The following is a 144,179-nucleotide window of genomic DNA, read 5'->3' as shown; positions in this document are numbered from 1 at the left end:
TCTCATGTTGTAATCAGTGTATGCTAGATTTCCTCATTATATCCTCCACATCTCTCCTTGCTATCCCATATTTTCATTTCTTTTTTTTCCATGAGGCATTCTTGGTCATTTCTTCAGGTTTACCTTCTAGTTTATTAACTCTCTCTTCACTTATGCCCATATTTCTGCCAGATACATTCATTGAGTTGGCATTTTTCACTTTTAGAAGTTTTTCCCCCTCTTCTCCCCACAATATGCCATGTCACTTTTTGTGGGTTCCTCTTCTCTGCAGATATTTTTAGATTAACAATCTGTTTCTTTAAACATAGAACACGTGGTCATTTAAAAATGTGTCTAATAACTATATGACATGAAGCCTGTGCAAGTTTGTTTCTGTTGTTTCCTTTCCCTGCCGGTTCTAAGTCAAGTTACCTTGTTTCGCTATGCAACTGACTATTTTAGCCTGCTTTCTGATCATTGCCCATGACAATTTTTTTGTGGGGGTTCCCTGAGGCCTGAGATGGATTTATTCTCCTCCAGAGACTTTGTATTTGTTTCTATGAGCACCTTGGAGTACTATCTGTCTGGGAGCCACCCATAATTAAGTTCATGGTTTGAAGTTCTGTAGCTGACCCAGGCCATGGATAATAGGGGAGTCAATCTGTCTGAGGGCTGGAGTGTGGCCTCATCTTTTCAGGAATAGATTTTGTAGCCTTCTTTTTAACCCTTTCTTTTTTAGCAAGAGAGCTCTACTTAGCACCAAAGCAGCCTTCTGTGTAGTTCTCAGGGATTATTGGGAACAGAAGCTCATATTATAATTAAATCTATAATAGGCTCAGTTCTGGATGGCCCTCAGGCTGCAGAGATAGTCCCTTGGGGTCTCAAGTTAATGTGGAGAGGGTCTCCTATTAAACTTCTACCTTGGGTTGGTCCTGAACCTTGCCTTCTTTCCCCCAACCCTGTGTGGCCATTGAATCAAAGCTCAGGTGGGCAGTGTAGGCAAATGCCCTTAAAGCAAATTGGCTTTGGTGCCTCTATATTCTGTTTACTTGTTTGGTTACAGCTGTCATCCAAAAGTTGGCCTGGAAGTTTTCCTTTGTCCTCTCAGTTCTTCAGTGCTTTTAAAGTAGTTTCAAAATATTTTATTCAGCATTTTTTCATTAATTCAATAATAAAGTCAAATCAAATAACTAATTCTCCCATTGCCAGAACCTAGAAGTCCATACTCTTAAGTGGTTAAACATTCATACTTGACTTAACAAGGTCTAAATTCAGGCAATATCCCTACTGTCTTTCCAAACGATACAACCACCTTAGAATGCTTTAAATATGAATAGTGCCCTGCTGTCTTACATGTTTATTTATTTTTCTTTTTATGAATACATAATAGTTGCACATATTTGTGGGGTGTGTCCTACATGTTTTTGTGTGCTTCTGTTTTTAGTGCCAGCTTGTTTTTATACTCCCATGTTCTTTAGCATTATTATTGCCTTATATAATTAATGCTTATTTAGATTTCTCCACGTTTACAATTTTTGTTCACTGTTCCTTGCCTCCTATTCACCCCTTCTCTCTACTTTCATGTTCCTCCTTCCTGAAGTATCTCTTATGGTAGTTATTCTTGTGAGACGCTATTATTGCTAAATGTTCTTAATTTTGTTTTGTTTTTTTTTCCCTGAAAGTTTCCTCATTTCACTCTCAAAAAAAGAGAAGCAGTTCTTCTCAGCAGTATTTCTTGGGGGTACTAATTCTCCTTATGGCAACTGGTGACTCTCCTTCATGGCATATCATTTATATGCAAGGACTTGATTTCTACTGTTGCTTATTTCTGAGCCCATCTTCAGGAGATCCTTTCTTTTTCTGTGGCGTTCCATTACCCTGGATCACAAAAATGTATTGCGTTTGCTTTTGCTGAGATTCTATAAGTTTCAATGGTTCTGTCTCAACTTTTAACTTTTCAGCAAGTGGTTCCCATACCACATAGTAAATTTTGACCCCACATCCACATAGAACATAGGCCTGAGATTTTTATTTCTTCTTGTGGTTCCACAGACAACATAAGCCCTTTCATTGTTTATTCTCTAACCCCCTTTTAATGGACAAGAGAAGCTATTAAAGGCTTTACCCAGAGGTTTCAGCTATAGCTTCTCTGCCTGTGGTGGACCTGAAGCTGTGTTGTCAGCACCTGGATGGGTATTGGACTCCCAGCTCCAAGTCCCTAGCCATTAGGGCCTGATATCTGGAACCAATACCACACAGGACACTGCAGTGTCTGTTTACAATTACTACACTGCCTTTTGTTTTTCCTTTTGTTTCCCTACAGCTTTTGCTTTTTATTTTTTTAAAGCTCAGCTAGAAATGTAAACTTTTGTTCTAGTTGATCTAGTGTTAGTCTATGTTTGTATTGGGAACGAGGCACTAGTCTTATCATCTTAGTGTGCTGTGTTGCCAGAAGAAACCATGTTTTATACACACAATTTGGCACCTTTTTATAATTAAGCATTCTTCCTTATCATTTCCATCCTCATAAATATCCACTTCTTTAAGTTCTAAAGAAATTAAGTCTCCCCTCAGGACCATCTAGATTGTGAGCACACATGAGGCCAGGCTTCTGTAGCAGGCTGGATTACTTTCCAGACACACCACCATGTCGTTTAAGTATATCATTCCCCTGGGGTCTAAAATTTCTTACCACAGTGAGTTTCAACTTTAAAATATTTTAGTAGCAGAACCCTTTCTGCAAGTATTACCCGGAATCCCCCCAAATACCAAACAAGAGGAGAGCTTCTCTGGTTGAAGTGGAGTTGAGAGTTCTGATCTCACCAACTTACTCTCCTTGCTCCCTGAAGTGCTCTCCAAGGCGCTCCCTGGGCCATCTTCATAGACTCCTTGGACTCCAGGAAGGTGTGATAACGAATAGATCAGCGGTTCTCAAAGTGTGGTCCCAGAACCAGGAGTATGGGCATCACCTGGGGATGTGTTAGAAATGCAAATTCTCAAGCCCCCATCCCAGATCTACTGAACCAGAAACTCTGGGGGTGAGACCCAGCAATCTGTGTGTTAATGAGCTCTGCTGGTACATGAGGACCTCTGATGCATATTAAAGTTTGAGAAATTGCCAGAATATTGTACTCAGGAGCTACTGGAACAAGGCTGAAGTGTTGCCCAAGATTAACATTTCTTGGGTGCTTAAATTAACCCAAGCTTCTTTGGAAGGTTATTTTCCATCCACCATTTTCTTTTACCTGAGTGATATTACAGACACTCTTAAGACACTTTCTTGTACCTGAGTGAGATTATAGACATTCTCAAGGCAAAGACACAACTTTGCAATGGCCTGAGTCCCTCTGAATTGATTCAGTATCAGGAGGCCGAGGTGGGAGGATTGTTTGAGCTCAGGAGGTCGACGCTGCAGTGAGCCATGATTACACCATTGCACTCCAGCCTGGGTAGCAGAGTGAGACCCCATCTCAAAAGAAAATGAATAAATGAATAAATAAACAAACAAATAAATCACAGAGACGAGTAGGGATTCCTATCCTTAGTTCATTAGACAGAAATAATGAAGTTCCTCCTAATTTTTCTTGACAAAAAGACTTCAGGCTGATCTCATTTCACAGAGGCCGGCCCACTCTCTCCTCTTTTTCTTTAAAAAAATTTTTTAAAATAAATAAATTTTTAAGACTCGAGGTCTGAAGTTCATAAAATGACTATCGAACAAAAGAAGCCAGACATAAAAGAGTACACGCTGAACAACTGCATTTAGAGAAGATCTAAAGACAGACAACACTAATCTACAGTGAAAGAAGTCAGGATAGGTGTCTTTGAGTTCTGGGGGGTGTTTTGTTTCTTGATCTGGATGCTGTTTACAGGGATATGTTTACTTTGTAGAAATTCATCAAGTTATATATGATTTGTGTACTTTTCCTGTTTATCTGATATACTTCAATACAAGAGTTTAAAAATGGCACTGGGTCACCTGCAGAGCAAGTGTGTAATGACGCACTGTGGTGAGTGCTGGGCTACATACTTTCAGAGGATCTGGGCCTTCATTTCTGGGTGTGAGACATACATTTGGAGGAAACACAGGCTTCTGGCACCAGGTCTACTGCATTTTGAAAGTAAGAGTTGCATGGGGGCCATTCTGTTTCTTGATTTGAAAAAGGCCTTTTGGTTGATGGCGTCCCTGATCAGAATTCCCTGTAGACAGTGAATAAGAGAGACAGTTACCAATGTGACCTGTAGGCCAGAGTCAGTTTTAGCATCTGGCTACTCCAGGAAATGGTAAATGGCAGGGCCCTGGATTTCTAACCAAATTATGCCACGAAATTGTGGGAAGGAATGTGTAATGGGTGACAGGGCAGTATCTCATTGTTTGGTACATGGTTCTGAACTCTATGGGTGGTTGATGCTCCCAGTTGTGAGCACCCATATTTCACCTGTGCCCTTCTGAATCCAGATCACAAATCTATATACAAACCAAGTCTCCCAGTCCTAACAGTATGTGGATGTAAATGAAGTCTCTGTTAAAGAATTAACTTAGCTTGGCGCAGTGGCTCAAGCCTGTAATCCCAGCACTTTGGGAGGCCAAGGCGGGTGGATCACCTGAAATCAGGAGTTCGAGACCAGCCTGGCCAATATGGCAAAACTCTGTCTCTACTAAAAATACCAAAAATTAGCTGGGCATGGTGGTGGGCGCCTGTAATCCCAGCTACTTGGTAGGCTGAGGCAGGAGAATTGCTTGAACCCAGGAGGTGGAGGTTGCAGTGAGCTGAGATCACGCCATTGAACTGCGCTCCAGCCTGGGCGACAGAGCAAGACTCTGTCTCAAAAAAAAAGAAAAAAATTAGCTTAAATTTCACCGGTTCTTGCCCCATCTGCTCATCTAGGAACTCCAGCCCACATGAAAAATAACCCAAATGTGTCTGCAAGTCTCCAGTAGGTTACAAACCAATCCATTTTCACCATCTCCCATGTTCTTTCTTACTTATTCTGGGCCCCTATCTTTGTATAGTCTGACCATGAAGCTGTTTAAGAACTAGTTACCCCTTCCCTCCCCACCCCTGCCACTGCTGTACTTGTGCTCACCATCGGAATGTTGAAGAAGGTGCCAAGGGTGCTACTTCCTGATACCCCTAAAGGCCCTAATCGTAGAGGTGCCTGACCATGTGCCAGACATTCTCAAACATGCCTGGATCTCAGTTTGAGTTTAAGGTTAACACATACCTGCTGAATACATGATGCCTTGGGTTCCACGATGGTATGATCTGAAGGCAGGCACTGGCTGCTGTTACATTCCATTGCTCAGTTCGGGGGTTAGTGACTGGTAGGGGCATAGGGCTGGCCTTGAATGGTTGCCCTGTTGCTAAGGGACAATGCTGTTTTCCAGATAGAGGTGTGAGGTTCAATTAGGAAGTGCCCGGCACAGCTGCTCCCCCTGGCGGTCTGTGCCTTCCACCAGCGGAGACAGAGAGGTCAGGTTCAGCAATCTCGTGCCATTCATAACTCTCAGTGAGTTCCTCTTAGAACTATCGTTGAGTGCAGGGTATTTAAAAGGGTTTCCTGTGTCAGACAAACCCAAAATGAGGAATGTGCTATTAAAAATGTGAATGCCATACAAGATGAAGAAAGGTTGTGGAAATGTTCCAGATTAAAGGAGTCTTAAAGAGATATGACAACTAAATGCAATACTTCACCCTAGGCCAGATTCTGCAATAGAGTGGGAAAATGCTATAAAGGACATTACTGGGTCAACAGACAAAGTTGGAATACAAATGGTAGATTAACGTATCGTATCAATGTTAAATTTTCTGCAGTTCTACTGTAGTGATGTGGGGAATATGCCTATTCTTAGGAAATGTACACTGACGTATTTAGGTGTGAAGGGCCATGATATATGTAATTATCTTCATATGGTTCAAAAATATACACACCCCCATTTATAAGAGTGCACATGTGCAAATGATAATACAAATGAGGTAAAATTTCACAATGGGTAAATCTGGTAAAGAGCATACCGATGCTCTTTATACTATTTTTTATAACTTTTCTGTAAGTTTGAAATGATTCCCAAATAAAAATGTTTAAAAATTTTAAAGGTCACTTTCTGTGCAAGCAGTCAGGATCTGGTGGCACAGGCCTGCCTGGACTCTTCCCCTGGCAGAGATGAAGAATGAGGACATGGCTGTGTCCTTCCAGGTAGGGATACCAGACCCTTCCCAAAAGGTAGTCAGACACCCTGCACGAAGTTGCCAAGTGCCATCCAAAGTCACCCATCTCTTGATCTCTCCCATCCTACAAGACACCAAAAATAACAACTTTTTACATTTTTTCCTGAAAATTATGAGCCCTAGGTGTTAATGAAATCTTGGTTATGAAAGGAAGGTGTATTGATTCATTAACTCATCCATCCATTCATTCATTCAGTAAATGTTTTGAATACCTACTTACCATGTGACAGGAGTCAAGGGAATGAGAATGCATCCCAAGGTACAAGAGGAGACATAACTCTTGTCCTAAAAATGCCTATGAGCTAGTTGTGATGCACCCACAGCCACGTAAATAAACATGTATTTCCAAATGAGTGGACCATGAAGTAGACTTGGGAAGCAATGGGGAGCCCAGCCTTTTACCAGAGCCAGTGGATCCAAGCCCCATGGATCTGATACATGTTTAATTTCCCTCCAGGATTCTCTAGGTAATAATTACTTTCCTACCTGACACTGATGAGAGAAGGACTCATAGTGCTTACTCCACCCTGGGTTCATCCCACCTGTTTCAGTTCAGCTCTCTGCAGGCTGCTCTGCCCTCTGTCAGTATCAGGGAAGGGGCCAACAAGCCATTCTATCAATATCCCTGGGCTGATGGGCCAGTGAACTTTGGAAAACAGTCTTTCTACTGATCTGTGCCTGTGAGTAAACATAGCAACTGAACCCATAATGTTTTTAGAAGACGAAGACCACCAAATTCCCTCATGTGCAAGCCTGGCAGCCTACTGGCCATGAGAGTCCCATCACTGGGATCTGAATCATGAAAGCAACACGACTGTCCTCCATAAGGACAGAATAATGACCTTATGGGACAGCTATGGTTCTTTCCACCCCCAATCCCAGGTGGCACCCACTGTGATGCCCTGCACACAAGGGACAAAAGTGGAGTTCATTGCCTTGGTACTCTAAATAGACAGCATTGGGGAGGGAGTTGTGGAGAATGTGTGTGTGACTGCATGTGACATGATGTGTGTCCCTTCTGTCCAGGGGTCTCAGGCGGGACTGACCCCCACCTCTGATGCATTCGGGGCCTGGTCCAAAGAAGTTTCAGGTTTGGATCCAACAAACGTTTACTGAGTCCCTACAAAGTTCCAAGCCTTTTACTTTATACTTTGACACATTTTTATATCATTTAATCTTTAACAATAACCCTTTAAGGTAGGAATTATCTGCATTTTACAGATGATAAAACAATCGCAAAGAGGTTCATTGATTTGCTCAAGTATATCACACAGCTTTTTTTTTTTTTTTTTTTTTTTTTTTTAAAACACACACACTATACTCTTAGCTGAGGCCTGTCTGCGTTGGTTGCTTATCTTACAGCATTTCTTGTCTTCTCTACTTTTGGAGCGAGTGCTCCCCTTATACAAGCCCCCTTATTTCCTCTCCTTTCACTAGCCCAGGTGGGCTTTTCTTGTTTTAATACTGCATTTAATAGCACAAAAAATCACGAATACAAAGAAACTGGCAAAGGTGTTTGTCAATGATATCCCTGCCTCCTCCACTTTTCTGCTTTCATACCCATATATGTAATGGGCTACATTTTTTAGAAACTTTTCTTTTTCCCCCCAAACATATAACTGTTATGTGATTGGTCAATTGAAGCTGAAACACCCATGGAGAAAGATGTTTTACGGTTACAAGGGCACACCCCCCCACCACCCCCCTCCCCCCCACACTTTCCCACACAATCTTTTGGAGGAATATAGGATATGTACCAGTGTCAGCATTTTCCTGCTCCTGCCTTCCTTACCCAGAGTGTTTCTACCATTTAATTTCCCTTTCATCAACTGTTTAGACTAGAGCCTCTTCTCCCTCCCCTTCTATTTCTCTTCCAATCAGGGCCTTTTGGACACTGGGTACTGTTCAATTCTTACTCTGTCAGGCCCATGGGCCATGGTCAAGTAGGTCCTTTAGATCTCGATGCCAGTTGTAGTATTGGTGTCGTCATCTTCCATTGCAGGTAGGTCTGTGTGTCACTTCAGTAGGCTTGTGTGTTCATTTCTTTCACTTTTTCTGACTCATGTTCCAGCACCTGTTTGTGATAGAACAGTAAATACCCTTCACTGTCCAGTACATCCTTAATACTGGCCTTAGTGATGACGGCATCATCACACTTGAACCACTGGTCCTTGTGGTGCCGGATGAAGCTGGTATAGTGGCCACTCTCCAAGGTTCCTTGGTGATTAACTACAGCAAACAAGGAATACTTATTTTCATTGTTTCCACTATTGGTTGGCAGCTGCAATTGTCCATTCATTCTGCTCTCTTTACTTGAGGCCATAAACGGTGTCATATCCAGCTCCAGAGGAAAGGAAATGTATGTAGTGATCTTGCGCCTCTGTTTGGCTGAATGTTCAAACCGTTTGAAATGAAAACAGGCAACGACAGGTAATTTATTCATTGTGAGCTGTTTGGTAGATTCCTGGTAGCTTTGGCAACTACCACATTTGATTTTGGCACTGCTTCCTAAGTGCTCTGGCCTCGTAAACCTCCGCAAGCAGTCCGTGAGGGTGGTGATTCCTGGTATGTGGCTTTCCCCGTTCACACTGCTCTCCCTCCCTGGGCTCATGGGCCAGAAGGAGGTACAAGAGCCAGGCAAGTCCAAACTAATGTCCCAGCATGGGTCTATCGTGGTGGAGACGCCATGGCAGGCTTGACAGGTGACATCAGACTGTAGGCCACCTGTGAAGATTTGGTCTATGATGCAGTTACAGTGGTTGGGATTGTTGGCCGCCTTCCCGACATCATCACCTTTGCAGTGCCTGTGCAGGACATCTAATGCTGCAATGAGGAACTCGTGGGCATCCTGTTGCCTGTACCCTGCTAAATGGCGGGCATGTATCCACACCAGGTGCAGTAACTTATAGGGCACATGAGGAGACGGGTTTCCAGAATACAACTCCCGAAACAGCGACGACATCTCACAGACCAGACACAACTCGGGACTCGGCATCTCACATCGGTGCCTGTCAGAGAGAAAGAAATCTCTCAGTATTGGCGTGTGGGTGAGGGCCTGGACGATGCAGTTCATAAAGCACGTGTTGCCAAGATTGATGAGTCCTCTTAAACCGATCGTAAAGCTGGACGTGATTCTTCTTCTCCTCGGGTTGTGCCCCAGCAGTTCTAATTCTGGTTTGGTTGTTTCCCAGGTTGGGAATTTCTCGCCAAGGCCTGGCACTGAACACTGCTGGTGAGAAACCTCTGTTGAGGTGGAGGCTTGTAATTTCAAAGCTTCTCCTTGCTCTTCTTTGGCAATTTGCTCAATGTCTTTGTCATATACATAGTCCTTACACATAAAGCAGTATATACCTCCGTAATACAGGTCTACGGCTAAGTTGTGTTGTTTCGTCTCGGCGTGCTCGTGAATGTGCTTCTCCGTGAAGCAGCCAAAGAAGACACAGGAAAGGCAAGAGTGGAGTCTGTTCAGATGGGTGCCACACACATGGCAGATGCACGACTTTGCCTTGCTTTTCCTGGTCTCTGGGGTTCCACACCACACGAAGCACTGGTAGATAACCCGCAGTTCCTGCCTCCAGTTCTCTCCCACCTTAAAGCTGTTCACGTGGGAACAGCCTGGTGGCCCCACGGCAAAATCCACATCCAGGCATCCGCCCCCAGGGCCGCGCCGGGGCCGGGGCCGGGGCGGGGGCCGGGGCCTAGGCTGCGGCGGGGTACGGAGCCGGGTCTGGGGCCGGGGCCGGGGTCGGCGGCGCGGGGCACGACTGCGACGCGGAGAGGGATCGGGGGGCCGCGGTGGATCGGAGGGAAGGGTGGGGGGAGGAACCTCGTCGCTGCTGCCGCCACCGCCGCTCCGCGCTGGGTTCTCATCCTCCAGCTCCAGCTTCGGCTCCTGCTCCGCCTCCCGGACCGGCTCGGGTTCGGGCTCCAGCTTGAGCTCAGCCCGGCGGCCCGGACCCTCCGCCGTCTCCACCTTCCCGGCGGCGTCCACCTTCCCCGCCGTCTCCACCTTCTCGGTGGCGTCCACCTTCCCCGCCGCCTCCACCTTCCCCGCCGCCTCCGCCTTCCCCTCCACCTTCGCCTCCGCCTCCACCTCCACCTTCCTCTCCGCCTTCTCCGCGGTCTCCGCCGTCTCCGCCTCCTCTACCTCCTCCGCCTCCACTGGCGGCAGCTCCTCCCCCTGCTCGCAGGGCTCGAGCGGCCACTGGGCGTGGCGGCGCGGGGGCCACGCAGACCTGGGGTGTCCCCCGCCCGGCCTGAGGGAGCGCGGTGGCTGTGGCAGCTGGACCCAAAAGGGACTTTCACTGAAGGAGGCGGCGGCGGAAGCAGGCGACGCCCCCGGGAATCCTCCCGCCGAAGCCCCCTAGTGGAGGCTGCTTCTGCAGCCAGGCCCCGTTTCCTTTAATTCAGTATTTCCCAAACTTGCTTGTTCACGAGAATCACGTGGGAGCGTGTTAAAATTACAGATTCCTCGGCTCCACCCGCAGGCCTACTGAATCAGAATCTCGAAGGGAGGTACTCCGGAACCTGTATCTCTAACTAGGGCCCCAGAGGCTGCTTATGATCAGGCAAGTTTGGGAAACACAGCTCTAATTCATTGAGGCTGGCGGGAAGGGGGGCGGGGACCGCGCAGTCTCTTTAAGGCGCTTCCAGCTCTCGGCTCCAATCGCTGCTCTGACCCCCTTCATCGTCTCCTCCCCTCTCCTCGTCCTTCCCCTCGTCCGTACAGGCTTCTCCTAGCCACTGCGGGGCTGGGGGCCGAGCGGGTGCCAAGTCCAGAAATGGTTTTGAGGCTGTGAAATGTCCCCTCTGAGGGGGGTCCTGGGGAGCGCAGGCAGAAGCCGTGACAGGCCATCATTTCGGCGGCAGAGCCTGCCTCTAGCCCCGTCCCAGTCTCCCCTCCCACCCCAGGTCCTGCCCGTCCCGAAAAGGATGAAGCTCCAGCTGCAGTTCTGGGGAGGCCTGGACCCCAGCTCCGGAGGGGCCGGGCTACTAAGGCCGCTGGGCCTGGAGAGGCGTGTCCCTGGCCCATCTTATCAGCGCTCTGCAGGGTCTGGGCCTGCTGCTCGTGTCCTCCTGGGCTCCCAAGGCCACGGGTGGGTTGATGGCGTAACAGCCGGCCTCCTGGCCCAGCAGATGCTGAACAGCCCGAGGGCACAATCCAGCTCTTCTCTCCAAGGCCAGCTGGAGGGATGAGGCACGACAAGGCCATCCCTACAGCTGGCACCTCCCCTTCAGCTGAGAGGGGGCCTAAACTACAGGACACAGTCCCAAGACCCTTAAGCCCTGGCAATGTCCTGGGGTGGGCAGCAGGTGGAAGTAGCAAGAAGCCTGTGGAGCTACCAGCAGGGAGAGGGGGTCGGACATGGCACTGAAGGGCCTCTGGGAACCCCTGTGCCAAGGGGCTGCTGGCACTGGGCAGCAGCACCCCAAATCCCACGAGGAGTGTGCCCAGAGCAAGTGGCTCAGACCTTGGGCATGGCTCAGGGGTGTCGGGCTGTAGCTGCTGGTCCCAGACAGTGCAGCCCAGCGCAGGCATCAGGACATGGGTTGGAGGAGAAAGAGTGTTCTAGGAAGAGTCCAGTCCCCGAGTGCTGGTGGTGGCTGACCGTAGCTGTCTGGCTTGTGCAGCTGTGCTGCCTGACTCTACATACCCTAGCAACATTCTCCTTGCTCAGCACTGGACATCAGCTCTCCACCTGGCTCCTTCCTCCAGGGAAGGGACGGGGAGGCCTCCTAGGATTAGCAGCAGGAGTTGGTCCTCAGGAATCAGGAGCCCTCGAAAGGAGGATGCCTGATTTCCATACAACTGAGGGTCACCCTGGGCCCTGCCCTTCCTGAGTCAGCTCTTGCTTCAATTCCTTGAAGCACCCCAGCATTCTTTCAATAAGTGCCTGCCCTTTGTGGCCTGCAACCAGAGGAACTGCAACTAGCACACTCACTGAAGGAATTCTGCTGCTGCTGCTGCTGTTCCTGCTGCTGCTGCTGCTAAAAACAACCGAGGTCATGGATGAGGGGATGGAGGATACTCTCATCCCACCTCCAGACAGACAACAAAAAGACCTAAAGATCTCTGTGTACCTGGGACTGTCTACCATTGAAGATTAGCCATGGTAACTTGTTGACTTAGTGATCAACTTCCTGCAGAAGCCCATAGGTCCACCTGGACTCTGCCCAGGCCAGTGTGTTCTGAAAAATGGAGGGCTGTGTCACCATTCACTCAACAAATGTTTATTCTGCGCTGATCCAGGGCCAGAGGTACTAAGAGCTGTGGACACAGCACTCCAACCTACCCCAGGGCTACTGAAATCAGGGATGGCTTCCCCAAAAGGCACACTAAGGAAAGTCTGTGTGACTAGCAGAGAAGAGGCATCAAAAACAAAAAATCAAAAAAGAAAAAATACCACAAACAGTTTGACATTTGATTTTTTTTTAAGTAGTCCTCGTGGGAAAAATCAGAACTTTGTTGTACTTCCTTACGTTCATTTCCTGATTACATGATGCTTTTGTTTTGAATCACGTGTGGAGGGTGTCACCAGAATCTTTAGATGCTTTGTCCTTATGTGGATCTGGACCCAGATCCTGGCAAATGTTACCATCTCTGCCTCACAAAGTTCTGACAGAATGCAGGCAGTAGGGGCTATCCTTAGGAGAGACAGCTCTCCTTCGCAGTAGATGCACCTGGGTGATAAATCCAACTCTGACCACAAGGTGGCAAAAGAGTAAGTGACAATTCCTCATATATTTTTTGTATGTTTATATAAAACTATTGGTTTATATAAAATGCTCTCTAAAAATATTAAGAAAAACGTGTGCTCCTTCACACATTTTTGGGTTGATATCTGACAATTTGCATCATAAATGTCAATTGGCTACAAATAATGTAATTTGTGACAAATGTTAATATTCAAAAATAAAACTGTTATGTCACTATTTCACATGAATCCAGTGAAACCTAAATACCTTAGTGATTTGAGAGCCACCATCATCTGCTTTAAAAATTTATAACTGAGCTCTTCTTTGATACTTGGAAGTTGTACGTTTTCCCTTTTCTCAGCTCTTAATTCCATTCTGTTTTTCCAACAGAATTTTGTCTCAATAATTGTCTATTTTTGCACTTGAAATGTTTTTATTATCCTATAGTATTTCTCTGCAGCAAAAATGCGTATAAATTTTTTAATTTAAATGCTTTTTAAATGTTCCTCTGATTATAAGGCTCTAAGTGTTGTTTAAAAATTTGCTCTTGCTTGAATTATTATGACAATTAGAATAAAATGAATCAAAACATTGTGAACATATTACAAATTTTGATAGGTAATTATTAAACATAAACAAAAGTTCATTGTAGATAGGGCTTTTAAAAACATATTAATGGGTGTATCTATGGATAAACATTGGTTTTTGCTAGAATGAGATAGGCTTCAGCATCGTCTTCCTATTTTTTGTTTGGTTAAATGTTAGCACACAGAAACCTCATTTATATGAATAAGTGAATAGGAATGGACATTTTGTTTTAGCAATGCATGCAAGTCTTTGAATTCCTTTGGAGATATATGGGGGGAAATGACACACTGATTTATCCTCAAAATTATTTCTCATAATTTATCAACTGATAACTTCATAGGTTTTTTCTTCAATTCTACTGGAAGCAAAGAATTGGAAACCATCTGAGTTGCAAAAGAATTTGATCCCCATTCATTTGTTAGAGCAAGTTGTTTGTTTACCATCGTCAGCAGTGTTTGGAATTGTCTCTCCTGTGCCCCAAGGATTTTACATCACAGGGCAGTGCACCCAGGTTAAGATTCAGGATAGGTAAAAGATATGCTTTTTCTTTTGTAAAGTGCAAAAAAGACCATTGTGAAAGGGGAGATAGAAAAAGAGAACCAGCTTGATTCCTACACTGCAAGTGTGTTCTCTGGCAGGTCAATTTTAAAAGACTACACAGGAAATTTGAGGATATAGAAATTGATCCCCTTAAAACTCTTGTATTCCAGGGTGATGCACCTTCCACTTTAAAAGTTGCTGGTTTATATTTATTATTATAAAAGTAATATATACAATATTTGTGTTTTTTAATAACAAAGTATAGAAGGCATAACATGAAAAGTTAAAGCTCTTCCCTCCCCGACCAATCACACCCATTTTTATTCCCCTGAGATAACTACTTGTTAGCAGTTTCACATTTAGCCTTTAAGAAATTGTCTATCAAATACAAGTATGTTTTATACATGCAGTTGTCCCTCGGTATCCGTGGGAGATTGGTTCCAGGACCCCTGTGGATACCAAAATCCATAGAGATTCAGGTCTCTGATATAAAATATTATGTAGTATTTGCATATAACCTATACACAGCCCCTCATATACTTTGAATCATCTCTAGGTTACTTTGAATTATCTCTAGGTTACTTTTTGTATCATACCTGATACAATGCAGATGCTATGTAAATAGTTCCTGTACTCTACTGTTTAGGGCAGTGATCCCCAACCTTTTTGGCACCACCAGGGACCCATTTTGTGGAAGACTTTTTTTTTTTTTTTTACCAGCAGTGGGGAAAGGATGGCGGGCTCTAGGGGCAGGGAGATGATTTCAGGGTGAAACTGTGGCACCTCAGATCACCAGGCATTAGATTCTCATAAGGCGCATGCAACTTAGATCCCTCGCATGCGCAGTTCACAATAGGGTTTGTGCTCCTATGAGAATCTAATGCCGCGTCTGATCTGAAAGAGGCGGAGCTCAGGCCATAATGCTGGCCTGCCCGCTGCTCACCTCCTGCTGTGCGGCCCCCTTCCTGACAGGCGGCCCCAGGGTTGGAGACTCCTGGTTTAGGGAATAGTGACAAGAAAAAAAGTCTGTACCTGTTTGGTACAGATGCAACCATCCTTTTTTTTTTTTTTTCCTGAATATTTTCGATCTGTGGTTGGTTGAATCCCACGACTCAGAACCCACGGATAGGGAGGTCCAACTGTATTTTTTTAATGAAATATAATTTAGACTGTAATATATAGAAGTTCTCTCCAAATTGATCTACACACCCAATGCAATGCCAGTAAAAACTTCCAATGAGTTTTTTGGGGTAGACTTTAAAAAATGATCCTTAAATTACCATAAAAGACTAAAAGGCATTTTCCCCCTTCTCTTTCTCCTTTCTGGAAATGAGGATTTAAAGGCTATAGCTGATAGCCATTTTGCAACCAATCATGATGGAAAGACCAAAAAGCTGATCACCTCTGGACCTATTCTTACATGAGAAAAAAATATCATATTTTGTCAGCTCTAAGAGGTACATCTCTGCATGTTTCAACATCCCTGAAATCTTTAAATGACAGTTTATGATTATATTTGGCAGCATTTTTTTTCTTTCTTGGTGGCACATAATATACTGGAGTGTCTCACAGGCAATAGTGTCTTAAGATCAGTGTAATGTTCAAAATGCCATCCTATTTAAGTCTTTGTTATTTGGATCCTGGTTATATGTAGCTGAATACAATATTCCTAGGTGATAGCAGGCTTCCTATTTTCACTCCTGGTGGAGTTTCAAGTTCTTTTCCTGGCCTTTAAGGCTCTACTGAATCTGGCTCTAGACTCTTAGACCTCACTTTCTATCAACTTAGCATTGCCTCAAACAAACTCGATTTATTGCTGTTCCTTGAGTAAGCTAAGCTGGCTTCTGCTTCCAGGCCTATGCCCTTATTGTTTCTTCTTCTTCTTCTTCTTTTTTTTTTTTTTGGAAAGCTCTTCCCTTAGACACAATCACCACATGATATGTTAAATCACCACCACAAGATATATTATATATTACACACACACACACACACACACACACACACACACACACAAAATTAATATAAACTCCATGAGAGTAAAATGTTTACTATTCTATTCCCAGTGCCTCCTTGGGACTTAATACATATTTAAATATTTGTAAAATGAACAAATGTATGTTTTTCATCTTGCATGAAATCAACCATATTTTCATATGTTTATTGATCATTTTGTATTACCTTTTTTGCAAACTACCTAATGACATCCTTTGCCTATTTTTCTTGTGGCTTCTTATTAATCATTATCATAAGTAGCACTTGTATGGTATTTGAAGTATCCCAAAAACTGTTCTATTAAATTACTTAACCCTCACCACAATTTTAAGAAGTAGGTGCTGTTATCACCCCCATTTTACATGTGAAGGAACTGAGGCACAGGGAGATTGAGAGACACCCAAGAGTTTGGGCTCTTAACTACTAGCCCATTGTGTGTCAGAGTCTAGTGTACATATATGTTTTTCCCATTTATCATTGACTGTTGTATTTACTTTTTTTTTTTTACCATATGATGTTTAAGATTATTATGTAAACAAGTTTCTGAAACTTTTATTTATGGATCCTGAATTTTAGTGTCTTATTTGTGAAAAAGTTTTTTTTTTTCCTGATTATGAAAGTATAGAGCAAGGGAAAAGGGCCTGAGACCAAAAAAAGGGGGGGGGCTTGATGATTTCAACACGAATATAAGGCCAGAAGGGCTTGAGCTTAGTGACCAAGAATGAGGAGAGTGACATAAGCAGAGGATGAGGATAGAGGTGCAGGCAGGGGCCAGATTACCTGGAGCTTTGTAGACAATTATATAGAATTTGAATATTGTCTCAATTGCAATGAAAATCATTTGAAATGTTTTAAGCAAGGAAATGACATGAAATAATTTATGGTTTACATACAATAATTGTAATCAAATCATAATAATAATTAATATTTATTAATTGCTTATGATATGCTAGGCAGTGTTTTATAAGTGTCTTATAACACCCTGATGGGGTAGGTACTAATATTATTCTCACTATACAGATGAGGAAACTGAGGCACAAAAACCTTAAGTACCTTCAATTTGCTTACGCTTACTTTTTGCTTCTGTGCCTCTTCCCATTCAGAATATACCTAATTTCAACATTGAGATGTCTGATGCCTACTTTTTCCAGGCCACTGATGTCTCACTAGTGGCCTGCAAGTCTTCACCTGGGTAAAGATAAAGGAAAGAGCAAATCCACTTAGCACCAGGGCCCCTAGGTCTAAGAGTTGATCAGGTAGGCTTCTTTCATCCATTTGGACCATGCCCAACCGCTCAGGAATAGCCATGCTGCTGGCCCATTCGTGATTACCAAGGGAGTCAGCTCAGCAACCCCTGCTACCATTGCAGCAGGACTAGGCCTTGCATCCTGTGCTCCTATAGCCATACCAGCAATCAGGGAACTGAGGAATGGGATCATCAGGATCTACCACAGGCTTCCGGGAGATTGCAGCCCTACAGAGGGAAGAAGCAAGGCTAGTAGTATGGAAGGGGCAGGGAATGGAGTAGCCCAAGCCTTCCTTCAAGCACATATCTAGCCCCAGGTAGTAATTCCAATGGCCCAGGCCCTTCTCTGGCTGAAAGAAAGGAAAGTCTCAAAGAGACAGCAAAGTCAAGGTTGTAAGGGATGACAGCAATGATATAGATTATACTGCATCATACCGTGACCAGTTATTTCCCCAGTTTTCACCACATAGTGCCCCAGCTAGTCTGTTTCTTAGCATTCCTCAGTCTTCAGTACCTCTGACTGTACCCTTTCAGAATGATGCCCATTTGACTTATATTTTTGATTCTCTACCTATCCGCATTACATGGGCTCTGTATCAGCCTCCTGCATGCTGGCACAACACCTGGCAAACTGCCTATCTATCTTGCCCCTGCCTTTTAGGAAAACCCTGGAATCCCCAAATCTGTGTCCAGCGCTGGAGGTTAGTCCTGTGGGATATAGCTGGCCCTGGGCCTGAACTTAGACAGAAGCACCACGAAGAACACATTCTACAATTTTACTCACCGAAGTGTGGAATCTGACTTCTTGTGCTTGTCCTGAATGCCTTTTTCAAGTTTGAAGAGTGGGGAAGGGTATATTGCACCCAAATTGGCAGATAAAAATCTTAATCACACTTTTAATTCTTTTTCAAAATATTAATCCTTTTAAAACCACAAAAAGCAATACAAAATAAAATTATATAACCTCAATAGAAGGAAATTCAGCAATGTCTAGCACAATTACATGTGTATTCACTATTTGACTCAGTAATCCCACTTCTAGGAATCTAACCCAAAGATACAAAATGACATATACACAAGGTCATTCATTGCAGCACTATGTGTAATAACAAAAGACTGGAGGAAAATAAATGTCCGCCACTAAGGGAATAGTTGAATAAATTGTAGTGGAGCCATGAAATGAAGTACTATGGAATGAGACAGATTTCTATATAGTGAGATTAGGATTAATAGCTGGAATATATTGTTAAGTGGACAAACCAAGTACAGATCATTGTATATAGTATGCTACCTTTTGTGTAAGAAAGTTGGGGAAATACAAATATTTACAGAAACATTTACTTACATCTTAGAAATAAATGGTACAATGGAATGTAAATTAACTTAAATGGTTACTTATGGAGGAAGGAGGAAATAGGGTGGAGGGAATAGGCAAGAAAATGAGATGTTTCCAAAGTTCCTTGTTTTACAGCTTTGACTTTAGAATCCTGTCAATTAAAAAGAAAAAAAAAAAATCTCTAAAAGCAAACTGAATCAAATGACCCTAACTGTGTAGCAAATTGATAGTATAACCACACAGAGAAAATGTTTATTTCAAGTAACTTAGAAACAATGTTCTGACTATACAGCTCCCATGGGATATACCCCAAAGAAAAAAGGAACTGTGTTCAGTGGTCTTTTGCTAGTAGTATTATTGGTATTATTATTTTAAACTGTTAAATGTGTGGAAACAAATAAGTAATTATGATAATGTTGTCAGGAATCAAGATTTTTAACATAAAGTAAGTAAAAGCATGCAGTTAAAAAATTTAAAAAGAAAAAACTCTAGTCTTACTTTTAGAATACAAATATCCACGTAAACTTACAACTTATTTTTCTTTTTCTAAAAAGTACATATTTTCTAGTTCTGTCCACTGAAAAGACATAGCAGAATGGTCTCTAAATATCATTTCCTACCAAAAGGAGCCAATCCTCCTTGGAGAAATGATGGTTTCCAGGTCTGTAACAGGAAAAATACAAAATGAATCTGGAACATCTTGGTTTGCTAGAAAGCAAATGAGATATCAAAGACTAATGGAGTTATGTCAAAAGAACACAGGAACCATGATGAAGGGGTTCTCACTTGCCTATATTGGGACAATTAAAGATGCTGCAGTTCATGAAGCATCAAATGTATAAAATACATGAGTTCATAATGACATTAAAAGATGTTGGTCACCCCTGAGTGATACTAGGGCAACAAATCATTATTGCAAAAATAAAATAAAGAGAAAAATCAAGAATTTATGTCACCTTTCCAGTATGAATTGCATTTCAGGGTAACCAAATAGTTAAAGACATTCTTCTGTATGTGACAATCCCAAAAATGCAGGAGAAATTGTAGAATTAGGTATATCCCCTTTTGCAATCCCTAATGAAATAATAGATCCAGGCCAAGGTTGCTTAACCCTGGCACTATTGACGTTAGTGGCTAGATAATTATCTGGGGACTGTCCTATGCACTGAAGGATTTTTAGCAGCATCTCTTGCACCTATCCACTAAATGCTAATAGCATTCCCCCATCCGCCACCCCCCCAACCAGTCATGACAATAAAAAATGTCTCCAGACGTTGTCAAATGTCCTCTGGGGGACAAAATTTCCTCCAGTTGAGAACCACTAATCTAGGGCAATGATCATGAACGGTAAAAAAGATTAGGTAAAATAATTGTTGGAACTTTGCAAAGGAGGGATCAGGTTGATACCACATGAACCCACCAATCAATTTTAGCATCTTTAGTGGAAGAGCTACATATTATGCGCCTCCTGATATGATACAATAGGAAGCATGCAGCATCACCTGTGATGTATTGATAATGCCAAAAATAAAAATTGAACCAAAATCTAATCAAATGTCTAGCTCTCTAACTCCCAGTTTATGGTGAATATAGGAGATAGAAGAATAAGTTTGATGTCACCACTGGGAAATAATCAGCCAAATCCAGAATGTGGGATATTTTATAGGAAAAATGATCTGATTAACAACAAAATTAAATGCTACATTCAGTTTGGATCCTATTTAAAAAAAAAATCAGCTTTAAAAGTACTTATTGACACAATCATGGAGATTTGAATATGAATTGGTATTTAATTATATTTAGGAATTATTATTAATTAGAAAATTATGGTAATGATATTGTAGTTATTTAAAAATATTTTTCTGTTAGAGATGCATACTCACATTGAGTGAAATTATATAATATCTAGGATTTGCATTTAAAAGACTCCCACAAATCTTAGGCTGGGGAGGATAAATGAAAGAAGATTCGCAAAATGTGGAAAATTGTTGAAGCTGAGTAAACGGGGTTCATTTTACTTATCTCTCTACTTTTTGTGTATATTTAAATCTTTCCATAATAAAATGATTTTTCAAAACAAAGCAATGGAATTTCTGTTTCCAGAAAGATGTAGTAGGTGTACTTTTCCCTATTCTACCTGCTAAGTACAGTTATAGACCCTGGACATTGTATAAAACATAAACATAAGAAGACTCTGAAAAGTAGATAGTATAAGGCAGATAGCTATAGACCTCAGAATGACACAGGAATGACACAGCAGTGAGTCCCCTGAGGATATTTTTCCCTCATATATGCTGGGCTGAGTGCTGGAGAAGCTGATAACCTGGAAACACCAATGAGCATAGACAAAAAAGGAAAGAAAGAAAGAAAGAAAGAAAGAAAGAAAGAAAGAAAGAAAGAAAGAAAAGAAAGAAAGAAAGAAAGAAAGAAAGAAAGAAAGAAAGAAAGAGAGAGAGAGAGAGAGAGAGGAAAGAAAGAAAGAAAGAAAGAAAGAAAGAAAGAAAGAAAGAAAGAAAGAAAGAAAGAAAGAAAGAAAGAAAGGAAAGGAGGGAGGGAGGGAGGGAGGGAGGGAAGGAAGGAAGGAAGGAGAAAGAGAGAAGGAAAGAAAGAGAAAAAGAAAGAGAAAGAAAGAGAAAGAGAGAAGGAAAGAAAGAGAAAGAAAAAGAAAGAAAGAAAGAAAGAAAGAGAAAGAAAGAAAGAAAGAAAAGAAAGAAAGAGAGAGAGAAAGAAAGAGAAAGCTTTAAGGCTTAAAAAAAGCCTGCTCTCTCTAGGCAAAGGAACAGAAAAGGGGCAACCTTTCATGACAGAAGAGTTTTAGGTAATAATCACCACTCTACTCCAAACAAACACCACAGAAAAAATTGCGGTACCACCCATGCTAACAGTGGCCAAATGGGAAACTTGGACTTCCACCCTTGGCAGGCTGTAACAAAGTGCCCAAATCCCCCATCAGGGAGGCATCAGAGAAGGACAAGTTGGGAGCCAAAACTAATTAGCTCTAGGCAATAACAAGCCCCCTCTGACACAGTGTCAGTGGAGACTACATGGGAAGCCTGGACTTCCATGGCCACCTGGAAATAACGAGGGGGTCCCTCCTCTTTTACCCACTGGGGTGGTATCAGAGGAGGCCTAGTATAAAATCAGCACTTTCACAACCAGCCAGCAATTACAAGCACACCCCCCACCATTATCACCATGGTGTTAGTGGAGAGCATAAGGAACCATAACAAGGCATCCCTGCTCCTCTCGGCCTGTGCGCTATCAGCAGAAGCATGGTGGGGAACATGAACTCCCACCTTGCCAAGGAGTAATGGGGAGACCCTCCTCCCAGTATCAAAGGAGTCTCAATGGAGAATCTGGACTTCTACTCCATCTGGCAATAATGAAGTGGCACTCCCCTTTTCCTGTCAGACCAGTGTCAGAAGGAGCCTGATAAAACAGAAGATCCAGAGTCTCATAACATAACACTCCAAATATCCAGGTTTCAGTAAAAAATCACTTATATCAAGAGCTAGGAAAATCTCAAATGAGAAGAGACAATCAAGAGACACCAACAAGATGACACAGATGTTCATAAAGATGCTTCAACAATAAATTACAAACATAATCAAGACAAATGAAAAAGCATAAAGTCTCAGCAAAAAAATAGAAGATATAAAAAGAACTAAATGGATTTATTGGGGGGGGGCGTTGTTTGTTTGAGATGGAGCCTCACTTTCTCTCCCAGGCTGGAGTACAGTGGTGTAATCTCAGCTCATTGCAATCTCCACCTCCCAGGTCCAAGCGATACTCCTGCCTCGGCCTCCCAAGTAGCTGGGATTACAAGCTCCTGCCACCAGGCCCAGCTAATTTTTTTTTTTTTTTTTTTTTTTTTTTTTTTTTTTTTTTTTTGTATTTTTGGTAGAGATGGCCAGGCTGGTCTCGAACTCCTGACCTCAAGTGATCCGCCCACCTCGGCCTCCCAAAGTGCTGGGATTATAGGAGTGAGCCACTGCACCCAACCAGATATTTTAAAACTGAAAAACATGATAACAAATTGTAAAACATAATAGATGGATTCAATAGCAGAATAAAATGGACAGAGGAAAGAATCAGTGAACTTGAAGAGATAGAAAAATAGAAATTACCCAGTGTGAATTACAGAAAGAAAACAGTCAAGAAAAAAATAATAATAAACAGACCTGGGGAACATGTGGGACTACAATAAAAGATCAAACATGTGTGTCATGGAAGTTAAAAGAAAAAGAGAGAGGAGAGAAAAAGATGAGGCTGAAAAAGTACTCAAAGAAATAATGGCTGAAAATTTCCCAAGACATAAACTTACAGATTCAAGAAGTTGAGTAAGCCTCAAATAGGATAAACACAAAGAAATCCATACCAGGAAACATCATAATCTAACTTTTGAAAACAAAATCTTGAAGGCAGTAAGAGAGAAACACCACCTTGTCTATAGGGGAAAAGCAGTTTAGATCACAGAGAATTTCTCACCAAAAACCCATGGAAGCAAGAAGTAAGTGGCACAACATTTTTCATGTGCTGAAGGAAAGAACTGTCAATCCAGAATTCCATATCTAGCAAAAATATCCTTCAGGAATGAAGGGGAAATCGAGACATTCGCAGATGAAGAAAACAGAGAATTTGCCACCAGCAAACCTGCCTCAAAAGAATGGCTGAGCTGGGAGCAGTGGCTCACACCTGTAATCCCAGCACTTTGAGAGGCCGAGACAGGCAGATCACCTGAGGTCAGGAGTTCAAGACCAGCCACCAGCCTGGCCAACATGGTGAAACCCCATCTCTACTAAAAATACAAAAATTAGCCAGGCATGGTGGTGTGTGCCTGTAACCCCAGCTACTTGGGAGGCTAAGGCAGGAAAATCACTTGAGCCTGGGAGGCAGAGTTTGCAGTGAGCTGAGATCACTCCACTGCACTCCAGTCTGGTCAACAGAGTGAGACCCTGTCTCAAAACAAAAAAACAAAACAAAACAAAAAATAGGTAAATACAATAGATTTGTCCTTTTCCTCTTGAATTTTCTAAATTATGTTTGATAGTTAAAACAAAAATTATAAAACTATCTGATGTGGTTCTCAATGTATGCAAAGGAACTATTTAAGACAATTAAATTATAAAGGCAGTAGAGTAAAGAGAGGTAAGGTTCTACACTTCACCCAAAGTGGTAAAATGTCAACACCAGTAGAATGTGAAAAGGTCTGTATATATCATGTAATACTTAGAGCAACCAATAATAAAAATGATACAAAGAGTTACACTTTAAAAACACTATAGGTAAATAGAAATTCAATTATAAAAAAGAAAAGTTCAAGTAACTCTCAGGAAGGCAGGAAAAAGAATAGAGAAACAAAAAACAAAGACATCAAACACAAATAAACAAATAAAATGTCAGACTTAAGCCCTAACATATCAATATCAAAAACTGAAAACAAAAGTAGCCAGGTGTGGTGACATGGGCCTGTAGTCTCAGCTACTAGGGAGACTGAAGTGGGAGGATTGCTTGAGCCCGGGAGTTCAAGGCTGCAGTAAGCTATGATCACATCACTGCACCTGTACACCTGCACTCCAGCCTGGGTGACAAACCCTGTCTCCAAAAAAAAAAAAAAAAAACCTGGAAACATCCCATCCCAAAATGTTCTTTAATAGATGAATGGTTAAACATACTGTGATACATCCATACTATGGAATACTATTCACCAATAAAAGGACAAACTATACACACGACTTGGATGGATCTCAAGGGCATTATGTTGGGTGGGGACAAAAGCCATTTGCAAAAGATCACAAACTGTATGATTCAATTTACATGACATTCTTGAAGTGACAAAATTACAGAGATGGGAAACAGATTAATGGTCACCAGGGGTTAGGAATGATAGGAGGGAGGGGAATGAGTATGACTACAAAGGGGCAGTAGGAGGAAGACCTTTGTGGTGACAGAACAGTTCTGTATCTTGCTTGTGGGATCTACATGTGATAAGATGATGTAGAGCTATACACACAACATTGTTCCAATGCCCGTTTTCTGTTACACAAGATGTGACCATTGGGGGAAACTGAGCAAAGATTACACAAAACAAAACAACTGTAATCTCTTGAAAAAGGAATGTCAAATAAAAATAGGAGGAAATTGAATTCTCAGCAGTAATTGTCTACCACATCATTTCAACTAGAATGTCAAGGGTTTTTTTTTTTTTTCTCCTGAATGCCGAGGTTACCAAATGTCTCCAGAGGTTCCAATAAGACTGATCCCAGAGGGGTCAGGTCTATGTGACACTATGTCCTTTGCTGTTCCCCTGGGCAATATCAGTGGAAGCCCAGGTCTTCAACAAGGACCACAGCTGTTGGAGTGTCTTAGTCCATTTATGCTGCTGTAACCAAACACCTGAGATTGGGTGACTTAAAAATAATAGAAATTTATTTCTTACAGTTCTGGAGTCTGGGAAGTCCAAGATCAAGGTGCCAATAGGTTTGATGTATGGTGAGGGTCCTCTTGCTGCATCTTGACATGGTGGAAGGCAGATGGCAATAGGACCTAGGCTAGTTCTCTCCAGCCCTTCTATAAAGCATTAATCCATTTATGAGGGCTCTCTCTGCCTTTGTCACTTCCCCCAAAGACCCCATTTCTTAATACCACCACAATGAGGGCTACGTTTCAACATAAATTTTGGAGCGGATACATTCATAACATGGCAGAAAGTAGCCCCAGGTACCCTATGGGCTCTCACTAGACGTATCTCCAAAATAAGGAGACAGAGTCTGTTCTGTTCTCCTTTAGACCACAGACCTCCAGCTAGATCACAGTTAAATCCCCTCCACCCCAGCCTAACTAGTGACTGGTGAATACAGATCTTTTCATGTGAACACACTCCTTTATTCACACAAGAGTGATTTGTATAAATTAAATATAACTTTCATGTTTGCCATCCTGGTTCGCCCTCTGCCATTTCCTGACCCTAAACTTGAAACTAGATTCGAGAATTTCTTACATTCTATGTAAAATAATAATAATAATTAATAAATAAATAAAACCCAACCACTAATATTAGCAGGGCTTTCAATGTCTCCCCAATTTTTTGATGCAGATAAATTGAGCTCTGTTTCATCTTCTGTCTTCAGATTGGACACTTACCCATACTTAATACTACTTCAAGTGTGGAAAAGGCCACCATTCTGAGGCTTTTATTTTATTTGCACTCAGAAGAAAAGATCCTCCAGCATCAGGACTTAATCTTTTTAGAGGGCAATGAAGAATTATAAGTCACAATTTTCTGCTTCTACTACTTATATAAAATAACAGTGAACATAATTTTCACCTTTGCTTTTAAGGGAGATGTGCTCATAGGCATTTCATCCCAGAATTCATTGAAATGGACATGATCAAATACTTATTTGGAATAAATATAAACCATGTATCAATACAATGTAAAAATCTAAGTGATTTCACTGAGTGTTTAATGATACCTGAATTCTTGAAAATGTGCATCACTAATATTAGAACCAATTACACCAAAAGGTAATTCATCCAATTCAAATTTAGCAATACCCTCATATTTCTCTGATAACACAAAAACTGTTATTTGTAAAATCCTATTAATAGTAGTAGTGGTAGTACTAATACTGGGAGTAGTAATTTTAGTAATTGTCGCACATTTAAAGTGACTTAGATTAATTGAAAAAGTGGATTATAAGTGATTAGAGACTCATATTAAATAATGTTATACCCATTGCAATAATGTCTATGGGAACAATAAATATGACTAGGAGAGTACTTTTGAGCAAGTTATATAAAAATACAAAAGCAGGGGATGGGGCCTATGCCTCACTAACTTAAAATTTTTTTTTTAAGAAATAGTATCTTGTTCTGTCACCCAGGCTGGAGTGCAGTGGTATGATCACGGCTCATTGCAGCTATGGTCCCGGGCTCAAGCGATCCTCTCGTCTCACCCTCCCGAGTAGCTAGGAGTATAAGCATGCCCTACCAGGCCCAACTGGCCCTCACTAACTCTGCCCTCCTTTCTGGATTCTGCCAAATATCATGGGATACTTCGGGTGGTGAGTTAGGAGGTAAAAAGACCTGGCTTACCTGGGGCTCACACACACTGATGTAATGTTCACTGGCCCCCCTTTTTGCGGCAACAACAAACTCCATCATTATTGAAGATTTTGGCACCTGGCTCACTGTCTTCCAATCCTCTTCTATTTTTGTCATCAATCCTGGTGACTTCACACTCACGTGGATGACCAAAATGGGGGGAAAGTTTCTTAGCAGTGGCCAGAAATGGGGAGATATGCTTGAGAGAGGGATTGGGACAATTCTATCATTTCTTTTTCCCATACACACAACACTTGAGCTTCCTTTATTTTTCAAGTGCCTAGTTTAAAGACCTAGTTATTCACTGTAACGGTGGCCCAGGGGAAAATAAACAGGCAGTAAATTATTGAACACAATTGTTATACAAGAGGTCACATATACACATATGGCAAAACAGGTGAAGAAAGATGGCATAGGTCAGCCTGGGTTATCAGAAAAGCTCCATAGATGAAGTAGCATTTGACATGGGACCAGAAGAAAGTGTAAGAGCTTGTGAAGCAAAGAAGTAAGGAGTTTGGGAGAGGAAAAAGCAAGTGAAAATCCTTGGTCATGAGACACCTTGGTGGGTATATTTTAAGAAATTGCACGTAGGTCAATATTGTCAAGGGAAGGAAATTACTGACTAGGAATCTAAAGCCATAAATTGGATCCAGGTCATAAAGGGCCTTGCATACCATGACAAAGAGTTTAGCAGGCATAGTTAACAATAGGAAAATCTAGAAGTGCCATGCCCTGGAGACAGATCATTTTGCTTGTAGGCATGGAGGAGGTAGAGGCTGTCCAGTTCATCCTGATGAGGGCTAATGATGGCAAGACCCCGAGCAGTGGTTGTGGCCATTTATGAAAAGAACTGATGTTTAGGTAGAACTAAGATTGATGTGGTGTGGAGACTGGGGGAGGAGACTGCCAAGAATTATGACATAGAGGAGAATTCACCATCCTGGGGGAATTTGGGGCAGAAGATTCTTTGGGTTCTGGTTTAGACCCAGTTATTCCTAGTGGAGAGGCAGGAAAATAGGCATGGAAGAGGTAAACCACGTCTCCCCTTGCCCCCATATTTTGAATCTAAGATTTCTTCATGGGCAACAGTGCATAGTGGTGACATTTGCTGAGATAGGCAACACAGGCAGAGAAACAGGTTACAGGGCTGGAGAAGGTTGTGTTCTCAAGTCAGTATTTGTTGACATTGCCCAGATCTGCTTATCTGCTCTTCCCAGAAGAGGCAGCACTAACCAAACAAAGACTCTCTCAGCACAATTAGACTAGTGCACACACCTGGGCCCCTCACAGCTTAAGACAGCTTCTGGCCAAATTTCTTCTCTGTCCCTCAAATCAAGAGCAGCCCCAACCTATTCAAGAACTTCACCACTGCATCTCAGGCCAAGAAGCATTTACCCAGTTAAAAATTCATCCTGGTTGCTGCTTATTATTATTTCAATTATAATTATTATTATTGACATATATAATTAATATATAAGAATATAATACATATTGAGCAACTGCAGCAACAGATTAGAATTAGCCAAGCCCTGAGTCCACAAATAGATCAGGTAAACCTCCCTCCCCCTGCCACCAGAACTGGAAAGACCTCCAACATCTTCACACTGTCAGTAGCAGTTTGGGGAGCCCTAAGTGTGTCAGAAAAATCTACTGCCAAGAAATGTGACATAAAGGGGAATTCACCATCCCGTGGGAATTTGGGGCAGAAGATTCTTTGGGTTCTGGTTTGGACCCAGTTATTCCTAGTGGAGATGCAGGAAAACAGGAAGATTAAAAACAGAGAAAGGGATCACATTACCAGAATTCGTGACAGAACTTTCCCTCTCATTGAGGTGTACAGAGGGAGCATGAACAAACTGAATAAAGTGTGGGGCAATACTGACCTGTTTTTTGTGAACAGATGAAAGTGGCAAGCCAGTCAGTTTCCATTCTAGAGGTCAAAGGACAACAGTTCTAATATATGGAGGGAAAAGTGTGGGGAGTTAGAAAGATAGTGTCGATGATTCACTAGGGAATCTTCCCTGAGATGTAGGGCAGAGTATCTTACTCTAAGAATTAAATGGAAAGAATGTTTCTGAAAGATATGAGGTATTTAGGGAGTGCCAAGGCAAGGGACAAACTTTTGTCATTTTGGTGCACCCACCCGCAGCTGAGCTCCACTAAGAAAGCATGTCTGCACATGAAAGTGTCAAGGCAAATCAAACAACGAAGATGGTTTTAAAGGCAAACAACATGCAGGAGGGAGGGGGGACAGAGTAGCCTGGAGACAACTCCAAAAAGCTGCTCTGCTCACCCATCCACCCACCCTGAAGTGGGATGGACATTTATCATTGAAAACTTTGAAGTCCAGTTGAGTCCAAGAAAGTTTTTAAGGCAAGGGAACATGTCCTAAGTACTGAAAAGTTTTCCAAGTGGCTGATGGAAGTGAGATAAGATATGGGGCAACATACCACTAGAGATAAGAGAAAATTGTAGGGGCCTTGCTCAGAGGGTTGATATGGGAATACGTAGAAGTAGGTCAGAGAACATATAGGGAGCATTTGAAGATAGGATCAATCAGAAGGCAATGGTGAATTCTAAGAGAGATCTTCATGAGAATCACTGGGAAGACTTTTTGCTAGTCTTCACAGGGGTTCTCCAGTTGGCATGGAACCTCTAGGTTTCCCAACCCCAGGAATGGCAATAGCCACTCAAAAAAAAAAAAAACCCACTTGAAAATTTGGCACTTGGCCCATTATGTGAAATATGGAAACACTATATAACTTTCTGACTATTACAACCCAAAGAACTAGAAAGTTAAACCAAATGATCAATGGCAACTACTTTCTTTAAAACTGTCTAGAAAACAAACTTTTAATGGTGAACTAAAGGCTTGGGGATTATGAACCCCTGCAACAAGCCAATAGTAGTTACCTTTTCAGAGAGGAATGGCAGAGACTGGGGAAGAATAAGAGGGTAAGTTTCTTATAAAATCAAACATAATAAGCTTATTATATGACCCAGTGATCACAATCCTAGGAATTTACCCAAGAGAAATGGAAATGTATGTTCACCCAAAAACCTGAATATGAATGTTTATAGAAGCTCAAAAAACAACGCAAACACCCTTCATGAGTGAATGGATAAAATAACTTTGGTATCTCCGCACAATAAAATACTACTCAGCAATAAAAGGGAATGAGCTATTGATACACACAATAATATGGATGAATGTCAAATGCATTATGATGAGTAAAAGAAGCCAGAATCAGGTGGCTACATATTGTATGATTCCATGTATATCCTGGAGAAAGCAAAACTATGTGCTAAGCATTAGTGCTTACCAGCAGCTGGTGGGAGCAGAGAAGGGTTAACTAAAAAGGAGCACAAGGGAACTTTTAGAGGCATGGAAATATTCTATATTTTGATTGTGGTGGTGGCACAATCAGTTGTAAACAACTGTACATGTTTGTAAAAACTCATAGAACCATACTTCTAAAAAGGGTGGAGTTAGCTGCATGTAAATTATATCTTAATAAACCTGACTTTTTAAAAATGTTGGGTTAAAACAATTTTTAACTGATTATCTAAAGAGAGATACAATGGAAAAAATACACCAATCTGGTGGGTTCCAGTTTCCCAAATGAACTCACCTATCATTTCTAGAAAGAGAACAGTGTCCCTACCTTTCAAGGAGAGTGGTTATATCCTGAGGCCCCATGATGAGCAATAAAGTCTGCCTGCCTGTTATTGCATCTTACGTATAGGTCTCTGCTTCCAGGGGACATGGAATAAGTTGTTTTGGTTCTGAGCCAAGAATACCCAGAGATTTCTGATCATTTCACCCTCACAAATTTCAAACAAAGAAAGCAGAAGTACAGAATCCCCAGCACATAACTGTTTCCCAAGGCCACAATGGGATTGTGGGAAGAATACAGAAGGAAACAAATACCTGAACTTCCCCATTGAATTCTGGTATAGGTTTAATTTATTAACAATTCCTCACCTGTAGGCATTGTTTATGAGATGGGAAAATTGGCAGCAGTACCCGAAATTCCACAAGTAGCACCCAAGATTGAATTGGGCTTAAAGTGTATATATCTTAGGAACCTCAAGGGTTTCTTCTTTTCTTTTTCTAATTTAACAGAGTCATCAGTCTTCATAATAGAGAGTGGAGAAAGAAAACGCTGCCACAACATAATTAATTTTGATGGAGGAGTCAGCTAGATAATAAAATCCATCAAAGGGGTCATGTATTCTTACAACCTGAGCTCAAGTTGGTATAAGGATTATGACTACCTCAAACTCTAACAGAAACAAACCCCATTGCTGTTGATGTCATAGAAGAAATGAGGACAACACTCCAAAAATTGTTGGCCTGGAAGTACAGCTATTGCCAAGGCTCATCCACAAATATTCCTGTCTGATTGATTAGAAAACCAAATGGAACTTGGTGAAGGACTATTCTCTATTATTTCAGTTTCAATTTGAGGTTTTGATTTGTCTATAAACCCTTGGCACTAGTAGTACCCTATGACAATTGAGTGGATAGATTCTTGGGGAAGCCTCCAACTTCTCAACTTCTCCATGGGAAATAACTATATCAATATCAATTGATGTCTATGCCTAACTTATTTATTCTATCATCTGAATAATCTTGAGAGAGAACTACTAACTGCACAATAAAACAAATTTTACTTTGAAGATGCCTCCTTTGCACAGGAAAAGCTGGACTGGGGATCCAGAGACCTAGAATGTAAATAAGTTCCCTTGGAAAATGGAATTGGATCTAGGAGGTTGAAATTGTGGCCTTTGGACTTCCAAAAGAACAATCTAACTTTGAGGATTTCCAGACACCATGGTAACAAAGTCAACCTATTTATTTCTGACAGTCAGTAGATTGTTGGACTAATGGGGCATTCAGTACTTGGTGAATTCTATTTGGCACAACCTCTGCAATGTTTCCTGTTAGAGAATCAGTCTGACATAACAGTTAAGTGCACAGACTCTGGAGCCATTGTTGCCAGCATTCAAATCCACCTCTGTCATTTCCTAGTTAGAGGACTTTTGGTAGATTATTTAACACCTCTGTGCTTCAGCTCCTTCATCTGTAAAGACAAACACAATAATAATAATGATCCCATTTTAGCATTGTTGTGAGTGGTGACTTAAGGTAAAATCACCTAGAACAACAAGGGCTTTTATAAGTATTATCTAATAATATTACTATTTTCATTTCCAGGGGCCCAAAGTATCATCGTGAATGGAGAAATAAGAATTGGAAACATCGGATGCCTTGGCCAAAGTGTGCAGTGAGATTCTTAACTATAAAGACCTCATAACCAGAGACCTAAGCTGAATCCCCTTCTCTGCATTTTTGTTTCTGGTTATTAGAACTTGGAGAAGCCCCAGGAACACCAAAGTATCACACACACTGCTCTCTGATGAGTAGGTCCCAACTTTTCCCTTCCCAGTTCTGGAAACCCCAGTCATAACTAACCAGTCAGTATAGAATCTGTTAGTCTTCTAGGGCTGTTGTAAGTTACCACAAACTGGATGGCTTAAACAGCAGAAATTTACTCTCTCTCACTTCTGGAGGCTAGAAGTCTGAAGTCGGTGTTGGCAGGACCGTGCTGTCTCTGAAGTCTCTAGAGGAGAATGTGTTCCATACCTTTCTCCTAGCTTCTGGTGTTGCTGGCAGTCCTTCGCATTCGTGGGCTTGTAGACACACCACTTCAGTCGGCTTCTGTTGTCACATGACATTCTCCCTATGTGTCTGTCACCATGTCTCTTCTTATAAGAGATCAGTCATATTGGAATAAGGGCCCAACCTAATGACCTCATCTTACCTTAACTGCAAAGACCCTATTCCAAATAAGGTCACATTCACAGGTACTGGAGATTAGGAGTTCAACATATCTTTCTGGGGACACAATTCAACCCATAACAGAATCTGAGGCTATAGACATTGTAATGCATCTGAAATCATAATGTTGTGATACATTGGATGGTGGAAAGAAGTAAACATTGAAAGAAGTCTGGTTTTCTACTTGCCTAGAATGATTCCTGTGATGGTCCCAAACCAGCCTCCCTAAGAATTACTTTCAGGTGGCCCCTTGCTGGGGCATAACTTTAGGTAAACTTTGTCAAATGCATCTCAGAACTGGCTCTTCTTGGAGATAATTCCAAGCTACTCTTGTTAAGTTGAGGCCATTCCAACTATGAAGGAGAGTGTCCCCACAACTAGAAACCACTCAATTAAGATACTTTGCTGCTAGGGAAAGGGGAGGGCACTTTCAATTTAGAAACACCTGGTGAATAGCAGACTTCACAGATATCTCATATCTCCAACTTTGTAGAAAGAAATGAATCAGGCCTAAAGGTTGAAATGAACTGCCTAAGGTTGTGATGTCTTAAGGTGTAATTGGGCTAAAAGCCCTTCCCTTCAGGTTGATGAGCCTGAGGAAGCAACGTCTGTATATATTAGGGCCTGAATGACAACTGTGTATGGAGCCTTAATACATTTGGGGTCCAAGAGTGGGAGTCAGGGGTAAAACACAGTTTTGCAAAGAGTTATAACAATTAGTCTAGAGTTTTAAATTTTAAATCAATTAGCTATATGATAGAGTCCAAAGTCCAGGCCAGGACTCTACTCGGGCTGAAGAGGATCCTAAAATGATTGAGAATTGGTCATGGCACATGGCTAGGTGCCATTTATGTTCCCAATCTTGAGTGGGGAGTGGGAGATGAGGGAATCTTTTCTTGGTAATGTGGAAACTGGTCCTGGCAATATACAGGTAGAACTGGGAATCAGTCAGCCCTACTTTGTAGATGCATTGCTGTTAAAGTGAAATGGAGTGACTCACACCTGTAATCCCAGCACTTTAGGGGGTCGAGACAGAAGTATTGCTTGAGCCAAGGAGTTCGAGACCAGCCTGGGCAACATGGAGAAACCCCATCTCTACAAAAATTTCAAAATTTAGCTGGGTATGGTGGCTTAGGCCTGTAGTCCCAGCTGCTCCAGAGGCTGAGGTGGGAGAATCATTTGAGCCTGGAAGGTTGTGGCTGCAATGAGCCCTGATTGAGCCACTGCACTCCAGCCTGGCTACAGAGTGAGACCCTGCCTCAAATAAAAGAGAGAGAGACAGACAGAGAGAGAGAGAGAGAGAGAGAGAGAGAGAGAGAGAGAAGCCTTCAATCCTTTCCCCAGGGATCAAAACTACAGACAGAAGTGAGGCTTTCTCCTAGAATGCCACATGTAGTGGCCATTAAAATGTACCACTGGGATCTCCTGCTGCAGGAAGCATAGTTGACTGATAGCTCCAGCTGCCACCTGACTTGGTCCACCACCATGTTTGCACTGAGGTCATGCTTCCCCAGGGCCACCAATAGCCACTGACTGAGCGTGGTACGAGTACTACTGCTGGCTCATTCTTGTGGGACACAAGCTTCCTGTAATTCATGTGCCTGGCTCAAACTTTCTTTGAACTGTGCAGCAGTCTGGACTTCTTCCTATCCAATTCCTTCCTACTTCCTTCCTTCTCTCCTTTCATAGATGTCAGATCTGGATTATATTATGAAGGCCCTCCTTGCCTACTTGTACTTCTTCCTCTTTATCACCCATAGGCATTTCCTCCAATACGTTTCTTGCACATCTAATCCCATCTTGGCATCTGTTTCTTGAAGGTTCTGAACAGACATGAATTGTACTGTTGATGAAGTCCAATAAAACAGGTGGTCAGATGGGGTTTGGGAACTGGATCACTCACCAGCTGGTGGACAAATTGCTGATGGGAAAGTTACCTAAGTTGCAGATGGGAACAAATAGTCCTTTCTACAAGGTAATGACCTAAATTCTAAAGATTTCACCAGTAGTGACCTAGGAAAATGTCTGGTGGAAGTGAACACCTTGTAGGTACAATGATTCTGTTATTTGTAAAACAAGCCCGCAAAGTTGGCTGGTTAATACTAATTTGTATTGATGCCCTACAAAAGGTTAATGAAATTGAGGGCTGTTGATAAGCGATTAATGGCTAAGTGCAAGAGCCACAGGATCTCATTGGTAGCTTATAAACATGCCCTTTTATCTTTCAGTAGAAGAACAGACATATTAGAGGGGCAGACTCAGGAGACAGAGACCAGAGTTCTCAAGATGATTAATTGCTCATGCTAGGAAAGTCTGTCATGGTAAAGTCAGAGCCTTGGTTTGAAAAACCTGGAACCTGAAAAAATAGGATGGAGACATCTAGATGGATACTTCTGAGATGTTGCCTCTGCAGATTTCCCTGAACTCTCAGAAATTGCAGAGCTAGCTCATCCTTTCTTAGAGCTAGCACGCCCCTTGTGCTGAAAGATGCTAGTGAGGCCTCTTCGCCGTGAAGCAAATGGTTCCCCCTTCAGGAGCTGCCCCAATCTCATCTCCTAACTGACAGGATAATGACCTGGGTTAAGCTCCAGCATAATCCACCTGGAGATGTGGTGTGCATGATAGGGAAGGAAAGAGATTATGTGCTGAAGAGGCTGGAAAAATTGGCTAGCACATATTAGCATGAGCCAGGGGAGGTGTTTGATCAAGGCAGTTAGAATATAAGATTGAATATAACCCAGAGTTCATCAGTTTGAGGGTACTTTTGTTGTAAGGTGAGTTTAACACCTAGGCAAGTGTATCAGGATGGGGCAGACTCATGGCTAGGGTGACTCTTAGAAGCCTGCAGTAGGCAAAGACTTAAGCTGAGTAAAGTAGAAATGCAGGAATTGCCCGGAGGATAGCAGAGGAAGGAATAAAGAGGCTGAAGGAATTCGACATGTTGAAATGGATACATAATGTGAGGTCAGAAATCCTGCCAGAGGGTTATGTTCCATAGGGGCCCAAAAAACACTGTTCATCAAAGCCATAAGGAATGTATGGGTGATAAGGGTACCAGCATCACTTAGAAGTTCAGTGGCGGCTCTCACCTGCAGGCTAGAGCTGGGGGTAGGAGCCGTGGTCATGGAACCGGGCTCATTAATGTCCATGGGGATCATGGGGCCTTGAAGTAATAGAGGCCAGGTGGTAGCAGTTAACTGCCGGAAGCTAGGAGACTACAATCACCATAATAACTGGCAAGGTCAGAAGAAGGACCAAGGGGGTTTGCTGTGCAGGGAATTGTGGAGATGATTAATAGAACATGGCATGCTTGGGAGGCGAAATAGGCAGGCAACAAAAGGTGCTACTTAACATGTACAATCAGAAAAAGCCGAGAGTGGAGGGGGAGGAGGCTGAGGACAGTTACCTCAATGAAAAGTGTTGCTGTAATGGGGTAACAGGAGGGAGATCTTTGTGGTGATAGAACACTTCTGTATTATGATTGTAGTGGTTATACAAATCTATACTTGTAAGAAAATGTCATAGAATGATCCACAAACATACAAAATAAAGAGTGCACATGAAAATTGGTACAATCTGAGTAATCTCTGTAATTTAGTTCATTGTATTGTGCCAGTTGATTATCTGCTTTGGAAAATGTATTATAGTTATTTAAGATATCACCATTAGGGGAATCTGGGTGGTGGGTCCATGAGAACTCCCCATACTATTTTCTCAACTTCTTGTGAGTCTATAATTATTTCAAAAGTTAAAAGAAAAAGAAAGAGTTTTCTAGCAAAGGTCAATCTCAGAGGCATATTAGCATAAATAATAATTGCAGCCCTCAGGCTGGAAACAGAAATCTGTGTAACTGGTTTGTTATGAAGCAATAGTTATCTGAAAGATGGAGAAAATGTTGCAATTCCACATTTTCATGCAGAGGAACAACAACGTGTGTTTTAGGTCCAAAGCAAGGAAGATACCTACAATAGGTGAAATTCTGTTCGGTTTTGTTATTGAGATACATTCAACAGGATAACTTCTCGCAGGTCAAGCAAGAAAGCCCCACATCAAAACCTGCAGTTTAGCAGCAACTTGGAAGAAAATCCATGGACAATGGTGGGTCTCTCTTTTAAGAAATGCTGTATCACCAACCGTCTTGATGGCACAGAGGACAATGTTGTGTGGGAAAACACAGACAGTTCCAACTCTGTGTGGGAAAACACAGACAATGAACTCTGAGCTGAAAAGTCATTTGGGATACTTAGGTTCTAGATGTGAAGACACTCTAGAAATACTTTAAGCAATTTACATTGCTTTTATTTTTATGTACTCACAAGAGTGATATATGGAAAGATACTATATCTATATAAGTCTCAAAGAACTCTTTTGACAAGTAAAAATAAAAAATTACAAGTGCTGAGAAAACATCATGGCATGATTTAATTGGCAGCCTTTTTAGTATTGATACATAAAATAACGGTTCATCTTACACTTGATGGCATCTTAGATTTGATGAAATACAGTATCTGGGGATGGTCCCTGACCAGACCTCAGTGAACACCTTTTCCCTCCTATAGCCCAGCCCTGACCATGGCTTTCACCTCTGCCCTTTACACCTTGAAGACGCTTGTGCCTAGATCAGGACCCACAGACCAACCACTCCTGGAATGAGGCAGTCCCAACCTGGAACTTTCACCTCACTGTTCTGGAGCCCTGACTTCGGTATTTGCCCCCTTCAACCTGCTTCAACCTCTATATCAGGGGCCTCCTCTGTTTTCCATCCATACCCCACCTAATTACTCCAGCCTGCACATGGGAGACATTTGCAACTAACAATAGGAACTTCGAGTCTCCTCCACGAGGTAGCAAAGGGGAACAAGGCCAAGGTTGACCATCATCATCCCACTGCAGCAGCCATCTGGCTAGGGAAGCAGCTAGGGTTTTCTTCAAATCACATCAGTATGATCTGCCCTGTCACAAGCTCTGGAAGAAACTCCAGCTTCAATTCAGGGAGAGAAAATGATACAGAGGAGGAGGAAAGCCCTAAGTCTGGTTAGGAACTGTTGGGTTCTCTCCCAGGACCTACTGTAGGCAAAGGCTATTTCATGATGGGAAGGGCAGGCCTGAGAGCTTCGGTTTTGACAAAGCCATCTCATGGCATGAAAAGCAAAAGTGAGAGAACTGATCTTTATGTGTGTGGAATGTTTCAGTTTGTAAGTGCCAAAGGGATGTCTCCCAGCCTGCTCAGCAGCTGCCTAATCATGTGAGGGTCTTAGTGTAAATAGGATGCAGGGGAATTTGGAAAAGAATAAATTTTAGGGGGTAGCATTTGGGCAATTTGGGAAAAACTATGAAATTTTAAATTGGTATAAAATGAAATGTTTCTAATAAATAATGTATGATCTTTCAGTAAATTTGAAGGAGTTGGGGTTCCATTTTCAATGATTTTGAGTCAAGTAGATTTGTTTCAGGTTTGGCGGGAGTTTTCTCCTCGTGGTTCTTTTGATATTTTTGTTTTTATTTCAATTTCATTTTAAGACAAGTAATCTTATTCTGTCTTCAGTTTTTAAAGTTTTCATAGGGGCTGAAAACAAATATCTCCCAAACAGCAGTTTATACTTTTATCATTGTTTACTGAGTTCATTTTAAAACAATTTTAACTTACTATTCTGGCCATTTTTTCAAAAAAGTCACCAAAAATATTTCAATGATTTTGCATTGTATGTGTCTTTTATATTCAATAAGTTTTTCATTTGCACAATTTTTATTGAATCTGGTTTTTATACCATACACTTTTGTGTCAGAGTTGAGAATATCGATGTTCCTAGACTTTCTGTTTGGACATTGGATTAAATTTTAAACCCTATGTGGCATTTTTAAGCTTTATAAAAGTTATATATTTGCATGTCTTTCAGAATTTGGGGAATGAGTTTTATATATTTTAATTTTTTATATTTTCAATCTAATTTACATAAGTACATTATTCCTGTTCTGTTTGACAGGTTTTATGAAATTTTCAGTTGTAAAGTAGTTTAAAATGCATGCCTCCAATCACCATTTATTTTTCTTTTTCGTTGTGGTAAGAACACTTAATATGAGATATACCCCCTTAACAAATTTTTAAGCGTACATGCTAATTATAAACACAATGTTGTACAGATCTCTAAAACTTCTTCATCTTGCATTACTGAAACTTTATACCCATTGAAGAGCAATTCCCCATTTCCTTCTCCCCCTAGCGCCTGGAAGCCACCATTCTACTCTCTCCTTCTATGAGTTTGGCTATTTTAGATACCTCATATAAATGGAATCATGCAGTATTTGTCCTTTTGTAACTGGTTTATTTCACTTAGTGCAAGGTTCAGGTTCATCCATATTGCCACATATGGGCAGTTTTCCTTTTTTTAAAAAAAAGACTGAATGTATAAGTTAAGACATTGTATGCATATACCATATTCTCTTTATCCATTTATTTATCCATAAACATTTAAGTTGTTTCCACATCTTGGCTATTGTGAATAGTGCTGCAATAAACATGACAGTGCAGATATGTCTTTGAGATTCTGACTTTAATTCTTTTGGATAAATACTCAGAAGTGGGATTGCTGGGTCATATGGTAGTTCTATATTTAATTTTTTTGAGGAAACTCCATACTGCTTTTCAAAGACTCTGTACCATTTTGCATTCTCATCAACAGTACACAAGGGTTCCAATTTCTTCACCAGCACTTGTTCTTTTTTTTTTTTTTAATAGTAGCCATCCTAACAAGTGTGAGGTGCTATCTCATTGTGGTTTTGATTTGCATTCCCCTGATGGTTCGTGATGCTGAGCATTTTTTCATATACCAGCTGGCCATTTGTATGTCTTCTTTGGAGAAATGTCTATTAGAGTCCTTTGCTCTTTTTTAATTGGGCTATTTATTTTTCTGCCATTGTGTTGTGTGAGTTCCTTATATATTTTGGATATTTAACCACTTATTAGATGTATGGTCTGCAAATCTTTTCTCCCATTCAATAGGTTGCCTTTTCACTTTGTTGATGGTTTCCTTTGCTGTGCAGAAACTTAACTTTTGGTTAGTTTTATGTATCCTATTTAGATGTTACCAAATTAGGAGTTGAGCTATTCATACTACACAAATCATGGCACACTTTTTATTATCAGTCAGCACAGGCTATTCTATTTTTTATTTATTTTTTTCTCCTTTATCCCAAATCCCTATTCTCATTCTCCTCTCTCCAACACAAATACTCTAAATGTATTTGAAATATGTCCTAGATATGTTGGCACCTTTAAAAATATATGGTGTTCCTTGATGTTACAACTTTTTAAGGCACTTTTTTCTCAAATATTATTTTTCAAATTTTAGTTTCTGTTTCAGAAAATAATATTAACTTTACAGATCTGGCCCTGTTACATTTTTTGATTGTGCATATCACTTACATCAATGCAGGTTTTACTCAGCATAGTGTTTCTCAGTCCAGTGACATTATATTGCTATCTGTGGTGCTTTCAGAATTGAAGCTTTTATCTAATCGGGCCTGTTTCATATCATGAAAGGCCAGTCTCCCAAGGTCAGAGTCAGGGATGAGGGCCTCTTTCTAGACAGGGAAGGACTGTGGTAAAGTCTATAATTGGCTTGCTAAACATCTCTTCTAAGCCCTCTCTAGTGTGTCTTCCTTTATGACACAGGCTAGAAAGCTAAAAACTCTATTACTCCTCTGAAACATGGCAAAAGACATAATTTAGGTTCTGCTAATCAGGTTTACTCATGTGAGTATTATCTTTAAAAATCTAGTCAATGTGGGGAGAGAGGTGGCAATGAGACAGGCTTCAATTTTGCTGCTGTGGATCTAGCAGGCATGGGGTGGCTCTGGCATAATAGATTTGATGACAGTCTCCATTTCTCAGAATCACAGCAAAAGTGGCATGTTCCTAGAGCAACAGCTATGGTGGCAGAGTCCTTAATCCAATCCCAGGATGTGGGCTAACAGGGTTTGATTCTGAATCCAGCTGTCAGGAAAAAAAGTTCCTGATTTCCCAGCTTCCTGATTGTGGCAGAGGTAGCCATCTTCCTGGTGTGGCAGTTCTTTAGTTGTTCTAGTAGTCATTTCCGAGCTTGGAGGTTGCTGCTTCAGCCCTTCTGGTGATTTTGTAAGCACCTTACTCCCTATATTAAATCTATATCCCATTAAAATAGCTAGAGTAATTTCTGTTATGTGCAACTGAATTTTGACTGATATACATGCTGATCAAAATAAAGTTCTTCCTATAAGAATACTCTGTACTATGAACACCAAGACTGGTGTCTTTCAGACAACTACCCACAACAACATATTCTTATTCTAAGGAGCCCTCATGAAGGCATTTCAGGTACTGCTATAGTTTGGATGTGTTTCGTTTGTCCCTACCAAAACTCACGTTGAAGTCTAATCCCCAGTGTGGCAGTGTGGGGTGGTAGGGCCTGGCAGGAGGTATTTGGGTCATGGAGGCAGATCCTTCATGAATGGCTTGGTGAGTTCTCACTCCTGCAAGACTGAATTAGTTCCTAGAGGGAGTGGATTGTTTTCCACAGGAATGGATTAATTATCTCAAGAGTGGGTTACAGCCCCTTATTGGCCATGTAGTAACTCTTATACTCCACTGGCAAGTACAAGTCAGCTGGATTGGGGGAAGCGGGCACTGAGAACTGTCATCTATGGATGTGCAGCTTCTCCTAGCAACAATTCCATGCCATGGAAAGAGAACATGAATTGTAGGTAGCCATCAATCTATTATGGCCACAACCCCCCTTATTCATTTTCAAAAAATTAGTTTCCAAATAAATCATAGCTAGAGACATAATTTTGGATTTTATAAAAAGGCAGTGAGGCAAAATTTCCTGAAAATAAATTAGAAATGAACTCTTTTAGGATCTGAAAATTTGTCCAACATATAAATGAAGACTTGAGAAGTTTTAAGACTTTTTCATGGTACATAAAAAATCGCATCCTCACTTTTCACCACTTAAATAATTGGACACAAAGTCTTAAAGGCAAAACAATATTAAGGGTAAAAGTCCCTGAGCTTCCTTTTGGTATACAACATTTTCAAATATTTCAAAAACATTAGTGTTATGGACTGAATGTTTATGCTCCCCTTCCAGATTCATATGTTGAAATCCTAACTCCCAATATGATGATATTAGTGGTGGAGTCTTTGGGAGGTGATTAGGACTTGAGAGTGGAGCCTTCATGAATAGAATTAGTGCCCTTATAAAAGGGACTCCAGTGAACTTTTACTGCTCTCCACCCTGTGAGATACAATGAGAAGACAGCTGTCTGCAAACCAGGAAGTGGCCCCTCACCAGACAACAGGATCTGCTGGCACCTTGACCTTGGATTTCCCAGCCTCCAGAACTGTGAGAAATCAATGGAAAATAAAATAATTGTTAACTCTGGTTTCTTAAGAGAAAATGTATGCTTACTCTCGCTTATGAGCCACTCTTCTGGATCTGATGAGACCATCCCCAGCAGGACTCTGCTGCCACTGGGCAGAATTTGGTGGGGCACTTCTGAGCAGTCAGCATGAGGAGGAGTTCTAGCAACCTGTAGGCTCTCGTTAGAGAAACTCCATTTCCATCCTTCCGCCAAGCCTCTCTAACCTACAGTCCTCCAGCTAGGCACAGTAAATACCCTCCATCTCCCACCCCAACCTGGTAAGTGAATGGTGAACATGAGATCTTTCTATGCAAAGATGTCCCTTCATTCACACGAGAGTATATATAAGCCACATGTCTGCTACCCTTTGTTTTTCTCCCATATCTAAATCTCGAAACACAATTTTACTCACATTCACCATAGAGAATCCATGCCTATTAAACAGTGAGCATTGTAGAATTAAATGAAAATTTCCTAGGGGGAGATGTTTACGAGCATTTCTCCCCACAGAATTTAACTAGAAAGTCTCCATTAGACATTATTTCTTCTCCCAAATCTTTCTTTTCAGTCTCCAGTGATCATATCCCCTTCCCCCCACCACTCCCTGCACCATCTCCCAAACAGGCCTCCATTTTCCCTGGCTTTGGTCTCTCCCTCAAGGATCTTGCTTTTGCTGGGAAGTTTAAGTGTCTTCCAGCTTCTACCTTCAAATTTGTACACTACTGAAAACTCTTCAGAACTGCGACAGGCCATTAATTATATTGAGGTTCATGACTTTGTATCTAACCCCACCCCCAAAATATTTCCTGTTAACAGGGCCTACCCTCCTTAGAAAGTTGTGGGTTTTATATCTAATATTCTCTTCTGCTGCCTCATAAACATCCCGATGTCTTTCAGCTGATTCACAAGGAAGACACTATGCTTTGGGGCACTCTGTCTGTAGAAGCTATTTAACTGGACATTGTCAGATTTGAAGTGGAAAGGAAACACAAATTATGGACCATGTAAAATGTAAAACACATGCAACATATTTTCACTGAAAGCTGGTCAGTGTGCCTGTTCTTACAAATGAGCATCCCTGACTGACACTTGAAACTGTTCAGTCCAGAATGGAATTCAAACACACACAGTTTGTTTACTCCAGCTATCAAAATCAGACAACTACACTGAAGTCGTATTAGATGAAGCAGCTTTACAGTGGCACAGATGAATTTAAAAAGTGATTCATTTTGAAACTGCTTGGTGACTAATATAAACATAGTAAGGTCATATGCATTGTAGCGCTGAGAATGCTACAATGAATATGAGAGACCATGAGAGTATGAGAGACTATGATGAGGGCAGTATGGCTGAGTTGGGTTATGGAAAAAAGAAAAAATAACTTTGGGAGAAGATACTACCTCAGTTAAGATTTTCATCTAGGTAATTCCTAGTTCCCAAGTTCCTCTGGATCCTGCAAAGATCATGGGCTCCTGATCCTAAGCCAGAAAGGGTGCTGAAGTCAGCCTATGGATATGTGGGATGGGCCTGAACAACAGAACAGAGGCTATTTCCTCAGCCATATGCTTCCAATCAGGGAAAATCAAAGGCCAGAAGAGCAGTCCTACTGTCCTCCCTAAACTGCTATAAATACAAGAGCTTGTTGGAAATGTCCACAAAAAAGAAAAAAAGCAAAAACAAAAACAAAAACAAAAAGCTTCTCCTAGGGAAGGGATTAGTTCTGTGCCGAAGCAGGTTCTGATGGGCTCCTGAGAGCCAATTGTGGGCATTGCTTTCCAACTCCACATTCCCTTCAATAGCATCACATTGGTAGTTTGAAATTAGTCATAGTAGGAGTATTTACACCACAGAAATAGGCAAATGCTACAAATCAAGGCTTTTCTCTCCCTGAGAGCTGTTTTACCTGCACACCACTGCCCATGGGTATGTGTTTATCTAGGGAGGATACAAGCCTCCCCCATGGCAGCCCCTTTGAATGCACAGTGCCTACCCACTCACTACCTGGAGTGGACATCTATTGATATGTTCTGTCTGCAGCATCTCTACTTGTCTTCCTTTAGTCACAACACTCCCAGTCTTTTCCTTGATCCTGATAGTTTATTTATAAATTTCTGTTTTACTCTATGGATTTGCAGTGAGCCCACTCATACTATGTATAAAAGAAAGTGGGCCACAACTATACAAATTAAGTCCAAACTGCCTGCTACATCAGAGCATTTTACTACAGCACAAGGAAAGTTATAGTTCCACTAACTCCCATGACCCTTATTAGTACAGGTTACAGCTACTGAGCACCTACTGTGTGCAGGTACTTTAAATGATTTTTTTCCTCCAATTCTCACATCCACTCCAGGTGCTGCATATTATCATCTCTCACTTGATACATGGGGAAACTGAGACATGGGTTTCTAGGTGAATGGCCAAAGGAAACACTGAGCCAAATCCCAACCCAGAACTTGAACCCAGGTTTGTGTGACACTAAATCCCATGTTTGCAACCACTTCACTGCTCTGCTTTTAACACATTTATCAAGCATCATGGTAACAAACAGTGTTGTGTGGGAAGATGGAAAGTGCTTGGGGACTGCCATCCTCCTTTGCCCAGCCTCAGTCTCATTATACTTCAGACAGCGTGTGGCGAGAGTGCTGAGGAAAAAGAGCCAGCTGACGCGTGGGATTGCCAAGCAACAGCTTATGAAACGAATTTAAACCATGGCAACCAAACACTGCGGACCCAGCAATAGCCTCATTTCATTTACAAGAGTAAGAGGAGGGCTTTGTCAACAACCGATGAGATAAATGAAAGGACTACTGGCTATGCAAGTACAAGGAATTATCATTATCATCATCATCATTACCATCATCATTATTTTAAAGCACACAATGCCAAATAATTTATGAAAATGATTCTTGAAAAAATACAGGATTAGACACATCATTATTCCACATATATAAACTGTACACATACATTTTTGAAAAATATATATGTCTGATATCCAAAATCTCAGCCGATTGCCCTTTATTTAATAGAGCTATTTACTGGGGGTTGGGGAAGGGAGTTCATGAACGTCTCATTTAAAAATCAATTTATTTATAAAGCATCTTTTAATTAATTCCCCACAATAATGTTATGGGCTTGATATTGTTTTTTTTCCACTCTGCAGGCAGGAAAACATGACATGGGGGTTATAAATGAATTTTCACAGGACACACAGTTAATAAAGCACAAATCCAAGACTCCCCACTGCAACAGTGGCTTAAGACTCAGACCACTCTGAGAATCTGATTACATTACATCTCTTCTCCCTTGAAAAATGCACGAAAAGCACCTGGTGTAGTACGTTTGCCTGTAATTCAATGGGACTCATGGTTCCCCTGATGTGCATTCACGCAACCCAGCTGGAAGAACAATATTCAGTTGCTTTTAACCATAATACACACTGCTCTCAAGGCATATTATTTGTTTTCTTTACTGTTTACAGGAATCTTCCCCAACATTCAGAGAGTTGTTAAGCTAGGAGTCATGCAGTGTCAGTAGTTGCAGGCAGAAGGGATTGGACATCACCGAGTTGTTAATAATTTTGACCTGCTCCAATTTTGATCCCTCAAAATTCAATCTTGAAATTAACCTTTGCTCACTGCATTGGCTAGGCACCCTTGCGCTGAAATGGAAGAACCCAATGACTCTCAGTGAACAGCTGAGCCCAAGGCAAGTGGCTCTGTCTCTGGGTATGTAGGGCTACTTTGTTCACCTGTTGTTATCTGGACATTGTCACCTTGCTGTCAGGAGACCTCATGGCTGTTCCAGTAATGGGAGGAATGAGCTCTTTACCTGATTGTCACCACCAAGCCGGTATAGCAGTGTCTTTTTCCTCAGAGGCCCTAAAGTGGTTTTCTGAAGACCCACACTAGGAAAACTTCAAGTCTTTGATACAAACCTTTGGTTTCTTACTGTTCCTACCCTAATGGATGATACTAGTGTCTATAAACACCACAGATTCTCTTCTCTTTCCTCAATCCCAAGGCCCAGACTAAAAGTTAATTGAGTGGCCTTTCTAGCCCTCCAGGAAATACCATTGTGATATTTGGAGATGAAGGGGAACCCAAATCCAGTCAGGAGCAGGGAGAGGAGAGAGAGAGAGAGGAGAGAGAGAGAGAGAGAGAGAGAGAGAGAGAGAGAGAGAGAGAGAGAGAGAGAGAGAGAGAGAGAGAGAGAGAGAGAGAGAGACTGATTCTCCTTAAGATTTCAACATAGTCTGAAATGGAGGTTGAAATCCCCTGGCCTTGAATGTCATCAGTATCTCTCTGCCTCCCTCTCAGCCCTCCCTTTAGTGTATGGGAGCTTTATCTAGTCTGAGATGGCTGGAAGTCCCTTGGACAAACCATATATCCTTGTATGCCTGTCGATAGGCCAGGTCCTTATCTCTTGGTATTCAAAAGACCTGAGATCTTCCAACTCAAAAAGCCTTTCATTTAGTTCTCTTTTCTCAGTGTACATTTTCTGAAATCTCTTCTGTGACTCAAAAGCTGATCTTGGGCTCTTTGATTCTATTTGCCTTTCTGCTGAAATAACTCTACCCAGGGGCAGAAGCCTTGGGCCTGTCATCTGCAGCAGGGCCAAGAGTACAAGGGCAAGCTGGAGCTTGGGGTGAAAAACAAAGGTTAATCATTCACAATATCACACCTTCACAGGAAGAAGGAGAAATAGGTTTGTCAACAAAGTGATGAGCTCAGAAGGAAAAAAAAGACCCAAGCAGATCCAAAAAGTGAACCTCTGCCTCTTCTCTTCTTTCTCCCCCTAAGAGGAAGCTCCATGTTGAAACAGAAGACTTTAGTCTTGTTTTAGTTCCTACTGGATGTTCCATCTCTTAGCACACTAGCCATTGAGATCTGGAAAGATTGCCTTACACATACAAGCATTGTGTATGTATTCTCTCATTTAAATCTATAAGACAGTGTGTTATACCTGGAAGCAGATGAGGAAATGAGACTTACAGAGAACAAATAACTTGCTCTTGATACATAGCTAAGAATTTAAACTGAAATATACTTTCTGTCAAGCCCTATGCTTGAGAGAACGTGACCTAACAGTTTCCTAGACCTTGGTTCCTATCCAGGTTGAAGCAGGGAAGGGATAGCACTGCGCAGTCCCAAGGTCAGAATGTGTATGCCATATTGGAATCTGGGTTATAAGGCATCTTTGTGGGCTGAGCCCTGGGTCCAGTTGTTTATGAAGTCCAAGACATTGTAAGCATGAAAGGGGCTACAAGATGTTGGAAGAGGGTATCCCCTATCCCTCATGATGTCACCTTCCTTTAGATATGCATGAGTATGCAGAAAACAGTTAACATAGCATCCCTGAGACTGTTATATTTAGAAAGACCTTTGGCTGGCATCTAGGAACTGGGCACTTGTGATAGGCAAAATACTGGATACACAAGGATGTCTATGTCCTAATCCCTGGGACCTATGAATATGTTACTTTACATGGCAAAAAGGATTTTGTAGACATGATTAAGGGTAGGGGCTTTGGGATGGGAAGATTATCCTGGATTAATTGGGTGGACCCAATCCAATCACAGGAGTCCTTAAAAGTGGACAAACTTTCCCAGCTGTGGCTACAGAGATGTGACTTGAGAAGGATTCAACTCACTGTTCTGGCTTTGAAGGTGGAGGAAAATACTACAGGCTAAGGAATAGAAGCTGAGAATGGCCCTCAGGTGACAGCCAATAAGGAAACAGGGACCTCTGTCCTACAATGTCAAGAAACTGAATTCTGCCAACCTGGAATGAGCAGGAAATGGATTCTCCCCTAGAGCCTCAAGAAAGGAACACAACCTTGCCAACACCTTGATTTCAGCCCAGAGACCTATGGTGGACTTCTGACCTACAGAATTGTTAGACGATTCATTTGTAGAGTTTAAGCCTCTAAGTTTGTGATCATTTGTTATGGCAGCAATAGAAAACTAAGACAGCACTTGACATGTTCCCTAATTGAGAAGGGTGCTTCACAGTGCCTGACCAGTTTGTACCCACAATGTAGTTGATTCTGAACACCTGCTTTCCTTCTGAGAGTCTGGAACTCGGGTACATAATAGGCAGGGGGTGCCTAATGACCAGACCCCAATACAAATTTGGGGCACTAAGTGAGCTTCCTTGGGCAAAACATTACCCACAAATTGTGCATTTTCATTCGTGGGGAAGGATGTGCTCGATGGGCCCCCTCACAGGAGAAAGAGAGCATGAGGACGTCTGTGCGTGGACTTCTCCAGACCCCACCTGTTCTTTTTATTTCTTGCTGATCATATTGTATAACCTTTTGCTGTAATAACAGCCATGAGTACAATAATATACTGAGTCCCGTGAGTCCTAGCTAATTCACTGAATGTCTGGGCGGTCTTGGGGACCCCTGAAATGTTGAATGGTCACAGGCCACATTTTGAGTGGCCAGCAAGTTCCAAAGTGCTACAGTAGATGTGAGCTGAAAGCAGGCCTTTACATTCTATGTCTCACTTGGGTTGGTGACTGATAGAAATATGGGGCCCTGGATGACTGCCTTCCCTGTTGCTAAGCAACAGTGGTGTTTTCCAGAGCAGGGCAGGTTGAGGGGGGCGGCAAACAGGAAGTGCCGTGTTCCACTATGGAAGAGGCACACCTGCTCCCTCTGGTGGTCTGTACCTTTCAGCTGGCGTGGCCAGAGATGGGCACTTGCCATCACTGATTCATAGAAGCAAATATGGAGGCCACAGGCTGACCCACCTGCTGGATGTTGAAGTTCAATTCCAATAGGCCTTGAGGCCCAGCAATCTCGAGCAATTCCACTATGGGAATGTTTCATTTATTTCTCCTGGAAATATATCCTAAGTGCAGAATTGTTTCAAGAAAATATCTGGATGGGCCGGGCACAGTGGCTCACGCCTGTAATCTCAGCAGTTTGGGAGGCCAAGGTCGGTGGGTTACCTGAGGTCAGGAGTTAGAGACCAGCTTGGCTAACATGGTGAAACCCCGTTTCTACTAAAAAGACAAAAATTAACCAGGTGTGGTGCTGCATGCCTGTAATCCCAGCTACTCGGGAGAGTAAGGCTGGAGAATCGCATGAACCCGGGAGGCAGAGGTTGCAGTGAGCCAAGATCTCACCACTGCACTCCAGCCTGCGCAACAGAGTGAGACTCTGTTGCAAAAAAGAAAGAAAGAAAGAAACTGTGTGAATGGACAGTAGAATCTTGGAGCACACACTTGATTGTTCTTTCCTTCTGAATGGAGACACTAAATGTGGAGGGGAGTCACCTCCTGGAGGGGAGTCAGAAACCCTACATGAAGGTGTAGCTTGGTATGAGTGGAGTTACCTTTCTTGATCTCCCTTATCTAACGAGACACCTCCAAAACACCTCTCTTAGGTTTCTTCCGAAATTAGGGGCCCTAAATGTCAGTGAAATTTTACATTACAGAAGGAAGGTGGCCAGCTTAGTTTGTTCTTTTATTCCACCTTCCTTTCAGTCATGTGTTAAGGCACCAAGCTAGCTGCTGTTGAATACAGTGGTAAACCAGTCGGCCATGGCCCCTGTGCCCCACCGCCCCCATGGACTTCCCTGTCCAAAAAAACCCTTCCATCTGGTATCACCATGACCTGTCCCCTAATAATCAATATGGAGTCTGACCACCAATTTTTTTTAAGAGGCGGGGTCTTGCTTTGTCACTCAGGCTGGAGTGCAGTGGCATGATTATAGTTCACTGCTGCTTCGAATTACTGGACTCACGCCATCCTCCCACCTCAGTCTCCCGAGTAGCTGGGATTACAGGCATGTGCAACCATACCCGGCCTGACCACTGAGTCAAACAGACCTCGATTCCCAGTACTGCCTGGGTCATATGTAGAACCTACAGCTAGATAGACAGGACCTGGAGAAGGGATGTGGGACTCTGAAGCACACATGCTCAATGCCATTTTCCCAAAATTAGAGCATCATCATCCCCTACCCAACCCAGGCTCTTCTGAATAGCCCTTCTAAATTTTGGAGAAGCCCTACATTAATAGTCCTTCCTCCCAGGAGGTTGCAGTGAGCTGAGATTGCGCCACTGCACTCCAGCACTCCAGCCTGGGCGACACAGCAAGAATCTGTCTCAAAAAAAAAAAAAAAGTCCTTCCGCTCTAAGGTGGAAACCAGAATTCAGCCTAGAGGAGAGGTGTGAGCCCTAGGCTCCACCAATTAGATGTTCCCTATCCAGATTTTTAATCAGAAGAAACATGTGAAGAGACCATTGGAAATCAGATGAACAGTAGAAGCTATGCCTGGTGACAGTGGCAGATCATGGCTGAGACACACTGAGTTTTCACAAACAACTGTAAGAGATATCCTAGTGGCGCTGGACTCAGCCTCAGCAGCTCCTGTCCGCAGAGGGGGTAGGATTGCAACTCGTGGCCACCTAGCTCCCAAACCAGATTCTCTGACCTGTTTGAGGTTTCCCTGAGCTACCTAATAGCTGTTCAAAAATCCCTTTTCTGAGTAAGTAAGCTAAAATTGGTTCTGTTGATGCAACTAAGCCTGACAGAAAAAGAGGAACCTGAAAAAAACAAACAAGCAAACAAACAAAAACAGGGACCCGCCAATTTGTTTTCTTTTTGACACCGACAGCACTAGGGATCAGGAGCATCTGGTATCAAAGATGACTAGAGTAGGGGTCTCTTAAGTCCTATTCTGGCTACCCATTTGTAAACTTATTTGTTTATTTCTTTAAACTCTTTTTCGATTTTAAAAGTCCTAGGTCCTCCATTCCTAAGGCCTGAACTCCTACACTTACCTATGAAGAGGTTTGAAAACATGCAAAGTGAACCCACGCTGCCAACTGGCATTAATGTTGCTCTATGGCCTGTGCTCCACTGACCACAAGATGGCGAAAGAGATTATCACATCGAGCCAGCCTGTCTTCCTCCACCACCTCCACACCAGTATTATCCGAAAGAGGAGAACATTTATTGAGCACTTACTGTGTGCCAGGCACTGTTCCAAGGACTCGAACGTATGAAGTCATTTAATCCTCACAATAATCCTATGAAATAGGTACCATTTCACGTGAGGAAACCAACGCACAGAGATAGCTGTCTGGTTTAGCTTTTAGCTGTTTTCATATCATTTATCTACCACTATTGTCCATCTATCATCTATCTATATCTACATATTAATTTACTATCTAAAAATTTTGATTTTAAGTGCTTTTACATTATGAAAGTAACACATGTTCATGGCAAAAATATTCAAATGATAATAACTAGTGAAAATACAGTCCTCACCCCTCCCTGTTTATCATCCCTGTAGAACTAGTAATAACCATTGTTAACAATTTTTGTGTATCCTTCCACAAATTTTCTATGAATATGCAAGCGTATTTTATACCTATATCTTACACACACACACATAAACAAGACCATATTCCACACATTGTTCTGCAGTGCTTTTTCCACTTAGCATTGCATCTTGGATATCAGATGTGGGCTGGGATGGCTCTTGCCTGTGGACCTCATTTATAGGCCTTGGGTATGACACTGGCTGCACTTACCTGTGTACCAGGGAATAAGCAGTGTCATCTGGTGCACCGGAGTGCCAGGTGACAGTGAGTGTGGGAGATGGGGGAAGCTGACAGGCTGCAGGGGGTGAGGAGGTGTATTGGGGTCTGGGGTAAGTTTGTTGATGGTTCTCAGGTGGGTCTGGCCCTCACCTCTGGTGTATTCTGGCCCCTAACCCTGGTCCCAGACAAAATTCAGATTTGGATGCAACCAACATTCACAGTGCCTTTAGAACAGGCCTAGCTGTTTACTTGGCACATTAGCATTTTTTTAAATCTCAATCTATATAGAAGTCTTGGGAGGGAGGAATTATCTGCATTTTACAAGCAATAAAGCTAAGACTCAAAGAGGATCATCTACATGTTATTATACAAAGCTTTTCAGAAGTAGAACCAAAAGCCAACTCAGTTCTTTTGATCCCCATCCAGGGTACTGTCCACTGCACTTCAGCAAAGGCTTCCAGGATAGTACCTTGTGCCTGACACAATGGTCGTGGAGTACAGGCTTTGTATCCCCTTTTACAGCTCTGATCTTCCTCCCTTATTCTTTCCGTCTTCCATGCAGGCTTCCCCCAGCCACTACAGGGCTGGGGGCCGAGCGGGTGCCAAGTCCAGAAATGTTTCTGAGGCTGTGAAATGTCCCCTCCAAGGAGCCTGCCTGAGGAGCGCAGGCAGAAGATGTGACAGGCCATCATTTCGGCAGCTGAGCCTGCCTCCAGCCCCGTCCCAGTCTCCCCTCCCACCCCAGGTCCTGCCCTTCCCGGAAAAGGATGAAGCTCCAGCTGCAGTTCTGGGGAGGCCTGGACCCCAGCTCCGGAGGGGCTGTGGTTCCCAAGGCTGCTGGGCCTGGAGAGGCGCGTCCCTGGCCCATCTTATCAGCGCTCTGCAGGGTCTGGGCCTGCTCCTTGTCTCCTGGGCTCCTAAGGCCATGGGTGGGTTGATGGTTTGGCAGCCGGCCTCCTGGCCCAGCAGATGCTGAGCAGCCTGGGGGCACAATCCAGCTCTTCTCTCCAAGGCCAGCTGGAGGGATGAGGCACGACAAGGCCATCTCTACAGCTGGCACCTCCCCTTCAGCTGAGAGGGGGCCTAAACTACAGGACACAGTCCCAAGACCCTTAAGCCCTGGCAATGTCCTCGGGTGGGCAGCAGGTGGAAGTGGAAAGAAGCCTGTGGAGCTACCAGCAGGGAGAGGGGATCAGACATGGGGCTGAAGGGCCTCTGGGAGCCCCTGTGCCAAGGGGCTGCTGGCACTGGGCAGCAGCACCCCAAATCCCATGAGGAGTGTGCCCAGAGCAAGTGGCTCAGACCTTGGGCATGGCTCGAGGATGTCGGTTTGTAGCTGCTGGTCCCAGACAGTGCAGCCCAGGGCAGGCATCAGGACATGGGCCGGAGGAGAAAGAGTGTTCTAGGAAGAGTCCAGTACCCGAGTGCTGGTGGTGGCTGGTCACAGTCTAGTGCACGCTGTCTGGCTTGTACAGCCGTGCTGCCTGACTGTACATACCCTAGCAACATTCTCCTTGCTCAGCACTGGACGTCATCTCTCCACCTGGCCCCTTCCTCCAGGGAGGGAACGGGGAGGCTTCCTAGGGTTAGTAGCAGGAGTTGGTCCTCAGGAATCAGGAGCCCTTGAAAGGAGGATGCCTGGTTTCCATACAACTGAGGGTCGCCCTGGGCCCTACCCTTCCTAAGTTTGAAGCACTCCAGCATCCTTTCAATAAATGTCTGCCCTTTGCTCTAAAACTAGTTTCTAGCTGTCATGACTCACTCAGTTTATGAGGCCCTTCCCTTCCATCTACCACCTGTCTCTTACCCCCAGGTGACACATGTAGAAACTAAAAATGATGTCCAGGTTGTATTAGATTTCCTTGCATACCCACAGCAGTTCGAATACCTGGTGATGGACTGGGAGGAGTAAAACCTTCCACCAGGAACCCTCCAGCAGGTCTACTCTACATCCCCTCCTCAGGGTAAGAATCAGTGCTAGGATACCTTAAAGGCAGACAAAGCCAAGTGATTCGTTTGCCAGTAGCGAAGAGCCCCACCTCCTTATTGCTTTTTGTCTGCTTATTCTCTCAGTTACCAACCTCTTTTCGTATTCTGCCAATTTTCCCATCATATTTTGAAGCCACATTAGGCTCGTATTTAAAATCGAATCTTGCTAGTGAATTGATCCTTTTCTCTGTGAAATACTTTATTCCTAGTAATGCTCATTTGCCTTAAAGCCTATTTTAATTATTTTATGCAGAATATCTTTTGTCCATCCTTTTACTTTCAACTTCTGTAAATTTTTATGTTTTGGATGTATCTTTTGTAAACAGCTATTGTCAGTTATCTATACTGTGTAACACAACAGCAGCTAGAAAGTGTTCAAATGTTTGGAAGAAATACACTTCTAAGTAATCTATCATTCAAATAAATAATGTGAATTAGAAAATATTGAGTTGAATAACAAAAATACTAAATATAATCTGTGGACTGCAGCTAAAGCCTTCATTAGAAAGAAAGTTATGAAGTATACATTAAAAAGAAGACTGAAAATTAATGAACTAAACATCTATCTCAAGGAGTTAAAAACAACAAATTAAACACAAAGTAAAAAAATAAACATGGGAGCCAAAATTAGCAAAATATAAAACAAAAATAGGATAGCCAAAAGTTAGTTTATTTTGAAAAGACCCTGACATTGATCAAGAATACAAGAGAGAAGGCATAAATTATCAGTTTTATGAATGAAAACAGGCATTAAGAGGATAAGGAGAGGATACTATGGACTATTTTGTATAACAAAAATTTAGATAATATGGACAAAATCCTAGAAAAATAAAACCCAAAGTGAAGAAATAGAAAATTGAAATAGTCCTAATGTGACTAAAGGTATTGATTCAATTTTAAGCTTCCCTACAAAGAGAACTCCAGGTAGAGATAGCTTCACTGGCAAATTCTATCAAACATTTAAGAAAGGATTCCAATGTTAGCTGAACTACATGAGAAAAATAAAAGGAGAACATACATCCTAACTCATATTACAAAGCCAGAATACCCTTGATACCAAGGCCTGAATGGAGTGAGTATTAAAAATTTATAGGTCAAGGTCATGAACAAAAGTGCAAAAATCCTAAACAAAACATTAGGAAAAGGAACCAGTAATACATAAAAGGACAATATATGACAAATTAAATTGGGCTTATTCTAGGAATGCTGTATTAACAGTTTAATGGAGAAATATCATACACCTCAATAGATGCAGATCAAGTGTTTGATAAAATTCAACATATATTCATGGTAAGCATGGTAAGTACTCTTAGAAAACTAAGAATTTTTTTGAAAAGTCCTTAATCTAATACAGGTTAAGTATACCATCCCTGAAGTGCTGTTTCAGATTTTGGAATACTTGCATCATACTTACTGGTTAAACATCCATAATCTGAAAATCTGAAATCTGAAATGAGCACTTCCTTTAAGCATCACAGAGGCACTCAAAAAGTTTCAGATTTTGGAGGACTTCGTATTAGGTATACGCAACCTGTAGAAGGACTCTACATATATTTTTAAAACCTATCATAGTGAAATGTTGGAAGTTTTCCTCTTGACATCAGGAATATAACAAGAATTCACATCATCATCACTTCTAATCAACATTGTACTGGAGGGGTCTGGCCAGTGTCGTAAGGACAAGAAATGAAAGTATAAAGCCTCAAAAGGAAAAAACAGAATTATCATTATTTACATGTGGTATGATTGTGTATGGAGAAAATCCAAAAGGATGTAGGGATAAACCAACAGAATAAGCAAGTTTAGCAACGTTGCCCAACACAAAATCAGTATACAAAAATATATACCAGCTCTAAACAGAACACAAGGATTTTTTAAAGATACCATTTACAATAGTTATCAATTTTCTAGGAATAAATTTTACAAAAGACACGCATGACTTCTTCAGAGAAAATTCAAACTTTATTGAGAGAATTTTCAAATTTTCAGTCACATTTTCAATGTGACATCAGCCATGTGTGTAGCTTCAGCTTGTCTTCTTTTTAACTTATGGTTGCCCATCTCCTAAAATATAAACATAACATTTGAGTTCATTACTTAGCAGAACTTTACTGAGATGATACTAAAAGCACACAAACAACACTAGTTTTGGTTTTTTAAGATGAAATGAAAACCAGAACCCTAACCACTGCATAGACTTCTATGCTAATGTACATTTTCAGGCATATGTGTACTAATTCTTAAAATTCATCACTCTAGTGGTATGAGGAAACAAAGACTTCTCAAGCTAGAACAGATTAAATGCCATGAGCCCATTTAAAGATAATTTTAAGTGGAGGGCAAAAACAGCCACTGATTTCAGTTTTGTTTTGTTTTGATTTTTTAATCAAACAAAAACTCCAGGAAGCAAAAAACAAGCAAGCAAACACAGTGTCACTCAAATGTATTGACTAAAAACACTCTACTAATTATATATTAGCTAAGGAATTGTTTAGCTGACTAAAGAGAGGTCAAAGAATGCCGTTCCATTTGGTTTGTCTCTTTTGTGCAAAAGTGCAAAAATAATTCATTCATCTAGTTAAATCTTTATGTGGACTCTTTATACCAGAGTGACCATTTGTCTACCTGTTAACCTGATGTATTCCTTTCCCTCTCAAAAGTGTCCTGATTTAGATGATAAAAATTATATGGTTGGAGGCTAGATATGCCTGTTAAAAAAAAAATACGTAGTCTTACTGGTTTATTTAAGCTACTACCATATAGATGACATTAAAACGTGAGGGAAAATGCTACTGTTTCTCAGTCTAGCTCGCAATTTAAAAAAAAACAACAAACCAACTTGGAAAATTCAAAACATACAGATCTATCTTACTTGTTAGTGCCTAAAAGCGATTTGTGATAAACAATTCTGGCAAAATTTTTTTTAAAGCAACACTATGTGTCATTTAGATACCCAATTGCCCCTGGGGTATGTTAAGTAATATATATGCTTTTTAAAGTGTTTGATCACTTGCCTTGAGTTTTGGAAGATTTCTACTCCAAAGTAATAATACTTTCATATTTTATAATTCAACAACATGGCTTTGACCCAATTCATTTTTTCCCTGACACTGTCTTTGAATCAAGTATTTGGTGTCTGAACTACCTTTCAAATAATATTTGTATGTGAGACTTGTTATTAAAGCATATTATAGAAAAAGAGTAACCCCATGACTTCCATTCTGAATGAATAACGTACCTGCTTCTTTAGTCTTAGCACGCTCCGGATTAGGTGGAGTCTTCTCTTTTACATCAGAGCCGTCTCCACGCTCATTCCCAGTGTTTTCCAGATCCATTTCCTGGCAATCACCTTCCACTTTACGTTCTCATATAAATAAAAAAAATTATTGATATAAGTAAGCAGTAAACTATAAATTAGTGTTATTAAATAAAGCTCTGTAGGCTTGTATTCTAACAAATGTGAGGCATGAGTGCAATGGGCGTTGGAATTTTCTGCTAGAAAATGGGGAAGAATATTATCTCTACTAGGAAGTTTTCTTTTCCTACGACTGTTTAAGACAACTTAGTTGTCACTTTCACGATCTGCATATACTTCTGTTACTGTAAATCACTCATTAGAGCAGTATTTATTTACATGAATTTCCCTGATTAGATTGCAAGCTCAAGGAAGAAATCATTCTCTCATTTATATCCTCAGTACTTAGTACATTTCCCGGCACCTAGTAAGCCCCAGTAAATGAATGAAAAAAGTGTCTGTAAAAACATTAACATAAGACAAACCCAAATTAAAGAACATTTTACAAAACAACTGGTTTGGATTCTAGTTGTCAATGTCATGATAGGCAAAGAAAGACTGAGGAGCACTTCCAGATTAAAGAAGACCAGAGAGATATGACAACTAAATACAATGAGTAGTCTTGGATTAGATCCTGGATCAGGAAAAAAATCCTATAAAGGACATTCCTAGGCCAACTGACAAAACTGCAATAGACTATATGTTAGATGTTTTCTCAAGGCCAATTTTCCTGAATTTGATAATTGTTCTGAGGTTATTTAAGTGATTATTCATATTTTTAGCAGATACATACTGAATTACTTACAGAGTAAATAGTTGTGATATTTGAAACTTACTCTCAAGTGGTTCAGCAATAAAATATTAATATGGCAAAAACAGGGAGATAAGTGGCAAAATGTTATAGCAATTGGTGAATCAAGGTGAAGAATAAACAGAAGTTCACTGTACTTAGATAACTTTTCCTTACATTTTAAATCCTTTCTAAGTAAAAAGTTAAAAAATGAATATATGACAAATAGATAATGGTTCAGAAAGACAAAAGTATTGAAGACTTTTAACGGTAACTAAAAGGATTTCACATTTTTATTTCTCTGAATTATGACATTTTCTAAAAATTGCTGTGTAAGAGCTAACCATAACATATCTAGGTTTGCTCAAACTTTTAATGCAATGACGTATGCCCAGAAAAATAATATCCCAATAAAACCAAGTTTAACTCATGAAACAGTTTACAATTTTTTCTAAATTTAATGTAGTTTCCTTTTGTTTGCTAATATAGAGTTTGGCAAGGATTGTATTTTCCAAGTATGCCAAAGAACTCTTAAGATATAAGATAAGTAAAATGCCGAAGAGAAAATTTATCACAAGAAGGACTACGGCAGCTGAAAACTACATTATTCCCTTACAAAGGATTACCTTACAGGTTTCCAGCCAATTTTTAGGGGATGGTTTATTTATTCCTGTTACTAGTATAACATCATACATGAAATACAAAATGCTCCTCCATGCCCTTCTCACCTTCAATCGGAGGTGTTCTTTCTCTCTCTCGTCCAGGTTCAATATCCTGATTGTCAGTTGGTGGTTCCTCTTGCTGAGATTCACCGGGCTTTTGAGACATGGGGGGAGAGTAGATGCAAATCGAATACTGTTATTAACACCATGGCAATAGGAGTCACAAATATACATACTATGTGAAGATAGCTAGTCACAAATAAATCTGAAGAGGTTTTTCCTAGCCTCTCTATAAGCATTCTTAGGAAAAGTTATTCTTCCTATATAGAAAATACTTTAAGGAGTTACCTGCAAGGACCGATAATTCTGGAACCCATCTTCATCTTCTTTGGGCTGTATTATTTATTAATAAGCATGATAGGAAAGTCATAAGGACTATTTCCAGACTCCTAACAACATACATATGCAGACAATATCAGAAAATAGGTCTCCTTGCTCAATATCTCATTAATGTGATTTAGTTTGCAACTATTTTCAGCAGGGAAGTCCTTTATATAACAGATCTATATTGGTTCAACAATGTTTTCGATTTTCTTTCAGAAAAATACATTTCTGCCAATGGAAATAAGATACTGAGAGGTACTCACAGCCACGAATGCAAACACATCGGGAGCCTCCTGACCATCTCCTCTTCCTCTGGATCTTGATCTCACTCGTGCACTCATCGCTCCAACTAGAAGATCGTGAACTGAAGACTGCAATAAAAAGGAGTAATTATACTCGACTCTTTCCATGGCCATCTGCTGATTGTAATTTTTTTTTAAATTTTGTGAGATTTCCATAATAGGTCCTGAGTTAATAATAACTACGCCTGGTTTCCAATCACATCAAATAAATCTATCTGCAAACTGCTTTGTTTCTTCCACAGCCAACTTGGCAGAGAAGTGATCTTCAAGTCCTAGATCAAAACATGGGGTCTTTCCTAAAGAGACTTAATTTCATAACTGAATTCCATTACGAAGAGATTTTTTAATATTCAGCCACCCCAGGTCCCCTCCTCCCCAGGTCCCCACTGTCCTCTGTCGGCAGTTTCAAGCGCCTCTGGGACTCAAAGATACCTCAAAAAGTACCCCCAAGTTTCACTCCATCTGATCCCTCTCCCCTCCGTGGCCCAACTTCCTCCCTCGCCGCAGCCCTGCCACAACCACAAGGTCATGGCGGTGCCACCGCCTGTGAGGCCCTTCCTTCACCGAGGCCACGGACTGTGCTGCCCGACCCGCCTGAAGCCCACCAGCTCCTCCTCACACTTAAACTCCCAGGAGGAACGATCGGTGGACCCACCCATTGAGTCTCAGTCTCAGGTGAAAGAGTCCCGACAACTGGAATGCAAACAACACCCTCACAGCTCCGCGGCAGTTCACCTCGTGGGTGAAGGGGCTGATGGGAAGACCCCCAGTGAATATGCACACTGAGGCGGGCACTGTCAAGCGCGGGCCGTCCCACCCTTTCCCTGGTCCCCACTGAGGACTCCGGCATCCGTCCTCTATGGGCAGTTTCATATGCCTCCAGGACTCAGATAGTGTCCCGCTCCAAAACTCACACCATCTTGGCTGACCCTCCTCCCCTTCATGGCCCTCCTTCCTCCCCTGTCCCTGCCCCGCCGCATAGCTGCCTGCTAGGAGAAGGATGAAGACCTCAAGGCCCTTCCTTCTCTGAGGCCAGGGACCACAGTGCCCGACCCACCAGAAGCCCGCCGGCTCACTCATTCACACCTGTTCTCACTTACACTTGACTGGAGTCAGCAGAGAGCCTGGCGAAGAATGAAGAAGGGAAGAGAAGTGGCACCTACCTACTTCTGCCTCCTTGTTTAGACCTCAGCACTGTCAATCCCACCAGCCAATCCCAAACATGGGGGGGTGTCACGTGGGTTGTCTTTCCAGCCCTCTCCCGCCTCCTAGAGGCTCTGTGCCACCTGGAGGAAGGGCCTGCTCGGTGCTGGGAAGGGCTTGTCTCTGGCTTCTGGCCCCTCTTGCAAAATGTTCTGTCCTGGATCTAGGAATGTTCCCAGCTCTGCATTTCACCTGCAAATTTACCCTTTAATTTTTTCTCAGTGCTGCTGCCTCAGTGGCCCTCAAGAGGGTATTCAGTCTTCCCAGAGATGTGTGAAAGCTTAGGCTCTCAGAGAGTACAAAGCCATTTTAAGCATGATAGGAATCCAGAAAAAAATGTAAAGAAGAAGGATGATAAACCCACATACATAAATAAGCCTAAACATTTGCACAAAAATCCGGGCCAGGTGCAGCAGCTCATGCCTGTAATCCTAGCACTTTGGGATGCTGAGGCGGGTGGATTGCTTGAGCCCAGGAGTTCGAGACCATCCTGGGCAACATGGCAAGACCCTGCCTCTACAAAAAATACAAAAATTAGCTGGGCATGGTGGTGCCCACCTGCAGTCCCAGCGACTTGAGAGGCTGAGGTGGGAGGATAGCTTGAGCCCAGGAGGTTGGGGTTGCAGTGAGCCAAGATCACACCACTACACTCCAGCTTGGGCTACAGAGCAAGATCCTGTCTCAAAAAATAAAAAATCCTGTGACCCAGCATTTCTACTTCTAGGACTTTAATGTTAAGGAAACTGTCTTGAATGTTGACAAATATTCTTTGCTTGGCCAAACTTTTAAGTCAGGCTTCTGAAACTTCTCCTAGAACCATCTGTGCATTTCCTTGTAAAACCCAGTTTTAGCAAAGAGCCCTGCTAAGTCAATGTGGCATGAACCCTCCATCCTCAATATCTAATCATACTTGCTATCTCATGGGGTTCTTCATCTTCCACCATCCCCCAGGTGATGTCTGATTTCCCTTGGCCTGTCTTCAGCAAGAATCCTGCTAGGTGGGTTTAGCCAGAATCCCCCTTACCCCTGATGTTTCCTCTTAGTAATTTTCCACCCACAGACCGTCATACTGCTCCTTTGCTATACATTCCCACTGGCCTGTGCTGTATTCAGTATTGAGCCCAATCTCTCTCCCCTACTGCAAGATCCCATTGCAATGGTCCCTATACCCATCACCACGGTCCTAAATAAGGTTTTCCTTACTGTGCTTTAACAACTACCACTGAATTTTTTTTTTCTTTAATCATGTGAACAAAAATTTGGATACATGGGACTTCCAAAACAGCTTAATTTATAATAGCATGGTCGTGGACTTGCTATATAAGTAAACTATGGCACACTTGAAAATGAAATATGAGTGACTACCAAAACCCATGCTGAATAATATTTCCTGTAATAGTGGTGTGGTGCCGTTCACTTTAAGTCATTAACTTGAAACATCTGGTTATGTAGCACTGTGTATGTACAACATGATCTCAAAAGAAAAGAGAGGTTCAATAGAGCTACCACAACACCAGCCTTCCTCTCAGACAGTAAGTGTGCTTTGTTCTTGTGCAACCAGCATGTTCTGGGACTCCAAAGATATATGGTTCTCCGAGGGGAACCCAGCAGATAAAATGCAGTGCTAGAGGACATAGGTCTCCTGCACCTGGTGCACGTCAAAGAGCTTCACCATTGCCTAGGTGGTCTGATCCTCTGCTGTCAGAGAAGGTGTGGGGGGTTGGGGGTAGGAGGACAGAAGCCCACTGTTACTGCTTTGGGCAAAAGTTAGATGGGTGCCTGCAGGACAGAAAGGAGCTTGCCCTGCACATCCCTGTCCACCCCCTCCCGCCCCCGCTAAGCCCCCGGGGGAAAAATATCCTTTCCGTCCTTGCATGCCTGGACCTGGACAATTCTCGGACTCTGCAGGTTACCCTTAAAGAAGTGCACATTCTTTGAGAGTTAGAAAGATCCCCCATGGCAGAAGTAGAATTGCCAGATCTCCCTCTCCTTTTCTCCCTCTCTCCTACAGATAAGATGTAGAGTCAATACAGATCCAAGTGTGAAGAATATATAATTCTTCCTTGATCTCGCCAATCAGAGACAATCACTTTTTATATCTAAGCAGGAGCTGCTCCTACTACTCCGATCTTTATGTGGATTAAACAAAGATTTATTGAGAGACTGAGATCTCACACTCTGCAATCAGCATAAACTGTGGGCTCTAGTCTCAGCCTCCTGTTTCTCCTCAGGTAAAGTGCTTTCACTAGCTCTTAGGTGTTTCCTGTTATCACCTGGAAAGGCTATCTGCAGTCTGCTGCCTCCCTGACCTTGGTGCCTGACGGTTGGCAGCTGCTGTGTTCTCTGCATAGGATCAAGTTTCTCTAGGATGCTGTGAAGGAGTGAGAGGAGAGGTAAGGCCTTTTCTGTGTGAGATCTTAGATCTGAACTGAAAAGGAAATCCTTGAGCACCATGAGCCTTCCCAGAGAACCTCATCCTCAGGCAACATTAGTGCGAAGCAAGCACTCTGATCAAGGATATGTAGGTGATCCCAAGCCCCTGTTTGTATCATTGTGGTGATTATAGATGTCACTTTCATTGTATTCATTTTCTGTCACAGGTGATATCTGCTCCTTACAAAAAATCCAATCACTAAAAATTGACTAATCCTACTGTTTTCTGCTATTTGATGGAAGAAAACACCACACTACTATTTGAATTTGCACTTTTGATAAATAATATGTTTGAACATTGTTATTCAAGTAATTCATGCTCATAAACAATCCACAAAATCAGAAAGAGGAGAATTAAGAAACAACTCTGGAGTTCCAGCATTCATTAAAAACCTCTCTTCTATTTGTCATTTTAGCGCATGTGTTTTCATATATTTATCATTTTAGATGATCATTCATGCTGCAGCAAACATCCTGATGGATCATTTTCTGTCCACTTCCTTAAACATTTCTTCATGAAAAAAAAATCCTACATGAAGAAATAAGGGCTCAAGAGTATGTACAACTTGTCTAATGTAACACCCTCTGGCAAGGTATGCCTGGAATTAAATCTGTATCTTTCCGATTCTGGTTTAAGCCTGAATCATAAACATAAACATGTATGCCTCTTCACCTTGTGCTACCCCATGGATCCAGTAGTTCCTTTGAATCCCTCAGCTCAAGGAGAAGCTTAGCAACCCCATGAGCACCATCCATGAGAGGTGATGTGGTATAGGTGCCCACATGTGCAGAATGCAGGACTGGCAGAAGAAACATCACGTGCTAAGTCTTGGAAGCATGCTTGCAGACTGCAGAGGCCACTGGAGCTGAAGACTGAGGCTGTGGGTCAGAGGAGGATCTTTCCTCTGGTGTCCTTTTACCTACTGTATGCCACAATAAGTGCATGAATATAAATATTATTAATATAAATATTTTGTGAGATGATTTTTCTAAACACTGACTGGTAAACATGAAGGCAATTTTCATGATTGCAAAGGAGAGTTCCCGGAAATCTTGACATGGGTTGACAAAGTATGTTATTTTAAACTGTTACTCCAACTACCTGTGAACTCCTTCAAATACTACTCATGCCCATTCAGTTGCTGCACACATTCTCACATCTATTCAGATAGCTATAACTTAGCGTCAGCATTTCCGAGGAGTTCACCTGAAGCAAGTGGAGAGGAAGGAAGATTCTGTCCTTGAGAGTTCCACCATCAGAAGGAGAAGCCCTTGTTTCCCATTCTCCTTATATAGAAACCTCCAGGTTCACCTTTCTGTGCCAACTGAGCCCCATTTTATAGTTGTGCTTGTCACTTCAGTCTTCACTGATGGTGTGCAGGCCTCTCACTTGTGCTAGAAAGCTCATCTGGCTTTGGACTTCTTTCTCTTGGGCAAGCCTTCTCTTACGCACGTATCCCCTCATAGGTAATTAGTGAGGGTTCGTTGGTCACGCTGGCCTTCGCTGGTTGTTATGTCTCTACCCGGATACCTTTCCCAAAAATCAGTTGTTTGTATAGGTGTGAGTTTGTTTCTGTACTCTCTGTGCTGTGCTAACCTACTTGTTTATCTTTAGGCCAATGTCACACTACTGTGATACAGTTTTGTAGTAACTCTTGAAATCCTACTTTGACTAATCTTGGTCCTTTGCATTTCCATATGAATTATAGAATCAGCTTGTCAATTTCTACCCCCAAAGAAAACCTTCAGTAATTTTGATTGAGAATGCACCAAATTTATAGATCAATTTGGGGAGAATTGACATCTTAACAATATCGAGTCTTCAGACCCGTGAACAAGATATATCTCTTCATTTATGTAGGTCTTTTTTTCTTTTTTGTGTGTGTGTGTGTGTTTTTCAATTATGCAGGTCTTAATTTCTCTCAGAAATATTTTGTAGTTTTCAATGTACAGATTTTTCATATCTTTTTTCAAGTTTATCCCTTGTTTTTCATGTTTCATGATATTGTAAATGGTATTGTTTTTATGTCAATTTTATTGTTTGTTGCTAGTGGACATAAACACAACTTATTCTTTATATCGAGCTTGTATCATGCAATTTTGCTAAACTCACTTGTTGGTTTTAGTAGCTTTTCATTGTTTTAATTAGATTCTATCATGTTTCCTATGTAAACAATTGTGTTATTTGTGAATAGACGATTTTACTTCATTCCTAATCTGCACGCATTTTACTTACGTTTGTTCCCTGACTACACTACCTAGAACCTCCATTACAATGTTGAATACAAGTGGGAAAAGTGGAAATCTCTGTCTTGTTCCTGATCATAGGGCAAAAGTTTTCAACATTCTGCATCTATTAAAATAATTATATTTTTTTCTTTTTTAGCTATTAATATGGTGAATTTTATTGATTCATTTTCAAGTATTAAAACAGCCTGCATTCCTGAAATAAATTCCATTCAATCATGATGGATTATTCTTTTAATGTATTGCTGGATTTAATTTGTTCAAATATTGTTTAGAATTTTTGCATGTATATTTATCATGGATATTGATTTATACTTTCCTTTTCTATTAATATCTTTGTCCAATTTTGGAGTCAAGAAATTCTGGCCTCATAGAATAAGCAGGAAAGTATTCTTTCCTCCTCAATATTTTGGAAGATTTTGCATAGAATAGGTATTATTTCTTCCTTAATTATTTGGTAGAATTCTTCAGTGGTGCCATCTAGGCTTGGAGTTTTCTTCATGGGAACATTTTTAGCTATGATTTTAATTTCTTTAAAGGGTTATTCAGATAAAGGGTTATTCAGGTTATCTATTTCTTCCTGAGTGAGCCTTGGTGGTTTATGTCTTTCAGATTATTGTCTATTGTATCCTTGCTGATTTTCTGCCAACATGTTCTATCAATTATTGAGAAAGAAATATTGTAATCTCAGACTGTAATTGTAGATTTGTGTATTTCTCGTCATGTATTTTGTGACTCTGTTATTAGATGCATAAATATTTGGGGTTCTTAGGATTGTCACTAACATAAATGTAAGAATCCTTAACAAAATATTAGCAAATTGAATCTAACAATAAGAATAATACAGCACAACCATAGGAAGTTTATTCCAGGAATGCAATGTGAATTCAATATTCAATAATCAATCAATTTAATCTTTGATATTAACAGTCTAAAGAAGAAAATCATATGATAATATCAATTGATGCAGAAGCATTTGACAAAATACAGCATCCATTCATGATAAAAACTCTCAGTGAAGTAGAACTAGAAGGAAATTTTCTCAATTTGTAAAGAGATCTGCAAAAAACCGACAGCTAACATTGTATTTGATGGTGAAAGACTGAATGCTTTCCTCCAAAGATCAGAAACAAGACAAAGATTTCTATTCTAACCACATCTGTTCAACATCATGCTGGGAGTCTTAGCCAGCATAATCAGGCAAGAAAAAAGAAATATAAGGCATTCAGATTGGAAAGGAAGAAGTAAAAATTACCCTATTTGCAGACAACATAATTGACCACATAGAAAATTCCAAGAAATCTACCAAAAAAAAAAAAAAAAAAAAAAAAAACCCTTCTTAGAACCAACAAGTAACTTTACCAAGGCAGCAATATACAAGGTCATCACACAAAAATCGATTGGATTTCTATACATTAACAGCATACAGTTGGGGCCAGGCATGGTGGCTCAAGTCTGTAATCCCAGCACTTTAGGCGGCTGAGGCAGGCAAATCACTTGAGGCCAGGAGTCCAAGACCAGCCTGGCCAACATGGTGAAACGCCCATCTCCACTAAAAATACAAAAATTAGCCAGGTATGGTGGTGCGCACCTGTAGTTCTAGCTTCTTCGAAGGCTGAGGCAGGAGAATTGCTTGAACCCAGGAAGCGGAGGTTGCAATGAGCCGAGATAGTGCCACACTGCACCCCAGTCTGGGTGACAAGGTGAGCCTCTGTCTCAAAAAAGCAAACAAACAAAAACAACATACAGTTTGAAACTGAAATTAAGAAAACATTTACAGTCAAAACATTGATGTGCCTAGATATAAATCTCACAAAATATGTACAGGATCTGTGTGCTGAAAACTATAAGACACTGATCAAAAAAGTCAAAGAGGACCTAAGTAAGTGGAAATACATGCTATGTTCATGATTTGAAAACCCAACATAGTAAAGACAAATTGATATATAGATTTAACACAATACTAATCAAAATCCTAGGAGGACTTCTTGTACATATAAGACAGGCTGATTCAAAAATGTATAAGGAAAAGCAAATGAATTAGAATGGCTAATGCAATTTTGAAGAAGAGGAAGAAAGTTGGAGGAATCTTACTAACTGGTTTTGAAGCATGCTTGCCCGTAATTTTTAGACTGCCCCTCAATTTGAGTTTAATAGAGTCTCATGATTGGACTAAGATAATGGATTTTGGGGAAGAATACTGTTGGGGTAAAGTACCCTTCTCATCACATCATATCAGAGGGTATATGATATAAACATGAATTCTTACTGGTGACATTAACCTTCATCACTTGATTTAGATGATGTATGTCAAGTTTCTCCACTATAAAATTACTATTTTCCCCCTTTCATATTCCATTCATTAGAAGTGTATCACTAAGTCTAGCTCACACCCAAAGGGAAGAGAGTTAAGCTCCACCTCCTGGGGGGAAGAATATAAAAAAATTTGTGGATATATGTTAAAATCTCTACAGTAACTAATGCATATTTGAGGGGAAATACTTTGAGGCAATACAAGTAACCTTTTTCTTCTTAAAGTGTAGGCGTCTAATTTTAGTATTAATCCATGGACCTTACCTAGAGCAATTATCACTGTGCTGTTCTAATAATGATTTTCTATTTCATTCATTCCTTCTACATTTATTGTTTGGAATTATTCCATAAGAAAGATCTGTCCCTTTTCCATTTATTTACTTATTATATTGCTCATTTATATCAGTATGGACTCATGGATTCCTTTTTATTTTTTAAGTTCTATTCCAATACACTTGCCATGTGTTTTGTGACTCAAATTGTTCTAGCTCAGATATTGGGACCTCTTTCAGATTGGTTGTTACACACTTTTGATATCACATTCATCTTTTTTGTTTTTGTTTTTTAGCTTTTGTTTACTTCCTGGCACTGCATGATAAGACAAGTTCACCTGCTCTAGAATCAACCTTTTCTCCAGGTTTCTGGCTTCCTTGTATTAAGAAATGGTATTTAGAAACTAAGATCTGTACACTGAACAATATGATTTTTAAAATTATTATAAAGTAACAGTAATCAAGGCACATCGATCAATCAAAAAGAAAAGGATCCAGAGATTGGCCTACACAGGTATGGCCAGTTGGTTTTTGACAAAGGTGCCAAAGCAGTTCTACAGATAAAGGATAGTATCTTCAGTAAATGGTATGAGGAAAATTGGATGGTCATATGCAATGAAAATTAACCACTATTAAACCTCACACCATATATAAAAGTTAACACAAAATGGGTCATATATCTAAATATAAAATGTAAAGCTATAAAACTTTTCAAGAAAGTTTTATAAAAAGAGACTTTGAGTTTATCAATGAATTCTTAGACATGACACCAAAAGCACAATTCATGAAAGAAAAAAATTGATAAATCAGACTTCATAAAAATTTGATACTTTTGCTTTGTGCTCTTAAAACTGTTAATAGAATTAAAAGAAAAGCTTCTCTAAATGCAATGTGATATCCTGGAACATTAAAAGGGTATTAGTGGAAAAATTAATGAAATCCAAATAAAGTTTATCATTTAGTTAGTAGTATATTGCCAATGTTAACCTCTTAGTTTTGACAAATGTACTGTGGTTATATTAGATGTTAACATTAGGTGAATCTGAGTGAAAAGTATATGAGAAGTTTCTGTATTAGCTTTGCAACTGTTCTATAAATCATTTCAAAATAAAAATGGGTATTAAACAAAAAAAAATGTAGCCAAACCTAATAATAAAACAATTAGAGCTACTGCACTTGAAGCCAGAGAGGAGCAGTCAGAGGCTCATCATCTCTATCCCCGCACTCCCAATTTCTTAGGTAGCCTCTGGGAATCCTCTACAGCACCAGTCCTCAACCTCTTTGGCACCAGGGACCAGTTTCATGAAAGATAATTTTTCCACAGTCTGGGGAGTAGGGAGAGATGGTTTCGAGATGAAACTGTTCCACCTCAGATCATCATGTGTTAGCTATATTCTTATAAGGAGTGCACACAACCTAGATCCCTTGCATGCATAGTTCACAATAGGGTTTGCTCTCCTATGAGAATCTAATGCCACCAGTGATGTGACAGGAGGTGGAGCTCAGGTGGTAATGCTGGCTTGCCCACCACTCACCTCCTGCTGTCCAGCCCGGTTCCTAACAGGCCACAGGCCTGTACTGGCTCATGGCCTGGGGGCTGGGGACCCCTGCTCTATAGAACCCCTGGGTTCCTTGAAGTATGATTCCTAAACCATCCAACTTAATCATTAATAAGACTCTAAGATAGAAATAGAAGCCAAACCTAGGCCTGAAGAATAAAAATTTATTAGTTTCTCTTGATCATTAAGGTTTTTCTATCATAGAACATCATTAAGTTGAATTGATATAATCTTTTCTTTACAAGGTCAAGCCTTTTGCTGCCCAGCATTTTGACCTTAGAACTTCAAATCACTTGATTCATTGTTCAAGGTATCTTTAAAATGTCAAAGCTAGGGTAATTGCTTCTGATTATGCAAGAGTAGGGAGGATTAGGCTATAATTTGAGGACATATGTGTATGATAAAATTCTACCTATGTTTAAATTTTCATGAGGCCTCTTCAATGTCCTTAAAACAATAAAATACTAACTTTAAAAAAAGACAACTATAGACTGGGAGAAAATGTTTGTGAATCATCTATCTGACTAAAGCCTTATATTCATAAAATTTAAAGAACTCTCTAAACTCAATAACAAAAAAAACACACAACCCAATTTGTAAGTTGGAAAATGTCATGACCACTAAACCAAAGAGAACATACAGATGGAAAATTAGCATAGCAAAAGATGCACAACATCACTGGCCATTTGGGAAATGAAAATTAAAACTGCAAAAGATACCATTACTCATTTACTTGACTCACTGAAACAAAAGTTACTGACAATACCAAGTATGGGTAAGGATGTAGAACTACTAGATCTCTCATATGTTAATGACATGAGTGCAAAATTGTACAGCCACTCTGAAAAACAGTTTGGCAATTTTCTATAAACTTAAATATATACATACCATATGACCCAAGAGTTCAGAGACGGAGCACTGAAAAAATTCTGCTCCTATCCCATCCAAGAAAAAAGCTGGTTAAACTGTAAATTAATGACTTTTCTTTTTTTTTTTTCCTTTTTTTTTTTTTTTTTTTTTTTTTTTGAGACGGAGTGTTGCTCTGTCACCCAGTCTAGGGTGCAACACCTCCCAGGTTCAAGTGATTCTCCTGCCTCGGCCTCCTGAGTAACTGGGATTACAGGCGCCCACCACCACACCTGCCTTTTTTTTTTTTTTTTTAAGTAGAGACAGGGTTTCACCATGTTGGCCGGACTGGTCTCGAACTCCCGACCTCAAGTGATCCACCCGCCTCGGCCTCCCAAAGTGCTGGGATTACAGCTGTGAGCCACTGCACCTGGCTGACTTTTCTTTGACCCATCAGAGGACCAAGGTCATAGGGTAAATGCTATACCAAAATCTGGAGAGAGACAGGCACCTACAGGAAGACACAGGACTCTGTGCCTTATGCTTACAAGGGGCAGAAACCAGTGTGTAGATTAAACAATAAATTTTGATGAAGTCCTGGGAACCTAGTGTGAGCTAGCATGAGAATGTGAAGCTCCCAGAAGACTTATTCATGTGAGGTTACCCTCTTGTAGGCTTTTCACCTAGGGCTACCACTAGGCTCACACAGAGAATCCAGAGAAAGTTCCCCCATGGCGCTGGCAAGCACAACAGCTGCTGCCAAACTCTACATTGATGCATTTCTCCTATCTCCCTTACAGAAATAAAGGCTTAAGCTGCAGGCACTGGTCACACTATAGCAACTAAAGAAGATGGGTCTGGGGCAGAGTTTCAATGGTGACTTCCATATTTTCTCCCAACTGCTGTGGGGTTGCACCAGTGACCTCAGGCAATAGGTTTTCTTCAGCCTGTGAATTAAGGCTTTTGTTTTATGTGGGGCATTGAGAGATTGGGCAGAGTGGGGTTTCAACAACGACGTCTGTCACCCTTCCTTAGTCTTCTCAGGATTCTCCCAGCCTTCCCTGTTAGTACCTCCTGGAGTTGCTAGAGGGAAAGCCTGCAAGCAAGTGCAAAACTACCATGTCTGCAGCCTCCAGGACCTCACACTCTCACACTAGCCCACACTCAGCCCTTAGCAAGTTATTTGGAAGTTTCTACCCTAATTTTCTTGTTGACGTATATGGCATTCAGAGGCATCTGTCTCAGATAATCAAACGCTCAGGTGCTGTGTCTCCCTATAGGGTTTGTCTTTCTAGATCTCAGGTTAGTTGTTTTCCCAGAAAACTTATTTCCTTGATGATTTCAAGAAAAGTATTTAATTTGAAGTTCGCCCAGCATTTTTCTTGTTGTGAGGATGGAAGTGATACCCTTTCCAGCCGTCCGTATCTCTACACTGAAACCAGCCATCTTTTTACTTTTATCCGACCTATATCACTGTATTTGTAGACAGCATATAGTTAGGTCATGGTTTGTAATTCATTTTGACAATTTCTTTTAATTGGTGTATTTAGATCATTTAAATTTATTATTGATATATTTTTATTTAGACCTACCATTTTATAATTTGTTTTCTGTTTGTTCTGTCAGGTTTTCACTCCTCTGTTTTACCTTTCCTCCCTTGTTTTGGGTTATTTAAAACTTGCAGCATTACATTTTAATGTATCTGTCGTGTTTTTTACTATATCCTTACATACACAGTCGTCCCTCAGTATTCGTGGAGGATTGGTTCCAGGACCCTTGTAGATACCAAAATTCATAGATGCTCAAATCCCCTATATAAAATAGCATAGTATTTGCATACAACCTACACACATTTTCCTGTATACTTTAAATCATCTCTAGCTTACTTGTAATACCTGATACAATGTAAATGCTATGTAACTACTTGTTATACTGTATTGCTTTTATTTGTATTATTTTTATCATTTTTAACTGTTTTTTTTTCTGAATATTTTTTATCCTCAGTTGGTAGAATTCGAGAATGCAGAACCTGCAAATACGGAGGGTCAACTGTAGTTTTTTTAGTAGTTACTCTAGGAATGACTGCTGCCAAGCTCCACCCTGGTGCATATCTTCTATCTCCCTTACAGAGAGGGAGACATATACTTAACTCTCCACATTCTACTTAGACTCAATGTTTTGTAATTTTAATTGGAATGTAGAAACCTTGCCACCTTATAGGCCTCTTAACCATCCCTTCTTCAAGCTCTAGTTGTGTTATGTATTACATCTGCATACATTGAAAACCCCATCAGACAATGTTATACATTTTACTTTTTTAAGCACAAAACATATTTTAAAGAATTCAGGAGAAGAATCATCTATTATATTTACCCAAATATTTACCATTTGTGAATTCCCTAGGTTTGAATCTGAGTTATGCAGGATGAGCGTTGAGACTATGAGGCCTCTGAATACTTTATCTGTGTTTAGAGTGTGAGGTCTCTGAAATCTTGAGAGTCTCTGTTCTGAGATTTGATTCTGAATGTTTTGGAGGTCTGTATTCAGGGTGTGAATTCTCCGAACTCTTTAAGGTCTGTGACTCAAGGTTTGGACTCTGAGCTGTAGTATTTGGTGATCTTTGTTCACAAGTGTGAGGTCTCTGAAGTCTTTGAGGACTGGTGTTGTAAGGTTTTAATCTACAGTCATTGTGGGTCTATGTCCATGATGTGAGGCCTCTCAAATCTTTTGGTATCTTTGTTTTTGTTTTTGTTTTTGTTTTGAGACGGAGTCTCGCACTGTCGCCCAGGCTGGAGTGTAGTGGCGCCATCCTAGTAGCTGGGTCTACAGGCACCCACCACCACGCCCGGCTAACTTTTTGTATTTTTAGTAGAGACTGGGTTTCACCGTGTTAGCAAGTATGGTCTCAATCTCCTGACCTTGTGATCCACCGGCCTCGGCCTCCCAAAGTGCTGGGATTCTGAGGTATTTGGGGGTCTCTGTTCAGATTGAAATGTCTCTGCAATCTATGGGGGTTTGTTTCCAAAAGTTTGTCTCACATATTTGGAGGTCTGAATTCATGGTGCGAGGTCTCTGTACTTTCAAAGGATCTGTTTCCCAAAGCCTGAGTTATCTAGGGGTCCACATTCAGAGTTTGAAAGGCTTTGAAATTTTCAGTTTCTGTTCCAAGATTTTAGTCTTAGGGATTAGGAAGCCTGGGTTCAAGACACATGGTCTTTGAACTTTTGGAGGGTCTAAGTCCACATTTGGATCTCAGGTATAATATTTGGGTCTGTCTGTGTTCAAGAAGTGAGGTCTGTGGATTCTTGCAAGGTCTTTGTTCCAAGTTTTTTACCTGAGGTGTTTGGAAATCCATGCTTAGGGTGTGAGGTCGCTGATATCTATAAGGGAGTATGTTCCACATTTTGAGTCTGAGATACTTAGGTGTGTGTACTTTTGTTCTCTGAAATCTTTCAGGGTCAGTACAAAAGTCTAAGGTAACTGGTGGTTCTGTGTTCAGAGTGTAAGGTCTCTGAAATTTTTCAGTATTTGCATTGTAAGGTTTGAATTGGAGGTAACTGGGGGTCTGTGACCAACATGCGAAGTCTTTGAAATTTTAGGCTTTGTTCCCAAATTTTGGACATAGTTTTGCTCTGCATTCAAAGAATTAGGTCCTTGAAATCTTTTAAGATCTGGGTTCCAAGTTTTTTGTCTAAGTTGTTTAGACATTTCTGTTCAGGGTGTGATGTCTGTGATCTCTTCGAGAATCTGCATTTAAAGGTTTGAATCTGGGATATTTGGGGGTCTGTGTTTGCAGAGAAAGGTCTCTGAAAGCTTTTAGGGTCTGTGTTGTAAGGTGTGAATATAAGGTACTTGGGGGTCTCTGGCAGATAAAGGTTTAAATCTGAGATATTTGGAAGTCTGGGTTCAGGGAGAGGAGTCTGAAATTTTTAGTCTCTCAAGTTTGAGTGTGAGGCATTTGGAGTTCTGTGTTATGTGTGCATGTTCTCTGAATTCTTTGAGGCCTGTGTCCCTAGGTTTGAATCTGAGGTACGTGGGGATCAGTGTACAGGGTGTGAGGCCTCTGAATAGTTTCTGAGTCTATGTTCAGAGCATAAGTTCTCTAAATCATTTGAGGGTCTGTGTTCCAAGGTTTGAATTAGGGGTTCTGAGGGGTCTGTGAACAGGGAGTGAGAGGTGTCCGAAGTTTGTTTTTTGTTTGTTTGTTTGTTTATTATGTTTTCTTATTTTGTTTCATTTTGTTTTTTGAGACAGGGTCTTGCTCTGTAGGCCAGGCTGAAGTGCAGTGGCATGATCATGGCTCACTGCAGCCTCAGACTCTCAGGCTCAAGCAATCCTCCCTCCTCAGCCCCCAGAGTAGCTGGGACTACAGGCATGCACAACCATGCCCAGCTAATGCTTTTTTTTCTGTAGAGACAGGGTCTCACTATGTTGCCTGGTCTGGTCTCGAACTCCTGGACTCCAGCGATCCTCCTACCCTTGCCTCCTAAAGTGCTGGGATGAGCCACCATGCCCGGCCTGATGTCCAAACTCATTAACTGTCTGTGCTCCATTGTTTCAGCCTGAAATATTTTGGGGTCTGTGATCTGAGTATGAGGTCTCTCAATGCTCTAAGGGTATTAGTACCAAGATTTGCCTGTGTTCTATGAGGGTGTGAGTTCTGGGTTGGAGATTCTGACGTGCTTTGATTATATGTATTCCCAGATCTCTTTCTCACATAACAAGGGATCTGGATTGTATGTTAGGTCTCTGAAATCATTGAGTGTCTGTACTTCAAGTTTTTAGCCTAAATTGTTTGGAAGTCAGCAACCAGAGTGTGAAGTCTCGAATACTTTGAGGGTTTTTTTTTTCCAAGTGTGGAGTTTGTGGTATTAGGAGATTTGTGTTGAGGGTGTGAAGTCTCTGAAATCTTATAGTGTCTGTGTTCCAAAGTTTCAGTCAAAGATACAGTATTGGTCAGTGTTTAGGCTGTAAGATATCTATAATTTTAGGGGATCTGTTTTCCAAGTACTAATCCTGAGATATTTGGGAGTCTGAGTTCAGCATATGAGGCCTGACTTGTTGAAGTACTTTTTAAAAATAAGATTGAGTCTGAGGTACTGGAGTCCGGGTTTAAAATGTAAGGCCTTTGAACTCTATGAGGGTTTGCGTACTAAGGGTAGAGATTGATGTATTTGCAGATAGTTGTTCAGGGTGTGAGTTCTCTTTGAAGGTCTGTGTTTGAAGTCTGAAGCTCAGGCATTTGGGATCAGTATTTAGATTGTAAGTACTCAGAACTCTTAGTATCTGTGCTTTCATGTTTTCTCTATCTGCATTCCAAGACTGAATCTGAGGGATTTGGGGGTTCCGCATTCAGTGTTTGAAGGCTATGATTATCATTGAGGGTTTATCTTTCATTGTTTGAGTTTGAGGCATTTCAGGATTGGAGTTTGGAATGAGAGGTCTCTGAAGTCGTCGAGGACCTATGTTTCAAGTTTTTTCCTACGGTATTTAGGGCAAATGTTCAAGATACAAAGTCTTTGAACTCTGAGCATTTGTGACCTGTTTTCTCCTGCATTAATCTAACTTCAGGGAGTGAGGTTCTTGATTTTTTTTTTTTTTGAGCCTCCATGTCCCAGAGTTTGAATCCGAGGTGTTTGGGACTGTATGTTTAGGGTGTGATAGTCTCTGAACTCTTTGAGGGTCTGTGTCCTGAAGTTTTAGTTGATGTATTTAGGGATCTATGTTTAGGGTATGAGGGCTCTGAAATCACTGAGGGTCTTTGGTACAAATTCTGAATCTGAGCTCCTGGGGGTCTTTATTCAGGGTGTGAGGGTTCTTACTCTTTGAAGTTGATGGGTCGGGATTGTGGGAGACCAGAATATGCCTCCCCCAAATAAGAAGGATTGTTGAGCTGAAGACAATTAAGAGAAAATAGGCACAGGAGAGCTTTCTGCCCTCCCTCTATTTGCCTAAAAACTGGACATAATCTACAATAACAAAGGTATCCTGCTCCCCTCGCTACAACCAGGAAGAGTGAAGGTTAACAACTGAAGACAGCTTTAGACTTTCATCAGCCTGGAGATGGTTCCAGAGGAATTTATATTGGCAAGTTTTGCTAACTCACCTTTTTCTGCCATTTGTTTGTCTTTCCCCAACTTGCTGCCTATAGAGACTCAAGATCCTTTTCCTTTGTCTTGTGACTTCTCTAAAAAGTTACTCTTCTTTGTTAATAAGGCTATATAAGCTGTAATTTAAAGCCATCTCTTTAAGAACTACTAATTCTCTGGGTGTTCCCCATGTACATATGAAATATACCTGTTAAAAAACCTTCCGTTTGTTTTTTCTCTTGTTAATCTGTCTTTTATAACAGGGGTCCATTCCAACTAAGAACCTATTGGGGGTTATATTACTACTCCCCCACGGGATCTTAGGTATTTGGTGGTACATAATTAGGGTATGAGGTATCTGGTTCTTTGAAGGTTTTTTTTTTATATATATATACACACACACACATATTTATTTAATAATAACAAGTTTTAATATATAATATCTTAAATATTTAATATATAATGTCTTAAATATATATCTTAAATATATAAATATTAAATATTTAATATATAATATATTAAATAAATATAATATACTAAATGTATAATATAAAATAAATATAATATACTAATATTTAATATGTTAAATATTAATATATTATATATTAAATAAATATATAGCATATAATTATATTAAATAAGTATTTATATTTTTTATATTTGTATATAATTATATACTATATAATTGAGTTTGAGTTATATGCACATCTGCATTTGGAGTGTGAGATCTCTGAGGTCTATGAGGGTCTATGTCCTAAATAATGAATTTGAGGTATTTGCACATATGTGTTTAGAGTTTTGGTTCTGTGACATCTTTGAGGGTGTATGTTCCAAGACTTGAGACTAAGGCATTTTATATCTGTTTTCTGAATGTAAGCACTCACAAATATTTTAGGGTCTGTGTTTTAATGTTTATATGACGTACTTGGGTTATTTTTAAAAGGCATAAATTCTCTGAACTCATTGAAAGTCTGTGGTCCAAGGTTGCTGTTGAGATGTCTGGAATCTCCTTCAGGATATGTGATATCTGAAATCTTTCAGGTGTTGTGTCATGAGGTTTGAGTCTCATTTGTCTGTAAGCTAGTGTACTGGGTTGAGGTCTATGAATTCATTGAGGTGAGAGTCTAGGTTCCAAATATTGAATCACTAGTATTCAATTCTCAGGTTATGATGTTTTCATTCAATATTTAGGTGATGTTGTCATTCAATATTTAGGTGATGAGGCAGAACACTCTCATGGTATGTATTCCAAGTTTGGAGTGTGAGGTGTTTGGAGTCTCTTTTCAAGGTTGAAGGTATCTGACCTCTTTGAGGATTTGTTTCCTAAGTTTGCTTCTGGGATTTTTGTTTTTGTTGTTGTTGTTGTCTAAGTTCATTGTGTGAGGTCTCTGAACTTTAGAGAATCAGTGCTCCAAGATTTATGTGTGTTTGTGACGTAGTAAGAAGTATATATTTGTTCTCCACCCCTCCCCAAACCATTGGAATCTCCAAAGTGATAAGTGTCTTTTGCATGCTAATGGATTGATTGGTGGCTATGGGCTCCTAGCTAGCCTCAGGATGGGGGCTGGTTACCAGGTGCAATGATTAGAGAGTTGGAACTTTCAGTCCCACCACTGACCTTGGAGGAGAGAAGGGCTAAAAGTTGAGTGATCCTGTCCAACAAGCATATGAAAAAATGTTCAACATCAGCTAATCATTAGAGAAATGCAAATCAAAACCACAATGAGATGCCATCTCACACCATCAGAATGGGTATTATTAAAAAGTCAAAAAATAACAGCTGAGGTTGCAGAAAAAAGGGAATGCTTATACACTGCTGCTGTATATGTAAATTAGTTCAGCCATTGTGGAAAGCAGTTTGGCAATTTCTCAAAGAACTCAAAGCAGAATTACCATTCGACCCAGCAATCCCATTTTGGGGCATATACCTAAAGGAATATAAATCATTCAGCTATAAAGACACATGCACATGTATGCTCACTGCAGCAGTAGTCACAATAACAAAGACATGGAATCAACCTGAATGTCTATCAATGGTAGACTGGATAAAGAAAAAAGTGGTACATATACCCATGGAATACTACACAGCCATTAAAAAGAATAAGATCATGTTCTTTGCAGCAACGTGGATGGAGTGGGAAGCCATTATTCTAAGTTAATTAACACAGGAGCAGAAAACCAAACACTGGCATGTTATCACTTATAAGTGGGAGCTAAACATTGAGTACATGTGGACACAAAGAAGAGAACAACAGACACCCAGGCCTACTTGCAGGTGGAGGATGGGAAGAGGGTGAGGATCAAAAAACTACTTATTGAGTACTATGCTTATTACTTGACTGGTAAAATAATCTGTACACCAAACCCCCATGACATGCAATTTACCTATATAACACACCTGTGCATGTACTCCTGAACCTAAAATAAAAGGTGAAAATAAATGATTTGGGTTGTAATCAAAGGAACATGAGTGTAAATCTGGCTGGGTGTGGTGGCTCATGCCTGTAATCTCAGCATTTTGGGAGGCCGAGTTAGGTGGATCACTTGAGGTCAGGAGTTCAAGACCAGCCTGGCCAACACGGTGAGGCCCCATCTCTACTAAATATACAAAAATTAGCCGGGTGTGGTGGTAGCACCTGTAATTCCAGCTACTCAGGAGGCAAACGCAGGAGAATCGCTTGAACCTGAGAGGTGGAGATTGCAGTGAGCCGAGATCATGCCACCACACTCCAGCCTGGGCAACAGAGTGAGATTCTGTCTCAAAAAAAAAAAAAAAAAGAAAGAAAAAAAGGGAACATAAGTGTAAATCTGTACAAAGATAAATATTTTCCAAATGAAATTCCAATAAAAAGTTTTTTTAAAAGATTAAGTGATTTAACTGATGAAGCCTCCATAGAAACACAAAAGGACAGGGTTTGGAGAGCTTCAGGGTTGCTGAACTAACTCATGCAGGTGTCTAAAGGTTGGTGCACCAGGAGAGGGCATAGAAGCTCCATGACCCTTCCCACTTACATTGCCCTATATATCTCTTCATCTCTCCATCTCTATACTTTGTAATATCCTTTATAATAAACCAGTACATGTAAGAAAGCATTTCTCTGGATTTTGTCAGCCATTCTAGCAAATGATTGAACCCAAGGAGGTGGGAACCGATTTATATCAGTCAGAACTACTGAAGGCCTGGACTTGCAATTGGATCCTGAAATGGAGGGCAGTCTTGTGGGACCGAGCCCTTAACCTATGGGATCTGATTCTAACTCCAGGTAGATAGTGTCAGAATTGAGTTAAATTGTAGGATACTCAGCTGGAGTCTACTGGAGAACTGATGTGTGCAAAAATTCCCATATATCTGGTATCAGAAGTGAAGTATTGAGTGTTGTGAGAGTATAAAGGGAGAAAAAAGTTTGTTTTTCCTATATTCAGTGTTATTTGGGTGTTTATGTTCTGGGTGTAAATCATTAAATCTTTGAAGACCTCTGTTCCAACTTGAGAATCGAAGTGTTTCATTCCTCTGAGCAGGGAATGAAAGGTCTCTGAACTAATTGTCTTCCAGTGTTTAAATCTGAATCATTTGGGGATCTCCATTCAAAGTGTGAGATCTTTTTGACAGTATTTTTTTCATAGGATTGAGTCTGAGGTATTAGTCGTTTTGTGTTTAGCGTGTGAAGTCTTTGAATTCTGGGAGCCTGTGACATAAAATTCTAAGTTTCTGTATTGTGGGCCTTTTTGTAGGGTTTTGGTCTCTGAAGTCATTGAGGGTCTTTGTTACAAGGTTTGAGTCTGAGGTGTTTGGGTCCGAACTCTTTTAAGGTTTTCGTCCTAAGTTTTGTTCTGAGGTTCTAATGTCTCTCTTCAGGGTGTGAGATCTCAGAAACTCAGTACTCTTGGAGATTCTGTGTTTCAAGATTTGAGTTTGTGGTATTTGGGGATTTATATTTAGGATGTGAAGGCACTGACTTCTTTGAGGGCCTGTGTTCCAGAATTCAAATCTGAGATATTTGTAGGACTGTATTCACAGAGTGGTACCTGGGGATCTCTTTTCAGGGTATGACCTCTCAAATCTTTGAGGTTCTCTCCCAAGATTTGAGTCTGAGGTGACTTGTTTTCAGGGTATAAAGTGTCTGAATTTTTTAAAGGTCTGTATCACAAGGTTTAATTCTGAGCTATTTGGGGAGTTTTAAGGGAGTAAGATTTCTGAACTTATACAGGCCTCTTCCAAGATTTGAGCCTGAGGTATTAGAAACTGAGTTTAAGGTGTGAAGTCTCTGAACTTTTAAATGTTCTATGCCCCAAAGGTTGAGTATTAGGTATTTGGGGGTTCATATTCAGGATGTGAGGGTCTTAAAATCTTTGCAATTCTGGGTGTTTTTTTGTTTTTTGTTTTTTGTTTTTTACATTTTAGTCTTAGGTGCTTGGGAGTCTGTGTTCAAGGTGTGTGAGATCTCCAGACTTTTTCAGGGTCTATGTGCCAAATTTTGAGACTTAAGTATTTGGCATACTCTGGTTAGGATGTGAGTTCTCTGAACTTTCTGAGGGTCTGTGTACCAAGACTTGAGTCTCAGGTGTTGGGCAGTCTGTGTTCAAGAGATGAAGTCTCTGAAAATCTTTCGAGGGTCTGTTTTTCAAGTTTTTAATCTCAGGTATAGGTGGTCTGTGCTCAGAATGTGAAGCCCCTGAATTCTTTGTGGATACATATCCACGTGGTTTGAATCTGAGGCTTTAGAGATCTGAGTCCAGGATGTGTTGTCTCTGAACTTTTGAGGGTCTGTGTACCAAGTTTTAAGTCTTAAGTATTTGGAGTACTCTGGCCAGAGTTTGTGGTCTCCAATTTTTTGAGGGTCTGTGTTGAAGATTTCCATATGTAATGTTTAGGGCATCTGCGTTTAAGGTCCCAGAAAATTTTTGAGTGTCTGTTTTCTAAGATCTGAATGTCAGATATTTGTTGCCTGTGTTCAGGTTGGGAGCTCTCTGAATTCTTTGAGGGCATGTATCCTAAGCTTTGGAGCTGAGATTTCGGGGATCTGTGTTCATGGTGTAAGGCCCCTGAACTCTTTGGCATTGTGCTTCAAGGTTTGAGTCTGAGGTAATTAGTGGCCTGTGTTCATAAAGTGAGGTTTATGAACTTATTTAGAGTCCTTTTAAAGATTTGAGTCTGAGATATTCAGGGACTGTGTTCAGGGTGTTAGTGTCTGAAATTTCAGTGAGTCTGTATCCCATGTTTGAGTCTGAGGTATTTGTTGAGTCTGCTTTCAGGATATTAGGTCTCGGTCTCTGAAATCTTCGAGAGTCTGTGTTCCAAAATTTTAGTCTGAGGTATTTAGGAGTCTATGTTCAGGTTAGAAGGTCTCTGAAATCTGTGGGGGTCTGCATCTCAAGGCTTGACTCTGAGATATTTAGGTGTCTGCTCAAGGTGTGAGGTCTCAGAATTCTTTGAACATCTTTGTCATGTCCCAAGGTTTTAATTCTGTGTAACTCAGGGTCTGAGTTAATGGCTTGTGGAATCTGAACTCTTTGAAGGTCTGTCACAAGGTGTGAGTCTGAGATGTTTGATGATGTGCTTTCAGTGCATAAGGTCTCTGAACTCTCTCAGAAACTACGTAAAAAGATTTGATTCTGAGGTTTTGGGGGGTCTGTGTTGATGTGAGGTCTCTTAAGTCTTTGGGGGTTCTGTTTTCCAAAGATGTCCTGATTCTGAGGTAATCACGGGTCTGTTTTTAGGGAATGAGGTTTCTGAACTCATTTAGAGCGCTTTCCAAGGTTTGAATATGAGGCATTTTAAGACTCTGTTCAGGGTGAAGTCTCTGAACATTTAGAAGGTTTACACCCCAAGATTTGAGTCTGAGGTGTCTGGGGTTTGTATTCAGGTTGTGTGGTCTCTGAAGTCTTTGAGATTCTGTGTTCTAAGGTTTGGGTACGAGGGACTTGAGTGTCTGTATTCAGTGTGCAAGGTACCTGAACTCTTTCATGATCTTTGTCCCAAGTTTGGGTCTAAGATCTTTGGAGTCTTAAGTTTAGTGTGTGAGGTATATTTGAGCGTCTGTGTCCCAAGTTTTTACTCTGAGATATTTGGGGAGTTCATATCAGGGTATGAGGCCTCCTAACTCACTGAGTGTCTATGTTTTAAGGTAGAGACTTTGGTGTTTGTTGATTTGTGTTCAAAGTGTGATGTCTTTGAAATCTTTAAGGGCCTTTATTCCAAGGTTAAGTGTGAGGTTTTGGGGTCTGTGTCCAGGGTATGAGGTCTTTGAATTATTTGGGGTTCTGTATTCCAAGATTTAAATCTGAGGTAACTGAATGAAGTACCATTTCCTATTGATAGGTCCTATAAATGAATAGCCAAGTAGTAGTGGGAATTTTTAAAAATCATAAGCACATTTCCAAAATGATGTCTGTAAATTTAAATGCTCTAAATAAATCTTGATTTTGCTTGCTGTAGATTTCCATTATATTTTCAGAGAGAAAAGAAATGTTTGTCCTGAAGATAGCATAATGGTTGTTTTTAAAATGCAGCACATAATTGACAGGAAAAGTATTTCTCAGAAAAATATACTGTTTATAGTAATACAGATATGTCCTCCATTAGCGGTTGTTTTAGAGGAAGAACTCTTGTGTACATCATATTTTTCTAAATCAAATAATATTCCAACTCTAAGCACATTAAAAATCAGGACTGTGTTTAAAGAACACCTCAAATGCCACATCCTGTACAAAACTCCCTTAGTCTTGTAGATGCTAAAATGTTACCTAAAACCTTTCTGGAAATCCAGCCCACTCACCACGCTTACCTCTTACTCACCCATCTTCACTCCTATGGCATTATTATAACATGAATCTTTTTGTGAGATTTAGTTTCACACTATCTGTTGTGCCTCTTCCCACTGAGGGCAAAGACTATATCTTCTTCTCTCAGTATTTCTGTTCCCTACCACAATGCCTGACCCATAGTGGGTGGTAGATATTTCTGCCGTTATGTTTTTATACATTATTTTATTTATTTGTTTGTTTGTTTGTTTATTATTTTTTGGAGACGGAGTCTCGCTCTGTCTCCCAGGCTGGAGTGCAGTGGCGTGATCCTCGGCTCACTGCAACCTCTGCCTCCCAGGTTCAAGCAATTCTCCTGCCTCAGCCTCCCGAGTAGCTGGAACTACAGGCGCATGCCGCCACGCCTGGCTAATTTTTTGTATTTTAGTAGAGACAGGGTTTCACCGTGTTGCCCAGGCTGTTCTTGAACTCCTGAGCTCAGGCAATCTGCCTGCCTTGAACTCTCAAAGTGCTAGGATTACAAGCGTGAGCTACCGTGCCTGGACCCATTACTTTAATAAGACATCATGCCTTTAATTCTCTCCATCTCAAGGTGACCTGCATTGTCACTCACAGTGTTGAATTGCTTTCAAGTGTTCCTATAAGGACCCGTGGTGGGCATTAATTAACTACCCAGATCCCCCTTCAATGAAGGGCTTATTACCTCAGTTGCTCGGTGTGCTATCATCAGACAGCTGTCGGCCCCTTCAAGGACTGTCTCAACTGTAAGCAGATGCCTCACTCAAGACCACATTCCTTCCCTGGGTGGCCCCCATTTAATGACTTATCAACATAGGGGTATAAAGGCACAGTCATCTAGACCCAACTCAGAATAACTGATGGGCCATTCAAGAGCTTCCCAAGGAGTTGACCATGCAGAAATTTGGTCTGAATCAAAGTTTGACTTCTTTCCCCACTTGACGTATTTATGTAGTCAAATTTGTTGGCTGAAAGTTGTTTGCTAGTTTTGTTTTTTTTATTATTATCCTTTGAATGTCTGCAGGGTCTCTGGTGAAAATCTCATGTGTGCTTCTAATATTAGTGATTTGTTTCCTCTCTTTAGTTTTCTTTTTTAGTTTAATTAGAGATTTGTCAAGTTGTGTTGATATTTTCAAAGATCTGCTTTGGATTTGTCAATTTTCTCTATTATCTGTTTCCTATAATGTTGAGTCCTATTATTATCATTATTTTTCCCTCCTTCTTGTTACCAAGGGTTAACTTTGTACTTCTTTGTTTAGCTTCTTAAGGGGAAACCTTAGATAATTGATTCTATGTATTTCTTTTCTAATATTATCATTTAAAGCTATAAATTTCCCTCTAAGCATCTCTGTAGTTCAATCCCCTAAATTTTGATCTGTTCTACTTTATCATTCGGCTCAAAATATTTTCTAATTTCCCTTGTGATTTCATTTTTGACCCATGAATCTTTTAAAAGTATGTTGTTTAATTTTCAGATATTTGGAGATTTCCAACATATCATACTACAATTGATTTCTAATGTAATGCAACTGTAACCATAGAATGTACTCTGTATGACCTTGACCCTTTAAAATGTATTGAGGTATGTTTTAAGGTTCAGCCTCTGATCTATTGTGGTGAAATGTATCATGTGCTCTTGAAAAGACTTTATATTCTGTAATTGTTGCATGAAGTATTCTATAGATGTCAATTAGGTCAAGGTGCTTGATAGTGATCTTCAAACCTTCTATGTCTTCTACAATTTTTTTGGTCTCGTTATTCTATCAAGTAAGAAGCATTGTTAAAATCTCCTATTACAGTTCTGTCGATTTTTACTTTATGTGCATTGAGACTCTGTCATTAGGTGCATACCATTTATAATTGCTACATATTTCTAAGAAACTGTCATCTTTATGATTATGACATTTCCCTTTCATTTGTGATAATACTGTCAAGTTTATTTTGTCTGATTTATAAAACCCACTCCAGCCTTCTCATATTTTTTCCTGTGTATAGTATAATTTTTCTATCCACTTATTTTTGAAATTTTCTGTCTATTTAAAGTATGTCTTTTATGTGTAGCATTTAGTAGACCCTGGCTTTTCATTTACTCTATGTATCTCTGCATTTTAATTGAATTGTTTATACTATTAACATTTAATGTAATAGTTGGCAGGGTTGTATTTTGGCTCTGAGGTTATTGGGAAGGGACTTGTTCTGTTTATTCCTTCAGGCTTTTATTTGCTTATTTATCTGTTGTTTTCCCCCATTTCCTGCCTTCTTTTGAATTATTTGAATATATTTGGTCTTCCTTTTAATTTATCTGTTGTCTTTTTCATCTCGTTATTAGAATTATAATATACACATCTAACCTTTCACAGTGTCTAGTTTGAATTTATATCATACCACTTGATGTACTTGCTTTGGGTTTAATTTGCTATTATTTTTCTAGTTTCTTAAGATGAAAGCTAAGGTCATTGCTTTGCAAATTTTATTCTTTTTTCCTTTTTTTGTTTGTTTTCTTTTCCATTTCTTAATTGACAAATAACATTTTTATATATTTATGGCATACAACATGATGTTTTGATAACTGTATACATTATGGAATAGCTAAATCAAGATAATTAATATATATATTACCTCACATACTTATCAATCTTTGTGATGAGAATTCTTAAAATCTACTCTCTTAGAAATTTTCAAATATACAATACATTGTTATTAACTATAGTCTATAACTTTTTTAGCTATTAATTTCTTCTTTTCTAATATGAGAGTTTGATGTAATAAATATTCCTTCAAGTATGCCTTTAATGGCACCCCACAAATCTTGATATACAGTACTTTCATTTCCATCTAGCTCAAATACTTTTTAATTTCCCTTTGATCCGTGGGTTACATAGAGTTATTTAGTTTCAAAACGTTTGAAGATTTTCCAGAGATCTTTATGTTATTGATCCTTAATTTCAATGGAGTCAGAAAATAGACTTTGCATGACTTGAATCCTTTTAAACTTATTGCAATCTATTATATAGCTTAGAATATCTTGGTGCATGTTCCATAGGCACTTGAAATGAGAATGTATTCTGCATTTGTTGTGTGATGTGTTCTATAAATACCAATAGGTCAACTTGATTGAGAGTCTTGTTCAAATCTTCTATATGCTCACTGATTTTCTGTCTGCTTTTTCTATCAATTATTGAAAGAGGTATTGAAACCTTTAACCGAAATTGGAGATTACCTATTTATGTATGTGATTCTGCTAGTCTAGGGAAGGGTGATTCTGGCTTCTATTACTCCATCTTGGCCAGAAGCAGAAGTCTACCACTTCATGTGAAATGTAGAAACATTGCAAACATACTATTCCCTTTAATCCACTCCCAGGGACCTGTATGTTACAGTGGCCAGATATATTACATCTACATCTATAAACACCCTCATCAGACAATGTTATAACTTTTTGTTTAAACAAACATATATATTTTAACAAACTTCAGAGGGAAAATTATATTTACCTAGTTATTTACTATTTCTGTTGCTCTTCCATCATTACCAAATACCTACATTTCCTTCTCATATCATTTCCCTTTAGCTTGAAGAACTTCCTTTAGTATTTCTTAATAGAGTAGGACTGTTTTTTCTTTCATCTGAGTATGTCTTTATTTTACCTTCATTTCTGAATAATATTTTCACTTGAAATAGATCTCTGGGTTGACCATTCTTTTCTTTTAGGACTTCAAAGATGGCATTCCACTATCTTCTGGCTTTCATGATTTCTGATAAGAAATCTGCAGCCATTTGAATTGTACCTTTCTATGGAATGTGCCATTTTCTCTGGCAACTTTCAAGACAGGTTTTCTTCATCTTTGCTTTTCAGCACTTTGATTATGATGTGTCTGAGCGTGTGGTGGTCTTTCACCAAATTTGGGGAATTTTCAGCCATCATATCTTTAAATGTCTTTTATATTACAATCTCTTTTTTCTCTCCTTCTCGAACCCCTATTGCACTAATGTGAAAACTTTTGCTATTGTCCTATTGGTTTCTGAGGATCTGTCCATTTAAAAACTGATGTCTCTGATCTAACAATTATATAATTTCTATTGATCTAGGTTCAAGTCCACTGACTCTTTCCTCTATTATTTTCTCCATTATTCTTTTTTTTTTTTTTTTTTTTTTTTTTTTGGACAAAATCTCGCCCTGTCGCCAGGCTGGAGTGCAATGGCATGATCTCGGCTCACTGCAACCTCTGTCTCCCAGGTTCAAGCAATTCTCCTGCCTCAGCCTTCCAAGTAGCTGGGATTACAGGCGCGTGCCACCACACCCAGCTAATTTTTTGTATCTTTAGTAGAGATGGGGTTTTACCATGTTGGCCAGGCTGATCTCAAACACCTGACCTCATGATCTACCTGTCTCGGGCTCCCAAAGTGCTGGGATTACAGGCGTGAGCCACCACGCCTGGCCTCCATTAGTCTATTTTAACCCATACCGTGAAATTTTTGAGATACTTTATTTTTCAGTGCTAACATTTTCATGTAATTCTTCATTAAAATTTCTATTTCTCTGCTGAGAATTCCTACACTTTCATTAAATTCAAGTATATTTTCCTTTACCTCATGGAACACAGTTAAAATAGCTACTTTCAAGTCTTTTTCTGAAATTTCCAACAACTAGGTCATCTTGGGGATGGCATTAGTCTTTTCCCTTGAGAACTGGAAGCATTTTGCAGGTTTTTTTCCCAGTAGTTTTGTCGTTTTTTGTTTTTGATTATTGTTACTATTTTATTTTATATATGTATAGTATGCAATATGATGTTTTGATGTGCTTTTACATAGCTAAATAGTTACTATAGTCAAGCAAATTTTGATTGGTGCCTTGGGCATTATATATAGTATGTTCTGTAGATTCTGGGTCCTTTGAAGAATGTTGATATTTTAGTTTTAGCAGGAAATCAACCCAGTTAGAGTCATAACTGAACTTCTATCTCTTCCCCTATGAGTGGTGGTTCTAATCTCAGTTCAACTCTCTAAGCTTTTGCTACTTTGGTTTGTGTCTATTCTGTACATGTATAGTTCAGATGTTAGTCTTAAACTAGAGAAGGCAGTTCAAATCACAGCTCAGTTCCCTCAGTCTTTGCTACACTGGTCTTGGTCTGTTCTACACATGCATAGCTCAGGGGCTAGGCTAAGACTTGCACAGGATTCATATGGATCCCTATTCCTGTTTCCTATGGCCAAAGGATAGTGTTTCTCTCAGAGTATTATACACCTGCACTACCTGGACTGGGGTCAACATCATGAAATAAAAAATGAAGACATCCAGTAATATAATCCCAATAGCTTCTGTAAGTTTTGCCTTACCTCCACAATCCAACTGCTTTAGCTTACTTTTCAGAATCCTCAAGTAATTGCTTTTATATTTTGTCCAGAGTTTTGAGTTGTAGTCAACCAGAGAGACAGGCTATAATGGACTTCTGCTGCAATAGTAAACCAGATCTCCCCAAGTTAGTTGTTTTTAGAAATGGAAATTTGAACCAAGTTTTTTTGCCAGAACTTTGACTAATTCGACTTGTCAATTGTAATCATTTCATTTTAAAAGGACATTAAAATAGTCATATTTAACCCAGGTTTTACAAACGCATTCAGCCAATTTAACATAAACATAACAAAACTCCAATTTAACATAAACACCTCCATACAGGGACTGTGCACTGATGGAACAAGATTAAGATATTAGCACCGACTCCAAAGATGACAAAGTATAGTGGGGGACCCTAAAAAGCTCACAGACAACTTACAATCAAGTAAAATAAAAGGTAATACAGAGAGTAACCCAGAGGTGTAAGGGAGTGGAAGGGTACAGAGAACACACTGCATCAAATACCTTATCCTTAGTAAGATCCTGAATACTCCCTTTCTATACCTCAGAATAGGAGCTAGTACCATCTGTGACTTGCATTAAGCCCTCATCATCCTCTTCACATGGAGTCACAGTCATCATCACCTTCACGTTTTCTTTTCATTGCATTTGTGGACTCAGTGGCTTCAACTAACTTGTGATGGAATCACACAGTGGGTGATAACAGTGTTTCTGGCCAAGTTATCAAAGGATGAAACATAACACCTTGTCCTGAAGGTGGGATAGGATCTGCTCACAGGAAATTCATAGGTCAATTAGGAACCACAAAGTTCCTCCATCCTACCTTCCTCATACCAAAGCTGATTGCCTGACCCTGGGTACAATCCCATAGCCTAGATACAGAGAGGAGGAATGGTAAAAAGAAATAGCACTAGAGGACACTGAGCATATGGCCACAGCAAACCGAAAACAGGAGTTTTCATGAAGCTGGGTAGAAGCAGCTTGGAGGAGGAGATGGAGACTTAAGACACTCAAGACAGAATAACCTTTGTGTCCATCAAGGGCTGTCATAGATCCACTGCCAAGGTGAAGTGGCCCTTGTATGTCTTCCCCAGCACCAAACCCAAAACACACAATAATTTATCTTGAAATGGGTGGCCCCTACTCATTGGAACTTCCCAAAGTGGGCTGTTCCATCACCGCTCCTGGGAGAGGCCTATTCCATCCCTCACTCCTCATCCCCACCCCTGCCTACTCCCTGCCTACCCTTATGCGCTCGACAGATGAATCCCCAGAGGGGCTGAAGCCAAAGGACTAGATTCAGACCCCAAAGAGTTCATAGACCTGACACCCCGGGACTAAAAACCTGAAGCAGCAGAGGGACTTCACACTGTGGAAAGAGACCCCCATAGGCCTCACACTATGGATACAGATCTACAAGTAACACAGAGCCCAAATCCTAGAAAGACACAGACCCTTATGCAACTCATAGACTTCACACCCAGAATTGACAATTCTGAACAGCAAAGAGTCTTCACACTCTGGCACAGATCCTCAAACAGCTTGCTAACATCACACCCTGGGTCGCACATACTCAGATAGATCAGAGACCTCACATCAAGGACAAACACACCCTTAGAGTTAAGTCATTTTACACTGAGGATCTAGACCCCTAAATATCTATAGACTTCACTACTTTGGGAATGGATGTCAGAAAAGTTGAGTGACCTCCAAGCCTAGGCAAAGACCCTTAACTAGGTCAGAGACTTAAAGCCCTGTATACAGAACCCCAAAGACCTTAAAAAGCCCACACCTTGGACCACTTCTTCCAAGCAACTCATACAACTCACACTCTTGACAGACATGTGAACAGCTCAGAGAGCTCATATCCTGTAAACAGAACACCAAAGAACTCAAAAACCTCATGCCCTTGGAACAGACCTCCAAAAGGCTCACAAGACTCACATGCTAAACAGACTCACCAAAAGTTCAGATACCTCACATTCTGGGGCACAGAACCCTTCCTCAAAGAGCCATAGAAAACATGTACTGGAAAATAGACCATCAAACTCTTCAGAAAGCTGATAATATACTCTTATAGCTTTGATTCCCAAACCCTCTACAGTGTAGAGTCTACACAATCCCTGCAAACAGCTCAAGGAATCCGCACCCTGAACACAGACTCCCTAGAAGCCACAGAACTCATACGATAAGAATCAGACCACCAAACAGTAAGTAGATCTTACATCGTAGACCACAGAGTTGTATAAAGCACAAAAAACTCACGCCCTGAGAGAAAGGCCCCCAAGGAGCTCAAGACTTCACCCACAGTCAGACCACAGATTCAGACAACTAAAGAATTCAGAGACCTTACACCCTGCACACAAACTCTCAAACAGTTCAGCATCCTTACACTTTGGAACAAGGGGTGTTCTGAGACCTCACACCAAGAATCCACACCCAGAAGACCTCAGACACCTTAAAATTTGGGACACAGATCCCCACAGAGCTTATAGATATCACAGCCTGAACACAAACCTCCAAAAAGCTGAAAAATCTCATGCTAGGAAAGAAACAAACAGTTCAGACATCTAATATCCAGTGCAAAGACCTAAAAACAGATTTACAGACCTCTGAATCTGAACACAGATCCCCATACAGGTGAAAGACCTTGAACATTGGGAAACAGACCCACAATTAACTTAGAAACCTCACACCTTGGACCACTTTGTCAAAGTCTTCAGACAACTCACGTCATGGTCAGAGAGCCCCCTCAAAAACCTCAAAAACAGCTTAAAACCTCACCTTCTGGGACACAGACACCAAAAGAGATCATGGACTTTACACCATGGGCACAGACCCCCATTCTGTCCAGAGACCTTCAAAACTCCAGGTAGTTCACTCTCTGAACAACGAACTCCAAAGCTAAATGGTCTTCTACCTGGCACATAGACACACAATTAGCCAATGACCTCATAAACTGAACACAGACCCATAAGCAGAACAAATACCTCATAACCTGGCCAAAGAATCCCAAAATCTAAGAGACCTCTCACTGTGAAACACAGTGTTCCAAAGAGTTTAAAAACTTCAAAGCCGGGAACACAGATTCAAAAAAATGTTCAGAGACCTCACACTTTAAACACAGATCCTAAAATAGCTCCAAGAGCTCATACCTTAGGGAGTCCACAACAGTGCCCAGTCCACACACCCTGGAACCAGACCCGCAAACAGGAACATGTCATCGACGCTGGTTTAGAGAATCCCAAACAGCTCAGAAACTTCACACCCTGTAACTGACCAAATAGCATAAAGACTTCACTCTCTGCACGAAGACACCAAAAGAACTCAGCAACCTCTCACACTAAACACAAATTCACAGACACTCAGAGATCTCAAACCAGACAGAGACCTCGGCACAAATCACAGACCTCACACCCTGAACGCAAAGCCCTAAACAGTTCAGCATCCTTACACCCTGGAACAAGGACACACACCCTTCTCACCCCAGTTATCAGGGACAAAACATGAGAGCATAGGCCCTAGTACTCAGACTGAAATCTTGAAACACTGTTTTGTTTTGTTTTGTTTTGCTTTTTGTTTTTTGTTTTTTGTTTTTGACGGTGTCTCACTCTGTCACCCAGGCTGGAGTGTGGTGGCGTGATCTTGGCTCACTGCAGCCTCTGCCTCCCGGGTTCAAGTGATTCTCCTGCCTCAGTCTCCCGAGTAGCTGGGACTACCAATGCATGTCACCATGCCTGGCTAATGTTTTTTGTTTGTTTGTTTGTTTTGGTTTTTTTGTTTTTGTTTTTGTATTTTTAGTAGAGACTAGGTTTCACTGTGCTGGCCAGGCTGGTCTCGAACTCCTGACCTCGTGATCTGCCCACTTCGGCCTCCCAAAGTGCTGAGATTACAGATGTGAGCCACCGCGCCTGGCCGAAACACTGCTCTTGAAGAATTAAGAGATTCTCAGCTTTGGAACATAGACCCTCAGTGAGTTAAGAGACTTCACACCCTGAACACAGACTGAACGAGTTCAGAGAAGACGTACTCTCTCAAACAATTCAGAGACCTCACACTTTCAACACGGACAACCAAACACTTCCAACTCAAAACCTTGGAATGCAGACCCTCAAAGACTTCAAGATTCACCCCGTGAACAGAGACACACAAATACCTTAGATTTGGGACTCAGACCCTCAAAGAATTCACAGACCTCACACCCTGAGCACAGACCCACAAATTAAAATTACTCAAATATTGAGATGCAGACCTTCCAAAAGTTCACAGACATTAAACTTTGAACATACAGCCCAAGTACATCACACTCATACCTTGGGACACACCTTCAAAGAGTTCAGAAGCTTCACACTCTGAATACATATCCCCAGATACTTCAGACTCAAACATTAACTGAGATTCCCCAGAGTTCACAGACCTAACATTCTGAAAAAAGATCCAAAAAATGTTCAGAAACCTCACACTTTAAACACAGATCCTAAAATAGCTCCAAGAGCTCATACCTTAGAGAGTCCACAACAGTGCCCAGTCCACACACCCTGGAACCAGACCCACAAACAGGAACATGTCATCGACGCTGGTTTAGAGAATCCCAAACAGCTCAGAAACTTCACACCCTGGGACTGAGGTTCAGAGACCTCATGCTCTGAATACAGGTTTCAAAAACACCTAAAACTCAAACCTAAACAGCACAAAAATATACCATGGGACACAAAGGCTCAATAATAAAGAAACCTCATACCCTGAATGAAAATCCCCAAATATATCAGACTTAAACGTTAAAGTACAACCCTGCAAAGATTTTAAAGGCCTCACAAACTGAACACAGACACCCCCCGCTGCCGCGGCCACCAAGTACCTAGATGCAGCCTTGGAACACAAACCCTCAATGCATGCAGAGACCTCACACCCTAAGCACAGACCACAAATACCACTGACCCAAAAGTGGGAAAGAGACCTTTTAAAAACCACAGACTTCACACCCTGAATTCAGACAACACATAATTTATGCTAAAACTCTGTAACAAAGACCTATAAAAATTCAGATACCCTTAACATTCTGAAACTGACCCCCACAAACTTCAGACTCAAACACTGAAACACAGAACCTCAATGAATTTAAACAAAACACGTCTTCCTTATGAACACCCAAATATTTTAGACACAAAAATTGGAACAGATACCAATTGGTACAACTTGAGACTCAGACTCTCAAAGAGATCAGGGACCTCAAATCTTTAAAAAAAAAAAAGGCCCCCAAAACACCTTAGACTCAATTCTTGGGACACAAACTACCAAAGAGTTCAGAGACCTTAAACCCTGAACACAGACCTCCAAATACCTCAGACTAAGACATTAAGATACAGACTCTCTAGAAAATTCAGAGGCCTTACACCTTAAACATTGACCAAAAAATTGATACAAAAAGCCTTGATCACACCTAAAAGTTCAAGGACCTCACACCCAAGTACACACCCCAAATATGTCAGAGTCAAAACTTAAAACACAGACCCTCAATAGTTTCGTGAACTCATCTCCTGAGCAGACACAGAAATTCCTCAGACACAGAAATTCCTCAGATTCATACCTTGGAACTCAGACTTTCAAAACTCAAACTCTGAACACAGGTCACCAAATAGCTCTGACTCATATCTTGGACACAAAACGCCAATGAGCTCAGACACCTCACAACCTGAACATAGGCCCACATACCTCAGACTCAAATATTGAGACACTGGCCCTCTAAAAAGTTCACAGATCTCAAACTCTGAACACAGACCCAAACAAATCAGACTCAAACCTTGAAACATACCCTCAAGGGGTAAAGAGACCTCATGCCGAGTACACAGACTCCCGTTTACCTTGGTCTTAGGTGTTGAGAAACAAACCTTCAGAGAATTCAAATGTCAAACATTGTGAAAACACACCACAAAAATCACTGACCCAAACTTGAAACAGAGACCCTTAAAAATTATGGACTTCACACCCTAAAATTAGACCCCCAAATAATTGACCCTAAAAATTTGGGTTAAAGGTCCTCTAAAAATTGAGAGACCTCACACCCTGAACACTGACACTCAGATTTAAACCCTGTGACACAACAGTCAATGAGCTCAAATACGACACACCCCTTTTATATGTGTTTTATATCTAAAACATTAAGATATAGACTCTCTAGAAAGTTCACAGACCTCACACCCTGAACACTGACCCAAAAATTGGCACACAAAGCCTCTGTCACACTCTAAAAGTCTACAGGCCTCACACCCTGAGCAATGATCCCCAGATAGCTCAGGTTGAAAGTTCAGGAAACAGACCCTCAAAGAGTTCAAGGACCGCACTCCCTGAATACAGATCCCCAGACCTCAGACTCATGCATCAGATTCCTCAGCGTTCAAAGTCCTAACACTATGAAGAGACCCTCAAATACCATAGACTGATACCCTGGGACACAGCTCCCCAATAGTTCAGAAATTGTATACCCTGAATATAGATCCCCAAAATGTGTCAGACTCAAGCATTCAAATATGAACCCTCAAAGATATGAGAAAACAGTCTGACCATTGACCTCCCAACACCTCAGACTTAAACCTTCTAACTCATACTCTCAAAGATTTCAGAGTCCTTGCACTCTGAATATGAACCTGCAAATACCTCAGACTCAAATATTAAGACACAGACATAATAAAAATTGAGAGACCTGACACCCTAAATATGGACCCCCAGACACATTGGTTTCAAGCCATGGGGTACAGACTTGAATGAGTACATAGACCACACCACTCTGCACATACATTCTTATACTTCAGACTCAAACGTTAAAATCAAGATCCTCCAAGAGTTCGGGGAACCAACATATTAAACACAGACCCCCAAATACTCCAAACTCATCCTTTGGGACACAGATCCTCAATAGTTCAGAGGATCCTCGGTGCCTCAGACTCAAACATCAGACCCTCATAAATTTGGGAGGCCTCTTGACTAGAATACTGACCCCCAAGTCCTCAGACTCAAACCTTGCAAAAATAGACCCTCAAGGAGTTCAGAGACATCATACCCTGAGCAAAGACCACAAATACCACCAACCCAAACTTGGGACAGTGATTTAAAAAAAATTACTCAGCTCAAACTCCAACTCAGACCTTAACTAATTCACACTAAAGCTTTAGAACAAAGACCCTCTAAAATTCAGAGACCCCACACCCTGAACATTCACCTCAGATGCCTCATAATATGGTTTGGTTCTGTGTTCCCACCCAAATCTCATCTTGTAGCTCCCATAATTCCAACATGTTGTGGGAGGAACCTGGTGGGAGATGGTTGAATCATGGGGGCGGGTCTTTCCCATGCTGTTCTTTTGATGGTGAGTGAGTCTCACGAGATCTGATGGTTTTAAAAATGGGAGTTTCCCTGCACAAGCTCTCCTTCTCTGCCTGACGCCATTCATGTAAGATGTGACTTGCTCCTCCTTGCCTTCCACCATGATTGTGAGGCCTCTGCAGCCATGTGGAACTGTAACTCTATTAAACTTCTTTTTCTTCCCAGTCTCAGGTATGTCTTTATCAGCAGTGTGAAAACGACGAATACACCTCAGATTTAATGCCTTCAAACACAACATACCTTAAACATGGACTCCCAGACACAATGAGTTGAAAAATTGGAACAAAGACCCTCAAATAGTAGAGACACCAAATCCTGAACGCAGATCCCCAGAAACGTCAGACTCAAATCTTGGGACAGAGACTTTAAACATTCAGAGACTTCAAAAATTCAGAGACTTCCTGCCCTGAATACAGACTCCAAATAACTCAAAATAAAAGCATGGTACAGAGACACTCTAAAAGTTCAGAGATCTCACACCCGGACTACAGACCCCCAAATACCTCAGAACCAAGTATTTGGATACAGAAACTCCAAAGGTTCAGATACCTCATACCCTGTACACTGCTACTAAATGACTGACTCATAAAATCTTGGTAATTTCCTAAAGTTCCAGAGACCTCACACTTGAATATGAGCCTCCAAATGTATCAGACTTAAACATTAAAACACCGACCTTCAATGTTTCCAGAGACATCACACAGTTAGATATTGACCCCCGAATACCTGATTCCAACATTGGGACACAGATCCTCAGAGAGTTTAGAGGCCTCACACCCTGAACACAGTCCTCCAAAAGCTTAGACAAAAAAAAATTCAGACACACACCCTCAAAGAGTTCAGAGACTTTACATCCTGAACAGAGACACCCACATATCTCAGACTCAAACCTTGGATTGCAAACTCAAATGATTCTTGAGAACTTACAACCTGATCAAAGATCCCAAAATGCCTTAAACTGAAACCTTGCAACACAGACCTTCCATAAATTCAGACCTGACACTCTGAACATAAACCTCCAAATACTTCAAACTCAAAACTTGGAATACAGACCCTTAAAGATCATGTATCACACACCCTGAATTCAGGCCCCAAATACCTTAACCCAAACTTAGAACTCTACTGGACACATGCCCAAACATCTCAGACTCTATCCCTGGGACACACACCTTCTACAAATTCAGGGACTTCACATCCTAAGTAGAGGCCCAAATAACTCACACTAAAACCTTAGGACAAAGACCTTCTAAAAGCTCAGAGACCACACAGCCTGAAAACAGGCCCCGAAATACCTCCAATCCAAACCTTGTCAGCAACCCTCTACAAGTTCAGAGACTTCACACTCTGAAAAAGACACCCAACCTTCCCATATTCAAACCCCAAGAAACACACTCAGAGATTTCAGAAACCACACACCCTGAACACTTACCTCAGACCTTAGGCCACAGATCATTCAAGCATTTAAAACCCCAAATCCTGAACTCGGACCCCAAATACAACAGACCAAGACCTTGGGAAAAATGTCTTCAAAGATTTCAGAGGCCTTCTACCCTAAACAGACTGAAAGTACTTCAGACTTACACCTTGGAACCCATACCCTTAATTAATTCAGAGACCTCACACCTGGAATACAAAACCCCAAATACCACAGATTCAAACAACTTGAAACACAGACCCTCAAAAAGTTTAGAGACTTCATAGCCCCAACACAGACTTTGAAATACTTCAGACTCATACCTTGGAACACAGAACTCCAAAGAGTTCAGAGGCCTCATCCCTGAGCACCAACCGCCAAACAACAGACATTAAATATGAAACAATCAACTTAGAGACCTCACACTCTGAGATGAGGACCCTCAAGCTGCTGAAACAATTCACACCTTGGACAGGGACCCCCAAATTGCTCAGAGATCTTATACTCTGGACAAAGATGGCCACACAGCTGAGAGATCTTATATCATAAACAGAGATGTCTCCTGACTTTTTAATGATTGCCATTCTAACTGGTGTGAGATAGTATCTCATTGTGGTTTTGATTTGCATTTCTCTGATGGCCAGTGATGAAGAGCATTTTTTCATGTGTCTGTGGGCTGTATGAATGTCTTCTTTTGAGAAATGTCTGTTCATATCCTTTGCCCACTTTTTGATGGGGCTGTTTGTTTTTTTCTTGTAAATTTGTTTGAGTTCTTTGTAGGTTCTGGATATTAGCCCTTTGTCAGATGAGTAGATTGCAAAAATTTTCTCCCATTGTGTAGGTTGCCTGTTCACTCTGATGGTAGTTTCTTTTGCTGTGCAGAAGCTTTTTAGTTTAATTAGATCCCATTTGTCAATTTTGGCTTTTGTTGCCGTTGCTTTTGGTGTTTTAGACATGAAGTCTTTGCCCATGCCTATGTCCTGAATGGTACTACCTAGGTTTTCCTCTAGGGTTTTTATGGTATTAGGTCTAACATTTAAGTCTCTAATCCATCTTGAATTAATTTTCGTATAAGGAGTAAGGAAAGGATCCAGTTTCAGCTTTCTACTTATGGCTAGCCAATTTTCCCAGCACCATTTATTAAATAGGGAATCCTTCCCCCATTTCTTGTTTCTCTCAGGTTTGTCAAAGATCAGATGGCTGTAGATGTGTGGTATTATTTCTGAGGACTCTGTTCTGTTCCATTGGTCTATATCTCTGTTTTGGTACCAGTACCATGCTGTTTTGGTTACTGTAGCCTTGTAGTATAGTTTGAAGTCAGGTAGCGTGATGCCTCCAGCTTTGTTCTTTTGACTTAGGATTGTCTTGGAGATGCGGGCTCTTTTTTTGGTTCCATATGAACTTTAAAGTAGTTTTTTCCAATTCTGTGAAGAAACTCATTGGTAGCTTGATGGGGATGGCATTGAATCTATACAGGTGTAAAAAAAATTTAAAAATATAAATTAATAATAAATAAAAAAAATAAAAAAAAAAAAATAAAAAAAAAAAAATTAAATAAAAAAAATAAAAAAATTATAAAAATTAAATATAAAATACAGGTGCTGGAGAGGATGTGGAGAAATAGGAACACTTTTATACTGTTGGTGGGATTGTAAACTAGTTCAACCATTATGGAAAACAGTATGGCGATTCCTCAAGGATCTAAAACTAGATGTACCTTATGACCCAGCCATCCCATTACTGGGTATATACCCAAAGGATTATAAATCATGCTGCTATAAAGACACATGCACACGTATGTTTATTGCGGCACTATTCACAATAGCAAAGACTTGGAAGCAACCCAAATGTCCATCAGTGACAGACTGGATTAAGAAAATGTGGCACATATACACCATGGAATACTATGCAGCCATAAAAAAGGATGAGTTTGTGTCCTTTGTAGGGACATGGATGCAGCTGGAAACCATCATTCTTAGCAAACTATCACAAGAACAGAAAACCAAACACCGCATGTTCTCACTCATAGGTGGGAACTGAACAATGAGATCACTTGGACTCGGGAAGGGGAACATCACACACCGGGGCCTATCACGGGGAGGGGGGAGGGATTGCATTGGGAGTTATACCTGATGTAAATGACGAGTTGATGGGTGCTGAGGAGTTGATGGGTGCAGCACAGCAACATGGCACAAGTATACATATGTAACAAACCTGCACGTTATGCACATGTACCCTGGAACTTAAAGTATAATAATAATTAAAAAAAAAAAAAACAGAGATGTCCAAATGGCTCAGGAGATTGACTTTCTCAAGCATAGGTACTCAAAGTGTGCAGAAACATCACATTCTGAATGCAGACTCCCCAGGTGCCTCAGAGACATGACAGCCTGAGAACAGACACAGAAACAGCTCAGAGACCTGCAGACAGCCACATCTTAGACACAGACCCAAAACTATATACATCAAGAATGCAAATTCCCAAACAGCCAGAGACCTCACACCCTGCAAAACAGCCAACCAGTTCAGGACCCTCATAAAACAAAGAGTCCAAATAGCTAATAGATCTTACGCTTTGGCACAGATCCCTAAACAGCTCAGAGAAGTCACACTCTGAGTTCAGAAACCCCAGAGTCCAGAGACCTCAAATTCTGCACAGATTACACCAAATAGCTGGGAGACCTCAAATACAGGATTCAGACCCCTAAATATACAGACACCTCATGCTGTGAACACAGACCTACCAAGAGCCCAGAGACACTGTGATACAAACTCCCCGGGAACACAGATCTCACACCCTGGGCTGCAGACCCCCAAGCAGCACAGAAACATTACATCCATGGATACAGACACTCAAAGAACTCAGACCTTACATGCTAGAAAAAAAAAATCCCAACCTGTTTTAAAATCTCACACCCTGAAAAAGTATCCCCCCAAATCTCAGAGACCTCGTCCACTGGTTAAAAATAAAATCCCCAAACAACTCAAAGACCTCATATCCTAGACACAGAACCCCCCACCTGCAAAGAGCTCAGAGACCTCATATTGCAAACAGAGACTCCCATAAAGCTCAAAGCCTTCACACCCTGGACACAGAGCCACAAACAGGTCCCACCTCACATCCTGAGACACAGATCTCCCAATGTACCAGATAATTCATATCCTGGACAAAGATTCCCCAAACAGCTCAGGGACCTCATCCCTGGGATACAGACCCTGCCATAGAATTCAAAGACCTCATACAGGACACAGACCCCATAACATCTTACACTCTACAAACTCTGGACGGAGAAGCTTGAGCAGTTCGGAGAGCTTATGTTCTGAAGAAAAACGACAAAGAACTCAGGGACCTCATGCCCGTGACATCTCCCAACTTCCTAGAACAGTGCCCAGCACACAACAGGCACTCATTAGGTGTTTGTTGAATGAATGACTCCCTTCATGCAGCAATGACAGTTCTAAGAATGTGTCCTAAAAAAAACCTACGTGTGCACAGAGCCGTGTGCACAAGAATGAGAGGATCAACATGTTTTATTAATGTGTAATATTATGATTATTGTCATTGTTATGCATCGATATTTTTTTTTTCCCACAGGAGGGAAACCTCATTCCCCTTGGAGTAGGCCCCATCTGTCTTATCCTTTTTTTTTTTTTTTTTTTTACTTTAATTTCCAGGATACATGTGCAGAACGTGCACGTTTTTTACATAGGTATATGTGTGCCATGGGGTGGTTTGCTGCACTTATCAACCCGTCACCTAGGTTTTAAGCCCCACATGCATTAGCTATTTGTCCTAATGCTCTCCCTCCTCTCCTGCCACCACAGGCCCCAGTGTGTGTTGTTCCCCCACCCTGTGGCCATGTGTCATTGTTCAACTCCCACTTACAAGTGAGAACATGCGGTGTTTGGTTTTCTGTTCCTGTGTTAGTTTGCTGAGGATGATGGCTTCCAGCTTCATCCGTGTCCCTGCAAAGGACATGACCTCATTCCTTTTAGTGGCTGCATAGTATTCCATGGTACCGCATTTTCTTTAATACCATTCAGGACATAGGCATGGGCAAATATTTTATGATGAAATTGCCAAAAGCAATTACAAAACAAAAGCTAAAATTGACAAACGGAATCTAATTAAACTAAAGAGCTTCTGCACAGCAAAAAGAAACTATCATCAGAGCGAACAGGCAACCTACAGAATGGGAGAAAATTTTTGCAATCTAATCATCTGACAAAGGGCTAATATCCAGAACCTACGAAGAACTCAAACAAATTTACAAGAAAAAAACAAACAACCCCATCAAAAAGTGGGCAAAGGATATGAACAGACACTTCTCTAAAGAAGACATTTATGCAACCAACAGACACATGAAAAAATGCTCATCATCACTGGCCATCAGAGAAATGCAAATCAAAACCACAATGAGATACCATCTCACACCAGTTAGAATGGCAATCATTAAAAAGTCAGGAAACAACAGGTGCTGGAGAGGATGTGGAGAAATAGGAACACTTTTACACAGTTGGTGGGACTGTAAACTAGTTCAACCATTGTGGAAGACAGTGTGGCGATTCCTCAAGGATCTAGAACTAGAAATACCATTTGACCCAGCCATCCCATTACTGGGTATATACCCAAAGGATTATAAATCATGTTGCTATAAAGACACATGCACATGTATATTTACTGCAGCACTATTCACAATAGCAAAGACTTGGAACCAACCCAAAAGTCCATCAATGATAGACTGGATTAAGAAAATATGGCACATGGAATAGTATGCAGCCATAAAAAAAGGATGAGTTCATGTCCTTTGTAGGGACATGGATGCAGCTGGAAACCATCATTCTCAGCAAACTATTGCAAGAACAGAAAACCAAACACTGCATGTTCTCACTCATAGGTGGGAATTGAACAATAAGAATGCTTGGACACAGGAAGGGGAACATCACACACCGGGGCCTGTTGTGGGGTTGGGGGCAGGGGAGGGATAACATTAGGAGATAAACCTAATGTAAATGACAAGTTAATGGGTGCAGCACACCAACATGGTACATGTATACATATGTAACAAACCTGCACGTTGTGCACATGTACCCTAGAACATAAAGTATAATAATAAAAAAGAAGACATTTTTGCAGCCAACAAACATGAAAAAACGCTCAACATCACTGATCATTAGAAAACTGCAAATGAAAACCACAATGAGATACCATCTCATGCCAGTCAGAATGGCAATTATTAAAAAGTCAAGAAACGGCCAGGTGTAGTGGCTCATGCCTGTAATCCCAGCACTTTGGGAGAATGAGGTGGGTGGATCACCTGAGGTCAAAAGTTCGAAACTAGCCTGGTCAACATGATGAAACCCCATCTCTACTAAAAATACAAAAATTAGCCAGGCATGGTGGCAGGAGCCCATAATCCCACCTACTCGGGAGGCTGAAGCAGGAGAATCGCTTGAACCCGGGAGGTGGAGGTTGCAGTGAGCCAAGATTACGCCACTGCACTCCAGCCTGGGCAACAAGAGTGAAATTCTGTTTCAAAAAAATAAAAATAAATAAATAAATAGTCAAGAAACAACAGACAGTGGCGAGGCTGTGGAGAAATAGGAATTCTTTTACATTGTTGGTGGAAATGTAAATCAGTTCACCGTCTATTGTGGAAGACGGTGTGGTGATTCCTCAAGGATCTAGAACCAGAAATGCCATTTGACCCAGCAATCCCATTACTGGGTATATACCCAAAGGAATATAAATCATTCTATTATAAAGTTACATGCACACATATTTTTATTGCAGCAATATTCACAATAGCAAAGGCATGGAACCAACCCAAATGACCATCAATGATAGACTAGGTCCCATCTGTCTATCTCTGGCCCCAGTGTGAGGCTGCGGTGTGAGGACAGAGCATTCACCACAAAGGTCTGGGGAAGGAAGAAGGGAAATGCACATCTTCTTCCCTCCCAGGTTCCCATTTAGGTCAGAAACACCCAATCCTGTAGCCCCCTAGAAAATGGTATACCTGGGATGCTGATGTGGTGGCCTTGCCTACTCATCGGCCTCAGTGACAGAGGAAACTGAAGAGGGTACAGGTCCCCTGAGGAGGATATGATGGGACAGTTTGCCTCTCGAGGGGTCAGGCCAGGAATGGACCAGGCATACATGGAAACCCACACTCTGCACATTTTCAAAAAGCCAACTGCAAAGTTAGAGAGAACAGTCCACACAAACCCATCCTTACTACTGACACCAATTGTAAATGCAGGGGGAGTTCTCAAAACCACCCTCAGTTTTGATAATTTGCTAAAAGGACTTACAAAACTCACTGAAAGCTGTTATATACATAGCTACATAGTTCATTACAAGGAATGGATACAGGTTAAAATTTAAATAAGCTAAGGGAAGAGACAAACAGGGCAGGGTCCAGGCGGGAGGCAAACACAGACCTTCCAGTTGGCCCCTTCCCACAGAGTTAGGACAACATTACTCTGCTGGCATTGATATGCATGTAGTGTTGCCAACCAGGGAAGCTCACCCAAGCCTTGGTGTCCAGAGTCTTTACTGGGGCTCCATCATGTAGGGACAGTTACTGCCCACATGGCTGATCTCAGTTTCCAGCCCTCAGGAGGTAAAGCTTCATGACCCAAAGCCCCCATCCTACACACCATTGTTGGTGTGGCTCAGAGTCCCTGCTGTACATCACATAGTTACCATCTGGCTGGACCAAGTTCCCTATCCTAAATCACATTGTTGGTGTGGCTCAAAGCCTCTACCCTAAATCACATTGCTTCAATCTGGCTGGCCCAGGGCCCCTAAGCAAATAAAGACACTCCTATCAGGCATGACACCTTACAGATTACCAACTGGAATCTGAGGGCAAAGGACAGACCTCTCTTTGAGGTTAAATTTGCAGGTTAAATTCTTTACTATGTGACATTATACACACATGGGGGGACATCATGGAGAGTTGTTAATAGTGGAGAATCGCTAATATTCATTAATAGTTTACTGAGTGTCACTGATCCAAACACTTCACGTTAACCAACTCCTTAAATCCATAAACAACCCTATGAGGGTAGATCTGTTAATATCCAATTTCGAAGACAAGGATACTGAGGTATAGGGAAGTTCATTAAATTCTCCAGATTCCACAGGTGCTTGGTGGGGGAAGCATGAATCACCCACTGCATGTTGTGACCCTGGGGGTCCTACCCTTAAACAGCCTCTATTCCACTTTGGGTAATAGTACCAGGTTTTCAGAAATGGTGCCCACATGCCCATACTTACATATGATGTCTCCAACATGCACATTGGACATGCATAGTAGTAATGTATGAATAATAGCAACATGAATAATAGTAATCTCATGGTAGAAACAGCTGTTTAACCTCCTCACTGACAGAATCCAGAGAGCTTCCCTCACCCTCCTCCTCACTGGACACCCCCTTCCCCGATCACCAGGGAAGAACAGCCAAGCCCTTTAAGCACAGCATTCAAGACTCAAGACTGGCCTGGTTTTCTGGTTATTTTGATTACTCTTCTACATTCATTCACTCATTCAGTAAACTAATATTTATTGAGGACCTACTACATGCCAAGCACTGTACTAGGACCTGGCAGACAGCAATAAACGAAACAAAATTTCTGCTTCCACAGGGCTTGTGTTGTAGAAGAGGGGTCTGCAAACTTTCTTTCTGTGAAGGACCAAATAACAAATAGTTTAAGCTATGAGGACCACACTGTCTCTTTCACAACCACTCAACTCTGCTGTTGTAGTATGAAAGCCACCATACACAATACACAAAGGGATGGGTGTGGCTGTATTCTAATAAAACTTTATTTACAAAATCAGACAGTGGGGCCAGGCGTGGTGGCTCACATCTGTAATCCCAGCACTTTGGGAGGCCGAGGCGGGCAGATCACTTGAGGTCAGGAGTTCGAGACCAGCCTGGCCAACATGACGAAACCCTGTCCTTACTAAAAATACAAAAATTAGCTGGGCATGGCAGCGCGCACCTGTAATCCCAGCTACTCAGGTGGCTGAGGCACGAGAATCCCTCAAACCCAGGAGGCAGAGGTTGCAATGAGCCAACATCATGCCACTGCACTCCAGCCTGGGTGACAGAGTGAGACTCCGTCTCAAAAAAAAAAAAAAAAGCATTAAATTAACATATAATAAATATATGTCAGGTGGTGATAAGTTCTATGGAGAGAAATTAAATGGGGTGAGGAAGCAGAGACTGATTGTGATGCTCAACCATTTTCCAAATGTGTCAGAGAAGACCTCACCACGAAGAAGATATGGAAGAGAGAGACCCAGAGGAGATGAGGGAGTCAGCCACGTGGCTCTCTGGGGATAGAGTGTCCCAGGCAGGGGAAGCATCCGGGATACAAACCCTAAGGTCAGAGTGTGACTCTCTGTCATCATTTCTCTCTGCTCTGTGCTCAGATGACCCCTGGCAGTGAGGCTTTTCCCACTCACGCTAAATATAATCCCTCCACCACCAGAATAGTCCTTCCCCTGACCCTGCCTTATTTTTACATATAGCACTTGCTACACTGTGATCTGCTATATATTTACTGATCAACTTATGAGGTTAGGGACTTTGTTGGTTTTGTTCTCTGTTGTATCCCTAGCACTTAGAGCAGCACCTGGGCACATAACAGATACTCGGAAAATTCCTATTGAAGGATGGCTGGGAGCCAGAGCTTTACATGTGTATTAGTCCGTTTCACACTACTATAAAGAACTTCCCTGAGACTGGGTAATTTATAAAGGAAAGATATTTAATTGACTCACAGTTCTGCATGGTTGGGGAGGCCTCAGGAAACTTACAATCATGGCGGAAGGGCACCTTCTTCCCAAGGTAGCAGGAGGGAGAAGTGAGAATACAGGAAAAAAACTGCCATTTTAAAAACCATCAGATCTCATGAGAATTCTCTCATTATCACAAGAACAGCATGGGGGAAACTGCCTCCATGATCTAATCGCTTCCCTCCCTTCACACGTGAGGATCATAAGTCAAGATGAGATTTGGGTGGGGACACAGAGCCAAACCGTGTCACAACACATGGCAAAGATGCACAGATATCCTCCAAGATGGGCATTTGAATGAGACTCACAGAGGACAGGTGACTTGCCCAAGGTCACTGCTATGGTTTGAGTATTTGTCCCCACTAAAATTCATGTAAAAGTTTAATCCCCAATGTGGTAATGTCACGAGGTGGGGCCTTTGAGAGGTGATTGGGTCATGAGGGCTCTGCTGTCATGAATGGATTAATGAGTTAATGGAGTAATGGGTTACCATGGGAGTGGGACTGGTGGCCCTATAAGAAGTAGAAGAGAGATCTGAACTAGCACACTCAGCTCCATTGCCATGTGATATCCTGCATCACCAGGGGACTCTGACAGAGTCCCCACCAGAAAGACCATCTTCACCAGATGTGCCCCTGCAACCTTGAACTTAGCCTCCAGAACTGTAATAAATAAATTCCTTTTCTTTATAAATTACCCAGTTTCAGGTATTCTGTTATAAGCAACAAAAAAATGGACTAAGACAGTCACACAACCAGGAGTTGAGGACTCCAGGCTCTAAAATGAGGTTTGCAGGCTCTGAAGCCCACATGTCCTGGATTATTTGAGATATCTCAGTAAAGCTTGAGGGGAGATGGACCCAAATATCTGAGGACAAGATGAACAGAGGAACAGATGCTACAAGACTCAGAAGAAATTCCCTGCAATGAGATCATCACGAAGCACCCATGGCAGCCATGTGACGCTCCCCACAACCCCAAGGGAGGCTGTGAAGGAAGTAGCCACCTAAACATCATGATGTTGTAGATGAGTTCACAAAAAAACCATATCACACACAATTTTCCCAGTCATTTTGGATGGAGACTAGAGTGGCATGTCAGGGGAGGGTTCATATCTGGAACGTGGTCTTTGATGAAGTCTCTCAGAAAGACCTCATGGAGAGACAAACGAACTCTGGGTGAGATGAAGTTGGTGAGTTTGTATCCATCAAGTGGCTTCTGTAGAGGCTTTCACAATACACATTATAAAGAGTTATAAACCATTAAAACTGTTATAAACATTATAAACCACACACACACACACAAAAGGGTAATGGTAATAGTAATAGTAATAGCAATAGTAGAGATACATTATAATACCTAGAATAGTAGAGATACATTAAAATATGGAGCATTTCCTTTATGCCAGATTCTATTTAAGAGCTTTTTTTTTTTTTTTTTTTTTTTTTTTTTTTGAGAGTCTCGCACTGTCGCCCAGGCCGGAGTGCAGTGGTGCGATCTCGGCTCACTGCAAGCTCCACCTACCAGGTTCACACCGTTTTCCTGCCTCAGCCTCCCAAGTAGCTGGGACTACAGGCGCCTGCCACCATGCCTGGCTAATTTTTTGTTGTGTTTTTAGTAGAGACGGGGTTTCACCATGTTAGCCAGGATGGTCTCGATCTCCTGACTTTGTGATCCGCCCACCTCAGCCTCCCAAAGTGCTAGGATTACAGGCGAGAGCCACCACACCCGGCCCTCTATTTAAGAGCTTTATACTTTCCATGTGGTAACTCATTCAATCCCTTTCTAACAGGACCCTATATATCTTTCAATGTTACATTTAAGAAGCACTTTCTTCGTGAAATCTGCCCTGACCATTGAACCTGAAAGTGGCCTCTTCTTCCTCTGAAAGTCTGTGATGTTCCATGTGTACGCCTTGGAAATTCTGGGTATGTCTTCATCTTGGTTATTTGTTTGCATGGGCTTGCTTGCCTTCAAGATTACGAAAAGATTTTTTCCAAGATCGTGTCTCTTACATCACTTTAAAGTTCACTAAGTTAGCATGGTGCCGAATATGCTTGAAAGAGTCTAGGCTTAGGGACCTTAAGAGCATTTGGCCGCTCCCCACATCTCAGTTCCCTTTTTCTGTCAAATGAAGAGAATAATAATACCACCCTGATAGAGCTTTTGTAAAGAATAAATGAGATAATGTATATTAAATGTTTCATGTAGTGCCTGGCATATAATTAACAATCAATGAATATTAGCCATTATTTAATTATTTTTGCTATGGATTGTATATTCAAAATGATGAATAAATGGAAATAGTCGTACACATCAATAGACAAAAAAGCTTGAGTTCCTACTATCCACCAGAAACTTGCCAGAATCCCCCCTATGACAGGCCAGGCATAATTATCATGATGTTATAGTTATGGCTCAACAAAATTACATTCACCTAGTAAATGGTGTATGACTCCACAGCCTGTATTTTCCACATCCATACACTAGATAATTTATGCCTTGGCCTGACCTCAGAGAGACCAAGAGCTTTTTCTTTTATTTCTTTTTTCTTTTTTTTTCTCTTTTCTTTTATTTCTGTCTCTCTTTTTTTTTTTTTTTTTTAAACAGAGTCCCACTCTGTTGCCCAGGCTAGAGTGCAGTGGCACCATCTCAGCTCACTGCAACCTCCTCCTCCTGGGTTCAAGCCATTCTCCTGCCTCAGCCTCCCGAGTTTACAGGCGCATGCCACCATGCCTGGCTAATTTTTGTATTTAGTAGAGATGGGATTTCACCATGTTGGCCAGTCTGATCTCGAACTCCTGACCTTAAGTGATCTGCCCACCTTGGCCTCCCAAAGTGCTAGGATTACAGGCATGAGCCACCGCACCTGGCCCCAAGAGTTTTTTCAACATACACCTAGGGAAGCCACTGCCTAACCCCACCCTGTCTACCTTGTGTGTTAGAATGAGTGTATTGCATTCCAGAGAAACGGCCATGTTTACTTAGAATCCCACCACATCAGTTTACATTTAAGAATACTCCAGGGCATTTGTCAAAAACATAGATTCCTGGCATTATCCTAGTTCTCAGGAAGAACCTAAGACTCAACTTCTGTAATAAATATCCCAGGTGATTTAACGCAAACTGACCACAAACCACTCAGTGAAATGAGTAGGTGATTGGGTTATATTTAGGTAATTCTCTACCACAGCTTGTAAAGGACCAAGAATTCCTAAAAGTGAGGCCAAATTCAGATTCAGTAAATTTAGAGTGGGACCTCAGAATCTGCATCTTTAATAAGCTCCTATCTGACACTAAGATCATACTTTGAGGTGCTAGAATAAAGCATTGTGCCCAAGATTCCTGGGTCAAGATTCTGGGGTTGTATTAGGGATCAGCTGGAAAGAATGCTGTAACAGACTTGCCATGTTCTCCAAGGGAATAGCCACGGAGGCTGCTGGCAGGAATGTCAGATGTTGGCCATTCCGCATCCCTCTACAAGCACGCCACTTTACTCAGGACATATGAATCACTTCATCATAATGCAGAGTGTAATCTCTCCCATGCAAAGATAAAACAACTGACTCCCCTTCCTCCATCAGAACAAACCATGTTCTATCTTATCCATGGACAAATGAAGATTGTCTCACACAACTATGTCCCGCAATGAGTACTGGGAGCAGTTGGCAAAATTTGGAGGTACCACAATGGCTGACAGGTGATGAATCTATGACTTGGATTATGAACCAGATGTGCTTAAGAGTTGGAGCTGAATATATGAAACCATGTGGAGAATTGGACTGGAAGTGGGGACATACTGGATAGAGTGGAAAAAGAACCAGATTTCACAAAGTGAAGGAGAACTTTATTTTCACCATTTTGTTCAGAAGAAGAAGGAGGAGGTGGGGAGGGGGAGAGGGAAAGGGAGGCAGAGGAAGAAGAGGAAGAGGAGGAGAAGGAGGAGGAAAGTAGCACATATTTGTTGTAAAAGAAGGAGGAGGTGGTGGAATAAGACTAAAGGAGAAGGAGGAGGAGGAGAAGGACAAAGAAAGAGGAGGAGGAGAAGGAGAAAGAAAGAGAAGAAGAAGAAGAAGAGGAAGAAAAAGAAGGAGAAGAAGAAGAAATTTGTTGTAAAAGAAGGAGGAGGTGGTGGAATAAGATTAATTAAAAAGTCATCTAGGGCCAGGCACGGTGGCTCACTCCTGTAATCCCAGCACCTTGGGAGGCCGAGGTGATGGGACCACTTAAGGTCAGGAGTTCGACACCAGCCTGGCCAACATGGTGAAACCCTGTGTCTACTAAAAATACAAAAAATAGCCAGGCATGGTGGTGGGCACCTGTAATCCCAGCTGCTCAGGAGGCTGAGGCCCAAGAATCACTTGAATCCGGGAGGCAGACGTTGCCAGAGGTTGCAATGAGCTGAGATCATGCCACTGTACTCCAGCCTGGGCGAGAGAATGAGACTCTGTCTTAAAAAAAAAAAAAAAAAAAAAAAAAAAAAAAAAAACCCACCTCATCTAGGAGAGTGGAATACTATGGCAGAATAGAAGCCCCCACCATTCATCTCTCCCCCCAACAGGAATGCCAAAATTTAACAACAATCTGCACACAGAAAATTACCTTCACAAGAACCAAAAATCAGGTGAGCAATCACAGTACCTGGCTTTAACTTCATATTGCTGAAAGAGGCATTGAAGAGGGTAGGATGGACAGTCTTGACTCTCTGACACCACCTCTCTTCCATCCCCCAGCAGCAGTCATGCTGTGTGAAGACAGAATCTGTGAACTTGCAGGAGGGATAGCGCAGCAACTGGGGGACTTTACATTGAACTCAGTGCCACTCTGTCACAGTGGAGAGCAAAGCCATGCTGGGCTCAGCCAGCACCCATGAATGGAGGGAGCATTTGGGCCAGACCTAGCCAGAGGGGAATCGTCCATCTCAGGGGTCAAGACATTAGTTTCTTGGCAAGCCTCACTGTGGTGGGTCAAAGCGCTCTGGGGTTCTAGGTAGACTTGAAAGGCAGTCTAGGATACAAGGACTGCAACTTCTAGACTACTCCCAGTGCTAGGCTGGATTTAGCGCCAGTGGACTAGGGTGACATATGACCTAGAGAAACACCAGCCAGGGCAGCTAAGGGAGTGCTTGTGCCATCTCTCCTCCAACTGCAGGAAGTGCAGCTCACAGCGACAAAAAATGACTCCCTCCTTTGGCTTAAGGAGAGGAGAGCAAATGATAAAGAGGACTTTGTCTTACCTCTTGGGTATCAGCTCAGCCACAGTAGGAGAGGGCACCAGGCAGAGTTGTGAGACCCCCCATTCTAGGCCTTAGCTTCCAGATGACATTTCTAGACCGACCTTGGGCCAGAAGGGAACCTGCTGCCTTGGAGAGAAGGACCCAGTTCTGGCAGGATTCATCACCTGGTGTCTAGAGAGCCTTTGGGCCCTGAATAACCAGCAGCAACACCCAGGTAGTACACAATGGGCCTTGGATGAGACTCTGAGACATGCTGCCTTCTGGTGTGACCCAGTATATTCATAGTTGTGGTGGCTATGGTGAAAGACTTCTACTTGAGAAAAGCAGAGGGAAAAGTGAAGAGGACTTTGTCTTGCCTCTTAGGTAGCAGCTCGGCCACATTGGGGTAGAGCAGCAAGCAGGCTCTTGGGGTCCCAGAATCCAGGCCTAGGCTCTTGGACAGCATTTCTAGATCTTGCCCTGGGCCAAAGGGGAGCCCACTGCCCTGAAAGTAAGTCTCAGACCTGGCAGAATTCACCACAAGCTGTCTGAAGAGCCCTTGGCCCCTGGGCTTTAGGTGCACATCAGCAAGGCCTGGCAGAAACCCCCGTGGGCTAATGGTGTCTCTAGATATTGCCCTGGGCCAGAGGGGAGCCCACTGCCCTGAAAAGTAAGTCTCAGGCCTGGCAGAATTCACTACAAGCTGACTGAAAAGCCCTTGGCCCTTGGGCTTTAGGTGCACATCAGCATGGCCTGGCAGAAACTCCTGCGGGCTAATGGTGTTGGTAGCCACAGGGAGAGGCTCCTCTACCTGTGAAAGGAGGAGGGAAGAGTGGGAATGACTTTGTATTGTGGTTTAAGTGCCAGCTTAGCCACAGTAGAAGAGAACATCAAGTAAATTTCTAATATTATTGACTCTAATCCTTGACTCTCAGATAGCATATCTGGGCCCACCCAGGGCCAGGGGCAACTCACCATCCTGAAAGGAAGAACACAAAACTTGACTGGCTTCACCACCTGCTGATCATAGAGCCCTAGGGCCTTGAGTAAACATAGGTGGTAGTCAAGTAGTGGTTACAGCAAGCCTTAGGCAAGACCCAGCGCTGTGCTGGCTTCAGAACCGACCCAGTGAAGTCCCAGTAGTGGTGGCCACAGGGGAGCTTACATCACCACACCCCCAGTACCAGGTGGCTCAGCACAAAAAGAGAGACTCCATTTGTTTGGGAGAAAGTAAGGAAAAAGAATAAGTAACTCTGCCTGGTAATCCACGGAATTATTCTGGATTTTACCTATGACCACCAAAGTGGTGCCTCTATGGGTCTGACAAACCCACAGTGTTATTGGGCTTGGGTCCAAGTCCCTTTGAAAACCTGGAAAGCCTTCCCAAGAAGGATGGGTACAAATAATCCCTTATTGTGAAGACTACAACAAATATCTCCCTCTTCAATACCCAGACACTGACAAACTTCAACAAGTATCAAGACCACAAAGGAAAACATGACGTCACCAAGTGAACTAAATAAGGTGCTAGGGACCAATCCTGGAGAAACAGAAATATGTGATCTTTCAGACAGAGAATTCAAAATAGCTGTTTTGTGGAAATTCAAAGAAATTCAAGATAACACAGAAGGAATTCAGAATTCTGTCAGATAAATTGAACAAAGAGATTGAAATAATTAAAAACAGTCAAGTAGAAATTCTAGAGTTGAAAAATGCAACTGATATACTGAAGAATGCATCAGGGTCTCTTAACAGCAGAATTGATAAAGCAGAAGAAAGAATTAGTGAGCTTGAAGGTAGAAGATAGTCTATTTCAAAATACACAGTCAGAGGAGACAAAAGAAAAAAGAATTAAAAGAATGAATCACATCTAAGAGATCTAGAAAACAACTTCAAGAGGGCAAATCTAGCAGTTACTGTCCTTAAGGAGGAGATAGAGAAAGAGATGGGGTAGAAAGTATATTCAAAGGGATATCAGAGAACTTCCCAAACCTAGAGAAAGATATCAGCATTCAAGTACAAGAAGGTTATAAAACACCAGGCAGATTTAACCCAAAGAAGACTACCTCAAGGCATTTACTAATCAAACTCCCAAAGGTCAAGGATAAAAAAAGGGATCTAAAAGCAGGAGGAGAAAAGAAACAAATAATATACAGTAGAGCTCCAATACATCTGGCAGCAGACTTTTCAGTGGAAATCTTACAGGCCAGGAGAGAATGGCATAACATATTTAAAGTGCTGAAGGAAAAAAAATTTTATCCTAGAACAGTATATCCAGCAAAAATATTCTTCAAGTATGAAAGAAAAATAAAGACCTTCCCAGACAAAAAAAGCTGAGGAATTTCATCAACATCAGACCTGTACCTACCAGAAATGCTTGGGAGTTCTTTAATCTGAAAGAAAATGATGTTACTTGAACAAGAAGAAATCATCTGAAGGTACAGAACTCACTGGTAATAGTAAACATACAGAAAAACATAGAATATTATAACTCTGTAATTGTAATGCATAAACTGCTCTTACTGTGAGTAGAAGGACTAAATGAACCAATCAAAAATAATAACTACAACAACTTTTCAAGACATCGACAGGACAGTAAGACATAAGAGAAACAACAAAAAGTTTAAAAAGCAGGAGAAAAAAACTTAAGTGTAGAGTTTTTATTACTTTTGTTTTTGCATGTTTGTTTCTTTGTTTATGCAATCAGTGTTGTCATCCATTTAAAATAATGAGTTAACACATCTACAGCCATCTGATGTTTGACAAACGTGACAAAAACAAGAAATGGGGAAAGGATTCCCTATTTAATAAATGGTGCTGGGAAAATTGGCTAGCCATAAGTAGAAAGCTGAAACTGGATCCTTTCCTTACTCCTTATACGAAAATTAATTCAAGATGGATTAGAGACTTAAATGTTAGACCTAAAACCATAAAAACCCTAAAAGAAAACCTAGGTAATACCATTCAGGACATAGGCATGGGTAAGGACTTCATGTCTAAAACACCAAAAGCAACGGCAACAAAAGCCAAAATTGACAAATGGGATCTAATTAAACTAAAGAGCTTCTACACAGCAAAAGAAACTACCATCAGAGTGAACAGGCAACCTACAGAATGGGAGAAAATTTTTGCAATCTACTCGTCTGACAAAGGGTTAATATCCAGAGCCTATAAAGAACTCAATCAAATTTACAAGAAAAAAAAACAAACAACCCCATCAAAAAGTGGGCAAAGGATATGAACAGACACTTCTCTAAAGAAGACATTCATATAGCCAACAGGCACATGAAAAAATGCTCATCATCACTCCCCATCAGAGAAATGCAAATCAAAACCACAATGAGATACCATCTCACACCAGTTACAATGGCAATCATTAAAAAAATCAGGAAACAACAGGTGCTAGAGAGGATGTGGAGAAATAGGAACACTTTTGCACTGTTGGTGGGACTGTAAACTAGTTCAACCGTTGTGGAAAACAGTGTGGCGATTCCTCAAGGATCTAGAACTAGAAATACCATTCGACCCAGCCATCCCATTACTGGGGATATACCCAAAGGATTATAAATCATGCTGCTATAAAGACACATGCACACATATGTTTATTGCAGCACTATTCACAATAGCAAAGACTTGGAATCAACCCAAATGTCCATCAGTGACAGACTGGATTAAGAAAATGTGGCACCTGGCCGGGCGCAGTAGCTCACGCCTGTAATCCCAGCACTTTGGGAGGCCGAGGCAGGCGGATCATGAGGTCAGGAGATCCAGACCACTCTGGCTAACACGGTGAAACCCCGTCTCTACTAAAAATACAAAAAAAAAATTAGCTAGGCGTGGTGGCGGGCGCCTGTAGTCCCAGCTACTCGGGAGGCTGAGGCAGGAGAATGGCGTGAACCCAGGAGGCGGAGCTTGCAGTGAGCCGAGATTGCGCCACTGCACTCCAGTCTGGGTGACAGAGCGAGACTCCATCCCCCCCCAAAAAAAAAACAAAAACAAAGAAAATGTGGCACATATACACCATGGAATACTATGCAGCCATAAAAAAGGATGAGTTCGTGTCCTTTGTAGAGACATGGATGCAGCTGGAAACCTTCCTTCTCAGCAAACTATCGCAAGAACAGAAAACCAAATACCGCATGTTCTCACTCATAGGTGGGAATTGAACAATGAGATCACTTGGACACAGGAAGGGGAACATCACATACCGGGTCTTATTGTGGGGAGGGAGGAGGGGGGAGGGATAGCATTAGGAGATATACCTAATGTAAATGATGCGTTAATGGGTGCAGCACACCAACATGGCTCATGTATACATATGTAACAAACCTGCACGTTGTGCACATGTACCCTAGAACTTAAAGTATAATAATAAATTAATTAATTAATTAAGTAATTAAAAATAAAATAAAATAATGTGTTATAACATAGTATTTGCAAGCTTCATGGTAACCTCAAATAAGAAAACATACAACGGATACAAAAAAAGCAAGAAATTAAATCATACCACCAGAAAAAATCACCTTCATTAAAAGAAAGATAGGAAGGAAAGAAGAAAGAGAAGACCACAAAATAACTAGTAAATAAATAACAAAAATCAGTAGCACTTTTAAATGCCAACAGTGAACAATCTGAAAAAGACATGAAGAAAGTAATCCCATTCACAATAGCCACAAATAAAGTTAAATATCGAGAAATTAACTTAATCAAAGAAGTGAAAGATCTCTACAATGAAAACTATAAAACACTGATGAAAGAAATTGAATAGGACATCACAAAATGTAAAGATATTCCATGTTCATGGATTGGAGGAATAAACATTGTTAAAATGTCCATACTACCCAAAGCAATCTACAGATTTAATGCAATCCCTGTCAAAATACCAATGACATTCTTAACAGAAATAGAAAAAACAGCCCTAAAATTTATATAGAACCACAAAAGACCCAGAATAGCCAAAGTTATCCTAAGCAAAAAGAACAAAATTGGAGGAATCATGTTACCTGACTTCAAATTATACTGCAGAGCTATAGTAACTAAAACACTATAGTACTGGCATAGAAACAGATGCGTAGCCCAATAGAACAGCATACAGAACCCAGAAACAAATCCACACACTTACAACTAACTAATTTTTGACAAAGGTGCCAAGAACATACATTGAGGAAAAGACAGTCTTCAATAAATGGTGCTGGGAAAACTGGATATCCACAGGCAGAAGGATAAACTAGACCCGTGTCTCTCACCATATACAAAAATCCAATCAAAATAGATTAAAGATTTAAATCTAAGACCTCAAACTATAAAACTACTACAAGAAAACATTGGGGGAAATCTCCAGGACATTGGTCTGGGCACAGATTTCTTGAGTAATACCCCACAGGCACAGGCAACCAAAGCAAAAATAGACAAATGGGATCACATCAAGTTAAGTTCTTGCAGAGCAAAGGAAACAATCAACAAAGTGAAGAGACAACCCATAGAATGGGGGGAAATATTTGCAAACTACCCATCTGACAGGGGATTAATAACCAGAATATATAAGGTTCTCAAACAAGTCTATAGGAAAAAATACACTAATCCAATCAAAAAATGCCAAAAGATTTGAACAGTCATTTCTCAAAAGAAGACAAAAATGGCAAGGAGGCGTATGAAAAGGTGCTCAACATCATTGGTCATCAGAGAACTGCAAATGAAAACTACAATGAAATATCGTCTCACCCCAGTTAAAATGGCTGATAGCCAAAAGACAATAACAAATGCTGGCAAGGACGTGGAGAAAAGGGAACCTTTGTACACTGTTGGTGGGATTATAAACTAGTACAACCACTATGGAGAACAGTTTAGATGTTCCTGGAAAAAACAAAAATAGAACTACCGTATGATCCAGCAATCCTACTGCTGGGTATATACCTCAAACAAAGGAAATCAGTAAGTCAAAAAGATATCAACATTCCTATGTTTGTTGCAGCACTGTTCACAGTAGCCAAAATTTGGAACCAACTTAAATGTCCATCAACAGATGAATGGATAAAGAAAATGTAGTACTACCCCAAATTATAAAAACCCTAAAGAAAATCTAGGCAATGCTAGAGGACATAAACACAGGCAAAGACTTCATGATAAAAACATCAAACGCAATTGCAACAAAAGCAAACATTGACAAATGGGATCTAATTAAACTAAAGAGCTTCTGCATAGGAAAAGAAACCATCATCAAAGTGAACAGACAGCCTATGGAATGGAAGAAAATTTTTGCAACCTATCTATCTGACAAAGGTCTAATATCCAGAATCTACGAGGAACTTAAACAAATTTATAAGAAAAAACCAACCCCACTAAAAAGTGGACAAAAGATATGAACAGCCACTTCTCAAAAGAAGACATTTATGTGTCCAACAAACATATGAAAAAAGCTCAACATCACTGATCATTAGAGAAATACAAATCAAAACCACAATGAGATACCATCTCACACCAGTCAGAATGGCGATTATTAAAAAGTCAAGAAATCACAGATACTGGCGAGGCTGTGGAGAAATAAGAATGCTTTTACACTGTTGGTGGGAATATAAATTAGTTCAACCATTTTGAAAGACAGTGTGGCAATTTCTCAAAGACCTAGAACCAGAAATACCATTTGACCCAGCAATTTCATTACTGGGTATATACCCAAAGGAATAGAAATCATTCTACTATTATAATCTTTATGATATTACAATATTATAAAGATACATGCATGCATATGTTCATTGCAGCACTATTCACAATAGCAAAGACATGGAATCAACCCAAATGCCCATCAATGATAGACTGGATTATAAAAATGTACCACAGTGGTACATATACACCATGGAATACTATGCAGCCATAAAAAGGAATGAGATTATGTCCTTTGCAGGGACATGGGTGGAGCTGGAAGCCATTTTCCTCAGCAAACTAACACAGGAACAGAAAACCAAAAGTTGCGTGTTCTCACTTATAAGTGGGAGCTAAACAATGAGAACGCATGGGCACGGAGAGGAACAACACACACTAGGGCCTGTAGGGGGATGGGGAAAGGCAGAGCATCAAGAAAAATAGCTAAAGCATGCTGGACTTAATACCTAGGTGATGGATTTATAGGTGCAGCAAACCACCATGGCATATGTTTACCAATGTAACAAACCTGCACATCCTGCACATATATCCCAAAAGTTAAAATTTAATTTAACTTAATTTTTAAAAGAAAAGAAAATGTAGTACTTATACACAGTGGAGTACTATTTAGCCATGAAAAAGAATGAGATCCTGCCATTTGCAACAACATGGATGGAACTGGAGGTCATTATGTTAAGTGAAATAAGCCAGGCACAGAAAGACAAACATCACATGTTCTCACTTATTTGTGGGATCTAAAAATCAAAACAATTGAACTCAAGGACATAGAGAATAGGAAGATGGTTACCAGAGGCTGGGAAGGGTAGTGGGGGGTTGAGGGAAAAATGAGGATGGTTAATGGGTACCAAAAAAACTAGTTAGAAAGAGTAAGACCTAGTATTTGATAGCACAACAGGGTGACTATAGTCAAAATAATTTAATTGTATATTTTAAAACATCTAAAAGAGTATAACTGGATTGTTTGCAACACAAAGGACAAATGCTTGAGAGAATGGAGAGCCAATTTTCTACACATTGCATGCCTATGTGTAAAATATCTCTTGTACCCCATAAATATATACACCTATTATATACCCACAAGAATTAAAAAGTAAAAAACACACAGAACAGAAATTTTAAAAACTCATCTATAATTCTACATGTAATTCTGTTCATATTTTAGAATGAAATCCTTATGAGTACATCCTTGTGCATCTGTATTTTCTTTGAAGTGAAACTCCTAAGTTAAAGGGCTATAGTTTCCATAATAACTATTTGTACTTAGTTAACTGTCTGTGTCCTTAGCCTATTTTTCTGTTCTTTATCTTCTTTTTTAATGAGGATGTATTATATATTAACTATCTTTTCAAATATGTCCCTTTTTTATTCATCTAGAATTTATTTTGGTATAAAGTATGAAATGCAATCTTAAAATATTGCATTTATTATTTTTCTTCGAAACAGTGAAACTGTTTTCCCCTCAGCATTTATTAAATAATGAAAACTCCTACTTTAAAAACATTACATTGTTTAATCCTCATAACTCTATGAGGTAGGTACTCTTAGTAGCTCAACTTTACAGATAAGAAAATGGAGGCGTAGAGAGGGTGAATAGTTTGGTAAGGAGTGGAGCCAGACTTTGTTTTAGAAGCTGTCAATAAAACATGTTCATATTAAATCAATGTTGAGAAGATCACTTTATTCTATCCTTCAATCAACTGATTTCCATAAATGAGCTGAGCATTCTGTCTCCAGAGTCCCTACTTCCCTAAGGACAGCAATGCCAGCAGGCTGATACCGCATGGCTCCTCTTCTCTGAGAAGACATTTAAAATGTCAAATATATAATTTATCCAAAAAAATGTGAGAAGGAGGAAACTGAATTTTCTATCTTTCTCTGTATTTTACTTTTCCAACTAAAAACTTGTAAATCATATGAAGGAAAAACAAAGCAGAAAAAAAGTAAAACCTTGTCAATGATGATATTCAATGCTGCATTATTAAAAACAAAATCAAACAATTGCATCCGTGGAAACAGAAGGGGTACAGTTCAAATCTTTTAGAGTCTGCCAAGAAGGCCTCTCTGACTCCTTCCATACTGTCCTCATTCTATTATCATTTCTTCCTAGGGATTTATTTATTTATTTATTTATTTATTTATTTTTATTTTTTATTTTTTATTTTTTTTGAGACGGAGTCTCGCTCTGTCGCCCAGGCTGGAGTGCAGTGGCCGGATCTCAGCTCACTGCAAGCTCCGCCTCCCGGGTTTACGCCATTCTCCTGCCTCAGCCTCCCGAGTAGCTGGGACTACAGGCGCCCGCCGCCTCGCCCGGCTAGTTTTTTGTATTTTTTAGTAGAGACGGGGTTTCACCGTGTTCGCCAGGATGGTCTCGATCTCCTGACCTTGTGATCCGCCCGTCTCGGCCTCCCAAAGTGCTGGGATTACAGGCTTGAGCCACCGCGCCCGGCTGGGATTTATTTTTGTATTATCTCAAACTTTTCTCAGCACTACTGCCCTGATCTAAAATTTTCAGTGATTCCTTTTGGCAATGAGATAATGTCCAAACATCTTTAATTGTCCTTCAAGGCCATTCACGATGTAGCCCCAACCTGCCTTTCAATCAGATTCTGCATCCTTCTTCAGGAGCAGGACCTATGCCGTATGTTACTTTTTCTAAGAGGTGTCTTTTTGTATTCTTCTGTGTTTAATACAAAAGAGAGACCAAGAGAATTTTAGAACTCGGACCTTAAGGCTTATCTAGCCAAACCTGGACATTTTAAGGAAGAAACTGGCGCCAGACAGTGTAACTTGCTCCAGATCATATAACAAGATAGAGGTCACAATGCAGACCCCTACTTTTACATAATAACTATTTGTATTGGCTGGATGTCCTGGAAGATTAATTTTTTTAAGACTAAACAATAACTATTTGTACTTGGTGAACTGTCTGTGTCCTTAGTCCATTTTTCTATTTTTTATCTTCTCTTTTAATGAAGATGTATTATATATTATCTTTGAAGAGCTTTGGTTTTTCTTCTCTTGGATCAGCCACCTCCTGAGCATTAAACTGTGTTTGGCAAACACTTGTTGGATGTGTTGTATAATTTGAGTGTATTTAATGCATTCTGTTGACTTGGCAGGAGTTGCATTTTTGTTGTGAATGAGTGAAATGAGCCACATGCACATCGGTTGAGCAATTCCACAATTCCAAGGCAGTAAAAACACGACAGAAGACTTGCTGGAGAAATCTGTGTATCATGGAGTCAGCTGTCCATTAACCATTAGAAGCCATGGGGAGGAAGGGACTCAGCAGGAGGGCTGGTGCATTTCAGCCCCACAGAGCTTGTGCCCTCAGTCCCCATTACGAATGAGCTAAAGCCTTGTATGGTAAGGTCTGTCAGCAAAGGTTTCGCATTTTCACTGCCTGGTCCTGGTTATTATTAGACCACATTAGAATTCCCAATCATTAGAATTTGAGGAGACTTGAGAGATTCTTCTTTTTTAGGTGAGGAAACGAAGGCCCAACAATATAGGAACTGGTATATGGGATTCCTTCATGGAAAAAAAAATCACCAAGAAACCCCATGAATTACCTCAGCAGTGTTTTTTGTTTGTTTCATTTTGTTTTGTTTTTGTTTTAGAGACAAGGTCTCGGTCTGTCACCCAGGATGGGGTATAGTGGTAAGATCATAGCTCACTGCAGTCTCAAACTCCCAGGCTCAAGCAATCCTCCCACCTCAGCCTCCCAAGTAGCTGGGACCACAGGCACATGCCACCAAACCTGGCTAATTTTTAAGCTTTTTTTTTTTTTTTTAGAGATAGGGTCTCGCCACGTTGGCCAGGCTGATCTCAAACTCCTGAGCTCAAGCAATCCTCCTGCCTTGGCCTCCCAACTTACTGGGATTACAGGCATGAACTACCATGACCGGCCTCAGTAGTGGTTTTTAAACTGTGTCCTACAGGAGTGTCCTGGGCCCCCTTCAGGTCTATTGCCCACAGCTAGAGAGATTCTATGTGGCTAGGGCTGTATCTCCCCACCCTCCCATTTCCATATCAACCAGAGCAGCAGCTGGAGGTTCACAACTAGATTTCATAAGGCTTTTGCATTATGAAATCAAGACTCTGCATATAAAAACCATTATCTTGGTTTAGGGCAAGGAACTCAGGTACTAGAAGATTAAGGGGAAACTCCACATCTCTCTCCCAGTCTCCTGTGGTCTATTATGTTGGGGGACCCCATATACACACACACAAATTTACAGCCCACTCATCTTACAGACATGGAATACCTTGGTTGGGGTGGGAATGGAGAGGAATTATATCTTGTTGTTTTTAGTCTCCATGTCAATACTTCAACTTCCAGATGGGTTTGTTCATTTCTAAAGCAGTCATCTTATGATCTCAATGGTGTTGCCAGTACTAAAGGCATTTCTGGAACACCTCTTTTTGAAACTGCCTTCAAATTGCAAAGCATAATTTTTCCAAGTATTTACAACTGCAGCAAAGGTATGTCTTTTGAGTGTGAATTTTCATTTCAGGAACCATTCAGTTTTGTTTGGAGCCATACATGGTGAATAAGGTAGGGAACCCAAAGGTCAGATACAATATGGCCCCTAAACAGGCTGTCATTGAAAGCAATGGCTGACTTCTTTGTGTATTTCTGAAAAAAAACCCTAAAAAGGAACACTAGGAAGGCTTTATGATCTGGCTACAGCTTCTGAAAATAAAGGGAGCCTCTTCATCAGACCAGCTTTAAAGATTAGCACTTGATACACATGAAAAACATCTTGGCATAAGGGAAAGAGCAACTCATTTGAAGCTCAAGAAACCTGAGTTGGAATCCCATCTCCATCACTTTTCATCTGCAGGAGATTAGCTTAACATGTCTGAAAACTTGGTGTCCTCACCTGTAAATTGTTTTCAGTAATTCTCACCTTGCAGGATTGCTAGGAAAAATGGACATACTGTGTGTAAAGCATCCAGCTCGGTTATTGGTCATAGCATACATTCAATAAATGGTAAATATTATCATTACTGTTATGGTTAAGTCTCTCTAAAACTACCTGTAGCTTGCAGTTATAGATTTTTTGTTTGTGTGTGTGTGTGTGTGTGTGTGTGTGTGTGTGTGTGTGTTTTTTACAGTAACTAACCTTAGAGACAACAGTTACGTTTTTATTAGGCTCATGCCTCCATGAAAGCAGAGGCTTTTGGCAAATATGTGAGATGTAAAAAAGCAAAGTGGATTTCTTGACAATTCCCTTCTCCCCTCCCTTTTTTATCTGCTTCTCCTTCTCCATAACTTTGCATACCATTTAGTTTCTTAATGATTAGCATGTGCTCCATTTAGAATGAGCTTCTTTGTTTTTCAGGTGAGACTACAGCCAGAACTTACCTGCTTTACCCAAGACCACACACCCAAGTTTGATGATCCTAAATGCATCATCAATGTTGTCTAATTCCAAATAAGGGATCTTGCCATTTTACCACCCACTGCCTTTTCTACCAAGGTATTTCAGGGAACTAACATTCACTGAGTGTCTACTTTGTACACTTAACCAAAGCCGTTCCATTCTCACACCCACAACCCTAAAAATGTAGGTATGATCACTATTCTCACTCTACAAAGGAAAAGGCTGACATTGAGAAAAAGCCAGCAATTTGCCCAAGGACACACAGTGGCCATGTTAGATGATATATTTGTCCAAACAGAAAAGGCTTCAGAGTCACAGGAATCAAAATATGAAGGTGGGATAACATCTATTCCCCCATCCCCACCAATGACTGCCCAGCTTGGGTTCCTGCCAAGAACGCCCCCCCTTTCAGTCTTTTCCAGAACCAGATCTCAAGTCATAACTGGAGGGGAAAGAGCCACTGAATAATATGGGGACCCCTATGTTAGTCAGCTAAGTCTAAAGCCTGAACTCTTTTAGAGAGGGTTTTTTCCCCTAAGTTACTCTGTGACATCAGGACCAGATACTCCATCCCCAGCATCCAGATGCCTGATGTCAGAGGCACCAACATTTTGAAGAAGCACAAAATGATCAAGGATTAGGTGCACCACTCTGATTGTTTGGCCTTTGGCCTGCTCTTCATTAAAACAAGAGTTTGGACTAGAATTTCCTCCAGCTCTAACATAGAAAAAATAATGCCGCAATATGTAGGATGTCAGGAGATAGGGACTCTGAAATCAGACAGGTCTATTTAGGAAACTTTACTTTGCTATCTTCTGGCCTTATGATTTAAGCGGAGGGACTTATTTTACAAGCCTCAGTTTCCTCCTCTGTATAAGAGAGATTACGTGAACCAATAGGCACATAGCAATGGCTAGCACATAAAAAGCACTTTAAAAATGTTAACCAATGTACTTTTCCATTAAAATTTAAGGAACACTCAAGGATACATTTACTCCAAAAAGTCTCTCCTGCTGCCTCAATATAGCAGAATTTTCCTTTCCTATCTGATTTCTAGTTTCACTAGTGGACCACAGTGCTTTGGTGCTGCCCCTGAGAGGCACAGAATAAATGTCACACTTGCCTGGCAATGACTCTCCCACTTGAAACAGCTGATCCCACTGCACATCTCAGTTAGATTAAGTTTCTGTAAACACTACTCCCCTCACCTGGGCATGGTGGCTCATGCCTGTAATCCCAACATTTTGGGAAGCCAAGGTAGGGGAGTCACTTGAGCCCAGGAGTTCAAGGACAGCCTAAGCAACACAGTGAGACCCTGTCACTACAAAAAAAATAGGAAAAATTAGCTGGGCATGGTGGCATGCACCTACAGTCCCAGCTACTTGGGAGACTGAGCCCTGGGTAGGTCAAGATTGCAGTGAGCTGTGATCGCACCACTACACTCCAGCAAGGCGACAGAGTGATAGCCTGTCTCAAAAACAAACAAGAAAAAAAAAACCACAGTGGTCCCCTCATGGCACTCTTGCTTCAAATCTTTCAACCTTTTCTGTTTGGTTTTTGGAGGCTTCCACTGTCTGGCTTTTTCCTCTCTCTAATCCTGTCAATTGTGAAAGATCCAGCTCAATTTCTACCCCTCTTTAAGGCCTTTCCAAACTTTTGTTGGACTTCTCTATGAATTCATATGATACTTAGCATCAATGCCATAACTGCTGCCTTGCTCTTGCTCACCTTAAACAGAATAGTAAACACCCCCATGCTAGATCTTGAAGATTTTTACAGATAGGCACAATGTCCTATAAACCTATATACCCGTCCACCAGCCAGTACAGAACTGAGCACACAGAAAACGAGCAATATCGATTTCATTGGTTGAGTAATTTGTTGTTTTTCCCTCTCTGGCCTCAGTGATTTCATACATAAAATGACACAACTGTGAACAACATCTTCCTCCAAACTTGATGTTCAATGGAGCTATGATTAAAAGCCCCAAACTTTTATCAGAAAAATGATAATAAATCTTAGCCATTGGTGTAAATTGAAAGGATCACGTACTGAGCTACAACATTGTTGATTTCATAATATTTCCCATCCCTCTGGAAACTCCAGAAAACTAAGTTACTATTCCCCCTTCCACCAAAAGTAAGAAAAATCAGGACCACTGAGATGAAACATCACACCACCCAGTTGAGAAAGTGACCTCAGGAAGTTTCTCCAGAATTCAGTACAAACATTTCAGATTTAATACTTCGCTAATGGGACATTATTGCTTTTCACACAATGAGCGATGTAATGATGAATTACAGCTGCAGGACTGACTGCCCTCTGCTCAAACCCTTTCAGAAGGAGTACTGTGGGGCCTCCTTCTGGTCACAATGTAGGATATTGGAATTCATTCCTAGAGTTTGAGGACACCTGTTGAGACAGAAGGAGAGAGAGAGGAGGAGAGAGACAGACAGAGAGAGAGAGGAGGAGAGAGACAGACAGAGAGAGAGAGGAGGAGAGAGACAGAAAGAGAGAGAGGGAGAGAGAGAGAGAAGGAAAGAGAGAGAAACAGAGAAGGAGAAAGAGAGAAACAGAGAGAAGGAGAGAGAGAAACAGAGAAAGAAAGAAAGGAAAGAAAGAAAGAAAGAAAAAAGAAAGAAGAAAAAGAAAGCAAGCAAGAAAGAAAGGAGCAGAAAGAAAAGAAATGGAAAGAAAGAAGAGAAAGAGGAATGGAGGCATTCCTCTTTGCATTGCCCCAAGCGCTTATCATTGGTTTGGACACAGAGCAAGCATAAGTGTTTATTAAGGCTTGGCCACTGAGGGCAGAGAGAAGTGAACTGAAGATGGAGACAGAGGGCAGGATGCAGGAGGATGCAGCAGGACAGAGAAAATTAACTTATCCCTTTCTTAAATTTAGCCCCAAGACGGCTCCACTAACTTAAACCTACTTCAGTCTTATCATGAGAAATTTCTATTTCATTCTAATCATGACAGACCATTATACAAGCTCAAATTGAGGGACTGCCTACAAAACACCTGACCACTAAAATGTCAAGGTCATGGAAAACAAGACCGAGGAGCTATCACAAACTGGAGACATGACATGACTAAAACGACAAATACCATGTGGAATCCTGAATGGATCCTGGAAAAACTGATGAAATCTGAATAACTTTTATGGTTTGGTTAATAACATTGTATCAAGATTAATGCCTTATTTTTGATAAATATTTTCTGGTTATATAAGATAAGGTTTTTTTCTAGACCTTCTCTTCCCTGCCAGCTTCTACATTCCTCTGAGAGCTCAACAGTGACTCTTAGAGGCCTGTAGCCGCAATAACAGCAAATCAGTTCAGCAATCTGAAAGAATGAGCCGTTTGGACCTGCATTTTCCAAATTATTGAAACAAACTCTTTTGGCAGGCACTATTTTTAGAAAAGTAGTATCCATTTCTCTGCCATCTTTATAGAGCATGGAAATCGCCACTTAATTATTCATTGTCCATATCTATTAGTATAAACATCTGCTTTTGGGCCAGGTGCAATGTCTCACACCTGTAATCCCAGCACTTTGGGAGTCTGAGGTGGAGGATCACTTAAGACCAGGAGTTCAACACCAGCCTGAGCAACATAGCAAGACGTCATCTCTACAAAAAAAAATTAATTTAAAAAATTATCCAGGCATGGTGGCACATGTCTGTAGTCCCAGCTACTTGGGAAGCTGTGGCTGCAGTGAGCTATGATCACAGCACTGTACTCCAGCCTGAGTGACATAGTGAAACCCTGTCTCTAAAACAATTACTAAATAAAAAGTAAAACATCTGCGTTTGTACAATATATAAATAAAAGAGATCTTGGACTGGTCTGTGGAGACAGCTAATTGTACTGCTGGGTATTTTGGTCCTGTTCTGTGGGCCTTCACTGTCTCCTCTCCCCGTTAGGCTACTCTAGGTCCTTCAGAGGGAGAAGGGAGCACATCAACCAGGTGACTTTGAGGAGGAATAGCAGCTGGGGACAGTCTGGTCCTCAAAGCATCCTCACAAATCACCAGAGCACACATAAGTCCTTTACATCAGGGGTCCCCAATTCCCGGGGCCCCAGACCAGTAGTTCTTGGCCTGTTAGGGACCAGGCTGCACAGCAGGAGGTGAGCAGCGGACAAGCAAGCATTACCGCCTGAGCTCCGCCTCCTGTCAGATCAGTGGAGGCATTCGATTTTCATAGGAGCACGAACGCTATTGTGAACTGTGCATGTGAGGGATCTAGGTTGCCTGCTCCTTATGAGAATCTAACTAATGCCTGATGAGCTGAGGTGGAACAGTTTCATCCCCAAACCATCCTTCATCCCCAAACCATCCTCCATCCTTGCCCCATACATGGAAAAACTGTCTTCCACAAAACCCGTCCCTGGTGTAAAAAAGGTTGGGGACCCACTGCTGTACATCACTCTCTGGGTTTTCTAAGATGATGTCATCATCATCATCATCATCATCATCATTGTCATCAGTGTTCTTGGTAGTGACTAGGGTCCACCCTGCAGCGGGCACATTTTTGCCCAAGAAAGCCAGTGACAAAGCAGCACTGAGGGCCGAAAGTCTATGAAACGACAAGCACCAGCTGTCATCTGTGAGGCATCCTGATATGTTTGTGTGTCACTGAAATTCAGGGGTCACTGGAGCCAAGGCTTCAGTGGGTAAAATGACCGGAGCGCAATGATCCCAGTACGTTCTCTCATTGATACCCATGGATACCACATGCATTCCTGCGCTATGCCACACTCCTCCCTCAGACTTGGTAAATTTATTTGTCTCTAAAAAGAAGGGCTGAATACTCAGTCTTGAGGATCACTTCCAGATCTAACGTTCTAGGACTCAACTCATTGAAATATTTATTTTCTGTTACATAAAATCCTCCAATGCCATCAAAGAATACTCATCACCACCACATGGTGCAAATATCAGCTTTATCAATCAGGCATAATCCTTTCTTTGCAAAACAGTTCATTCCCCCAGATCTCACAGGCCACACCTTGAAGAGCTTAACACTGGAAGAAAGTATCAACTTAAGTCAACAGCATAAATGGCTCTCTGTGCAACAAACCGTTGGGCAACCCCAAAACCTCCTCTTGTGGAAGCAAATATGAGCTGTCATCCTCGGGTGCCCATCCAGAGAAGGGCAGCTGATGCTATTCAATGGGCCCCAGATGGAAATGTGCCTGAGCTGCAGACTTTGGGGGAATACTTGAATAAGGTCAGTGAATTTTTGTCCTTCCCCTCATAGAAAGCTTGACTTGCTTTGTCATGTTTCCATATGTAAGCAAAGCCAGATGAAGAAATACAGACGCTCCACGATACAAGCTCTGTAACCTACACATCCAAATTGAGTAAAACCAAAGACTGCAGCTGGGGCCTCCAGGAAGCTGCAGGAAGAAGTAAGCAAGCAGGACCTCAGCAGGCAAATTTGCCGGGGTCAGGAGCACAGGCTTGAGATGGGGCATCCCCAGCCCCCACCCCACTAAGATACACCAAGTCCAGGAGATCTTAGGGCTGTGTTTCTCAGCACCACGTGGTTGACTCAACTCCTTTGCCCTGGCTGCAATGCCACCACATTAGTAGCCCACATCCATGTGACACTGAGGCAGAGAAATGGAATGTAAAGGGTGTGGGATTTGGATACAGACAGACCTGGATGTGCATTTTAACTCTGCCATGTATGCGCTGCTGCTCTTTATGCAAGTTACTGAACAGCTCTGTGCCTCGGTCTCCTCATTAAAATGAAGATGATAGTTCTACTCTGCCACAGGGTTATTGGGAGGATTAAAGATAAGGCACACAAAGCTCTCAATAACAGTGCGTAGGCCATAGTAGTCATAGCAACCAATAAATGGTAGCTGTTTTTCTCTGTTCTGTGTGAAAAAAGCTGGACACAAAAGGTCACATATTGTATGATTTCATTTATATGAAATGTCCAGAACAGATAAATCCATAGAGACAGAAAGTAGATTAGTGGTTGCCAAGGCCTGCGGAGAGGAAGGAGTGGAGGGTGACTGCTAATGGATACAGGGTTTCTTTTAGGGGTGATGAAAATGTTCTAAAATTAGACAGTGGTGATGGCTGTGCAACATAGTGGACATACAAAAATCACTGAATTGTACAAAGTATACAGTTGTAAATTTTATGGCGATGTGTATTATTTCTTAATCAAATAATAATTGAAATGATTAACAAGATAAGATATATGGTATGTGAATTATGTCTTAACTAGAATTTTTTTAAAATACATGACCTACACCTCAATTTGTGAATATGAATAGAAATAAATATTTCTAAAATGTGGATAACAGTAGTACCTGACTCACAGACTTTTTGTGAAAATTTAATCAGTTGATTTTTAAAAAATATTTAGACTAATGCTGACACACTATAAAAGCTCAGTAAATGTCAGCTATAATTATTACTGTTATTGCCATTGTCATGATCATCATCATTTTCATCACAGGGAGCATAGTTTAATAGTCAAGATCAATGGAGTTTCAGTTAAACAGACCTGGTTTAAAATCTGACTTCATACCTGGCAGTATATATTATAATAGTTAATGATGTAGCTACTGGATTCAGACTATCTTCATCAAAATCCTCACTCCACCATTTACCATTTGATTTTAGGCAAGTCTTCATCTTCAACCCCTCTGTGCCTCAGTTTCTTCATTTGTAAAATGGGGGTGATAATAGTTCATACTTAATGTCATGCCACGAAAATCAAATGATGTATCCATTAGGATGCTGATATGATTTGGCTCTGTGTCCCCACCCAAATCTCATATTGAATTGTAATTCTCAATATTAGGGGAGAGACCTGGTGGGAGGTGATTAGATAATGGGGGTGGATTTCCCCCTTGCTGTTCTCTTGATAGTAAGTTCTCATGAGATCTGATGGTTTAAAAGCGTGTAGTCCTTCCCCCTTCACTCTCTTCTCTTCCTGCTCTGCCATGTGAAGAAGGTGCTTGCTTCTCCTTCACCTTCTGCCATGATTGTAAGCTTCCTGAGGCCTTCCCAGCCATGCTTCCTGTCCAACCTGTGGAACTGTGAGTTCATTAAACCTCTTTTCTTCATAAATTACCCAGTCTCAGGTAGTTCTTTATAGAAGTGTGAGAACAGACTAACACAGATGCTTTTGGCTTCAGGTTTCAGAAACCTGGCTCATTTTGTCTGAAACCAAATAGGAAGAAAAAGAAGGCATAAAAAAGAGAAAATAATTAATTGAGAAAACACAATACAATCAAGAAGGGAAGCAGAAAGAAAAAGAAAGGAGAGAGAAAGACAGAGAGGGGTTTAGAGAGGTTTATTTTCAGTAGCCATTAGTTTTGGGATGCTTCCCAGAGACTTCTCTGCCCAAATTTTCTTCCTGGGTTTTCAAGATTATTCTTCTTATGTTTTTAGTGTAAACTGCTTCAAACTCTTTAGGTAATAGGCAGGCACTAAATAAAACAATACTACATTGACTTATAGGCTTGTCATTATCTCTGCTCTCTAGGAGTATAAATCTCATGGAGAAGACTGTGCAAAATTATTATTATTATTATTATTATTATTATTATTATTTGTTTGAGACAGAGTTTCGCTTTTGTTGCCCAGGCTGGAGTGCAATAGCGTGATCTCGGCTCACTGCAACCTCCACTTCCTGGGTTCAAGTGATTCTCCTGCTTCAGCCTACCAAGTAGCTAGAACTATAGGCATGCGCCACCATACCCGGCTAATTTGTATTTTTAGTAGAGAAGGGGTTTCGCCATTTTGCATAGGCTGGTCTCAAACTCCTGCTTCAGCCTCCCAAGTAGCTGGGATTACAGGCGCCCACCACCACACCCAGCTAATTTTTTTTGTATTTTTAGTAGAGACAAGGTTTCATTATGTTGGCCAGGCTGGTCTCAAACTCCTGACCTCAGGTGAGCCACCCGCCTCAGCCTCCCAAAGTGTTGGGATTACAGGCATGAGCCACCGCAGCTGGCACAAAATATTTTAACAATGTAACATTTCTGCCCAGTCAATGGGATCATTTGGAAAGGCATTTTGCTTCTTTTTTTTTTTGTAAGCAACAGCGTCTTGCTCTGTCACCCAAGCTAGAGCACAGTGGTACGATCATAGCTCACTGCAGCCTCAACCTCTTGGGCTCAAGGAATTCTCCCACCTTGGCCTCCCAAGTAACTGGGAGTACAGGCACATGCCACCAAGCCCAGCTAATTTTTCTATTTTTTTTAGAGATGGGATCTCACTATGCTGTCCAGGCTGGTCTCAAATGCTTGGCCTCAAGTCATCCTCCCATCTTGGCCTCCCAGAGTGCTGGGATTACAGGTGTGAGCCACCTCATCCAGCATAGAATGGATTTTTGAATAGGCCAATATGTGTGGACATATGCCCTAAAAGGGTTGGTTTCATTGAAGTAACACAGCAGGAAGCCAGAAACCAAAGCCTTGAATCAGAGATGAGATTCCATCTCTGGGCCTTTCGTAACCATGCATGGCTTCAAATTCCCCATCCTCTAAGTATGAAATAACATCTTATCACCCTACTTATGATTATAGAATGAAAGATTGGATAGGTCTTTAGGAAAGATGAACTTATTTTCCAGATATGCAGACAGGGACCCTGAAACTCAGTGACGGCAGCAGACCAGCTGGGTTCCTACAGGGTTGAACCTACTTTCTAGCCTTGTGTTCTACTGTGATATAATACAGACTGATGAATTTGTTTCTCTTTGTCTCTTTCTGACCATCACAGCAACTGATATCTACACAAGAGAAGAATATACATGCTGAAAGAACAGGATCACCTGGAGATATGTACCAATTCTGTGTCCCAGTGAGAAATTTACAAATATCTGTATAGTTCTTAATGTAGAGATTGGTCCTTATCTAACAACAGAAGTTCAAGTTTCTAACTGCTTTCCTTTTGGCCTGATTTGATAAGGATCAGATTAGCAAATCAGAGTAAAGGTGAGATGGGGATGTAAATAATTCATTGGCCTCTGACATTTCTAAGCAAGAAAGCCAAGGACTTCTACCAAGCCTGGAGACTGTTTCTCTTAAGATGCCAGGAGGAAGTGCTAGTCCAGGCTCCAAGAAACACTGACCCATGTGCCATTTTGAAAACCCCATCAGATCTACACGATCACAGTAAGAGAAGAACGTTTATTTCTATGCCCTATTGGCCACTGCCTGGTTTCCATTCAACCTAGAAAGAGGGTAAAATATATATATATAGGCTATGCTGTGATCTCACTGCATTGAGTATGATAGCTTTCACAGGAGTCTTAACCTCATTAAGATGGGTCGGGTAAGGATTTGAATTAGGCCATCTTTCCTCTCTATCACACATTCATTTCAACACTGTAATGAGTATTTCATAAAGGTTTTATAATTCTCAGTGGTATGGTGAATAGCCTTTCGCCTTTAAATCAAATGACAGAAAAAAAATGTTTCTTCAGGCGGAAAAAATGAAGATTCTATTTCTGTTCCTAGATTTAGTTATTAGTCACCTGGTTTCACATTAAACTTTGATGATAAATTATTCAATAGCCATGATATCAGAAGTTCTGCTGGCCAGAACAAATTGCCAGTAACTACCCGCATGACTAAGAGAAAGCACTGCCTCTAATTTCCCCTTTCTTTTGCCCAGGAGATTGTGGTTGCAATCTCCCAGTCCTTCTGGCTCCAATACCTGCCTGCCTGCCTTTTTTTCTTCCTTCCTTCCTAACCAAATTCTATCTTCCCTAATAAGAATACACTAGTATTCCATTAGGAGAGCCAGACAGAGAGAGAGACAGATAGAAAGAGAAAGAGAGAGAGAAAGGTTACCAGATTCAAGTTTTTATCAGATGGTATCTCCCAAGCAACCTAAAGTGTTTAGTCTGTCAGTCCCTTCCTCACATCTCCAAAGGGCCAGGAGGGAAGGAAGCCCTTCGTAGAGCATATTGTGGAACTGGGCCAGCCCAATGCACTTTTAATTCCTCAGGAATAGCATCACTGTCCCCGTTGTTTCCCTGGGAGGTCATTCTACTGCCTATAGCTTCCACTCTACTATGGAAATAATTGTTTCTCCACCAAATTCATAAGTTGAAACCCTAATCCCCAATGTGACTGTATTTGGAGACAGGGTTTACAAGGAGGTAACTAAGGTTAAATGAAGTCATACAGTTATTTCACCTTAATTAAATCAGGGTGGGTCCTTAAAAGAAGAGATAACAGAGCTCTTCTTCTTGCTCTTCTTCTCTTTTTCTTTTTCCTTTATTTTTCTTTCTTTTCTATTTTTTTGTTTCTTTTTCTTCTCTGCTCACAAAGAGGAGACTATGTGAGAACACAGCAAGAAAGCAGCCATCTGTGAGCCAAGAATGGAGCCCTCACCAGAAACCAAATCAGCCAGCACCTTGATCTTGGACTTCCAGCCTCCAGAACATGAGAGAATAAATGTCTATTGTTTAAGCCACCTAGTCTGTGATATTTTGTTATGGAAGCCTGAGCAAACTAAGACACACTTCAGTTCCTTTCTGCCCATTTCCTTCTTTGTAGTGCCTTCTTAGTACCTGCAAATTACTCTTTGGAGACTTACAGTCTTGAAGCAGAGGCACATTCCCACTTCTCCTAAACAGCAGCTTCCCTGAGCTGCACATATTAAATTATTTTAAGCTCACCTCATTTTTTCAGATTTTTAAGGCTCTTCTCCATACTTTGCTCAATTTCAACTGGTACATTACTTAGTATGGATGACAAATTTCAACCCCATAAGCCATCTTGCATCAACAACTACAAGACACAAAAACTCAAACACTCACTGTATCCTCCAGTATGAGTGCATGTGCGCATATGTGCACACACGCTGGTTTGTTATATATGTTTTTTGAGTGCCTTAGTCTGTTTTCTGCTGCTATAACAGAATACTACAGAATAGGTAATTTATAAAAAATAAAAGTTTATTTTGCTTATGGTTCCAAAGGCTGGGAAGTCCAAGAGCCTGGTGCTAGCATCTGGTGAAGGCCTTCATGCTTTGTTATCCCACAGCAGAAGGCAGAGGTGAAAACCAGTGCTCAAGGCAGAGAGAGGCACCAGGGGCTGAACTCACTTTATAACAACCCACTGTCATGATAACTAACCTGCTTCCATGATAATGACATTAATCTAGTCATGAGGGCAGAGCCAATCACCTCTTATCAAGTCCCAACTCCCAACACTCCTGCATTGGGAATTAAGTTTCCAACACATGAATTTTGAGGGGGACACATTCAAACCATAACAAGGGGTAAAGGTAAAACATTATGGCCATTTAGGTTTCCTTGATTCTACCCAAGTAGAAATACAAAGAGAAGCCTGAGTTCCACTTCCCCTATCTCATCCAAATATTTCTCTTCAATGAGATGTTGGAAACCCATCCAGGGATTGGTTAAAGATGGCAAAATACATAAGAAATCAACTTCCTGCGTATTTCCAATGGCGAATTTGTTCCATTAAAAGGCATTAAATGGGAGCATGTACAGGATGAGTATTTCTCAGAGTCCTGTGTGAGAAAGCAAGCTGGGGATTCTGCTCATGTTTCCTGCATTTGGACAGAGTCCACTCTGGTAAGCTCCTCTGCAAGAGATGAACAGAATCCAGTGTTATCTAAATGTCAGAGGGGATCATTCTAGAGAGTAGCCCCTTAAACTCTGTAAGGAGAGGAGGTTAAATTCACTGTCAAAACTTCCAGACATTCCACTCCCTCTTCCTCAAAGGAAACCTCAGAGCTGAGGTACCAAAGTGACGTCAAACAAACAGAAAGTCATAAATGTTACCTGCCTCTGTAGCACTGCAGTTGGTGCATAGACAATGAGCCACAATAACACTGACAGCAGCCCAGCTCTCTCCTTGTTCATTTTGGCTGCAGGCCCTCATAGGCATAAATCGCTGTTACGTAGGTCCACTGTGCATTTTAGCAATTTTAGGTGTTAGATATTTCAAATGATTTTATTCCAGTGACAAGGGGTGGGGTAAGCAACTGTCTGTGGAACGGAGGTTGTGAAGAAGCGGCCACTTCAGGTTCCCCCTGGTGCACACACACCCAGAGCCCTGTAGGCGGAGACACAGAGCTGTCCATCTGAGCAAGCGGGACTTTGTTCTTATTTGTCTTCCCCACAAAATATGTACACTTAACATTGCAACTTTTCCTTTCCATTTGCATCTGTGAATCCTAGGGAGAAATCATAAATATCTGCATGTATCTATCTACCTATACATTTAAATACATGAAAGTTGGCAGTGGCTTTCTTTTTTCCATTTCAATTGATAGGCACAATGCATAAAAAGGAAATCAGTGTTGATCTTATTTTATCAAAGCAATTTCAAGAAATCTTTTAGTCAAAGATGAAAATAATCAGCTATTTCTTAGCGCTGTGTTAATTGGTAATTCATGTTCCTGCGGAAATACAATGACCACACCTGCCATTGTGCTTTGGGCCAGACCTTGCTTGGAGAACATTTAAAGGACGGTGTGTTTATTCTACCTGCATATGAGGAGGTGCACAGATGCCCTCATGTAATACATCACAGTCAGAAACTCTATCATATGCAACCTGGGCATGGGATGGGACCATCCATGTACAGGTGCCAGCTCTGCCTGGAGCTGGGTAGAGAGACCAGATGGCTGCTGGGAGGGTTCCTGCTTCTCCTGATGCTCTGGACACACCAGATGGGAAAGTACTAGCAAATACGCATGCTGTTTTCTCTGGACATGTTGATGCCTGAATAAATGTCCTCCTTTTAAGCAGCGTACTAGTTTCCTGTGGCTACCGTAACAAATTACCACAAGCTTGGTAGATTAAAACAACCAAAATTTATTTTCTCATAGCTCTGGGGGCCAGAAGTCAAAAATCAAGGTGTCAGCAGGGCCATGCTCCCTCTGAAATCTCTAGGAGAGAATCCCTCCTTGCCCCATTCAGCTTACGGTGGCCCCAGACATTCCTTGGTTTCTGGCAACCTAACTCTAGTCTCTGCCTCTGTCTTCACAGCCTTCTCTACTGGGTCTCTGCGTCCCAATCTTCCCTCTCCTTTCTCTCATACAGACATCAATCATTAGATTTAGGGCCCACTCTCAATCCAGAATAAACTCATCTTCACTTAATTACCTCTGCAAAGACCCTGTGTCCACATAAAGTGACTTTCATAGGTACTGGGGGCCAAAACTTGGACATATATTTTTGGGGGACACAATTAAACCCACTACAGGCAGCATATCCAAGATGCCTTGTGGCACACTGACTTGTTACAAATTGTAGCCATCCCCAAATCATTTTCCTTTTCTTTTCTTCATACCCCAGGAACTAGAACTACAAATAGAAGCTTCAGTGAAAACATGGCATGCTCACAGGTTTTGACCTGGAAGCAGGGAGGAAAGGCATTTATAAGACCCTACAATCTGGACATTATGCTAGCCTGGAAACTCCACACTTGTTCTCTTCCAATCCTGTAAAACAAGGATTGCTGTCACCAGACTGCAGATGAGGTTACTGTGGCTCACAGTAACCCACCCAAGGTCTCCCAGCAATCTCTGGGCAGGCCCAGGTTTGGACACTGTGTCTTTCTGACTATACAGCCTCATGCACTGTGTGTATGAGGATGTAGGGACAGAGTCAGAATAGATGGCTGCAATGTGGCAGCATTTGGAGAGCTCTTGGGAGGGCCCAGACCATTCCCCCACTGAGCTGCCTTACCAGCTTGTTAGTGCCTGTTTTTCCTTCACAGGCAACAGCCCCTTCCATTTTATAAATACACATAAGGGCGTAACCCAGAGAGGAGTAGTACCTTCTCTGAAATACATACCAAAGGTAGACCAGCTCATTTTCAGAGGCAGATTTGATCAGAAGAAGAAAACATAGAAGACAGCAAGGGCTGCTAGCAGACCCCCCTGAGAAAGAGGTTGAAGGCATCTAAAGACAGAAAATTGTGCAGTCCACTATCTTAGCTCCAGCGGCTGTAACAAATTTTCAGAGACTGGGTGGCTTAAATAACAAACATTTATTTCTCAGTTCTGGAAGACCAAGATCTAAGTGCCAACTTATTTGGTTACTAGTGAGGGCTCTCTTCCTGGTTTGCAGATGGTCATCTTCTTTTATCCTCATATGGTGCAGAGAGGAAGCCAGCTCTCTCGTGTCTGTTATTTTTCTTTTTGAGAATATGCTATTTTAAAATTTTTATGGGTACATAATAGTTGTACATATTTATGGAATACATGTGTTACAAGTATATAATGTGTAATGATCAAATCAGTGTAATTGGGATATTCATTGCCTTAAACATTTATCATTTATTTGTGTTGAGAACATTCCAAATCCACTTCTCTAATTATTTTGAAGTGTATGATAAATTACTGTTAACTATAGTTGCTCTATCGTGCTACCAGATCACTAGATCTTATTCCTACTAGCTAACTGTATTTTTGTATCCATTTTTTTATATGGGCACTTACCCCATCATGAGGGCTCCATTGTCGTGACCTAATTACCTCCCAAAGGCCCCACCTCCTAATACCATCACATTGGGGATTAGGGTTTCAACATATAAATTCTGGAGAGACACAAACATTCCATCCATTACGGTAAGTATGCCTGGACAGTCAGCTTGCTCTGTCTGATCAATTCTGTGTGGGTATCTGACAGCGAGGTGATTCTGGATCAATCAGGCACCTCTATTCATCTCAGGTTCCTATCTATAACACAAAGTGAGAATAAACATTTCCACCTGTCGAGGATCCAGAACGGCTTCCCTGGAACTGCTTGATGCTGGATTGGGCAATGTTTTACATGGAAACAAACACAGGTCACATACTTTGATCCAGTAGACAAATTGAAGTTAGGCCATCAAAATAAAACCAGAAGACAACCTTTTGAAAAAGAAATTAAATTAATAAATATTTTCTCTAAATAGAAAAGTAATGAGCAGGGTGTATAGAGAAAACCATGCCAATTCTATGAAATAAGTTAATATATTCTTTAGACAGAACCAGGAAATCAGAGAAATATAAAGTCCCAGCACAAAAACGTGCAAGATAATTTGATAAACCATTCCCTGACAAGAAAGTAACTACACTTAGAACAGCAAGAAGAAATCTAAGGGAATGGAGCAAAAGCAAACAGGCTAAAATAAAGCAAGAGGGATTGTGGTGAGATATATGGAAGAACTTCCAGACCGTTATAGGAATGAGGACTAAGCTCAGTTTTTGTTTTTGTTTTAATCTTGCCCAAATTCCTTTCTAAGGGGTCTGGGGAGTCATGCTCTACAAACCATAAATTCTCATCAGAAGGGTTTTGTTTAACCCTGTATATCATGGCTTACTTCTCAATCTGACTCTGACATAACAAGGGAAAAAATCAAAATGTTTTACCCCAAAATATATTTCCTTGGCATACCTTGGAATTGCCCTGCAAAGTCTCTTGTAGGAAAAATCCGCCTTCTATAGAGAATCCCTTTCCCCCTTTATTTTCCTTCCTTCCTTTCCAGATCCAGGAGATTATCAACCAAGAGTCAAGCACCCTTTTAAGTCTGGTAAGAAACATTTTACAACTTGCTCTCTCTGAAGTCTACTATCTGAGAGCTTCCTCTGCACAATAAAACTTGGTCTCCACAATCCTTTACCTTACCCTGAACGTTTCCTTCGATCCCAGGTCTTCAGATAAACTCAACCAATTGTCAACCAGAAAATGTTTCAATTTACCTATAGACTGGAAGCCTTCCCCATTTTGTGTTGTCCTGCCTTTCTGAATGAAACCAATGTATTTCTTAAATGTATTTGATTGATGTCTCATACCTCCCTAAAATATATAAAACCATGCTGTACCCTGACCACCTTGGGCACACGTTCTCAAGACCTTCTGAGGGCTGTGTCACGGGCCATGGTCACTCATATTTGGCTCAGAATAAATCTCTTACAATATTTTAAAGAGTTTGACTCTTTTCGTCAACAGGTATAAACTGTTGATCCAAGGAGGTATGGAGCCTATTACCCACAGATATTCAGAAAAATGATACATATTTCTATTTCGTTTCCTAACAGCACAATAGAGGGAGTTTTCTGATACTTGGAAACTTTTAAGAGAAAAAAAAATTACCTTGTAGTATACATTTGATCCCCCCAAAAAGTGTTTTTCACGGTTTTATATAATAATGACTACTATTTTCCTAGTGTTATAGTAGTAAGTATATATGATAATGATTATCATTCCATAGAAAGATGTACTAATATTTTTAGAACATCTCTTGGGTGCCACATACTTTTCACATATGAACACACATAACCACCTGTAAGGAATAAGGAGCCTGAGATGCAGTGCAATGCATTCGAGTAATCTTTCTATATCATGTGGCTAATCGGTGATATGACAGGAATTCAAAGCAAGTTTGGCTGATTTCAAAGACCAAATTCTTACCACTACACTGAACTGCCTGAAATGTACAAGGCTGACATTTACAGGTTATGCTCTCTCAAGCATTCTGTAAGCTGCTGGAAGGCAGAGGCTCTGTATTTGGCCTCTGTCTTTCTCACATCTGCCCCTCCTCATCTAATCAGCCAGCCGATCTTGTGTCTCCTCCTTCGAAATATGTTTTGAAGGCATTAATTTCTCTACCTCATCAACTCCATTGCCTTCCAGCCAGCCACCACTGTCCTTTATAAGAAGTATGAAGACCACTAGCTAACTTGCTCTGCCTCCAGGCTTGCCTTTTCATAGTCAACTTTTTGTAGCTAGAGACAGCTTTCTAAAATGCAAATCTGATCAGGTTGTGCTCTTCCCTACAACTCTTCAATGATTTCACATTGCCTCCTGCAATGGACTGCATGCTTGCGTTCCCTCAAGTTCCTATGTTGAAATCCTAAACCCGCATGTGATGGTATCAGGAGGTAGGGCCTTTGAGAGGTGATGAGAATGGTGCCCTCATGGATGGGATTAATGTCCTTATAAAAGGGACCCCAGAGAGCTCTCTCGTGCCCTTTCCACCATGTAAGGATGCAAAAAGAAGTCAGCAGTCTGCAAGAGGAAAAGGTCCTCACCAAAACCATGCTGACACCCTGATTTCAGATTTCCAGTCTCCAGAGCTGTAAGAAAAAAATTATGTTGTTTAAAAGCCACCCACGCTATGATATTTTGTTATAACAGCCCAAGGTGACTAAGACACCTCCCAATGCTTTCTACACTCATAATACAGTTCCCAACTTTTGCTCTGCTGTCCTGCCAGGAAGGACATTGCCCACCAGCTTCACCAGGCTAACCCCTATCTGTTGTATGCGGTTCCCCTGGTTTCAGTTTAGATGCCACCTTCTCCTCCTCCTTGATTGCCCATGGTTGCACTTGAGACTCCTTCTGTATACTCCTATAGCACCCTGTGCAGGTCCCTTATAGTGCTCACCAAACTGTACCACATATACAGCTGTTGATTTGTTTCCTCCATGGCAGGACTAAAAGCTATTCAATAGCAGTGACCGTGACCTTTTCATAAATGACTTCCCAGCAATTCACCAGTCAAGTTCCCAATGACTGTATGAATGAAAAAAAAAAAATGTATGGTAAGGTCTGAACTCAAAATCAGTGCTTAATAACTGCTCCCTGGCTAAATAAATGCATAGGAGAGACTGTGTAGGACCTGCTCCAGATTAACTGACCTGCAACACAAAGGATTCTCTTCTCTCTAGGCACTCAAACTTGACTTCGGACAGCAGAGTGGAAGGCTTTACTAGGGCTTCCAGAAATGGAGGATGGGAAATGTTACTCCTTTGAAAGCAGGAAAAGAATGATCTGTGGTTGGCTAGGTCGTTCTTCCTGTTCTTGTGTCTCAAACTGCTTTTCTTGAATAATTCAGGCTTTTGGTTAGTCACCATAAACAAATGTGACAACAGATTAATTTCGATTTGAGGTTATAAAACAAAGCAAGGGGTATTGGTACACAATGTCCACTTTGATGTCACAGCCCAGGGATAAGGAGGATAATTTAATTTGTTTTCTCTGGACGTTCAGCTCCCCCAAGGGAAGAAATATTCAACCTTAGGGCATCTTCTCCATCAGTTGTTTTTCTCTGGCTCTTCCTGTTCCCTGAGTGGAGAGGGGAGGTGAGCATTTGTCCTTTAAAGACTGTTAGATAATGTTGTTGGGAATGTGAGAGAGTTGGCAGAGAGGGACAGAGGACAAGCAGTGCTTTTAAAGGGAAAAAAAACCATATGTTCCACTTTTATTTCATAAGTGTCTCAGGATGTGTCTTTAAGAAAAGGAAAGAAATGGCAATTTATATGGTCATTTAGATACTGCAATTGCCTGTCTTTGTGTGTGTCAAGAGGTTCTGAGGAGGCAGAAGATGACTGAGCGTTCAGCATAGCTGTCCACATGCCCCTCTCAAGAACCTTGTATGTTCATTGGTCAGATCCTGACCCTCAGTGGTTCCCTGTGTCGCGCTGCCTGACCTGCATTAGAAGCTCTGGGGCTTTAGAAATTAGGAAGGTGAATAGAACAGGAAGAAGAGAAGATCCAGCAATATGTGAGGGGGTAACTGCAAATACAACAGCAAAAGCATGAAGAGGAGAACAGATTTCCAGGAATTAGCAATGATTTAAAAAAAATTGAGGTACTGTATACAAAATAAACAAAACGCTAGGTGACCAAGCTTATTTACTAAACTGAATGACTGAGGTGTTCTGAAGGTCTTGCTAGTTCTTCAAGTAACACAAACAAACCCATTGCCTCTTAGGCTAATTACGTGGAAAAATATTATTCTCTTAACAATGCATCCTTTTTTATTAAACAGCATATAAGCAGATTTTTATTTTAAAAAATTCCTTTCTGACAACCTTATTTTTTTCATTTTAAGCTATGTTTTATTGTCCTGCATATTTGTGCTTGAGAATTTTTACTACAACTACAACCACAGGCTTAGAGACAGAATTTTTTTTTCTAATTTTTTAATATATATTTTTAATTGACACATAATAATTGTACATATTTGTGCAGTACAACGTGAAATTTTGATACATGTATACGATGTATAATGATCAAATCAGGGTAATAGCATATTCATCACCCAAACTTTTATTATTTCTTCTTGTGGTAACATTCAAAATCATCTCTTTGCCGGGTGTGGTGACTCACGCCAGTAATCCCAGCACTTTGGGAGGCCAAGGTAGGTGGATCACGAGGTCAGGAGTTTGAGACCAGCCTGGCCAATATGGTGAAACCCCGTCTCTACTAAAAAACACAAAAATTAGCCAAGCGCGGTAGCTCATGCCTGTAGTCCCAGCTACTCGGGAGGCTGAGGCAGGAGAATCGCTTGAACTCGGGAGGCGGAGGTTGCAGTGAACCGAGATCACGCCACTGTACTCCAGCCTGGGTGACAGAGTGAGACTTCGCAAAAAAAAAAAAAAAAAAGTCTCTTCTAGCCATAAGGAAAAATGCAGTATTTTACAATAGTCACCCTACAGGGCTATAGAACACTAGAACTTATTTCTCCTATCTAGCTATAATTTTGTATCCATTAACCAGCCTCTCCACAACCTCCCCTTACCCTTACCCTTCCCAGCCTCTAATACTCACAATTCTACTCTCTACTTCTACTTCTATTCTCAATCTCTCAATTCTACTCCTGTGAGCTAACATTTTTAGCTCCCACATATGAGTGAGAACATGTGGTATTTATCTTTCTGTGCCTGACTTATTTTACTTAACATGATGTCCTCCAGGTTAATCCATGTTGCTGCATATGACAGGATTTCATTATTTTTTATGGCTGAATAGTATTCTATTGATTATATATATATACCACATTTTCTTTATCCATTCATTCATTGATGGACACTTAAGATGATTCCATATCATAGCTATTGTGAATAGTGATACAATGAACATGGAAGTGCAGATATCTCTTCAACATACTTATTTCATTTCCTATGGATATATACCCAGTAGTGGGATTGCTAGATCACATGGTAAGTCTATTTTTAGCTTTTTGAGGAACCTCCAAACTGTTCTTCATAGAAATTGTACTAATTTACATTCTCACCGACAGTGTATGAGGGTTCCCTTTTCTCCACATCTTTGCCAGTATTTGTTATTTTTTCTCTTTTTTGTAATAGCCATTCTAAGTGGGGTAAAGTGATATTTCATTGTGATTTTAATTTTCATTTCCCTGATGAATAGTAGGATTGAGCTTTTTTTCACATATATGTTGGCTATTTGTTCGTCTTCTTTTGAGAAATGTCTATTCAGATCCATGTAGATGTATGGATTTTCTAGGTTCCCTACTCTGTTCCATTGGTCTGTGTGTACATTTTTATGCCAATACTATGCTGTTTTGGTTACTATGGCTTTGTAGTATATTTTGAAGTCAGGTGGTGTGATGCCTCCAGCTTTGTACTTTTTGACCAAGCTTGCTTTAGCTATCTGAGGTCTTTGTGGTTCCATATACATTTTAGGATTGCTTTTTCTATTTCTGTGAAGAATGTCATTGGTATTTTAATAGAGATTGCATTGAATCTGTAGATGGCTTTGAGTAGTATAGTCATTTTAACAATATTTATTCTTCCAATCTATGAACATAGAATGTCTTTCCATTTTTTGTGTGTCTTCTTCAGTTTATTTTATTTATTTATTCATTCATTTATTTATTTGTTTATTTATTTTTGTTCCTCATGTCCAGATTCCTTTTTTTTTTTTTTTTTTTTTTTTGGTCAGTGTTTTACAGTTTACATTGTAGAGATCTTTAACCTCCTTGGTTAAAGTTATTCCTAGGCATTTTTTTTTTGTATCTATTGTAAATGGGATTGCTTTCTTGATTTCTTTTTCAGCTAGTTTGTTATTGGTGTACAGAAATGCTACTGATTTTTGTATGTTGGTTTTTTAATCCTGCAACTTTACTGAATTCATTCATCAGATCTAAGAGTCTTTTGGTGGAATCTTTAGTTTTTCAATATATAAGATCATGCTGTCTGCTAACAGAGACAATTTTATTTCCTCCTTTACACTTTGGATGCCTTTTTATTTCCTTCTCTTGCGTCATTGCTCTGGCTAGGGCTTCCTAAAGTACTATGCTGAATAAGAGTGGTAAAAGTGGGCATTCTTGTCCTGTCCCAGTTCTTAGAAAGAAAACTTTCAACTTTTCCACATTCAGTACAATGTTGGTTGTGGGGTATTGTGTTTAGGTACATTCCTTCTGTACTTAATTTATTGAAAGTTTAGGTGCATTCCTTCTGTACCGAATTTGTTGAGAATTTTTATCATGAATGGATGTTAAATCTT

General features: G+C 41.0%; 2 protein-coding genes across 2 annotated transcripts; both read right to left on the bottom strand.

Moving 5' to 3' along the window:
- Positions 1–7,293: 7,293 nt before the first annotated feature.
- USP27X (ubiquitin specific peptidase 27 X-linked) lies at positions 7,294–10,897 on the bottom strand. Its single transcript, XM_050775858.1, has 2 exons — positions 10,889–10,897; positions 7,294–10,572 (listed from the first exon to the last, which is right to left on the bottom strand). Exons 1-2 carry the CDS (start codon positions 10,895–10,897, stop codon positions 8,230–8,232), a joined length of 2,352 nt encoding a protein of 783 aa, XP_050631815.1. The 3' UTR covers positions 7,294–8,229.
- Positions 10,898–55,449: 44,552 nt separating this feature from the next.
- PAGE4 (PAGE family member 4) lies at positions 55,450–134,988 on the bottom strand. The gene is made up of 5 exons (XM_050775770.1): positions 134,709–134,988; positions 58,904–59,011; positions 58,323–58,410; positions 56,748–56,873; positions 55,450–55,573 (listed from the first exon to the last, which is right to left on the bottom strand). Exons 1-5 carry the CDS (start codon positions 134,787–134,789, stop codon positions 55,557–55,559), a joined length of 420 nt encoding a protein of 139 aa, XP_050631727.1. The 5' UTR covers positions 134,790–134,988; the 3' UTR covers positions 55,450–55,556.
- Positions 134,989–144,179: the final 9,191 nt, after the last annotated feature.

This window comes from Macaca thibetana, chromosome X (genome assembly GCF_024542745.1).
Source record: "Macaca thibetana thibetana isolate TM-01 chromosome X, ASM2454274v1, whole genome shotgun sequence".
In the NCBI taxonomy this organism is placed as follows: domain Eukaryota; kingdom Metazoa; phylum Chordata; class Mammalia; order Primates; family Cercopithecidae; genus Macaca; species Macaca thibetana.
This window is presented reverse-complemented; position numbering and strand designations above follow the sequence as displayed.

Bases quoted from the DNA above. Each gene is read 5' to 3' on its own strand.
- PAGE4 (XM_050775770.1), bottom strand. From the start codon at position 134,789: ATGAACAAGGAGAGAGCTGGGCTGCTGTCAGTGTTATTGTGGCTCATT. The intron at 58,411-58,903 runs GTGAGTACCTCT...ATGTCTCAAAAG, and splicing joins ATGTGTTTGCATTCGTGGCT to CCCGGTGAATCTCAGCAAGA. The intron at 56,874-58,322 runs GTGAGAAGGGCA...TATTTATATGAG, and splicing joins AAGAACACCTCCGATTGAAG to AACGTAAAGTGGAAGGTGAT.